Here is a 144179-nt window from a genome sequence, read left to right on the forward strand (position 1 = left end):
AACGGGAGATGGACCGAATGGTTGATCAACATGGGTTACGGGCCACGTTCCCGTACCTCGACAATGTAACCATCTGCGGCCACGATCAGCAGGACCACGACGCCAACCTCCAAAAATTCCTCCAGACCGCCAAAGCCTTGAACCTCACGTACAACGAGGACAAGTGCGTTTTTAGCACCGATCGGCTAGCCATTCTGGGCTACATAGTGCGCAATGGGATAATAGGCCCCGACCCCGAACGTATGCGCGCACTCATGGAATTTCCCCTCCCGCACTGCCCAAAAGCCCTGAAACGCTGCCTGGGGTTTTTTTCGTACTACGCCCAGTGGGTCCCCCAGTACGCAGACAAGGCCCGCCCCCTAATACAGACCACGACTTTCCCTCTGTCGACAGAGGCTTGCCAGGCCTTCAGCCGCATCAAAGCGGACATCGCAAAGGCCACGATGCGCGCCATCGACGAGTCCCTCCCCTTCCAGGTCGAGAGCGACGCCTCTGACGTAGCTCTAGCGGCTACCCTTAACCAAGCGGGCAGACCCGTGGCCTTCTTCTCCCGAACCCTCCACGCCTCAGAAATCCGCCACTCCTCAGTGGAAAAGGAAGCCCAAGCCATAGTGGAAGCTGTGCGACATTGGAGGCATTACCTGGCCGGCAGGAGATTCACTCTCCTCACTGACCAACGGTCGGTAGCCTTCATGTTCGATAATGCACAGCGGGGCAAGATCAAGAACGACCAGATATAGCGGTGGAGGATCGAACTCTCCACCTTCAACGATGAGATCTTGTACCGGCCCGGAAAGCTGAACGAGCCGTCCGATGCCCTATCCCGCGGCACATGTGCCAACGCACAAATTGACCGCCTCTAAGCCCTCCACGAGGACCTCTGCCACCCGGGGGTCACTCGGTTTTACCACTTCATCAAGTCCCGCAATCTCCCATACTCCTTAGAGGAGGTCCGTACAGTCACAAGGGACTGCCACATCTGCGCAGAATGCAAACCGCATTTTTTCAGGCCAGATGGAGCGCACCTGATTTAGGCTTCCCGCCCCTTTGAACGCCTCAGTCTCGATTTCAAAGGGCCCCTCCCCTCCACCGACCGCAACGCGTATTTCCTTAATGTAGTGGACGAATACTCCCGCTTCCCTTTTGCCATTCCCTGCTCCGACATGACCGCGGCCACAGTCATTAAAGCCCTGAACAGCATCTTCATGCTGTTCGGTTACCCCGCATACGTCCACAGCGACAGGGGGTCCTCTTTCATGAGTGACGAGCTGCGCCAGTTCCTGCTCAGCAAGGGCATAGCTTCAAGCAGGACGACCAGCTACAACCCCCGGGGGAACGGGCAAGTAGAAAGGGAGAACGGCACGGTCTGGAAGGCCGTCCTACTGGCCCTACGGTCCAGGGATCTCCCAGTTTCACGTTGGCAGGAGGTCCTCCCAGACGCTCTCCATTCCATCCGGTCATTATTATGTACAAGCACTAATCAAACGCCTCACGAGCGTTTCCTTGTCTTCCCTAGGAGGTCCTCCTCTGGAACGTCGCTGCCGACCTGGCTGGCGGCCCCAGGACCCATCCTGCTCCGAAAGCACGTGCGGGCACATAAGGCGGACCCGTTGGTCGAAAGGGTTCACCTCCTCCACGCAAACCCCCAGTACGCCTACGTGGAGTACCCCGACGGCCGACAGGACACGGTCTCCCTGCGGGATCTGGCGCCCGCCGGCAACACGCACCCCCCCCTGACACCATCAACCCAACCGCCCCCATTTCCTGCCACTGCCGCACCCCGCGACCGCCCCCTTCCCAGGAGGATCAGTCCCCCTCCCCTTTGCACCGACAGCTGAAACCGTGCGGCTCCCGGAGGCGACAACGCTGGTACAAGCACCACCACCACCGCCGGGGCCGAGGCGATCGACACGGACGACCAGACCGCCCGACCGACTCATGGCGTCGATGTAAAACAAAGATGGACTGTCCAATGAACATTTTGTTTTTCATATACCCTCTGTAAATAGTTGTAACAGGACGATGCTGTCAAATACTGTACTACCATGTAACTGTTCTATCCTCCCAGGACCAGCCCTGTAAACCCTTACCACCATACGAAGCATCACCCCGCCGGGTTCATTTTTGACAAGGGGTGAATGTGGTAGTATGTATTGGGGGTCATGTGGGACTGGAAGCCCTAATGTCATTGGCTGACAGATCCCGGGTCCTGGTTGGCCGTTGACCTCATGCTCCGCCCTGAAGGCGAAGTATAAGAAGCCGGTGCCTTCCCCCGCAGGCCAGTTTACTATTGGGCTGCTGGGGAACAGACACGCTTAATAAAGCCTCATCGACTTCACTCTATTCGTCTCACGGAGTCTTTGTGCGCTACAGTAATGGGTGGAGATTTTAACACGGTGCTGGAACCAGGGCTGGACAGATCGAGGTCCAGGACTGGATGGAGGCCGGCAGCAGCCAAGGTGCTTAAAGACTTTATGGAGCAGATGGGAGGAGTAGACCCATGGAGATTTAGCAGACCTAGGAGCAAGGAGTTTTCGTTTTTCTCCTATGTCCACAAAGTTTATTCGCGAATAGACTTTTTTGTTTTGGGAAGGGCGTTGATCTCGAAGGTGAGGGGGACGGAGTATACGGCGATAGCTATTTCGGATCACGCTCCACACTGGGTGGACTTGGAGATAGGGGAGGAAAAAGAACGGCGTCCACCCTGGAGACTGGACATGGGACTAATGGTGGATGAGGGGGTGTGTCGAAGGGTGAGGGGGTGCATTGAAAAGTACTTGGAACTCAATGATAATGGGGAGGTCCAGGTGGGAGTGGTCTGGGAGGCGCTGAAGGCAGTGGTTAGAGGGGAGCTGATATCAATCAGGGCACATAAAGGGAAGCAGGAGAGTAGGGAACGGGAGCGGTTGCTGCAAGAACTTCTGAGGGTGGACAGGCAATATGCGGAGGCACCGGAGGAGGGACTGTACAGGGAAAGGCAAAGGCTACACGTAGAATTTGATTTGCTGACAACGGGTACTGCAGAGGCACAGTGGAGGAAGGCACAGGGTGTACAGTACGAATATGGGGAGAAGGCGAGCAGGTTGCTGGCCCACCAATTGAGGAAAAGGGGAGCAGCGAGGGAAATAGGGGGAGTGAGGGATGAGGAGGGAGAGATGGAGCGGGGAGCGGAGAGAGTGAATGGAGTGTTCAAGGCATTCTATGAAAGATTATATGAAGCTCAGCCCCCGGATGGGAAGGAGAGAATGATGTGTTTTCTGGACCAGCTGGAATTTCCTAAGGTGGAGGAGCAGGAGAGGGTGGGACTGGGAGCACAGATCGAGATGGAGGAAGTAGTGAAAAGAATTAGGAGCATGCAGGCGGGGAAGGCCCCGGGACCGGATGGATTCACAGTTGAATTTTACAGGAAATATGTGGACTTGCTCGCCCCGCTACTGATGAGAACCTTTAATGAGGCGAGGGAAAGGGGACAGCTGCCCCCGACTATGTCAGAGGCAACGATATCGCTTCTCCTAAAGAAGGAAAAAGACCCGCTGCAATGCGGGTCCTATAGGCCTATTTCCCTCCTGAACATAGACGCTAAGATTCTGGCCAAGGTAATGGCAATGAGGATAGAGGATTGTGTCCCGGGGGTGGTCCATGAGGACCAAACTGGGTTTGTGAAGGGGAGACAGCTGAATACGAATATACGGAGGCTGCTAGGGGTAATGATGATGCCCCCACCAGAGGGGGAAGCGGAGATAGTGGTGGCGATGGATGCCGAGAAAGCATTTGATAGAGTGGAGTGGGATTATTTGTGGGAGGTGTTGAGGAGATTTGGCTTTGGAGATGAGTATATTAGATGGGTACAGCTGCTGTATAGGGCCCCGATGGCGAGCGTGGTCACGAATGGACGGGGGTCTGCGTATTTTCGGCTCCATAGAGGGACGAGGCAGGGGTGTCCTCTGTCCCCATTATTGTTTGCACTGGCGATAGAGCCCCTGGCAATAGCATTGAGGGGTTCCAGGAAGTGGAGGGGAGTACTCAGGGGAGGAGAAGAACACCGGGTATCTCTGTATGCGGACGATTTGTTGTTGTATGTGGCGGACCCGGCGGAGGGGATGCCAGAGATAATGCGGATACTTGGGGAGTTTGGAGAATTTTCAGGATATAAACTGAACATGGGGAAAAGTGAGTTGTTTGTGGTGCATCCAGGGGAGCAGAGCAGAGAAATAGAGGACTTACCGCTGAGGAAGGTAACAAGGGACTTTCGCTACTTGGGGATCCAGATAGCCAAGAATTGGGGTACATTGCATAGGTTAAATTTAACGTGGTTGGTGGAACAGATGGAGGAGGACTTCAAGAGATGGGACATGGTATCCCTGTCACTGGCAGGGAGGGTGCAGGCGGTTAAAATGGTGGTCCTCCCGAGATTCCTCTTTGTGTTTCAGTGCCTCCCGGTGGTGATCACGAAGGCTTTTTTCAAAAGGATTGAGAAGAGTATCATGAGTTTTGTGTGGGCCGGGAAGACCCCGAGAGTGAGGAAGGGATTTTTGCAGCGTAGTAGGGATAGGGGGGGGGCTGGCACTACCGAGCCTAAGTTAGTACTACTGGGCCGCCAATATCTCAATGGTATGTAAGTGGATGGGAGAAGAGGAGGGAGCGGCGTGGAAGAGATTGGAGAGGGCGTCCTGCAGGGGGACTAGCCTACAAGCTATGGTGACGGCGCCGTTGCCGTTCTCACCGAAGAAATACACCACAAGCCGGTGGTGGTGGCTACTCTGAAAATTTGGGGGAAGTGGAGACGGCATAGGGGAAAGATGGGAGCCTTGGTGTGGTCCCCGATAAGAAATAACCATAGGTTTGCTCCGGGGAGAATGGATGGGGGATTTGGAACATGGCAAAGAGCAGGAGTAACACAATTGAGAGACCTGTTTGTAGATGGGACGTTTGCAAGTCTGGGAGCGCTGACCGAAAAATATGGGTTGCCCCAGGGGAATGCATTCCGGTATATGCAACTGAGGGCTTTTACGAGGCAACAGGTGAGGGAATTCCCGCAGCTCCCGACGCAGGAGGTGCAGGACAGAGTGATCTCAAAGACATGGGTGGGGGACGGTAAGGTATCAGACATATATAGGGAAATGAGGGACGAGGGGGAGATTATGGTAGATGAGCTGAAAGGGAAATGGGAAGAAGAGCTGGGGAGGAGATTGAGGAGGGGCTGTGGGCTGATGCCCTAAGTAGGGTAAACTCATCGTCCTCGTGTGCCAGGCTAAGCCTGATACAATTTAAGGTGTTACACAGGGCGCATATGACTGGAGCACGGCTCAGTAAATTTTTTGGAGTAGAGGATAGGTGTGCGAGATGCTCGAGAAGCCCAGCGAATCACACCCACATGTTTTGGTCATGTCCGGCACTACAGGGGTTTTGGGTGGGGGTGACAAAGGTGCTTTCGAAGGTGGTGGGGGTCCAGGTCGAACCAAGCTGGGGGTTGGCTATATTCGGGGTTGCAGAAGAGCCGGGAGTGCAGGAGGCGAAAGAGGCTGATGTTTTGGCCTTTGCGTCCCTAGTAGCCCGGCGCAGGATACTGTTGATGTGGAAGGAAGCCAAGCCCCCGGGTGTGGAGACCTGGATAAATGACATGGCAGGGTTTATAAAGCTGGAACGGATAAAGTTCGTCCTAAGGGGATCGGCTCAAGGGTTCACCAGGCGGTGGCAACCGTTCGTCGAATACCTCACAGAAAGATAGAGGGAATGGAAAAGAAGAAGACAGCAGCAGCAACCCGGGGGGGGGGGGGGGAGTGGGGGGGGGGGGGGAGTGGGGGGGGGGGAGTGGGGGGGGGGGAGTGGGGGGGGGAGTGGGGGGGGGGGAGTGGGGGGGGGAGGAACCAGAAGGACTCTCAGGGATGTTAGTGTATAAGTATAATATGTATAGCTTGTTGTTATAGGTAATTGTATACTGGACTGCTGAATTGTATTTTTGGAGGGTATTTATTTGGGACAAGGCAGTTGCCATTTAGTTTTGTTTTTTAATTTTGATGTTGTTTAGATATTATTTATTTCTTGTTTAAAAAAACTGTCCATTGTTATTTATATTGTTATATTACTGTGTAAAAGATACACAATGTACTGTTATGGTTGGCCAAAAATTTTGAATAAAATATATTTTTTTAAAAAAGAAGGCGACCAAAAATTATAACCTCTTGGTGTGATATTACCAACACCCTGCAGAGTTGTAGCTAGAATTCCCCACATTTATACTCTTGCAATAAAGGTTAACATTCCATTTACCTTCATAATTACTTGCTGTACCTGTGTGCTGATGTTTTGTGATTCATGTACAATGATGGCCAAATCCCTCTGTACTGCACCAGTTTCATTCTCTATAGGATTGACATTCATTTTAGCTGCTCCCTCCCCTTTTACACACTGCAGAAGCTCTTCCTGTTTGTTTTTATATTTCTTGCTAATTTACTGTCATAAACTATTTTCTCCCTTTTTTCTCGTCATTCATTGCTGGTTTCTAAAATTTTCCCAATTAGAACATAGAACATAGAACAATACAGCGCAGTACAGGCCCTTCGGCCCACGATGTTGCACCGAAACAAAAGCCATCTAACCTACACTATACCATTATCATCCATATGTTTATCCAATAAACTTTTAAATGCCCTCAATGTTGGCGAGTTCACTACTGTAGCAGGTAGGGCATTCCACGGCCTCACTACTCTTTGCGTAAAGAACCTACCTCTGACCTCTGTCCTATATCTATTACCCCTCAGTTTAAAGCTATGTCCCCTCGTGCCAGCCATTTCCATTCGCGGGAGAAGGCTATCACTGTCCACCCTATCCAACCCCCTGATCATTTTGTATGCCTCTATTAAGTCTCTTAACCTTCTCTCCAACGAAAACAACCTCAAGTCCATCAGCCTTTCCTCATAAGATTTTCCCTCCATACCAGGCAACATCCTGGTAAATCTCCTCTGCACCCGCTCCAAAGCCTCCACGTCCTTCCTATAATGCGGTGACCAGAACTGTACGCAATACTCCAAATGCGGCCGTACCAGAGTTCTGTACAGCTGCAACATGACCTCCTGACTCCGGAACTCAATCCCTCTACCAATAAAGGGCAACACTCCATAGGCCTTCTTCACAACCCTATCAACCTGGGTGGCAACTTTCAGGGATCTATGTACATGGACACCTAGATCCCTCTGCTCATCCACACTTTCAAGAACTTTACCATTAGCCAAATATTCCACATTCCTGTTATTCCTTCCAAAGTGAATCACCTCACACTTCTCTACATTAAACTCCATTTGCCACCTCTCAGCCCAGCTCTGCAGCTTATCTATATCCCTCTGTAACCTGCTACATCCTTCCACACTATCGACAGCACCACTGACTTTCGTATCGTCTGCAAATTTACTCACCCACCCTTCTGCGCCTTCCTCTAGGTCATTGATAAAAATGACAAACAGCAACGGTCCCAGAACAGATCCTTTTGGTACTCCACTTGTGACTGAACTCCATTCTGAACATTTCCCATCAACCACCACCCTCTGTCTTCTTTCAGCTAGCCAATTTCTGATCCACATCTCTAAATCACCCTCAATCCCCAGCCTCCATATTTTCCGCAATAGCCTACCGTGGGAACCTTATCAAACGTTTTGCTGAAATCCATATACACCAAATCAACTGCTCTACCCTCGTCTACCTGTTCAGTCACCTTCTCAAAGAACTCAATAAGGCTTGTGAGGCATGACCTACCCTTCACAAAGCCATGCTGACTATCCCTGATCATATTATTCCTATCTAGATGATTATAAATCTTGTCTCTTATAATCCCCTCCAAGACTTTACCCACTACAGACGTGAGGCTCACCGGTCTATAGTTGCCGGGGTTGTCTCTGCTCCCCTTTTTGAACAAAGGGACCACATTTGCTATCCTCCAGTCCTCTGGCACTATTCCTGTAGCCAATGATGACATAAAAATCAAAGCCAATGGTCCAGCAATCTCTTCCCTGGCCTCCCAGAGAATCCTAGGATAAATCCCATCAGGTCCCGGGGACTTATCTATTTTCAGCCTGTCCAGAATTGCCAACACCTCTTCCCTACGTACCTCAATGCCATCTATTCTAATAGCCTGGGTCTCAGCATTCTCCTCCACAACATTATCTTTTTCCTGAGTGAATACTGACGAAAAATATTCATTTAGTATCTCGCCTATCTCTTCAGACTCTACACACAACTTCCCATCCCTGTCCTTGACTGGTCCTACTCTTTCCCTAGTCATTCGCTTATTCCTGACATACCTATAGAAAGCTTTTGGGTTTTCCTTGATCCTTCCTGCCAAATACTTCTCATGTCCCCTCCTTGCTCGTCTTAGCTCTCTCTTTAGATCCTTCCTCGCTACCTTGTAACTATCCATCGCCCCAACTGAAACTTCACACCTCATCTTCACATAGGCCTCCTTCTTCCTCTTAACAAGAGATTCCACTTCTTTGGTAAATCATGGTTCCCCCGCTCGGCACCTTTCTCCCTGCCTGACCGATACATACTTATCAAGAACACGCAGTAGCTGATCCTTGAACAAGCTCCACTTATCCAGTGTGTCCAACACTTGCAGCCTACTTCTCCACCTTATCCCCCCCAAGTCATGTCTAATGGCATCATAATTTCCCTTCCCCCAGCTATAACTCTTGCCCTGTGGTGTATACTTATCCCTTTCCATCCTTAACGTAAACGTCACCGAATTGTGGTCACTGTCCCCAAAGTGCTCACCTACCTCCAAATCCAACACCTTGCCTGGTTCATTACCCAAAACCAAATCCAATGTGGCCTCGCCTCTTGTTGGCCTGTCAACAAACTGTGTCAGGAAACCCTCCTGCACACACTGTACAAAAAACGACCCATCTAATGTACTCGAACTATATCTTTTCCAGTCAATATTTGGAAAGTTAAAGTCTCCCATAATAACTACCCTGTTACTTTCGCTCTTATCCAGGATCATCCTCGCCATCCTTTCCTCTACATCCCTAGAACTATTTGGAGGCCTATAGAAGACTCTCAACAGTGTGACCTCTCCTTTCATGTTTCTAACCTCAGCCCATACTACCTCGGAAGATGAGTCCCCATCTAGCATCCTCTCCGCCACCGTAATACTGCTCTTGACTAGCAGCGCCACACCTCCCCCTCTTTTGCCTCCTTCTCTGAGCTGACTAAAACACCTAAACCCCGGAACCTGCAACATCCATTCCTCTCCCTGCTCTATCCATGTCTCCGAAATGGCCACAACATCGAAGTCCCAGGTACCAACCCATGCTGCCAGTTCCCCTACCTTATTTCGTATACTCCTGGCATTGAAGTAGACACACTTCAAACCACCTACCTGAACACTGGCCCCCTCCTGCGACGTCAAATCTGAGCTCCTGACCTCTATACTCTCATTCTCCCTTACCCTAAAACTACAATCCAGGTTCCCATGCCCCTGCTGCATTAGTTTAAACCCCCCCAAAGAGCACTAACAAATCTCCCCCCCAGGATATTTGTGCCCCTCAGGTTTAGATGTAGACCATCCTGTCTGTAGAGGTCCCACCTTCCCCAGAAAGAGCCCCAGTTATCCAGAAATCTGAATCCCTCCCGCCTGCACCATCCCTGTAGCCACGTGTTTAATTGCTCTCTCTCCCTATTCCTCATCTCACTATCACTTGGCACGGGCAACAACCTAGAGATAACAACTCTGTTTGTTCTAGTTCTGAGCTTCCATCCTAGCTCCCTGAAAGCCTGCCTGACATCCTTATCCCCTTTCCTACCTATGTCGTTCGTGCCAATGTGAACCACGACTTGGGGCTGCTCCCCCTCCCCCTTAAGGACCCGGAAAACACGATCCGAGACATCACGTACCCTTGCACCTGGGAGGCAACATACCAAACGTGAGTCTCTCACGCTCCCACAAAATCTCCTATCTGTGCCCCTGACTATCGAGTCCCCAATTACTAATGCTCTGCTCCTCTCCCCCCTTCCCTTCTGAGCAACAGGGACAGACTCCGTGCCAGAGGCCCATACCCCATGGCTTACCCTTGGTAAGTCCCCCCCCCCACAAGTATCCAAAGCGGTATACTTGTTTCTCAGGGGAACGACCGCAGGGGATCCCTGCACTGACTGCTTTTTCCCAGTCCCTCTTACAGTTACCCATCTATCTCCAATCTTTGGTGTAACTAATTCCCTGAAGCTGCTATCTATGACCCCCTCTGCCTCCCGAATGATCCAAAGTTCTTCCAACTCCAGCTCCAGTTCCCTAACTCGGTTTTGGAGGAGCTGGAGATGGCAGCACTTCCTGCAGGTAAAATCAGCAGGGACACTAACGGCATCCCTCACCTCAAACATCCTGCAGGAGGAACATTGCACTCCCTTCCCTGCCATCCCTCTAACTTTCTACCAAGATCTGGCTAACAACTAAATTACATTTTTTATTTAAAAAAATATATTAATAACAATAATAAAATATGGTACTTACCTCACACCAATGGGTTTTATTATTAGGTTAGAGGAGGAGGGCGGGTGGGAGACACTACACGTGTAGTGTCTCGGGTTTCCTCTCCACCAGAATTTATTGGTGAGGGTCTTCCCAGAAGTCCGCGGGTCGACTTCCTGTTCCCACCTTAAACACTAAAATTTAAAAAAAAAAAAAAAAATTTAAAGGAGAGACTTACCTCCCAGAAACACTTCCGCACTGCCCCCGCTGAAATGGACTAGCCTGCTCCGCTCCTGCTGAAATCGACTGGGCCTGCAAGGTAAGTAAGTTGTTAATCAGTACTTACCTCACACAGGCAGCGACCTTTTAAACGGTCCCCTCTGCCTCGCAGCTCCCGCGCTTTTTCAAATTCCCGCGCTGTTTCTAAGGTCCCGGCTCTCTCTCACTCCCGAACTAAACAGCTGACCTGCAAGGTAAGTAAGTTGTTAATCAGTACTCAAGTAAGTTGTTAATCAGTACCCCTGACTTACTACTAATCTTCAAAACATTGAATGCCTTTTCTTTCAATTTAACACCATCAGAAACTTAGTTAGCTAATGACAATTGGTTCATTCTTCTCGAAGAGTCTTTATTTCTGAGTGGCATATATCTTTGGTGAAAATTATGAAACTCCTTAAATATCTCTCATTGTTTATCCACCATTTTATGTTTTAATGTATTTTCACAGTCCACTTCAGTTAATGCCTTATTCAGACATTTGTAATTGTCTTTATTTATTTTCAAATCAAACTTTCTCACCCTCAAACTGAACATGAAATTTTCTGACATTGTGATCACTCTTCCCGAGAAGATCCTTTACTTTGAGACCATTCATTGCTCCTGCTTCAATACACACTATCAGATCTAAAATAGCTTGTTATTTCTTTGGTTCCATAGTGTTTTGTTCTAAATATTGTCATGTGAAAGTACCTTTCGGGAATGGGTGTTTGTAAATGGGTATGTATATAAATATCTGTAGTGAGAGTACTTTTAAGAAATGGGTGTTTATTACTGCAGTGATGTCAGAGAGTGGGTGGAGCTGGGCTGTCTGTCAGCTTTTTACTTTTGTTTTAGGCTGTTTGCTGCAGGGTGTGTTTTAGTTTCATTTTCAGAGCTGGATAGCTGCAGTCACAGCCCAAAGGTGTACGAATCTCTCTGGGTAATACAAAGACTGTAAATCGATCCTGGTGATTTAAAACTAATAGAATTTCATAGCATTTACAGTGCAGAAGACTGCCACTCGGCCCATCGAGTCTGCACCGGCTCCTGGAAAGAGTATCCCACCCAAGGTCAACACCTCCACCCTATCCCCATAACCCAGCAACCCCACCCAACACTAAGGGCAATTTTGGACACTAAGGGCAATTTATCATGGCCAATCCACCTAACCTGCCCATCTTTGGACTGTGGGAGGAAACCGGAGCACCCGGAGGAAACCCACGCACACACGGGGAGGATGCGCAGACTCCGCACAGACAGTGACCCAAGCCGGAATTGAACCTGGGACCCTGGAGCTGTGAAGCAATTGTACTATCCACAATGCTACCGTGCTGCCCAATAATAACAGTAGTGACTTTATCCTGATGCGCTTCTGGTAAAAAGTGTTTTAAGTTTTATGGATGTTAAAAGGAAAGCTTAAAGGATTACTTAGTGTTGTATTCTTTGGGGGTTGTATTTGAATTAATGGTTGCTCAGACGTTCACAGTAAGTTTTGAAAAGGTTAACTTGAGTTCAGAGAATAAACATTGTTTTGCTTTTAAAATACTTTTCCATTTCTGCTCTACCACACCTGTAGAGTGGGCCGTTTGCTCCCCATACCACAATCTAGTAAAAGTTGTGGGTCAGGTGAACTCCACGATACACTTTGGGGTTCTCTAAACCCTGGCCCATAACAAATTGAGGGCTCGAGGGGGATAAAAGTCTATCTATTGGATTGGCTTAGTGAACTTAAAGACAGTGAGGGGTGAGCATATTGTGGTTGCTTTTCAGGTGTGGTACTCTAGTTTAAGTGGGTGTGTGTTGTGGGCAATGGCTCTTTCAGAGGCTCAAAAATTTTTGGGGTGGAGACGGTCACACGCAGTACCTTACGGACAGAGACTAAAAACAGATGGTTAGATTTGACAAAAACATTGCAGTTGACATTACCTGACAAAATGCGAAAAGATGAGGTAATTATGGCAGTACAGTTTGACTCATTGGAAATGGCAAAGATTCAGTGAGAACTTAAACCAATGGAATATGAGAAAGAATCAAAGCAGCTTGAATACGAAAGAGAGAGAGAGGAAAAAGAAAAGGAGAGAGAAGAAAGAAGAAAAGAAAGAATAGCCCTAGCAGAAGAAAAAGAAAGAGAAAGGGAGATACAGATCAGGGAAAAAGATAAAGAAAGAGAGTTTGAACTTCAGAAAATGGCCATGAAACATGACAGTTAAAATTGGCAGACGTAAAGGGAAACGTACGGTTGGAGGATAGTGATGAGGATAGTGAGAAAGAGCGTCATAGTCGAAGGCTTGATGGGAATCTATTTAAATATGTCCAAGCATTGCCAGGGTTTGACGAGAAGGAAGTGGAAGCCTTTTTCATTTCATTTGAGAAGGTAGCTAAACAAATCAAATGGCCACAGTACATGTGGGTATTACTGATTCAACCAAAGCAGGTAGGTCGGGCTAGTGAAGTGTTTGCATCACTACCGGAGGAGGTATCTGGGTCATATGAGGAGGTGAAAAAATCCATCTTAGGTGCATATGAACTAGTGCCTGAAGCTTACAAAGGTTTAGAAATTTAAGGAAATAATTTGGTCAAGCATACATGGAGCTTAAAAGGGTCAAACAGAGTAATTTTGATAGGTGGATAAGGGCTTTGAAAATAGACCAAATGTATCAAGCTCTCAGAGAAATTATACTTTTGGAGGAGTTTAAAAATTCAATTCCTGATGTAGTGAGACTCATGTGGAAGAGCAGAGGGTTAAAACTGCGAGGTTAGCAGCAGAAATGGCAGATGATTATGTATTAGTTCATAAATCAAAGCTTGGTTTCTGACATCAGTTTCAGCCTGTGAGGGATAGAAACTGGGGACATAAGAAATACTCAAGTGGTAAAGATAAAGGTGATCTGATGGGAGATAATAAGGAGAGTGCACCTCAGATTTTTTTTTTTTAATCCAGGAGGGTGGAAGAGACATGAAAAGTTTCAAATGTTTTCACTGTATTAAACTAGGCCATGTAAAGCCACAGTGTTGGTGGTTGAAGAAAAGCACTGGGAAGGCTGATGTGGCAAAACAGGATAAGACAGTGGGGGTTGTTAAAGTGGTAAAGGAAAGCCCAAGTGAAGCGAAGGAGGTGCAAAAGATTGTACAGCCTGATCAAGAGTTGATTGAACAGAAGGTGCCAGATATCTTTAAAGAATTTAATTGTGTGGCTAAAGTTTACTCATGTGTATCAGGGGGAGCAGGTAAAGAAGTCACAATTTTACGAGATACGGGAGCTAGTCAATCTTTAATGGTAAGAGATGAGGAGTTATGTAGTTTGGGAAGAATGTTGCCAGAAAAGGTGGTAATATGTGGAATTCAGGGTGAGAGGAGTAGTGTTCCATTATATAAGGTAAGGTTGGAAGGTCCAGTGAAGAGTGGTGAAAAGGTAGTAGGAGTAATAGAGAAACTATCTTGTCCAGGAATACAGTTTATCTTGGGTAATGATATAGCTGGATCGCAGGTGGGAGTGATGCCTACTGTGGTTGATAAACCAGTGGAAAATCAGACAACTGAAGTGTTGAAAGATGAATATCCTGGGATTTTTCCGGATTGTGTAGTAACAAAGTCGCAAAGTCATAGGTTATGACAAGAGGAGAAATCAAGGAGTGAAGATGAAGTTGAAGTGCAATTATCAAAAACGATTTTTGATCAGGTGGTTGAAAAAGAATAAGAAGAGGTGGAGGATGAGGCGGATATTTTTAGTTCAGGAAAATTGGCGGAGTTACAACAGAAAGATATAGAAATAAAACAGATGTATCAGAAAGCATATACGGAAGAGAAATCTGAGTGTATACCAGAGTTTTATTATTGTAAAAGTGATGTCTTGATGAGAAAATGGAGACTTTTACATATGTCGGCGGATGAAAAGTGGGCAGAAGTTCATCAAGTAGTATTGCCGGTAGGGTATAGAAAGGAGGTGTTGCGAGTTGCACATGAGGTACCAGTGTGAGGTCATTTGGGAATAATGAAAACTCAAGATAAATCCAAAAGCATTTTTATTGGCCTGGTCTACGTAAAGATGTAGTAAAATTTTGTCGATCATGTCACGCATGTCAAGTGATAGGGAAACCTCAAGCAGTGATAAAACCAGCGCCCTTAATACCCATTCCAGCATTTGAGGAACCTTTTGCAAGGGTCCTAATTGATTGCGCAGGACCACTTCCTAAAACAAAAAGTGGGAATCAATATCTTTTGACTATAATGGATGTGTCTACTAGGTTTCCAGAGGCCATTCCAGTACGTAATATTATAGCTAAAAAGATTGTGGAGGAGTTACGTAAATTCTTCACTAGATATGGACTACCCACAGAAATACAATCGGATCAAGGATCGAATTTTACCACAAGGTTTTTCAAAGAAATTATGGATAGCTGAGGAATAAAACAATTTAAATCAACTGTGTACCATCCAGAATCGCAGGGAGCGTTAGAAAGGTGGCATTAGACATTAAAGACAATGTTGAGGGCTTATTGTCAAGGTTATCCAGAGGATTGTGATCGAGGAACTCCCATCGTACTGTTTGCAATTAGGGATGCACCTAATGAGTAAACCAAATTTAGTCCTTTTGAACTAATTTTTGGTCATGAGGTAAGATGACCACTTAAATTGATTAAGGAAAAATTGGTGAGTGAGAAATCTGAAATTACATTATTGGATTACGTGTCAAATTTTCGGGAACGATTAAATAGAGCAGGTGAATTGGCGAGACAATATTTATAAGTTGCACAAAATGTGATGAAACGGGAAGCGGACAAGAAATCCAAAATTCGTAGTTTTGCCAGTTGAGATAAAGTTTTAGTATTGTTACCAGTGGTAGGTGAACCTTTAAAAGCAAGGTTTTGTGGAACTTATCAGATTGAAAGGAAATTAAGTGAGGTGAATTATGTGGTAAAAACACCAGATAGAAGGAAGAATCACCGAGTGTGTCATCTGAATATGCTTAAAAGGTACTTTGAAAGTGAAGGAGAAAAAAAGGAGGTTTTAATGATTCCAACTCAACGTGACGAACCAAATCCAGATGACTGTGAATTTGACATACCTCAAATTAAATTGGAAAACGAGGATGTTCTCAAAAATTAGGATAAAGTATTGAGTTACCTTCCACAGGAAAAATGAACTGACCTGAAATAGTTATTGATATCACATGGGCAAGTTGTAGAGATAAATTGGGAAGTACTAAATTGGCTATACATGATGTAGATGTGGGAAATGCTGTTCCAATCAAACAACATCCATACAGACTTAATCCTTTAAAATTGGCACAGGTTAACATAGAGATTGAGAGTATGCTTAAAAATGGCGTAATTGAAGTGGGTTGTAGCCAATGGAGCTCACCCATCGTGATGGTACCGAAACCAGATGGTACTCAACGGTTGTGTGTGGACTATAGAAAGGTTAATGCAGTTACAAGAATGGACTCTTATCCTATCCCACGTTTGGAGGACTGCATTGAGAAAGTGGGACAATCAGCTTTTATTTCCAAACTGGATTTACTTAAAGGTTACTGACAGGTACCTTTATCCGAAAGGGTGAAGGAGATTTCAGCTTTTGCGACTCTAGATGGTATATACCAATTCAAAGTTATGCCATTTGGCATGAAAAATGCCCCAGCCACATTTGAACGGTTAACTAACAAAGTATTTTCCGGATTATCCAATTGTGCGGTATACATCGACAATCTGGTAATTTTCAGCCAGACATATAAAGAACATTTAAACATCAGGGGCGAAATTCTCCCGAAAAGGCGCGATGTCCGCCGACTGGCGCCCAAAACGGCGCCAATCAGACGGGCATCGCGCCGCCCCAAAGGTGCGGAATGCTCCGCATCTTTGGGGGCCGAGCCCCAACATTGAGGGGCTAGGCCGACGCTGGACGAATTTCCGCCCCGCCAGCTGGCGGAAACGTCCTTTGTTGCCCCGCCAGCTGGCGCGGAAATGACATCTCGGGGCGGCGTATGCGCGGGAGCGTCAGCGGCCGCTGACAGTTTCCCACGCATGCGCAGTGGAGGGAGTCTCTTCCGCCTCCGCCATGGTGGAGACCGTGGCGGAGGCGGAAGGGAAAGAGTGCCCCCACAGCACAGGCCCGCCTGTGGATCAGTGGGCCCCGATCGTGGGCCAGGCCACCGTGGGGGCACCCCCCGGGGCCAGATCGCCCCGCGCCCCCCCCCCAGGACCCCGGAGCCCGCCCACGCCGCCTTGTCCCGCCATTCAAAAGGTGGTTTAATCCACGCCGGCGGGACAGGCAATTTATCGGCGGGACTTCGGCCCATCCAGGCCGGAGAATCCAGCGGGGGGGCTCGCCAACCGGCGCGGCCCGATTCCCGCCCCCGCCGAATATCCGATACCGGAGACTTCGGCAACCGACGGGGGCGGGATTCACGGCAGCCCCCGGCGATTCTCCAACCCGGCGGGGGGTCGGAGAATGACGCCCCTGATGGAGTTATTCGATCGACTTCAGGAGGCGGATTTGGTGATAACCCTAGCCAAAAGTGAATTTGGAAAAGCCCAAGTCACTTTCCTTGGCCATACAATTGGACAGCGTCGAATGGTCACACGGGATATGAAACCAACAGTTATTGAGGAGTTTCCGATACCCTCAAGTCGAAGGGAAATAATGCGAGTTTGTGGCATGAGTGGATTTGATTGAACATTTGTGCAAAAGTTTCATATCGTGATTGCTCCACTGATGGACTTGCTGAAGAAATGTCGAAAATTTCAGTGGACAGCGTAGTTTCAACATGCATTTGTCTGCCTGAAAGCTGTGATCACCAATGCTCCTGTGTTGGAGAATTACAAGGGACTCTGTGATCAAATTGAACTAAAGTATCTGACTTTAAAGTTAAATGCCATGGCGTAGAGAAATGGACGGATCGTGCAGAGACCTTCTTGTTCAATGAGACTGTCAATCGAGAAGGATTTCAGTTGGAGGAAGAAAAACGAGAAAAAAATGGACTATATTATTATACCTGTTTGCGTGTGTTGTTTTTTGAAACGAAAAGGTATATTTACTGTGTGCATTTCTTAAAGGATAGTGAAAAGGTGAGAAATGAAACCATCTTGAAGTTGATGGTTTATTTTTATTTCTTGGGGGGAGGTGTCATGTGCGAGTACCTTTAAGAAATGGGTGTTTATAAATGGGTATGTATGTAAATATCTGTAGTGAGAGTACCTTTAAGAAATGAGTGTTTATTACTGCAGTGATGTCAGAGAGTGGGTGGAGCTGGGCTGTCTGTCAGCTTTTTACTTTCATTATAGGCTGTTTGCTGCAGGGTGTGTTTTAGTTTCATTTTCAGAGCTGGATAGCTGCAGTCACAGCCAGAAGGTGTATGAATCTCTCTCTGTAATACAAAGACTGTAAATCGATCCTGGTGATTTAAAACTAATAACAGAAGTTACATTAACCTGATGTGCTTCTGGTAAAAGGTGTTTTAAGTCTTATGGATGTTAAAAGGAAAGAACAAAGAACAAACAAAGAACAAAGAACAAAGAAATGTACAGCACAGGAACAGGCCCTTCGGCCCTCCAAGCCCGTGCCGACCATACTGCCCGACTAAACTACAATCTTCTACACTTCCTGGGTCCGTATCCTTCTATTCCCATCCTATTCATATATTTGTCAAGATGCCCCTTAAATGTCCCTATCGTCCCTGCCTCCACTATCTCCTCCGGTAGTGAGTTCCAGGCACCCACTACCCTCTGCGTAAAAAACTTGCCTCGTACATCTACTCTAAACTTTGCCCCTCTCACCTTAAACCTATGCCCCCTAGTAATTGACCCCTCTACCCTGGGGAAAAGCCTCTGACTATCCACTCTGTCTATGCCCCTCATAATTTTGTATACCTCTATCAGGTCGCCCCTCAACCTCCTTCGTTCCAGTGAGAACAAACCGAGTTTATTCAATCGCTCCTCATAGCTTATGCCCTCCATACCAGGCAACATTCTGGTAAATCTCTTCTGCACCCTCTCTAAAGCCTCCACATCCTTCTGGTAGTGTGGCGACCAGAATTGAACACTATACTCCAAGTGTGGCCTAACTAAGGTTCTATACAGCTGCAACATGACTTGCCAATTCTTATACTTAAAGGATTACTTAGTGTTGTATTCTTTGGGGGTTGTATTTGAATTAATGGTTGCTGAGATGTTCACTGTATGTTTTAAAAAGGTTAACTTGAGTTCAGAGAATAAACATTATTTTGCTTTAAAAAATACTTTTCCATTTCTGCTCTACCACACCTGTAGAGTGGGCCGTGTGCTCCCCATACCACAATCTAGTAAAAGTTGTGGGTCAGGTGAATTCCATGATACACTTTGGGGTTCTCTAAACCCTGGCCCATAACAATATGCACCCTTTGAACTCATCCTCAAGGCTACCTTTTCCAATTTTATTTGTCCAGCCGACATGAAGATTAAAGTCAGCCATGATTTTTGCAGTACCTTTCTTGCATGCCACATTATTGCTTGATTTATCCTCTGTCCTACCGTGTGATTACTATTGGACCTATGGTACACACTCAGCAGTGACTTACTTCCTTTGCTATTTCTTATCTCCGCCCATACTGACTCGACATTTTGATGTTCTGACACAAGACCATTTCTCACTACTGATTTGAACCTATATTAGCATAGCTACCCCACCTTCATTCCCTTACTCCCTATCCTTCCAAAAGGTCAGGTAGCCGAGAATATTCAGTTCCCAGTCTTAGTCAAATTGCAATCACACCTCTGTAATGGCTGTCAGAACATATCCATTTATCACTATTTGTACCATTGATTTATCTATCTTGCTGATTTATCTATTACGCTGAAAGCTGCCTGCATTCAGATAAGAAGCCTTCAATTTTGTCTTTTCACTCTTTTTGCATTTGCTGTGAATTTGCACCCAACTTTCAGGAAATGTTAAAACCTGAATGGGAATATTAATTACAGCCTAAACTAAACTGTTAACTTCCTTAATGGCCAAGGTACACTTTAGGCTGGTATAAAATGGCAGGTTAAACAACTATATGCTGCTTTCTGATGGAGAGAACAGCCAAGTGCTCACATGGGGCTGGTAATTCCAAACTGCCAGGCAAATGAATTAACTGGAGCCATGTGTGAGCACAAACCTTGGGAGATCGCTTTCAGTTAAAAATTTCCCGAATCTGATCTGCATGTAATTTCTGTGGAAGTACATTGGATGTGTAGCAGAAAAGGGGGAAATATATCATTATGGGGGATCACGTGATCTTGCAAAAAAGAAAAGCACCTTTACACACCTGGGGCGGGATTCTCCGCGAGCTGGCAGGGCGGGCCACTCCGGCGCCGAGGAGTGGCGTGAACCACTCCAGCGTCGGGCCACCCCGAAGGTGCGGAATCCTCCGCACCTTCAGGGGCTAGGCCGGCGCCAGAATGTTTGGCGCCGCGCAAGCCGGCGTGGAAGGGCTTGGCGCCACGCCAATTGGCCGGCACAAGTTGCCACATGCACGGGAGCGTCAGCGTGCGTCGGCGTCATCCCAGCGCAAGCGCACGGGGGTTCTTCTCCGCACCGGCCATGGCAGAGGTTGACAGCTGGAGGGATAGAGTGCCCCCACAGTACAGTCCTGCCCATGGATCGGTGGGCCCCGATCGCGGGCCAGGCCACCTTGGGGGCACCCACCGGGGCCAGGTCCCACCGCGCCCCCCCCCCCCCCCGAGGACTCTGCAGGCCGCCCGTGGAGCCAGGTCCTGCCAGTAAGGACCTGTTGTGATTTACGCCGGCGGGACACGCCAAAAACGGGCGGCCACTCGTCCCATCGCGGGCCGGAGAATCGCCCGGGGGGCTGCTGCCAGCAGCACCCAACCGGAAGGCCGCGATTCCCCCCCTTCCAAATCCCCGGCACGGACAATTCGGCAGCCGGCGGGGGCGGGATTCACACCGCCCACCTGCGACTCTTCGACCCAGTGGCGGGTCGGAGAATCCCACCCCTGATTTCTTCAATAAGAAGTCTTACAACACCAGGTTAAAGTCCAATAGATTTGTTTCAAATCACTAGCTTTCGGAACACTGCTCCTTCCTCAGGTGAATGAAGATGTGCATTCCAGAAACATATATATATATATTTATAGACAAAGTCAAAGATGCAAGACGATACTTTGAATGGGAGTCTTTGCAAGTAATTAAGTCTTTAGGTGAAGAAGGAGCAACTGGACCTGTTGTGGGGTTCCGGATCATGCCCAGACATGGCGAGACACCCATTAATACCAATTAAGACCACTCTTTATCTCATTAGTGAGATGGAAGCCAAATCTAACAGCCTTCCGGGAGCTGACCGGTTTCCCAGTGAGAGGTCGCACAGGTGACGTTTAGCACTCCTATTTAAAACAGGGAGCTAGCACAATTGTTGCTGAGGGGAGTTGAGGAGGTGAGTAGCCATTTCCATTCCCCATCATGCATCCCAGGGACACTGGAGCTACCGTCTCAGTGCTTGGTGAGAGGGGGGGCCTCCTCAGGGGGGGGCAGAGCTTAGCGGGGTACTGGTCGCCATAGGTCAGCGGCCACCCCTGGACTGGAGGCTGAGGGATTTAGCATCTGTGGGGCTTACAGGCCATTCTCAAAATTGTGCATACCCATAACTGGGGCAACTACAGCTGCTGCCTGTCTGTCCTCCCACACACTGTCAGGACGGAGCCCTGTTCATGGTTATAAGCTGACAGTGACTTTACTCCCTTTGTCTGTGAGCAGCTTCTGGCTGCACAACTGAAGGCTATTGCTGAGAAGAAATTTGCATTGTTAGTCATGAGAGCACCTCACAGCTCTCAAGTGGTGCTGCAGGTTGTGTATGCTGCCCGCTCCTGCTGGTGGCTGCAAATGCCTGAAGGCTGTGTGCTTGTTTATTGCTGCTTCTTCTGCTTTTGTGGCCTGGAGTAATGAAAAGGGAGGATGTAAGATGACCTGCTGCCAGTGTTGGAGAGGGGGAAGGGGTGCTCGGTGCTCTTTCACTCTTCTTGTGTTCTCTGCATCTGTGACTTTCCAGTATTTTTTCCACTGTTGAAAGTCTTCTGTTGGGAACTGCAGGAAGAGAAGAGAGAGACAGATTGATCCGAATGCTGCTGCAGCTGCCTGGAGGCTGTGTATCTGTTTGCTGTCATCTCTTTTGCTTCTGTGGCGTGGTGCAAGTTAAGGGAGGGGGTAAGATGACCTATTGCCAGTGCTGGAGCGAGGGGAGGGGTGGCGGACCAATTCGCCTGAGCAACCAAATGAAGAGGTGTTGAAGAAATGCTTTTGCAGGTGGCTGGTGACTTCACAATATTGTCAACTGTTTAATGTTTAACGTGTATTTGATTTCCTTTATATAAGTACGCTGTTGTACCTTTGTGTTTGTACCGATATTCTGTAGTGAAAAGGTGCTTGTGTGTGTATGGCACGGTGCCTTTTCCATGCCGGTTAATGTGACATATGGACTGTTAAGTGGTTTGTTTTTATCTTTTTGCATTAAGGTATTATTGACAATTAATAAATAAAATAGTCTCAAGTGCATTCTCATGGGTACATGTGCCCTGTTTAAGACGATGATTATTGTCTAACATTCCGATCATACTATGAGGCCTGGGCACTTTGGTGGTGTCAAAACCACACAGGCAGCAGCCACCAATCAAACACTCTCGAGCTTGGCTTCAGCACCGGGAATATTCCTGCAATCAGAAGGGGAGTTTGTGGATGGGGGAGGGCACCTGGGTACAGTCTCCATAATGTTCCCGGCAGGGGTCTGGGGTCTGGGGGCTCCTGCTTTGGCCGAGGTAAGTGTGCAGAGCAGGGCCCTCCAATACAACTGGCTCGGGGTACTCTAAGAGAAGGTGGGGCACATAAGGGGAGGTTGGGGGTGGGGGGATATAAGGGTCCGCGGCGGAAGCTCTAACTGATTGTCGGGTTCTCTCCATCTCCAATTCCTTACAGCAACCAAGCTGGTGTTCTTGACCCCACAGCGGCAGCTCTCGTGGTGCTGGTGGCAGCTCAGGTGGCCAGACGCTGCAGAAGGCTGCTGCATCAGCGCAGGCTGGAGTTGGCACCCCATTTGCAGGAGGCCCCTGCACACTCTGCAGATCCGACCGCCCATCAGGCCGAGGAGGACCCAGAGAGTGATGCCAGGAATGGTCCAAGGTGTACAGGCGTCATTGGTCATTCGAGGAGATGATGGACAGCGTGTGTCGCAGGACGCTGCGACTCAACAAGGAGACTGTGCAGCACCTGTGCCATGTCCTTGCGAACTTGCCACCCTTTGGAGGAGGAGGACACATTCTCCCAGGGGCAGTGAAGATTACCGCAGCCCTGAACTTTTATGCCACAAGTTCATACCAGGGTTCAAACGGGGACTTATGCAGCATTTCACATCACGTCACGGATGCCCCATATGCTCAGGCAGCAGACCACATATACTTTGAGCTGGACAAAGCCCATCACAATTCCCGGGCAGCAGGATTCTCTGCCATCACCAGTTGCCCCAGGTACAGGGCTAATAGACGGCATGCATGCCCTTCATGAACAGGAGGGGGTTCGCCCTGAATGTTCAACTCGTGTGCGGCCACCACCTCTGGATCATGTACGTGTGGGCAGTCTTCCCTGGGAGTGTGCACGACAGCTACATCCAGGCAAACTCGGAGGTCCACAGTGTATTTGAGGACTATCCCAGGATTCCGGGTTGGCTCCTAGGGGATGATGGCTACTCGCTGAGGTCCTGGCTGATGACGCCAGTATGGAGGCAAAGGCCAATGCAGAGGCCCAATATAACAAGGCCCATATTGCCACCCATGCTGTCATTGAGTGGTGCATCGGACTTCCCAAAATGCAGTTCCGATGCCTCGACCGCTCTAGTGGTGCATGCCACAGAGGGTCTCCCGCTTTGTGGTGGTCTGCCGTGTCCTGCATAACCTGGCACAGCAGCGGGCCGATGTGCTGGAGGATGAGGAAGAGGGACATGCAGCCATTTCTGAGGAGGACGAGGAGGGACTGGATAAAGAGGGGCTGGAGGACGAGTCTGGGAAGGACCCACGGGAACAGCCGAAGGATGGAGGTCTGGCGGCAGCAAGGGTCCAGGGAGGCCCTCATCCTCACCCGCTCCTCATAGGACGAAGCTTTGTCCGTCAGCTCATCCGCCCCCAAATGCCCCAATCACCCCCTACCCCACATTGGCCACCCCCTCCCCCCATTGACCATCTCTATTGCCCTCCCTCTCACTTCCCCCTTTCTCCCCACACGCCCCCTTCACTCCTGTATGGCGGACCCGTGCTGGCACTGTCAACAGGTCGCAGTACAAGGCAGGAGAGTGATGATGACTCATTGTGAGGTAAGCTTTGGTGCTCCTCAATTCATGCCAAAGACTGATTCCTGTCTTTCTGCTGACAGTGCGCTCACACCCACCGCCTGCACGGAATCTGCATCGGGGGCTCTTGCTGTAGGACCACTGTGTCCGGGGAGCAAGGGGTGGGGGAGCAAGGGGCAGCTGGGGGCGTGGGTATGGGCAGAAGAATAACATGAATCAGGTGTAATATGTTTCAATAGCACACACTCAAAACCCCCATTGTCCCTAGCTACAGATGGTGGCCACCCCACCACCGCCTCCCGTGCCCACACACAATGATTCCCAATCTTCTTCATCTTGCTCTACCGCTATATCTAGGTGTATCCCCAGGATAAATATCAGAGGAGGAGGCAGCCTATTGCTTCTCATTCCCTGTGGCCTTTGATGCCGTTGGTAGGCGTCCTCTGGGGGCCTGGAGCCAAAGGGCTCCGCTGATTTACCGGTGTCATTGGCATCGCCATGCTATCCTGTTCTGCCCGCTGACCTTGAGACGTGCCTGCCCATTAATGTTGCCCACATGGGTGTGTGTCTCTGTGCTGGTGCAAAGTTGGTGGTGATAGCTGTGATGCATCGATGGTGGTCTCCTCGGAGCTGTCCTCTGAGGTGTTCTGTTGGGTGGCGGGTGGGGGAGGCCCCAGATGTCCTTGCCCCATCAGATGGAGATCCTGTGAGACAATGGACATGTGGTCAGTGAGAGGCAAGGATCATTTTGTCTGACATGAGCAACTCACTTGAGACAGGTCATCTGGGTGAAGGAGCAAAGGCTCCTCACCACCGCGACGCAGGCCAACCTCGCTGTTGGTGACTGCTCGCTCTTCGGCCAACCCTCTAATCTCCAGAGCCTGTTTCTCATAGTGGGTGAGGACTCTGATGTCCGGAACACCGCTGCCTGTCTGGGCCATTTCCTGCTTCTGTTGGGACAACTTCTTCTGCGGGTACAGAGAGGGGGCATTGTGAGTCACATGCTGGATATACTGGGAGCATCTGTGGCAGGTGGAATGTGTAGGCACTGCTCCTGGGCATGGAGGGGTTGCGCTGGTGAGTGCCAAGATGTGCTGGGGCACAAGCAAGGTTATATGCTGTGGGGGGTGCGCAAGTTGCCAGCTGCCGACTGGTTGGGGGTGGGAGTTGCCAAGTTCGGAGAGTGGCAGATGGGCCTGATACCAGGGGGCCAGTGTTAACTTACCCTTGAGGCCCAGTAAAGGACATTCGTCTTCTTCCGACATTGGACAGCGATCCTCCTGAGGACGCTACCTGAACTGACAGGTGCTGCCACTACCTTCCAGGCGGCAATGGTGGCCCTGTTGCTGGTTCTCCGACACCCTCGGAAGAACAGGGGGCGGAATTTTTCTGGAAAGTCCAGAGTGATTTGTCGTTTTGCTAGCAGGACCCAGAGTACTCCATGCAGCTCCGGCTGCCGATACGGGGCCCTGCAGCTCTGGCTGCCGATACGGGGCCCTGCAGCTCCGGCTGCCAATACGGGGCCCTGCAGCTCCGGCTGCCGATACGGGGCCCTGCAGCTCTGGCCGCGGGTCGGTGCAACATGGCGGACTCACACCACGGGCCGGCCCTGACAATATAGGTCCCCCCGAGATCGCGCGTGCCCGCCGATCGGTGGCACCCGATCGCGAGCCTGGTCATCCTGGAGGCCACCCCCGGTGATGGACCCCTTGCCCCCCAATAGGGCGGCCGCGGACTCTGTCCACAGCCGCCACTCCGAGTGCCCTCCGGATGGAACCATGAATGAACCACGCCGGCGGGAACTCAGCCAGTTGCCGTCAGAGAATCGCCGCGGGGGCATCTTTCAATGACACCCGACCGGCGCCGCGTCGACCGCACGTGCGCGCGATTGTCGGATATTCTCCGGTCCGGGGAGAATCACGGGAAGGTGTTGCACCTGATCGCGGGTCTGACGCCCCATTATCCGCCCCCGCACACAGCGCGATTGCGGCACGGAGGCTCGGAGAATCCCGGCCAGGATATCCCGTCTCGCCTCCATGCAGTCCAGAAGCCTAGCCAGGTCGATGTCCTGGAGCAGGTCAACGTGGTGCCATGGTCGTGTACTGCCTGGGAGTTAGTTCGGAGGGAATATTTATAAGCAGCTCCCCTTGTTAGCGGGGATTTGCCGGGCGCGGTTCCAGTGATTCAGCTAACAGCCGGTTCTGCCGTGAAGCTCATGGGGGATCATTTTTGGCATTAATTGCCATTAAGTATGGCTAGGCCATTGGGAAGCACCCGGGAAGTCGCGCTCAATACGACACTTAGAAATGTTCCCGTTAAATCGCGCCCTCTCTCATTGTCTTTTCCCTACACATTTCTCACATTGGTCTCAACCCCTCAGATGCTTATTGGTTTCCTCTCAATATCCAGAGACAACGCAGATAGGTTCTTCCTGTTTCTTGATCTTCCCAAGAACCATCTGGAATCAATTTTGCTGCAGCCAAAAAGGCACCTTTCACAAATACATGATAAATCCAAAATAATAATTGCTTTGGATTTCAGCCATGACAATCCATGAAGATTTCCTCCAGGAGTATTAAGTAAGTTAAATTTATACCTCTCTGCCTAATGAGTGAGCAGATGTCTTTGTTGCATGTAACACCTGTTGTTTTATTGTAATCAGCTGACAGCCTCTATGTAAAGTCAGTGACATTGTTGCTGTCAGTTTATTCAATAAAGTAATATTCAGTTCCTTCTGAGAAAGGTAGGCTGCTGCTCCCTTAAATCTCTGCCATGATAACATCAGTACAACACCAACCTGTCCAAATGGCCAGGTTTGGCATTCAGATCAACATAATGTCAAGTGGATGCTTTTCAATTTAATATTTGCACATTTATCTAATTTCTTTTGGGAGAGAGCTGCCACTTACAGGTCACGCAATAGCAAAATTGAGAATGAGTAGCCTTCAGAAACTGCTTTTGTAATTTAGTTACTTGACTTCCAATTAAACAAATGGAACAGTGAAGGCAATTGAATTGCACTGACAGTCCACTGTTGTCAATAAGAAGGTGCAGCTGCATTGCATTGCAGCAGTGCTCTGTGCATGTTCCAAATATAATAGGGAAGATAGTTAGCAGCACTGCACAAATGACTGCACATATAAAAATATATAAATTTTATATATAGTTTGGATCAGGTGGGGTTTGGTGAAATGGCTGCCCTCGTTTCCACATTTGACTCCAATAGATTTTCTTTGTTTCAAAAGGATATCCTTGCCAAATTGCTGAGTATTTAACTGGGCGCGAACACAACGAGGCTGGTGAATAGCGGGAGAGGCCAAAAACAAGATAGTCAACACGGTTTTGTGAAAAGTGGGTCGTGCCTCACAAACCTTATTGAGTTCTTTGAGAAGGTGACCAAACAGGTGGATGAGGGTAAAGCAGTTGATGTGGTGTATATGTATTTCAGTAAAGCGTTTGATAATGTTCCCCACGGTAGGCCACTGCAGGAAATACGGAGGCATGGGATTCAGGGTGATTTAGCAGTTTTGATCAGAAATTGGCTAGTTGGAAGAAGACAAAGGGTGGTGGTTGATGGGAAATGTTCAGACTGGAGTCCAGTTACTAGTGGTGTACCACAAGGGTCGGTTTTGGGGTCACTGCTGTTTGTCATTTTTATAAATGACCTGGAGGAGGGCGTAGAAGGATGAGTGAGTAAATTTGCAGATGACACTAAAGTCGGTGGAGTTGTAGACAGCGCGGAAGGATGTTACAAGTTACAGAGGGACATGGATAAGCTGCTATCTATGGCTGGGCTGAGAGGTGGCAAATGGAGTTTAATGCAGAAAAGTCTGAGGTGATTCATTTTGGAAGGAATAACAGGAAGACAGAGTACTGGGCTAATGGTAAGATTCTTGGTAGTGTGGATGAGCAGAGAGATCTCGGTGTCCATGTACATAGATCCCTGAAAGTTGCCACCCAGGTTGAGAGGGTTATTAAGAAGGCATACGGTGTGTTAGCTTTTATTGGTAGAGGGATTGAGTTTCAGAGCCATGAGGTCATGTTGCAGCTGTACAAAATTCTGGTGCGGCCGCATTTGGAGTATTGCGTGCAATTCTGGTCGCCGCATTGTAGGAAGGATGTGGAAGCATTGGAAAGGTTGCAGAGGAGATTGACCAGAATGATGCCTGGTATGGAGGGAAGATCTTATGAGGGAAGGCTGAGGGACTTGAGGCTGTTTTCGTTAGAGAGAAGAAGGTTAAGAGGTGACTTAATTGAGGCATACAAGGTGATCAGATCATTAGATAGGGTGGACAGTGAGAGCCTTTTTCCTCAGATGGTGATGTCTAGCACAAGGGGACATAGCTTTAAATTGAGGGGAGATAGATACAGGACAGATGTCAGAGGTAGGTTCTTTACTCAGAGAGTAGTAAGGGCGTGGAATGCCCTGCCTGCAAAAGTAGTGGACTCGCCAACACTAAGGGCATTCAAATGGTCATTGGATAGACATATGGACGATAAGGGAATAGTGTAGATGCTTCACAGGTCGGCGCAACATCGAGGGCCGAAGGACCTGACTTGCGCTGTAATGTTCTATGTTCTATGTTCTAATTAGTACTCGTTTTGAAATACGTGAACCTGGCTGAAGGGCTTCTGTGGGGAGCCGAGGAGGTGAGTAGCCATCTTGGCTCAAAAGCAACAGGCCCGGGGGCGCTGAGATTGCCACCCCAGTGCTCGGTGGGGCGTGAGGGAACTTTGGCTGGGGTGGGGGAGCTGCTATGCTCTTGTGCTGCCTGAAGGTCAGTGGAGAGGGGTACTCACCTCCTTGCTCCGCCTCAGAGTCCATGGCACTTCTCCCAAATGATGCCCACGTATCTTACCACTGGGGGGGCAGGAGAGGGGGGGGCAGTGGAGGTTGAGCGTGACTCTTGGGAGGCCGTTGCATTCAATTTTAATCTCACTAATGAATTTGAAATGAATACAAATGAGGGGCGAAATTCTCCCCAAACGGTGCGATGTCCGCCGACTGGCGCCCAAAACGGCGCCAATCAGACGGGCATCGCACCGCCCGAAAGGTGCGGAATGCTCCGCATCTTTGGGGGCCGAGCCCCAACATTGAGGGGCTAGGCCGGCGCCGGAGGGATTCCCGCTCCGCCAGCTGGCGGAAACGGCGTTTGTTGCCCCGCCAGCTGGCGCGGAAATGACATGTCGGGGCGGCGCATGCGCGGGAGCGTCAGCGGGCGCTGACAGTTTCCCGCGCATGCGCAGTGGGGAGAGTCTCTTCGCCTCCGCCATGGTGGAGACCGTTGCGGAGGCGGACGGGAAAGAGTGCCCCCACGGCACAGGCCCGCCCGCGGATCGGTGGGCCCCGATCGCGGGCCAGGCCACCGTGGGGGCACCCCCCGGGGTCAGATCGCCCCGCGCCCCCCCCAGGACCCCGGAGCCCGCCCATGCCGCCTTGTCCCGCCGGTAAATAGGTACTCTAATTTACGCCGGCGGGACAGGCAATTTATCGGCGGGACTTCGGCCCATCCGGGCCGGAGGATCGAGCGGGGGGGCCCGCCAACCGGCGCGGCCCGATGCCCGCCCCCACCGAATATCCGGTACCGGAGACTTCGGCAACCGGCGGGGGCGGGATTCACGGCAGCTCCCGGCGATTCTCCAACCCGGCGGGGGGGGTCGGAGAATGACGCCTGAGGTGTGATCAGGTCCTGGTCCCTACTTGATAAGATCCTGATCACTCCAGCTGGAGGGGGCTGGAAAAATGGGAAACCTACAGGCGCCTGCCTCCGGTGCCGGAGACTTCGGCAACCGGCGGGGGCGGGATTCACGCCAGCCCCCGGCGATTCTCCGACCCGACGGGGGGTCGGAGAATGACGCCCCAGGTGTGTGTTTGTATGTTACATTCCCGATAGCTAGCTGGTGAAGGAAGAAAGCAGTGCCAATCTTTACTTGTTATATGGATTTATTCACACAATGATCAATATCGGCCTGCACGTCTTAACTTGACTCACACCCTGTGTCGGTCAGTGCCTCTGTTAACACACAAGATGAGTTCAGGTATCATTAGTTTTAACATGGATCTTCTATTGTTCCGGTATTGTTAAATTTTACAAGTTATTATAGGTTGTGTACTAACAGGTGGAATAGAAATGGATCCCATTGGTCGGATACTGCTGGCAAGTTTCACCATCAGCTAACATGAAAAGACCTGACAAAGATTGCCAATTGATGGTACATAAAAATATCCTGCAGCAGAACACGAGTATTTTTTCAGTAATTTCTACAGTTGTAGTTGCATTGACAAAAAAGGTCCCATCTCAACCATCACCCTCTGTGCCAGATTATGACACACTCAATTTCCCATGAGGAAAGATTCTTAATGGTCTATTTACAATTCCTATAAAATTATGTTCCTGCCTTCTCTGAAACCCATTTCATCACCAATTGGTCGAAAGTACACAGCAGTATAATATCAGAATTTTAAATTTTAGGCCTGTATTTTCTGAAAGCTAAACACTGGAATACCATTGAAACAAAGGTCCTGTTTTTTTTAATAAACATGCCTTATGGAAAAGGATGTGATTGCATGGCACAGTGCACACGAACGATAAGCATTCACCTACGTGATCTGGTTTTCTAAACAGTCCAAACTCAAGGCGGCACATCAAGCAATTTGTCTCTTCCCGCCAGTGAGACACCTTATTACTTAGCTGCATGTCGTGAAAGGGCAAGAGAGTTCAAATCCGAACCTTCCATTCAATAATGAATCATACTATACCTACCATGTCTAGAAAATTGACACTATGTGACAGTATAGTAGATTCCTGCTTTTGGAATGTCTGTTCAAATCCATTCCTGACTGTTGGGATGAAGGTTCACTCTCTTCTGCCAGTTAGAAGGATTCTGAGTGAAATGTGTTTGGGCAATTCCAACCTAGCTTCCACTGAGCACAAATCCGTGGCACCAAGTTACCACGGTTTATCACAGATTGTCATTAAATTGACAGCCCTAGTAAGAGCAACAGTAAACAAAGCAAGTGAGTGAAAGAAATGCTGGTGCAATAGGAGTTGTTCTAATATCAAGGTTAAGGCACATTTTTAGGTAATATAAAACAACTTAACTCTGTACCTAAGTTATTCTATAATTGACCTGAGAGTGCTTGACATTGATTGATATGTGTTATTATCTTATGTGACTCACACAATTCTACAGAGTTTGAGAAATATGGGGATTGAATATTATGCAAACCAACCCATTACTTCCTTGTATTTCTTTTGGTCTCTGTGACTCACTCCTCCCTTCACTTCCATCTCTGCAATTAAACACAGAAACATAGAAACACTAATTTACTATCTTGAATCTATGCTGTCTATCAGTGAGATCAAAGATGATCTATCGCCTTACTCCATTTAATTACCTTCGTCCCATATCCCTTAATATCTTTGGTCAACAAAAATTTCTCAGTTTCAATTTTACAACTAACAATTGAACTAGCATTAATTGCCATTTACGAAGAGAGTTCTAAGCTTCTATCACTCTATGCACGTAGCAAAGTTTCCTAACTTCATTCCCAGAAGGTCGGGCTCTAATTTGCAGGCTATACTCCTAGTCCTACAACTAGTGGAAATAATTTCTCACTCTCTACCATAGTTGTTCTCCATAATATCTCAAAAACTATGATCAAATCACCTCTTAACCTTCTCAATTTCAGGGAATATAATTGTGGGTTGTGTAAACTCCCCTCATAATTTAACCCTGGATCTCAGGTAAATCTGCACTGCACTTTCTTTGAGTCCAAAACATCCTTCCCAAGGTGTGGTCTAAGCAGGGTTTTGAATAGTTCTAGCATAACTTGACATGGATACTGTAAAATGCCCTATTAATACATACATATGTGGGATTAGGATTTTATTTTGTTTTATTTGATTAAGGTTTTTGCTTTCATTTGACTAATAGCTTGTAGATTTCTCAAGGAATTATGAAATGATTGATTTGTTCATTCCCAGAAATGCTTTTGGGTTTAATGTATCCGATCACAATTTAGCTGATTGACGTTAGATTTCTGCTGAGGTCGAACGTGTGCTGATTCTTGCCTGTTCACCAGAATGATAACAAGGGCTAAAAGGTTAAATTATTGTATTCCACTGAGATTATAGGATTGGGAAAGGTGAGCTCATCGAGCAGTTTAAAATGACAAAGGGATTCAGTTGGGTAGATATAGAAAAACTATTTCTCCTAATGGGGCATCCAAATGAGAGAATGTAGGGTGCGATTCTCAGTTTCAGAGACTAAGGGCTGGATTCTCCCAAAATGAGTGTCCCCACGACGGCGTAAAAACAGTGGAGTTTTACTCCCGAAATTCCGATTAAAAAGTTGACCTAATTCTCAGCCCTGCAGGGGGCTAACAGGGACCCGGAATAAATCTCGCAGCTTTAGCTGCGGATACGGGCCCCGGCACTTCCGGTTCAGAGTCCGCGGATGCGTACTGCGGCGGCCTCCAGCTGCCGTGCCGAGCTCCATGGCGGACCCGGACCCCCGAGCCACACCAAGAAATGAGCACCTCCCCCCGCCCCACCGATCGGCCGCGCGTCAGAGCATCTAACCCCGCAGATCTAATCCCCGGCTGTCTATAAGGCAACCCCCTGGCCTCCGATCTCTCCAACCCCGACCAGGGCAGTCCGCATCCGCCACGCCAGCATCCCGACTGGCAATAGGTGGTTAGTTCCATGCCGTTGGGAACTCGGCCGATCGGGAGCGGAGGTTTTCACCTTCAGGCGCAGGAGATGGTACCAACATTGTGTGACACCCAGGCCAACACTGAAAGGATGGCTTCCGCGACGGAAGGTTTGGAGCAAAATGTCAGAGCCATGTGTCAGGACATCCAAGGCTTGGGGTACATGTGCTGTTCATGGCTGAGGCACAGAACAGGAGGGCCCAGCCACAGGTGGACATACCCCAGGCGTAAATGGACATCGCTGCGGTGCCACAGAGCTTGACCCACTCAAAAAGGTTCATGGCTGAGGGCATCGAAAGCATTGGCCAGGCGCTGACTGACCTTAATAAGTCAGAGAGGGACATGACACAGTCACAGAGGGACATAACCGAGGCAATGAGCAACATGGCTCACTTGTTGATGGGCATGTCCCAGTCCAATCCTCAAAATAATATGTCCCATGAGAAGGAGTCCCCATTGTATGACCAGGGATAAGCTGGGCAGACAGAGGTGTGTTATCTAAAAGACAGGAGTCAGACATTGTCATGCAATGAGGAGCATTAGAGCTCATATCACAGTGAGTCATCGTCATCCTCTGTCCTGCAGCAAGACACACTCGCTGATACTGCCAACGTAGCCCCAAGACCCCGTTGTGATGCTGAGATGAACTTTGGATGGGGAAGGGTGTGGCTGTGGTCATTGGAAGGGGTGAAAGGCTAGAAGGAAGATGGGATGAAAGAATAAAGAACAAAGAAAAGTACAGCACAGGAACAGGCCCTTCAGCCCTCCAAGTCTGTGCCGACTATGCTGCCCGTCTAAACTAAAATCTTCTCACTTCCTGGGTCCATATCCCTGTATTCCCATCGTATTCATGTATTTGTCAAGATGCCCCTTAAATGTCACTATCATCCCTGCTTCCACCACCTCCTCTGGCAGCGAGTTCCAGGCACCCACTACCATCTGTGTAAAAAACTTGCCTTGTACATCTCCTCTAAACCTTGCCCCTCGCACCTTAAACCTATGCCCCCTAGTAATTGACCCTACTCTGGGAAAAAGCCTCTGACTATCCACTCTGTCTAAGCCCCTCATAAGTTTGTAGTCCTCTATCAGGTCGCCCCACAACCTCCGTCGTTCCAGTGAGAACAAACCTATGCCCCCTAGTAATTGACCCTTCTACTCTGGGAAAAAGCCTCTGACTATCCACTCTGTCTATGCTGGGAGCTTGGCTGCAGTGTAATGTAGTAGAGGGTGTGCAGGGAGCTGTCCAGGTTGCCGGGGTGGATCCAGGATCCGTAGTCTCATACCAATGTGATACCAATGGGGTACAGTTGAACTGCATCGCCTGATCGTTAGGAGTGAGTTAGCTGATAGTCTTACTAGTGAGTCTGTTACTCTGTGAGGGGCTGTGTGCCAGGGAGCATTCCAGCAGCCACTGGTGAATGTGTTCTTTGTGTGGGGTTAGCCCTGTTCATCCCCTGCTTCCCCTGGTTGGAGCTGTGCATCTAAGGAACGCAATACGGAACCCTAACACCTGGTGGTCCAGCAATTGAGCATGGCCGTGCCCATCCCCTTTATTAGACTGCTGATACATGTGGGTTTCCAGATGTGAAGATGGATATCTACATGATCAGGAGACATCAGAGCATTTCAAGGATAGTGGCTGCAATTAACAGTTTAAACAGTCAGTAGCCTGTAAGTAACACTTAAGGGCTGAGTTGCTAATCTTTTACAGCAGCAATGGGATGTTCAGCCATGGCACCCCAATCCAGAGGTACACCCAGAGTCAACACCCTTGCCACCAAGCTGGCCCCCACTAGGCCCAGAGTTCCAGGCATACACCCCCCCCCCCACCAGCAAGCCCGAAGATGTTGAAAAAGGTCCTTAATTCCTTGATCCCCCTCAAAGGGGCGGGTTTAGCACAGTGGGCTAAATAGCTGGCTTGCAATGCAGAGCAATGCCAGCAGCGCGGGTTCAATTCCCGAACCGGCCTCCCCGAACAGGCGCCAGAATTTTCACAGTAACTTCACTGAAGCCTACTTGTGACAATAAGTGATTATTATTATTATTATTACGGCCACTATGCCAGTAGCCTGTTTTTAAATACTTGCACCAAATCACACCCACTGGGGCGATTGAAGCTTCCAACCCATTAATCGCCTTCAAATGAATGCAAATTAGCTGCTTGCATGTTCCCGCAGGGAAGGAAAGCTCGCATGGCTGGTGGGGCTGAACCAGAGAATGTAGACGGGTCTGCCATCCGGCGCCGATCCCATTTTTGGGCCGATGTGGGATTCTCCACCCGATCGGGATTCTGGGGCAGGATTCTCCCATTTTTAGGGTATGTCCCCACGCCGGCGTGTGAACGGTGGCATTTTGCGACAGAAAAAATGGTGTAAAACAGCACCGATCCTCCGTTTGGCTGGGGGCTAGCAACAAGGCAGTGTAGAGCACCCGGCTCTAGCTGCCGATATGGCCTGGAAAATTGCCGGGTCTGTGGTCGCGCATGCGCACGCCGGCGGTCTTCAGAGGCCGCGTCATGCAACATGGCGTCGGTCGCTCGCGGACCCAGCCTGCGAAATAGTGCCCCTCCTTTGGCCAGTTCGCTCACCCGGACCACTCCCCACAGTGCCCCCAGCCCCTGCAAAGTCCCCCCTGCCCGCGGATCTGCCCTCCCCCGACTGTGGCAGTGCTGGACTGAGTCCGTACCCCCCATGCCGAGTTCTCGACGGATGACAGCATGCGCGACCGACGCCATCAGGTACTCGGCCAGTCAGGGACAGAGCATCGGGGTGGGGGCCTCAGGCAATGTCCCGAGGCCGTCAGTACGGCACGCGTCGTACTCTCCGAGTAAGCCACTTTGGAGGGGGCGGAGCATCGTGAAAGCGGCGCCGCCCCCGATCCGGTCATGAACGGGGATTCTCCAGCCGATCAATGAAAGCGATTTCGGCATCGGCGACCGGAGAATCCCACAACTGATCTTAGCGGTCGGGAATGGAGAATTCTGCCCATAATCGTACAAGTAGAGTGTTCAGGAAAAAAGGGTAATGGGAATCTGGAATTAATCACCTTAAAAGACCTGTGGATATAGAGTCATTTGAAATATTGAAGACTGGAATCAGTAGATCGCTGTTGGTGTGGGTACCAAGGGATACGAAACAGGATGTGGCGCACAAAGACTCCGTGAGACAAATAGAGTGAAGTCGATGAGGCTTTATTAAGCGTGTCTGTTCCCCAGCAGCCCGATAGTAAACTGGCATGCGGGGGAAGGCACCGGCTTCTTATACTTCGCCTTCAGGGCAGAGCATGAGGTCAACGGCCAACCAGGACCCGGGATCTGTCAGCCAATGACATTAGGGCTTCCAGTCCCACATGACCCCCAATACATACTACCACATTCACCCCTTGTCAAAAATGAACCCGGCGGGGTGATGCTTCGTATGGTGGTAAGGGTTTACAGTACTGGTCCTGGGAGGAGAGAACAGTTACATGGTAGTACCGTATTGGACAGTATCGTCCTGTTACAACTATTTACAGAGGATATAGGAAAAACAAAATGTTCATTGGACAGTCCATCTTTGTTTTACATCGACGCCACGAGTCGGTCGGGCGGTCTGGTCGTCCGTGTCGATCGCCTCGGCCCCGGCGGTGGTGGTAGTGCTTGTACCAGCGTTGTCGCCTCCGGGAGCCGCACGGTTTCAGCTGTCGGTGCAAAGGGGAGGGGGACTGATCCTCCTGGGAAGGGGGCGGTCGCGGGGTGCGGCGGTGGCAGGAAGGGGGGCGGTTGGGTTGATGGTGCCGGGGGGGTGTGCGTGGTGCCGGCGGGCGCCAGATCCCGCAGGGAGACCGTGTCCTGTCGGCCGTCGGGGTACTCCACGTAGGCGTACTGGGGGTTTGCGTGGAGGAGGTGAACCCTTTCGACCAACGGGTCCGCCTTATGTGCCCGCACGTGCTTTCGGAGCAGGATGGGTCCTGGGGCCGCCAGCCAGGTCGGCAGCGACGTTCCAGAGGAGGACCTCCTAGGGAAGACAAGGAGACGCTCGTGGGGCGTTTGATTAGTGCTCGTACATAATAACGACCGGATGGAATGGAGAGCGTCCGGGAGGACCTCCTGCCACCGTGAAACTGGGAGATCCCTGGACCGTAGGGCCAGTAGGACGGCCTTCCAGACCGTGCCGTTCTCCCTTTCTACTTGCCCGTTCCCCCGGGGGTTGTAGCTGGTCGTCCTGCTTGAAGCTATACCCTTGCTGAGCAGGAACTGGCGCAGCTCGTCACTCATGAAAGAGGACCCCCTGTCACTGTGGACGTATGCGGGGTAACCGAACTGTGTGAATATGCTGTTCAGGGCTTTAATGACTGTGGCCGCGGTCATGTCGGAGCAGGGAATGGCAAAAGGGAAGCGGGAGTATTCGTCCACTACATTAAGGAAATACGCGTTGCGGTCGGTGGAGGGGAGGGGCCCTTTGAAATCGAGACTGAGGCGTTCAAAGGGACGGGAAGCCTTAATCAGGTGCGCTCCATCTGGCCTGAAAAAATGCGGTTTGCATTCTGCGCAGATGTGGCAGTCTCTTGTGACTGTACGGACCTCCTCTAAGGAGTATGGGAGATTGCGGGACTTGATGAAGTGGTAAAACCGAGTGACCCCCGGGTGGCAGAGGTCCTCGTGGAGGGCTTGGAGGCGGTCAATTTGTGCGTTGGCACATGTCCCGCAGGATAGGGCATCAGACGGCTCATTCAGCTTTCCGGGCCGGTACAAGATCTCATAGTTGAAGGTGGAGAGTTCGATCCTCCACCGCAAGGTCTTGTCGTTCTTGATCTTGCCCTGCTGTGCATTATCGAACATGAAGGCTACCGACCGTTGGTCAGTGAGGAGAGTGAATCTCCTGCCGGCCAGGTAATGCCTCCAATGTCGCACAGCTTCCACTATGGCTTGGGCTTCCTTTTCCACTGAGGAGTGGCGGATTTCTGAGGCGTGGAGGGTTCGGGAGAAGAAGGCCACGGGTCTGCCCGCTTGGTTAAGGGTAGCCGCGAGAGCTACGTCAGAGGCGTCGCTCTCGACCTGGAAGGGGAGGGACTCGTCGATGGCGCGCATCGTGGCCTTTGCGATGTCCGCTTTGATGCGGCTGAAAGCCTGGCAAGCCTCTGTCGACAGCGGGAAAGTCGTGGTCTGTATTAGGGGGCGGGCCTTGTCTGCGTACTGGGGGACCCACTGGGCGTAGTATGAAAAGAACCCCAGGCAGCGTTTCAGGGCTTTTGGGCAGTGCGGGAGGGGAAATTCCATGAGTGCGCGCATACGTTCGGGGTCGGGGCCTATTATCCCATTGCGCACTATGTAGCCCAGAATGGCTAGCCGATCGGTGCTAAAAACGCACTTGTCCTCGTTGTACGTGAGGTTCAAGGCTTTGGCAGTCTGGAGGAATTTTTGGAGGTTGGCGTCGTGGTCCTGCTGATCGTGGCCGCAGATGGTTACATTGTCGAGGTACGGGAACGTGGCCCGTAACCCATGTTGATCAACCATTCGGTCCATTTCCCGTTGGAAGACCGAGACGCCGTTTGTGACGCCAAAAGGGACCCTTAGGAAGTGGTATAATTGCCCGTCTGCCTCGAAGGCTGTGTACTTGCGGTCACTTGGGCGGATGGGGAGCTGATGGTAGGCGGACTTGAGGTCCACGGTGGAGAAGACTTTAAACTGGGCAATCCGATTGACCATGTCGGATATGCGGGGGAGAGGGTACGCGTCTAGTTGTGTGTACCTGTTGATGGTCTGGCTATAGTCAATGACCATCCTTTGTTTCTCCCCTGTCTTCACTACTACCACCTGCGCTCTCCAGGGACTATTGCTGGCCTGGATTATGCCCTCCTTTAGTAGCCGCTGGACTTCGGAGCGAATGAAGGTCCGGTCCTGGGCGCTGTACCGTCTGCTCCTAGTGGCGACGGGTTTGCAATCCGGGGTGAGGTTCGCAAACAAGGACGGGGGTTGCACCTTGAGGGTGGCGAGGCCGCAGATAGTGAGTGGGGGTATGGGGCCGCCGAATTTAAACGTAAGGCTCTGTAGGTTACATTGAAAATCTAAGCCCAGCAAGGTGGGGGCACAGAGTTGGGGAAGGACGTTAAGTTTGTAGTTTTTGAATTCCCTCCCCTGTACCGTTAGGGTAACTATGCAGAATCCCTGGATCTGTACGGAGTGGGATCCTGCAGCTAGGCAAATCTTTTGTGCGCTGGGGTAGGTAGTTAATGAACATCGTCTTACCGTGTCGGGATGTATAAAACTTTCCGTGCTCCCGGAGTCGACTAGGCAAGGCGTCTCGTGGCCGTTAATTAGGACCGTTGTCGTCGTGCTTCGCCTGGCCACAGAAATAACAGCGGGCGCCCCCGGTGCGACTCGGCGTTTGGACTGCGCAAGCCTGTGGGGTGTCCGGGGGGGGGGGGGGGTAGGGGGTTTGCCGCGGCGGGTACGTACGGGGCCCAATGGCCTGCCGTGCGGTCGGGGCCGTAGGCGCGGGTATTACGCGCGGCTACGTCCAGCGAGGCTGCCAGGGCCCGTGCCTCTGAGAGTCCTAGTGACTCTTTTTCTAGAAGTCTTTGGCGGATTTGGGAGGATTGTATACCTGCAACAAAAGCATCGCGCATTAACATGTCCGTGTGTTCGTTTGCGTTCACCGACGGGCAGCTGCAGGCTCGTCCCAAAATCAGCAGCGCGGCGTAGAACTCGTCCATCGATTCTCCGGGAGCTTGCCGTCTCGTCGCGAGCTGGTAGCGAGCGTAGATTTGGTTAACTGGGCGAACGTAGAGACTTCTCAGTGCTGTGAAGGCCGTCTGGAAATCGTGGGTGTCTTCAATGAGGGTGAAAATCTCCGTGCTCACCCTCGAGTGCAGGACCTGCAGTTTTTGTTCATCTGAGACTCGGCCTGTGGTCGATGTGATGTAGGCCTCAAAGCAAGTCTGCCAGTGTTTGAAGGCTGCTGCCGCATTCACTGCGTGGGGGCTGATCCTCAGGCATTCTGGAATGATCCTGAGCTCCATAGTCCTTTTTAGGCACGCTTAATAAATTGTGGCGCACAAAGACTCCGTGAGACAAATAGAGTGAAGTCGATGAGGCTTTATTAAGCGTGTCTGTTCCCCAGCAGCCCGATAGTAAACTGGCATGCGGGGGAAGGCACCGGCTTCTTATACTTCGCCTTCAGGGCGGAGCATGAGGTCAACGGCCAACCAGGACCCGGGATCTGTCAGCCAATGACATTAGGGCTTCCAGTCCCACATGACCCCCAATACATACTACCACGCAGGGTAAATCAAATTTAAGTACAGATCAGCCATGATCTAACTTGTGGGGACAGACTTGAGAGATTGACTGGCAAACTCCTTCTTCCACTTTCTTACATAACAGGTTCAAATGTCATTCAATGTGGGAAATTGCTGTGTTATTCATATGGTTTCCCATGCATCAATAGACGCCTATCGAAAGTAACAGAGGAGGAAAAGGAATTGGCGATAATCTGAAGTAATATGAGTCAGTTACATGGAAAGAAAAGGGATTTGGGGGAATATTGCTCAGTAATGAGCAAAATATGACTGATTATACAATAGTCCTGATGTATTTACACATGGACTATTTTCGTTAACAGCTATTGAAGCTCTAGAGAGAGGACTGAGTAGAGAAAAGGAAAGATGCCTTAATTTAGATGTGTTATTTAGGCTTAGAGCTGGATTCCTTATTTTGAAGTAATATAGGCTCCAAGGGAATGGGATTGAGATTTTTCAAGTTATGAAAGGAATGAAAAAGATATTAACAATGAGTGGTGATGGTCAGACCAGGGGGCATATCTATAACATATGTAGACAAAGAGTCAAGTTAGATGTCAGGCAGTACTTCTTATATAAGGGTTGACACCTTTCTGGAACAGGTAGATATTGGTGAGCACTGGTATGCTCCAATCATTTAAAAGGGAGAAAAAGCTGAGAAGCTCGGATTTAGGTTTACTGAGAGCTGGATTTAATTCCTACCCCGCAGATCTCATCCACAGAACCAGAAGCAGGTGGCATTACAACCATACGTCAGTCAGCCAATTAACATGATGGAGGCAAGGTTGGGTGACCAGGCAGTCCCTTGTATTGCAGGTCAATTCTGCAGCATCTTGCACAGGTCAGTTGTGGCTGCTCTTGATAAAGCCACCGTCTTTATTGGCACTGGTTCACCCCACGTCTGGAAATAACTCATGCATGTTTGGAAGGCTCTGGCCACATTAGGCCCTTCTTGATATGCAATCCTGCTGCCGGTCTGCGCGTACACCCCTGTGACTTGCCGAACCAGAAGCTGGCACTCTTGCTGCTGCCTCCAGAGGCTGGTCCTCCCTCAATCTGTACAATTCCCCCTCCACAGGGGGATCCAAAAAGACTGAGTGGATGAGTCCCACTGCCCTTGCACACAGATTTGCTTGGGTCCCCCTGGGCTCTGTAGCACTGCTCCAAGGCTCACCCCACTGTGAGGCAACAACTGCACTCGGAAGCTCCTCACGTCCTCAGCAAAGACCCACTGGTTCTTGCGCCTCAGAGACCTCCTGCCCTTAATGAGTCAATCGCCTCCTCTCCCTTTTCCTCGAACCATCCAAATCAGAAAGAAGGCAGCTCAGATACGGCTGACACCCACTTGTGAATCTGAGATCTCGCCTGGGTGCCGACATTGTTAAGCAGTCGCTCATCTGATAGTCCATACTCCCCGTGGACCGCTCGTCAGGTTTGGAATCTTCAGACTCATTGCAATGATTGACAATCACCGGCACAATAATCACAATCGGCCTCCTGCCACACCATAGCAGCACCGCCACCTTGTTGATTTGCTGCTGCCAGCAGAATGCAGATCTAACATCACACTGTCGAGATCCCACTCCAAGGCATCCCAACTCTACTGTCTCCCCCACTTTGCAGCCTGCTTGAGGAGGCCACATTAAATTCTCCCTTCTGTATCGCAATATTTTTGGAACTTTTTCATTTGCATTATGTCGTTGGGCAGACTTTCTTTTGCCTCCCTTTGTACAGGTGCAGAAGGTATTGATGCTTTTTTCTCAACCTTCTTTTTGTGCATGCATCTTTTTTGATTAATTCACACATCTCTCTGTTGACATTGTCTCTTCTCATGAACCATGCAAAGAGGTAGTTAATGAATTCTATTGATATTGTTCCTTAGAGAAATAGGCATTATTTACTGGGTAGTCATGTGATTGAATTCAACATCCAGCGATTCTACTGTATACTGGGGACAATAATGATTCATGCTCTTTATTATCTGAAAAACCATTACGGTAATTCATTATTCGCTCCATTTACCAAATGCTTTGCATCACAAATTTCAATTCATATAAGCTACACTTCCGGGATAACTTCAGTTGTGCCACTTTCATTACAAACTATAAACAGCAGCACAACAGATCAACTTACATTTCATAGATCCAGAATGGAGTCCGGAGGATTCAGTTGATGTGCCACCCCAAGGCAGTGTGAATAGCTCCAGGGAGCACAACTCTTTTTCCTCTCAGGATGGTAGCATTTGTCTTCATACCACTGCCAATCTGCCAGTCTGATATTGCCTGTCATCCAGCCAGCCCAGGCCATGTCGAGATGGTGCAGCCATCAACCAGGCCTTCAAGGCCAACAGCTTCATAAAGTCATCCACCAAGGCCAACTGTGGTCTCTCCCGTTGTAATTCAGCAGCCTCCCACCCACTATGCTGCATTCACTGGGGTAGCACTGCAGAGGACCACCAGAATAAGCAAAAGCAGGCATGAAGGGAAGTCAAGGGATTACTTGACTTTTGCGTGCAACATGGCATTAATTAGTTCATTCATAAATTTATTGTGAATTGGCCATTGAGTTAACATGTGGCAACCATAAAGTGGTATGTGTGTAGTCAATGGTGCCCTGTACCATGGTGAAGCCTGCAATCCTCGTGAAACTGCACGCTTTCTCTGGCATGACATAGCTATAGTTTACTCTCATTGAACATACAGCCTCGGTGAATCTCCTTGTGCAACAATGGATGGCGGAGCGGAAAATGTAGCAAATATCTCCAGCCTAGAAAGAGCCAGACAGATAGCAATTTCTCACGACGGTCACCTTCACCATCTTTGGCAATGCAGACATTGCCTTGCTTTAGATTCTGCAATTGTGTTTACAACAAATTTCAGAGAGGAAGTCCTTATTGAAGCACATATGTCACACACATTGTTCCTAGCTGAGGCTCATGTAAGGAAACTGTTCCCTGAACACCCTGGGCAGATATGGCTTTCTACTGAGAGCTCTGTATGGTTTTCGTTCATTTGCCAACTCATGCTGTCTTCCCAGGGGGGAGTGCTTCCCAGTGCATCCATGTTAGGGAGCTTGTGCTTGTGCAGAAGCCTTTTAGTCAGAAACAATGTCCTTTAGCACCTGCCACATCATGCCTGTGTAGATTTTTACAACTTGAAACAACTATATAAAACAGCAAAGACATGGAGAATTAAAGCAACATCCAGCAGCACATAAGCAGCTGAATATGCTTTTAAATAGTACAGATAGTTGTGATGGGGGGTTCTCCCTGCCGTAGATTATGCATTCAGCATAATAGAGAGCATTGGCTAGAGAATTGAGGTCCAACATGGTACACGGGCATCATATCAGTGTTACACACTGACTGACAACATGATCTACTTGCTCTGCATACTTCCAGCAGAGAGTCACTGTGACATACTAACACCCTCACCAATCTGGTATCTGCCACAATTCACCCTACAAATGGGTGCAGGTCATGAACATCATTTTGGATTTCTAAGGTGTTTGGTAAACATTAGAAATAAATTATAGTTTTAAGTGTGTTTAATGTAATGTTTCTGTGCCTAGTAGGCACTATAGTTAGTGATCTATAGTTGGATGAATGCTGGACAAAGGTGTTACTATGTGTGAGGGTTGGCTAACTTTCAGCTGGATTTCTATTGTACTTCGAGAGGGCTACAGTATGAAGAAATAATAAAAGTCATAAGCATGTCAGTGTTGCTTAGCAACTGGAGCCTTGTAAGGTAGAGACGTTTTAAAGTTTTAGTTTTAACTGAATTTGTGTGAAGTTAGAGACAGGACACTGGTGAGGGAACTGCTCTCAACTCTGCCAGGAGACACGAGGCAAGACAAAGGAGTTGCAAAGATGCAAGCTTCCTAAGGAACAAGATACAATCCAGATACCCAGGGAATTGGGACAGAAAGAACCTGAAGTTAAGAGAAGAAAGACCAAGGCATTGTTCAGAATTATTCTGAGTTAAAGAGACAATTGCAGTGACTAGATTTAAAGTGGACAGCATACTTCAGAGGTAGGGGAAATGTTTGATGCCATTTTAGAACAGTCTGGGGGCTGGATTCTCCATTTTTGGGACTAAGTACCACCCCATTGGGAAAACTGTGGTCTTTTACGCCAGGAAAACTGGCGTCAAAAGGCCACAGATTCCCCGTTTGCTGGGGGCTAGCAGGCAGCCATCATAGAGCTCGCAGCTGCCGATACAGCCCCCAGCACTTCCGGGTCAAAGGCCATACGCACGGCGGCAGCCTGCAGTGCCCCGCATCGGCCGCTTGCGCGCCCCGGACTGCCCGCACACATTGCCCCCAGTCCCAAATGAAGCCCCCCCTGCCTGCCGATCGGCCCTCCCCCAACTGTGGCGGCCCCGGACTGAGTCCGCAGCTGCCACGCGGGGATCCCGGACGGTGAGGCACAACAGTCCCACGGCGTCAGGAATTCAACCGGTCGGCAACGGAGCATCGCGGGGCGGGCCTCAGGCAATGGCCTGAGGTGGTGGATACTCGGCACGGCGTACGATTTTCAGGGGGCAGAGAATTTTAAAATCAGCACCGCTCCCGAATTTGGCACCAAAACGGATTCTCCGCCCCATCGCCGAACGGAATTTCGGCGTCGGGGAGCGGAAAATCCAGCCCTAGGAATTGAAAGTTAAAGAGATTGTGAGTAGTTTGCACAGCAGCCAAGAAAAATAAATCCTAAAAGGATTGGTGTAAAATCCTGGACTGGATTCACTGGTAAAAATGGAACGGAAGTTCTGTTTAAAAGTGTCATTTGGAAAATCTGGTCTGTATTTTGGAATTCAAAGTCGCTAAGAGAAAGCATTATTATGGAAGAAGATTTTAAGGTGTGGTTTTGAGAGTGGAGTTTAGAAACTCTCATGTCATCATCATCTCGGGGGATTCTGAGGAGAAATCCACAAACACTAACTTGGGCTCAGAGCGGAGTGCGTGTATTTGACCACTGTCATCATGTATGCTTAATAATAATATTATAATAATCGCTTATTGTCACAAGTAGGCTTCAATGAAGTTACTGTTCTTTTTCTGTTGAGGTCTTCTTGTGTTAATGGACTTCTTGTGTTAACAAGGATTTCTTGTGTTAATGGGACCATTTCTTGTGTTAATGGGACAAGTGGGCAGCACGGTAGCATTGTGGATAGCACAATTGCTTCACAGCTCCAGGGTTCCAGGTTCGATTCCGGCTTGGGTCACTGTCTGTGCGGAGTCTGCACATCCTCCCCGTGTGTGCGTGGGTTTCCTCCGGGTGCTCCGGTTTCCTCCCACAGCCCAAAGATGTGCAGGTTAGGTGGATTGGCCATGATAAATTGCCCTTAGTGTCCAAAATTTCCCTTAGTGTTGGGTAGGGTTACTGGGTTATGGGTATAGGGTGGCGGTGTTGACCTTGGGTAGGGTGCTCTTTCCAAGAGCCGGTGCAGACTCGATGGGCCGAATGGCCTCCTTCTGCACTGTAAATTCTATGATTGTGTCGTAAAATGTACTTGTAATCCATGTTAATCCTAAAATCTGTGTTTAATTGTTAAAATAAGGGGAGAATAAAGGATTATTGTATCATAATCCAATATTATCATGTTTAATAAATGTTTTTCGAATTAAAACTAATTAGCAGAGCTGTCACTCTGTTCCTCCACATGTTAAATAAAAAAATAAAAGTTACGGTCTTTTGAGCCAGGTTTCCATTCTGGGATCTCCTGTGCAGTTATAACATCAACTGGCTGGGCAGCACCGTGGCACAGTGGTTAGCATTGCTGCCTCACGGCGCGGAGGACTCCGGTTCGATTCTGGCCCTGGGTCACTGTCCATGTGGAATTTGCACATTCTCCCCATGTCTGCGTGGGTCTTACGCCCACAACTCAAAGATGTGCAGGGTAGGTGGATTGCCACGCTAAATTGCCCCTTAACTGGAAAATTGTTTTTATAAATAATATCAACTGGGATCGTAACATAAGGGCACTAGTAGCAACCAACATCAGGTGCAATCAGGTGCAAAATGAGCCCCACACATGGGGCGCGATTCTCCGATGCTGCGCCGTTTGGGAGAATCGCCTGGGGCACCATTTTTTCCCGCGCCGCCGGTCCGCGCCCTCCCGCGATGCACCCAAGCAGCGCGATCGGCACTATATGAAGTGTTGGGTACTCTGATACACAGACGAACCAACACGGTTGCGAATGGTACAACGCAGTTTTATTTCATTGAACTATAAACATAGTAAACTCTGGTATTCAGCACATGGTGAACCTCTGAGTGGCTGGCAATGAGGTCTGTGCCCTGAGCTCTCTCCTGCTCGAGTGCCCAGGAAGTGTCGTGTTCCCTGCTTTGTACTGTGTATGCTCTTGTCCGTGATTGGCTGTTGTGTTTTGTGTGTTGATTGGTCCGTTGATCTGTCCATCATTATGTGTGAATGTATGTGCTGTGATGTTCATCTGAATATCATGACATCCCCCCTTTTTTACAGGATTATGTGCCTACGTGTTTATAAATAGAGATGTGTACTGAGTGTAGCTAAATGTGTGTGTGTGCAATATTTACAGCATGTACATGTGGCTAAACTATATACAAGGGGCGATGTCGGGTGTGACATAACAACGAGGTTGTACCATAAACAAAGAACGGGGAAATGTTGAACGATAAAACGAATTTCTGTAACGATAAGAACATAAACATATTAACAAAGTGGTTGCATGAGTTCAATGTATAAACAGTCTCATAAGTCCAGTCTAGTAGGTGGGCGACGAATTCGGGTTGGCCGCCTCAAGGGTAGGTCTGGAACCACCGGCTGAGGAACGGGCCTGGCCACGGGCGACGACGGAAAGGGCAGGAAGGATGAGTCAGCTGACCAAGGCACCATGGTTCAGCAGGCCATTCAAGGGGAGGGAGTAAATAGGCAAGTTGTAGTTGTAGGGGATTCTATTATCAGGGGGATAGATAGTATCCTTTGTGAGCAGGATAAAGAGTCCCGCATGGTATGTTGCCTGCCCGGTGCTACGGTGCGGGACATCTCTGACCGGCTTGAAAAGATACTGGAGAGGGAGGGGGAGGGTCCAGTTGTTGTGGTCTATGTCGGTACCAACAACATAGGCAAGTCTAGGAAAGAGGACCTGTTTAGAGATTATAAAGAGCTAGGATTCAAATTGAAAAACAGGTCCTCAAGGGTCATAATCTCCGGATTACTGCCCGAGCCACATGCAAATTGGCATAGGGAGGCAAGAATAAGGGAAGTTAACACATGGCTGAAAGAGTGGTGTGGGAAAGAGGGGTTCCTTTTCATGGGACACTGGCATCAGTTTTGGGACAGGGGGGACCTATACCGTTGGGATGGTCTTCACCTGAACTGAGCTGGGACCAGTGTTCTGGCGAAAAGAGTAAATAGGGTGGGAAATAGGACTTGAAACTAGAGATTGGGGGGGAAGGGAAAGTCAGGGAACCAAGAGGTGAAGTAATCAGTGGGAAGCGTAGCTGCTTAGGAATACAAAAAAGCATGAAAGGACAGAGCTCAGGAGGGGTTACGATAGTCCCCATCCCACAAAATATGACACAGTGTATGGAAAGGCTCAGTAAACCAAGGTCCACCACACTAAGAAAACAAAAAGGGACGGTCAATAGAGAATTAAAGGTGCTATATTTAAATGCGCGCAGTGTACGGAACAAGGTAGATGAACTTGTGGCCCAGATTGTGACTGGCAGATATGATGTGGTAGGCATCACAGAGACGTGGTTGCAGGGGTTCAGGACTGGCATTTAAACATCCAGGGATTCACAACCTATCGAAAAGACAGAGAGGTGGGCAGAGGGGGCGGGGTTGCCTTGTTAATTAGGAATGAAATTAAATCAATAGCACTAAACGACATAGGGCCAGATGATGTGGAGTCTGTGTGGGTAGAGTTGAGGAACCACAAAGGCAAAAAAACCATAATGGGAGTGTGGTAGTATGTATTGGGGGTCATGTGGGACTGGAAGCCCTAATGTCATTGGCTGACAGATCCCGGGTCCTGGTTGGCCGTTGACCTCATACTCCGCCCTGAAGGCGAAGTATAAGAAGCCGGTGCCTTCCCCCGCATGCCAGTTTACTATCGGGCTGCTGGGGAACAGACACGCTTAATAAAGCCTCATCGACTTCACTCTGTTTGTCTCACGGAGTCTTTGTGCGCCACAGGGAGTTATGTACAGGCCTCCTAACAGTGGTCAGGACCAGGGGCACAAAATGCACCACAAAATAGAAAGTGCATGTCAGAAAGGCAAGGTCACAGTGATCATGGGGGACTTCAATATGCAGGTGGACTGGGTAAATAATGCTGCCAGTGGACCCAAGGAAAGGGAATTCATTGAATGTTTACAGGAGGGCTTTTTGGAACAGCTTGTGATGGAGCCCACGAGGGAACAGGCCATTCTGGACTTAGTGGTATGTAACGAGCCAGACTTGATTAAAGATCTTAAAGTAAGGGAACACTTAGGAGGCAGTGATCATGTTACAGATAAATAAAGGTAACTACAGGGGCATGAGGGAGGAACTGACGAAAATCGACTGGGAGCAGAGCCTAGTGGGAAAGACAGTAGAAGAGCAATGGCAGGAGTTTCTGGGAGTAATTCAGGGCACAGTACAGAGGTTCATCCCAAAGAAAAGAAAGGTTATCAGAGGGGGGATTAGGCAGCCATGGCTGACAAAGGAAGTTAGGGAATGCATCAAAGCAAAAGAGAAAGCCGATAATGTGGCAAAGAGTAGTGGGAAGTCAGAAGATTGGGAAGGCTACGAAAACAAACAGAGGATAACAAAGAGAGAAATAAGGAAAGAGAGGATTAAATATGAAGGTAGCTAGCCTGTAACACTAGGAATGATAGTAAAAGTTTCTTTAAATACATTAAAAACAAACGGGAGGCAAAAGTTGACATTGGGCCGCTCCAAAATGACGCTGGTAATCTAGTGATGGGAGACAAGGAAATAGCTGAGGAACTAAATAAGTACTTTGCGTCAGTCTTCACAGTAGAAGACATGAGTAATATCCCAACAATTCAGGAGAGTCAGGGGGCAGAGTTGAATATGGTAGCCATCACAAAGTGCTAGAGAAACTAAGAGGTCTAAAAATTGAAAAATCTCCGGGCCCAGATGGGCTACATCCTAGAGTTCTAAAGGAGCTAGCTGAAGAAATAGTGGAGGCGTTAGTTATGATCTTTCAAAAGTCACTGGAGTCAGGGAAAGTCCCAGAGGATTGGAAAATTGCTGTTGTAACCCCCCTGTTCAAGAAGGGAACAAGGAAAAAGATTGAAAATTAAAGGCCAATTATCCTAACCTCGGTTGTTGGCAAGATTCTAGAATCCATTGTTAAAGATGAGGTTTCTAAATTCTTGGATGTGCAGGGTCGGATTAGGACAAGTCAGCATGGATTTAGTAAGGGGAGGTCATGCCTGACAAACCTGTTATAGTTCTTTGAAGAGATAACAAATTGGTTAGACCAAGGAGAGCCAATGGATGTTATCTATCTTGACTTCCAAAAGGCCTTTGATAAGGTGCCTCACGGGAGACTGCTGAGTAAAATAAGGGCCCATGGTATTCGAGGCAAGGTACTAACATGGATTGACGATTGGCTGTCAGGCAAAAGGCAGAGAGTTGGGATAAAAGGTTATTTTTCGGAATGGCAACCGGTGAAGAGTGGTGTCCCGCAGGGTTCAGTGTTGGGGCCACAGCTGTTCTCTTTATATATTAACGATCTAGATGACGGGACTGGGGGCAGTCTGGCTAAGTTTGCCGATGATACAAAGATAGGTGGAGGGGCAGATAGTATGGAGGAGGTGGGGAGGCTGCAAAAAGTTTTAGACTATTTAGGAGAGTGGTCCAAGAAATGGTTGATGAAATTCAACGTGGGCAAGTGTGAGGTCTTGCACTTTGGAAAAAGGAATAGAGGCATGGACTATTTTCTAAACGGTGACAAAATTAATAATGCTGAAGTGCAAAGGGACTTGGGAGTCCTAGCCCAGGATTCTCTAAAGGTAAACTTGCAGGTTGAGTCCGTAATTAAGAAAGCAAATGCAATGTTATCATTTATCTCAAGAGGCTTGGAATATAAAAGCAGGGGTGTACCTCTGAAGCTTTATAAAGCATTAGTTAGGCCCCATTTAGAATACTGTGAGCAATTTTGGGCCCCACACCTCAGGAAGGACATACTGGCACTTGAGCAGGTCCAGCGGAGATTCACACGGATGATCCCAGGAATGGTAGGCCTAACATACGATAAACGTCTGAGGATCCTGGGATTATATTCATTGGAGTTTAGGAGGTTGAGGGGAGATCTAATAGAAACTTACAAGATAATGAATGACTTAGATAGGGTGGACGTAGGGAAGTTGTTTCCATTAGCAGGGGAGACTAGTACAGCCTTAGAATAAAAGGGAGTCACTTTAGAACAGAGATGAGGAGAAATTTCTTCAGCCAGAGAGTGGTGGGTCTGTGGAATTCATTGCCACAGAGGGCGGTGGAGGTCGGGACGTTGAGTGTCTTTAAGACAGAAGTTGATAAATTCTTGATTTCTCGAGGAATTAAGGGCTATGGAGAGAGAGCGGGTAAATGGAGTTGAAATCAGCCATGATTGAATGGTGGAGTGGACTCGATGGGCCGAATGGCCTTACTTCCGCTCCTATGTCTTATGGTCTTATGGTCTTATAGCAGGCAGCTCCACGAAGTCGAAATCAGGAACAACAGGAGGGCACGGTGTCGGTGTAAGGTCTCGTAGCGAGCGTGGAAGCAGGCGAAGAGCCCGCCGATTGCGCCTACGAACCGACCCATCAGGCATGCGAACCAGGAACGAGCGGGGAGCCACACGTCGGAGAACTTCGGCAGGTGCTGACCAGCCACCTTCTGGTAGGTGGATGCGGACTTCGTCTCCAGGGGCCAGGGCGGGAAGATCAGTTGCCCGTGTGTCATATGACCTCTTCTGGCAACCGCGCTGCAGTTGCATCCTGTGCAGTACCGGAGCATGGTCGATTGTGGGTGCCAGAATGGAAGGCACAGTAGTCCTGAGGGCGCGACCATCAACAGTTGGGCTGGTGAGAGACCAGTGGCTAGTGGGGCCAAGCGATAGGCCAGCAGGGCGAGGCAGAAATCCGATCTGGCAGCAGCAGCCTTACAGAGGAGCCGCTTGACAATGTGAACGCCCTTCTCCGCCTTTCCGTTGGACTGGGGGTGCAGAGGGCTAAACGTCACATGTGTGAAGCCATACGAGGCAGCAAACGATGACCATCCCTGGCTGGCGAAACAGGGTCCATTGGCCGACATGACCGTCATCGGAATGCCGTGGCGAGCGAAGGTGTCTTTGCAGGCCCTTATGACAGCGGACGAGGTCAAATCGTGCAGGCGTATGACCTCTGGGTAGTTGGAGAAGTAGTCAACGACGATGACATAGTCCCTGCCGAGCACGTGAAAGAGGTCCACACCCACCTTCGCCCATGGGGACGTCACCAGCTCATGGGGCAGAAGCGTTTCAGGAGGTTGTGCCGGTTGAAACCTTTGGCAGGTGGGGCAGTTGAGCACCACATTGGCAATATCGTCACTGTTGCCCAGCCAGTATACCGCCTCTCGGGCCCTCCTTCTGCACTTCTCGACCCCCAGGTGGCCTTCGTGTAGTTGGTCGAGAACCAGCTTGTGCATGCTGTGCGGAATCACAATCCGGTCCAGCTTCAGAAGGACACCATCAATGACGGCCAAGTCATCTTGGACATTGTAGAACTGCGGGCACTGCCCTTTGAGCCACCCTCCCGTCATGTGGCACATCACACGTTGTAGAAGGGGGTCGGCCGCAGTCTCTCGGCGAATACGGGCCAGACTGGAGTCGTCAGCTGGCAGATTTGCCGATGTGAAGGCCACCTGCGCCTCGACCTGACATACGAACCCCTCCAAATCTGGCGGTGTGCTCACTGCACTCGATAGGGCATCCGCAATGATAAGGTCCTTCCCTGGGGTGTAGACCAGTTGGAAGTCATACCTCCTGAGTTTAAGTAGGATGCGCTGGGTGCGAGGGGTCATCTCGTTCAGGTCCTTGTTTATGATGCTGACCAGGGGGCGGTGGTCAGTTTCAACAGTGAACCAGGGAAGACCATACGCATAATCATGGAACTTGTCTAAACCGGTTAGCAAGCCCAGGCACTCCTTTTCGATCTGCACGTAGCGCTGCTCTGTGGGGGTCATGGCCCGTGAGGCATAGGCGACCAGGGCACATGACGCAGTGTCATCCCGCTGCAGGAGCACTGCCCCAATGCCGGACTGGCTGGCATCAGTCGAGATTTTAGTGGCACGAGACGTGTTGAAAAACGCCAGTACCGGTGCAGTGGTGAGCTTGAGTTTGAGCTCCTACCATTCCTGCTGGTGTGTGTGCAGCCACTGGAACTCCGTGGACCTTTTGACGAGGTGGCGCAGAGCTGTCGTGTGGGAGGCAAGGTTGGGAATGAACTTCCCCAGGAAGTTGACCATGCCTAGGAAGCGTAGTACTGCTTTCTTATCTGCCGGCTGCGGCATGGCTGTGATGGCGCTCACCTTGTCCGCATCCAGATGGACCCCTGACCGGGAAATGTGGTCGCCCAGGAACCTCAGCTCGGTTTGGCCAAAAGAACACTTGGCTCTGTTGAGGCGCAGGCCGTTTTCACGTATGCGTGCAAAGACGCGTTGGAGACGATAGATGTGCTCCTGTGGTGTGGTGGACCAGATGATGACGTCGTCCACGTAGACGCGCACCCCTTCGATGCCCTCCATCATCTGTTCCATGATCCTATGAAAGACCTCGGATGCCAAGATGATGCCAAATGGCATTCGGTTGTAGCAGAACCTGCCGAAAGGGGTGTTGAAAGTGCACAGCTTTCGGCTGGACGGATCCAGTTGGATCTGCCAAAAGCCTTTAGAGGCATCCAGTTTGGTAAATATTTTCGCCTGGGCCATTTCACTCGTGATCTCTTCCCGTTTGGGTCTGGGGTAATGTTCCCTCATAATATTGTTATTGAGGTCTTTAGGATCAACACAGATCCGGAGCTCGCCGGAGGGCTTCTTGACACACACCATGGAGCTGACCCACGGCGCGGGCTCCGTGACCCTGGATAGGACCCCTTGGTCCTGGAGATCCTGCAGCTGTTGCTTGAGGCGGTCTTTGAGTAGCGCAGGGACCCTGCGAGGTGCGTGAATGACCGGGGTGGCGCCTGGTTTGAGCCGAATTCTATAGCTGTATGGCAGTGTTCCCATGCCCTGGAATGCCTCCTGGTTGTGGGCGAGGAGCAATTGGAGCTGTGCGTTAAACTCTGCATCCGGGAAGTCAGACGTTCCGATTGAACCACTGCCTGGAGACTTGTACTTTGCCATCTTTGAGACAGATACAAATATTAGTAGGAGCAGAGGGCCATCTAATGGAAGGTCCTTTGAGCATCACGGCTTAATCTGACCAACATCATTTAATGAATAAAATGCATTGTGCATTTCCTTTCTAAGAAATGCAGACCTCTCATTTTTCCACAATTCTGCTAAACCAATTTAAAGATAAATGCATAAAGGTATTGCAACAGACTACAATCCCTGTGAGGAGAGAACAGAAATTTTTACCTTCCAAAAATAAATTTTACAACAAATACAAGAGTATTAGATACTTACATTGTGGATTTCAATTTCTCCTTTTCTCAATTCCTATCATAAAGGAATAATTTTTTTTAAATTTAAAGAACCCAATTTATTTTCTCCAATTAAGGGGCAAATTAGCGTGGTCAATCCACCTACCCGCACATCTTTGGGTTGTGGGAGTGAGACCTGCGCAGACACGGGGCGAATGTGCAAACTCTACACAGACAGTGACCCGGGGCCGAACCGGGGTCCTCGGCGCCATGAGGCAGCAGTGCTAACCACCATGCCGCCCTGTCATAAAGGAATAATATTACAAATATGTCTTTTAAAATTATAACTTCAAAGGCTAAGTGAAAAGGAATATTTTTAATCGCAAAGAGAAAAGGATGCCAGGGAAGTTAACCTGGATAGGGAAAGGCTTTAACAATGGCCAAAAGAAATTTGGATGATTTTGTGACAAGTATTTTGGTAGGAAAAGCATTGGATATTTAGTCAACCCATTTGGATGAACAGACCGCAGATTGTCACGCAGTTAGGGATGCTGTGCTTAATGCATACAAGCTGATTCCAGAAGCTGAGAGACAAAAATGTAGGCCCTTCCTTAACTGATTAATTGATAATCCCCCCTGATGCCATAATATGCTGCACAATGGAAGGCAGGCAAGAGTAAGAAGGCCGTTTTTCCACCAAGTTGGTAAAAGGCCAAGAAGGAACAGGGGTACCTCCTTCAGAGGGTGTCTTGTAAGGATCGGCCACCCCCCACCACCCCCTCTACGATCGTTCACCCCCACCTCGTGCCTCTCCACCTGGCCTCCCAAACCCACCCCCATCTCCTTGTCCTCGCCGTAGGATAGCTCATCCTTCCCTGCCCAAGAGGACCCAGACTTACCTTGCCTGGTGTCAATGGTCGCTTTTATGTGGACCTCCTCTTTTATGGTGTGGCCAGTTGAGGCTGTTGTATTTTTGTGGAATTTTCTGGAATTATGGTGCGGCCAGGAGTGCAAGAGCTGCAGCTAATCATATTGGCCAATGGGTCTCGAGAGTGGAACTTCCTCCCACGGAGTGGTGAAGTCTGACCCTCAGCTTGTTAAGGCCGCCCACAGCGATCATCACTGCAGGGCAGTCGTTTTAATGTCTGCTGGTTCGGGACTGATTTTTTTTCTGGTGTGGTGGGGGTGGGGGGGCGGTGGGTACAAGGTGTATACCCAACCCCCCCCCCCAATCCCACCCTGAAACATTTAGCCCCTGATGTTTGGTCAAAGATATAGGTCAATGAAATTGAAGCAAAAGTTTGAGAACACTAGAGCGGCGTGGTTACTAAAGGAGTTTAAAAATGATATTCATTTGGGAATCAGATCCTACCTAGGAGATCGTAACAGTTCCAAAATAAAGAATGCAGCATCCTTCCCTTATCTGATATTAATGGGCAATCCCCAAAACAAGCAGGCATTAGCAAACCATTGTTTGTAAACCCACACCAAAACTGGAAACATAAGAGAAGTGATAGTGAACAGAATACTAATTACCAAAACTGAACAGACAGATATTTCGCAGAGTTTAAAAGGGACAATGTGGGAGGAAAATAATTCAAGGCGACAAACATCTTAAATTTGTCATAAAAGAAGAGAAGTGAAAATTGACTGCTGGAGGTTGAAAGTTAGTTAATCCAGCAATGTTTGCGGGTATGACCAGAGTTTCTCTCGAACAGGGGGCGTCATTCTCCGACCCCCCGCCGGGTCGGAGAATGGCCGTTGGCCGCCGTGAATCCCGCCCCCGCCCCCGCCGAAGTCTCCGGTACCGGAGATTGGGCGGGGGCGGGAATCGAGTCGCGCCGGTTGGCAGGACCCCCCGCTCAATTCTCCAGCCCGGATGGGCCGAAGTCCCGCCCAGAAATTGCCTGTCCCGCCGGCGTAAATCAAAGCTGGTATTTACCGGCGGGACCAGGCGGCGTGGGCGGGCTCCAGGGTCCTGGGGGGGGCGCGGGGCGATCTGACCCTGGGGGGTGCCCCCACGGTGGCCTGGCCCGCGATTGGGGCCCACCGATCCGTGGGCGGGCCTGTGCCGTGGGGGCACTCTTTCCCTTCCGCCTCCGCCACAGCCTCCACCATGGCGGAGGAGGAAGTGACTCTCCCCACTGCACATGCGCAGGAAACTGTCGGCAGCCGCTGACGCTCCCACGCATGCGCCGCATTTCCGCGCCAGCTGGCGGGGCACCAAATGCCATTTCCGCCAGCTGGCGGGGCAACAAACGCCATTTCCGCCAGCTGGCGGGATGGAAATCTCTCCGGCGTCGGCCTAGCCCCTCAATGTTGGGGCTCGGCCCCCAAAGATGCGGAGCATTCCGCACCTTTGGGCCGGCGCGATGCCCGTCTGATTGGCGCCGTTTTTGGCGCCAGTCGGCGGACATCGCGCCATTGGGGGGAAATTTCGCCCAGGGTTTTTCAAAGTATGTCATTTTCTGGCAAGAGATGGACAAAGACACAAATAGACAGTGTACATACTGGACAGATCTCACAACAGAATCTGCTGGAGAGAGCTGCTCAGGAGAGTCCAGGGCAGGACAGAGCAGTGCTAGTATTAGCTCTGGACTGAGCTCCAAGGCCTCTGGTTAACAGCTAAAAAGAAACTTAACTCAGGAATAAAGCAATATAAAGATGATTTCTTCAGGTATGGTTTTGTCAGTTCATAGAATCATAGAGTCCCTACAGTATAGAGGGAGGCCATTCGGCCCATCGTGTCTACACCAACTCTCTGAAAAAACATCCTAACGAGGCCCACTCGATCCCTGTAACCCCACCTAACCTTTGGACACTACGGGCAATTTAGCATGACCAATCCACCTAACCCGCACATCTTTGGACAGTGGGAGCAAACCGGAGCACCTGGAGGAAACTCACACAGACACGGGGAGAACATACAAACTCCACACAGCCAGTCATCCAAAGTCGGAATTAAACCCGGGTCTTTGGTGCTGTGAGGCAGCAGTGCTAACCACTGTGCCACCGTGACACCCAATGCAGAAAAGGATGCAAAGCCATTCTGTGTTATATGCGGGGAAGTACTGGCAAATGAAAGGAGAACTTACAGATTTAAGAGAAGTGGTGGGTGCAAAATCCCTTTTGAGGTTGTCACAATCCCGTGGGTGTTTATTAATAACAGTGACTATAATAAAATAAGAAGCAAATACAACAGGTTAACTATTATCCAATTCGTAACCCCCCCCCCCCCCCCCCCACCGCGCCCCACTTAAACTCGCCCCACCCTCTACACACTCAAACGCACACAAGACAGACAGAGAGGGGACAGGAGGGGTGTGAAAAATGATAATGAAAGTAAAAGATAAGAGTCTTTGTTTCAGACGGTTGTTTCTAGCATGGCTTGCTTCAATCCAGGCTTTCAGTTCAAAGCTTTCACTGAGGATGCATAGATTCTCTGCAGTTTTTCTAGATAAAACATAAGGGAGAGGGAGAAAGAGAACAAGTCCTTGTCTCTGTGTGTCCAGGTCTCAACTCTGCTTTCCTTAGGTCACTGGAAATCGTCACACTCAGGCAGGATCCAATCACCACCTGTCATCCAGCAGAATAAAGCCTTTTAGCCAATTCAATGTCACCAGCCAACCAATCCAACCGAGTCCCACCCCATCTCTTGGGTGCCGAAAAGTCTGGGCTCTGTTGTCCAAAGCTAGCTCAGCATACTAGATTGTAACTTTCAAGTTCCTCATTTCCCATGCTCGACTTCACGATATATGTCCATCAAAATGATAACAGCAAAAATAAAGAAAGGGGGAGAAAGGGAAACATCAGGAAGAGTCCTTACAAAGTTGAGACCTCAGATAGGTTATTAACTTACAGCTGATTCCAAATTAAAAGATGACGCTGCTGTACCTGACCTGTGGTACCACATTAAGAGCATGACATAAGACCATGAAGCTGTCAGCATTCTGGAGTAGCATCTCCGAGGAGTATCCGGTGCTGAGTAAAACATTTCTTTTTTTTTAAATTTAGGGCACCCAATTATTTTTTTTCCAATTAAGGGGCAATTTAGTGTGGCCAAGCCACCTAACCTGCACATTTTTGGGTTGTGGGGGTGAAACCCACGCAGACATTGGGAGAATGTGCAAACTCCACACAGACAATGACCCGGGGCCGTGATTGAACCCGGGTTCTCAGCACCGCAGGCAACAGTGCTAACCACTGCGCCATCATGCCACAACCGGTGCTGAGTAAAACAAGCATTTTATTGCTAATGCCCTTCATGATGACCTACATGTGTGAGGTTACAGAAAGATGAAGACAGCATAAAGGAACTGGCTGAAGTATGCAGCCGATATGCGCATTCCCCTTTCCTCATTTGAATTTGCTCCCCTTTCACATTTAATGGTAAGCAAATGTGGCGTGTCGAGAAAGTCGTCTGACATGGATAATAATAATAATAACCTTTATTAGTGTTACAAGTAGGCTTACATTAACACTGTAATGATGTTACAGTGAAAAGCCCCTAGTCGCCACACTCCGGCACCTGTTCAGGTACACTGAGGGAGAATTTTGAATGTCCAATTCACCTAACATGCACGTCTTTCGGGGCTTGTGGTAGGAAACCGGAGCACCTGGAGGAAACCCACGCAGAGTCGGGGAGAACTTGCAAATTCCTCACAGACAGTAACCCTAGCCAAGAATTGAACCCGGGTCCCTGGCGTTGTGAAGCATGGCAAACGTCGGCCGGCACGGGTCACAAAGGTTGGCCAGTTGGCAAAAGTATGTTCTGGGAAGAAAGTTTGAAAAACACTGCTCTAGAAAATGCTGTACCTGTGAGTGAGGCTTATGAAAAAATAAAACCATCCAATGATACTTGCTGCGGGTGTAAATTAGAACATAAAGATGATGGATGTTTAGAATTTGAAGTCATTCCATTCTTGTCTGATAAAGGGACAAAAAATTGTTCTCCTTCAGGACACAGGGTCACCTCAAAGCTCGATGTTAGCAAAAAAATGTGAATTTCTCTCCAGAGAGTTGGCTAAATAAAAGTGTATTTATTAAAGGCAGTGATGGAAATTGTTTACCTGTTCCATTGTGTAGAGTGAATTTTTATTTTGCTTCAGTCAATGGGTCTGTTATTATAGGAGTGATTTCTAAATTGCCTATTGATAAGGTTGATTTCATACTAAAAAATGACCTCGTAGTAGTTAAACTGCTGCCATCTTCAGGAATGGTAGGCAATTTCCATCGTAACTGACAATGGACCAGAGAAATCCGGGACCATTTGTAATTCTGCTGTAGCAAGTACTGTTTTGACTAAAGGCGTGTACAAAGAATCAAAAGTTAATTCTTCTGCGAGTAAAGACCCCTTGACATCTCAGGCTGATGATTAAGGGTTACACAAACAATAAATTAAGCCCAAAAGTGACCGAGCTCAAAGAGTTCATAATCAACAGTTCCAACTATATAGACCCCAATATTCTTCCCTTGCGATCTCCTATTTCCCAAGAACAATTAAGGACTGGAACAATCTTGCTGAAACCTCAATCTCTATACCCTCTCAGGATTAATTTCTGTCATGTTTTTTTTAATGAATGGGGCCATCAACTGCACTCTTGTGCAACTCTTATGAGAGTGCAACTCTGGTGGAAGTCTACATAGAGGGTCCTTCCCAAGTACAATGTACTAAGCAGCTGCAAACCAATTGTTTCTGTCTCAGTTGAACTTGCCTGAAGATTCTAAGCCATAGATGTCAAAACAGAATGGAGCGACAACATTCTGAGTTAGTGGCAATACAGAGAGTGAAAGTGCTTTAATCCCAAATTATTTGGCTGTAACTGATGGTGTTACTGAGTAACTATTAGGGCCAAGTTAAAATTTTGGAGCACAAAATGAGTCTTCAAAATGAAGAAGATGTGGCTCTTTTCTGCAGAACGAATTAGATAAAATTCATACTGAATTAAAAGATCAAAACGGAAGGCATGTAGAAAAAAAGTTAGTTAAAATAGAATATCAGTATTCATTATTCATAACATAGACACAATCAAGATTCTTAAAGCTATGTCATCGGACTTTTACAGCACAGTAAGTGGACCTTCAGCCTATTGTGTCTGCTGGCCACCAAGCACCTATCTATTCTAATCCCATTTTCCAACACTGAAGGAGAACCACAAAACTCTGTGAATAATCAGGAGAAAGACAATTCAGTCGTTCGGCTGGCTGAGGCTTTTTTTTTCAAATTTAGACATTAAAGAAGGTATACTTCTGAACGGGATTGAAGACCAGAAAATGGAGGGAGTGAATATTTAAAGTGATGGAAGGGGTGCCAATCAAGTGGGCTGTTCTGTCCTGCATGGTACGGATCTTCTTAAGTGTTGTTGGAGCCACACTTATCCAGGCAATGGAGAGTATTCCACCACTCCTGACTTGTGGTTTGTAAATGGTGGACAAATTTTGGGGTGCCAGAATTGAGTTACAGGATTCAAAATCTCTGACCTACTCTTGTAGCCACAGTATTTATATGGCTGGCTCAGTTCGGTTTCTGATCAATGATAACTCCCGGGATTTTGACAGAGGCTGATTTCGCTATTGTAATGCTATTGAATAGGGTAGATGATTAGATTATCTCTTGTTTGAGATGGTCATCGTCTGGCACTTGTGTGGTGCGAATGTTAACTTGTCACTTATTAGCTGAAGTTTCAATGTTGCCCAGGTCTTTCTGCATATTTGCCTGGCTACTTCATCTGGGGCGTCATCAATGTTTCTGAACATTGTGCAATCAGAAGCGAACATCTCCAGATCTGACTTATGCTGAAGGAAAGATCATTGATGAAGCAGCTGAAGATACTTGGGCCTAGATTTCATGAGGAACTCCTGCATCGGTGTCCTGGGACTGAAATGATTAACCTCCACCAGCTACAACCATCTTCCATTGAACTAGGTATGATTTTTTTGCAATTCTCTTACCAGTCAATTATTTTCATGCATGTGCACGATTTCAGGCATTTTCCTCTGAGCCGTATGCATTGATATCAAACTACCCCTATCGAGGTAGTGGCCACGCTAAACTTTATGGATATGTTGCCTGTTACAGCATCCCAAATCTATGAGTGGACAGACCGACCCAGTACATTTGAAGGTACGAAGCATAGTCCTATATGGGGGTCAACATAGGCAGCTGCCAGATGGGTTACAGGCATTCTCGATGAAGATGTCCAAGTTCAGCATCAAAGATGGCATCCTGTTGTGGGGGACGTGCATCGCTGTCCCAGGAAAGGGCCAGGACCTGTTCCTGAGGGGTCTGCACAATCTGCACCCAGGCATGTCCAAAATGAAAATGTTAGCACGTAGCTAGGTTTGGTGGCCGGGCCTGGATGCTGAGGTAGAGAGATTAGCCTCGTAGTGCAGTGTGTGTCAGGAGCACCAGAAGCTTCCGACAGCTGCGCCCCTTCACCCATGGGAATAGACAGGGCGATCGTGAATGCGATTACATGCCAACTTTGCCAGATCGTTTCAAGGCCCAATGTTCTTACTTCTGATAGATGCCCACTCAAAGAGGTTGGAAGTCCATAGGATGATGGTGACCACCTCTAGAGCAACCATTGAAAAATTGCGGTTGTCATTCTATACGCATGATATTCCAGAGATGTTGGTGACTGAGAATGGAACACCTTTCACAAGTGAAGAATTCTCAGGATTCCTTTTTAAAATAAATTTAGAGTACCCAATTATTATTTGTCTCCAATTAAGGGGCAATTTAGTGTTGCTGATCCACCTAACGTGCACATCCTTTGGGTTGTGGGGGTGAAACCCATGCAGACACGGGGAGAATGTGCAAACGCCACACGGAGAGTGACCCAGGGCCGGGATTCAAACCTGGGTCCTCAGCGCCATATGCAGCTGTGCTAACCACTGTGCCAATTGCCGCCCTGATTTCTCAGGATTCTTGAAGGCTAATCATAGAATTTCATAGAATTTACAGTGCAGAAGGAGGCCATTCGGCCCATCGAGTCTGCACCGGCTCTTGGAAAGAGCACCCTACCCAAGGTCAACACCTCCACCCTATCCCCATAACCCAGTAATCCCACCCAACACTAAGGGCAATTTTGGACACTAAGGGCAATTTATCATGGCCAATCCACCTAACCTGCACATCTTTGGACTGTGGGAGGAAACCGGAGCACCCGGAGGAAACCCACGCATACACAGGGAGGATGTGCAGATTCCGCACAGACAGTGACCCAAGCCGGAATCGAACCTGGGACCCTAGAGCTGTGAAGCAATTGGGCTATCCACAATGCTACCGTGCTGCCCTTAATGAGGTATGGCACATTTGTATGGCCCTGTATCACCCAGCTTCGAACGGGCTGGTGGAAAGGGCAGTACAAAACTGCCCAGATCATTTGTACCATGTGACGCAGTCTATGTTTGAAACTTTGCAGACGGAGCCCAGTGGATCTCCCGGACAATCGTTCACCAGACAGGGCTGATATAGAAACATAGAAACATAGAAAATAGGAGCAGGGGGAGGCTTTTCGGCCCTTAGAGCCTTCTCCGCCATTCATTATGATCATGGCTGATCACCCAACTCAATAGCCTAATCTCACTTTACCCCCATATCCTTCAATTCCCTTTGCCCCAAGTATTGTACCTAACTGCTTCTTGAAAACATACCGGGCGGGATTCTCCGATCCCGCGCCGGATCAGAGAATCGCCGAGGGGACGGTGCAAATCCCGCCCCGCAGCACCGACGCTGGCTGCTGTATTCTCCGGTGCCGTTTTTAGGGCGGGGGCGGGATTCACGCCACGCCGGTCGGGGGCCGTTGGCAGCGCCCCCCCCCCCCCCCCCACACGGCAATTCTCCGGGCCCCGATGGGCCGAGCAACCATCTGTTTTTGGCCAGTTCCACCAGTGTGAATCACTCAACTCACGTACCAGCGGGACCTGGTAGGTAAGTCGGCAGGGGCAGTCCTCGGGGGGAGCGGGGGGGGGGGGCCCGCGGGGGGATCCGACCCCGGGGGAGCCCCCAGGGTGGCCTGGCCCGCACTCGGGGCCCACCGATCTGCGGGTGGGCCTGTTCCGTGGGGGCACTTCTTCCTTCCTTCCGCACCAGCCCTTGTAGGGCTCCACCATGGCCAGCGCGGAGAAGAGAACCTCCTGCGCATGCGCCAAATTACGCCGGCCGGTCTGTGCATGCGTGGAACCTCGCCAACGGTTCCACGCATGCGCGGGATCATGTCGGCCCTTCGCCGTATGCGTGAACTCGCACCGGCTGGAGTGCCGCCAACCCCTCCGGCATCCACCTAACCCCTGAAAGTGCGGAGAATTCCGCACTCTTGAGGGCTGTTGACGCCGGAGTGGTTGCCGCCGGTTCTCCCGCCGGCGTGGGGACTTAGTCCCCAGAAGGGAGAATCCCGGCCACCATGTTTTGATCTCAACTACTTCCTGTGGTAATTAATTCCACAGACTCACCGCCCTCTCAATGAAGAAATTTCTCCTCATCTCTGTCCTAAATGTCTACCCTGTATCTTCACATTATGACCCCTGGGTCTGGACACATTCACCATCGGGAACATCCTTCCTGCACCTACCCTGTCTAGTCCTGTTAGAATTTTGTGGGTTTCTATGAGATTCTCCCCTCATTTTACTGAACTCCAGCAAATACCATCCTAATCGATTTAGTCTCTGCTCATACTGCCATCCTAGGAATCAGTCTGGTAAACCTTTGCTTGCACTCCCTCTAGACCAAGAGCATCCTTCCTCAGATAAGGAGACCAAACTTCACACAATATTCCAGATGTGGCCTCACCTGTATAATTGCAGCAAGACATCCCTGCTCCTTTCCTTGAATCCTCTCGCAATGAAGGCCAGCATATAATTTACCTTCTTTACCACCTGCTGAACCTGCCTGCTTACCTTCAGTGATAGGTGTACGAGGACACCCAGGTCTTGTTGCACATTCCCCTCTCCTAATTTATGGCCATTCAGATAACAGTCTGCCTTCTTGTTTTTGCTACCAAAGTGGATAACCTCACATTTCTCCAAATTATACTGCATCTGCCATTCATTTGTCCACTCACTCAACTTGTCCAAATCACACTGAAGGATCTCTGCATTCTTCTCACAGCTTAGCCTCCCACCCAACTTGGTGTCATATGTAAATTTGAGAATATTACATTTTGTTCCCTCATCTAAATCATTAATATGTATTGTGAATAGCTGAGGTCCTCGCACCGATCCCTGCGGTACCCCAATAGTCACTGGATTTGAAAAAGACGCAGTAATTCCTACTCTTTGTTCCCTGTCTGCCAGCCCGTTTTCAATCCATCTCAATATCTAATCCCATGTGCTTTAATTTTGCATGCTTATTTCTTTTGCAGGACTTTGTCAAAAGCCTTCTGAAAGTCCAAATATACCACATTAACTGGCTCCCCCTTGTCAACTCGACTAGTTCCCGGAAGATGACCACCAATGCATCCATTATTTCTAGAGCCACTTCCTTAAGTATTCTGGGATGTAGATTATCAGGCCCTGGGGATTTATCAACCTTCAATCGCATCAATTTCCCCAACACCATTTCTCTACTAATATTGATCTCCTTCCGTTCCTCCCTCTCACTAAACCATGTGTTCCCTGTCATTTCTGGTATATGATTTGTGTCCACATTTGTGAAGACAGAATCAAAGTATGTTTTTCGTTGCTCAGCCATTTCTTTGTCCCCTATTATACATTCCCCTGTTTCTGACTGTAAGGGGCCTACATTTGTCTGATCTTATCAAGTTCAGGCAGACGGTCACGTCATGAGAAAGCACCTCGATCATATATGGTCCAAACGGCCAGTTCTACAAAAAACTCCTTGGGAAAGGAAAGTTACAGTCAAACCAAATCTGATGCCTGAAGAGAGATCCCCAAGGGGGGGTTAAGATGCTGAAATGAAAGAGGTCGTAGATACAGATTCCGACATGGCAACTCAGGCACCGGAGGTCTCAGACAGGGAACAAGCAGTGCAGCAGCCGCAGACACCACAACGTTCCAATCGGAAGCAGCTGTCCAGATAAGCACCATCAGATCCAGCACCGCGAATGCAGGAAACACAGCCATGTGCGAAGAGAGTCTGGCGCCCTCCTACTCTGCATTCATCAGAAGAGTCTTCAGATTTGTGGGGGGGGGGGGGGTGGGGGGATGTTATAACCCATAAGACCATAAAACACAGGAGAATAATTAGGCCACTCGGCCTATCGAGTCTGCTCCGCCATTCAATCATGGCTGATATTTTTTGCATCCCCATTCTCCTGCCTTCTCTCCTTAACCCTGATCCCCTTATTAATCAAGAATCTATCAATCTCTGTCTTAAAGACACTCAGTGATTTGGCCTCCGCAGCCTTCTGCAGCAAAGAGTTCCACAGATTCACCACCCTCTGGCTGATGAAATTTCTCCTCATCTCTGTCTTAAAGGATCGTCCCTTTAGTCTGAAATTGTGTCCTCTGCTTCTAGTTTTTCCTACAAGTGGAAACACCCTCTCCACGTCCACTCTATCAAGGCCTTGTAGTAGCCTGTAAGTTTTAATAAGATCCCCCCTCATCCTTCTAAACTCCTATTAGTACAGACCCAGAGCCCTCAACCGTTCCTCATATGACAAGTTCATCATTCCAGGGATCACTCTTATGAACCTCCTCTGGACCCTTTCCAAGGCCAGCACATCCTTCCTTAGATATGGGGTGCAAAACTGCACACAATACTCCAAATGGGGTCTGACCAGAGCCTTATACAGCCTCAGAAGTACATCCCTGGTCTTGTATTCTAGCTCTCGCGACGTGAATGCTAACATTGAATTTGCCTTCCTAACTGCTGACTGAACCTGCACGTTAACCTTAAGAGAATCTTGAACAAGGACTCCCAAGTCCATTTGTACTTCTGATTTCCTAAGCATCTCCCCATTTAGAAAATAGTCTATGTCTCCATTTCTTCTTCCAGAGTGCATAACCTCACACTTTTCCACATTGTGTTCCATCTGCCATTTCTTTGCCCACTCTCCTAGCCTATCCAAGTCCTTCTGCAGCCTGCCTTCTTCCCCAATACTACCTGCCCCTCTACAGATCTTTGTATCATCTGCAAATTTAGCAACAGTGCCTTCAGTTCCTTCCTCCAGATCGTTAATGTATATTGTGAAAAGATGTGGAACCCGTGCGAGACCTATGGAATTGGAGCAATCAGTTTCCCCATGAGTCTCGCCGAATACAAACTCCCCTATTAAGTTGACCGGGAGCCCTAGATCATTCATGGTTAAATTCAGTATAAAGTCGGCCACATATGAAACCGACAGACCAGACCCGGCTGGGATCTGGGGCGGGATTGTCCGACCCCCCCGCCGGGTCGGAGAATCGCCGGGGGCTGGCGTGAATCCCGCCCTCGCCAATTGCCGAATTCTCCGGCACCGGATATTCGGCGGGGGTGGGAATCGCGCCGCGCCGGTTGGCGGGCCCACCCCCCGGTGATTCTCCGGCCCGCGATGGGCCGAAGTCCCGCTGCTGGAATGCCTGTCCCGCCGGCGAGAATGAAACCCCCTCTCTTACCGGCGGGACAAGGCGGCGCGGGCGGGCTCCGGGGTACTGGGGGGGGCGCGGGGCGATCTGGCGCCGGGGGGTGCCCCCATAGTGGCCTGGCCCGCGATCGGGGCCCACCGATCCGCGGGCGGGCCTGTGCCGTGGGGGCACTCTTTTCCTTCCGCCTTCGCCATGGTCTCCACTATGGCGGAGGCGGAAGAGACCCCCTCCACTGCGCATGAGCGGGGATGCCGTGAGCGGCCGCTGACGCTCCCACGCATGCGCCGCACGGCAAAGTCAGTTTCGCACCAGCTGGCGGGGCACCAAAAGCCTTTCCCGCCAGCTGGCGGGGCGGAAATCAGTCCGGCGCGGGCCTAGCCCCTCAAGGTTAGGGCTCGGCCCCTCAAGATGCGGAGGATTCCGCACCTTTGGGGCGGTGCGATGCCGGACTGATTCGTGCCGTTTTTGGCACCGGTCGGCGGACATCGCGCCGATTGCGGAGAATCCCGCCCCTGATGTATATTGTAAATACCTTTGCGTTGCAATAAATCAAGTTTTCTTTTTTACTAACTCAGTTCATACTCATTTGTGCTCTACAAAACATCTTTAACTCTCTGTTATACATGTGACTATTCCAATTCTGAATCTTACACTGTTATGCAGTCATGTAAAATTTAAACAGTGATTTACATATTCATCAGGGAAGTGACTTACCACATTATAGAATAAAATTCATTTTATGCACAATGGCATGTCAGATCACTAACCGCCGTCAGCACTAAAGCAGCCACAAGCTGAGATAATAACCCTAATGTCTTTATATGAGAACAACTTATCTTCATGTTAAGAAATGAGAAATCATAAGGGGATCAGGAGCGAGAAAGAAATCACAACATGGCTCTTAGTCATTTTTGCCAGGAGATTGTTTTCATATTCACTGTAAAGCACAACAGGTATCAAATTTAAACTGATTAGCAATGGCATATCTTCTTAGTCAGAAATGATGGATTACCAGTTTCTGCATGAAATAATAAACGCAAAGTCCTTAAGCAACCAAAAATCAACAGAAGGTGCCTTACATTCTCAAATGTGTTAGCATTTTTCCTCAACTTTAACAAAACTAAACCCACAAGCGTGCTGGAAATTGATGATTTCTAATGGAATGTTCATTAATACTGTTTGTGCAAATGTTCATGCATCATTTAAAAGGAATATTTTTTTTATTATATCAATCCTGGGCACTGCTGTGAACAGACAATAGATTATATTAAACATGCAGTGTTCCCTTTGCGCATCTTTCATAAACTTGTGTAGCTTCCATTGCTACTCTTATCCCAATGCACTGCAGGTCATATTTCCAGTTGTTTCTAATCCAGTGGAATGATGTTTTCTGTCAGATTACCAAAAAGCTCAGCAGAATAAGGTTAGCTAAACTGACAGTAAAAGGATTAACTATGTGAACCATTATGTTGCTGGAGGAGCTGAGATTTCATTAATGTGCCTGCAACAAAATGGCAGTAAGTACAGTTTTCATTGCAGAAGGAAGTTGAGAACACAGGTCTCTGACCGTTAGTATTCGACAGTCATTGTGAAACAGTTCCAAAACAAAAGAATAAACTAGGGTCCATTTAGTGATTTGCTTTTATGAAAATACTCTTAAGTGGAAATTATTTATTTCCTCCCTATTTCCCCCACCACCCAATTCCAATCCATTTACTTTGTCATGCACATTTCTTATGTTAGCATATTGAAATTATTATGATCCCGGACCAGACCACAATAATGGCTAGGATACTGGGCAGAAACACCAATATTTTATTTTAATTTTCCAAGACTGTGAGGAAAGGATACCTCGCTCCAGGAGTGATTTCACGAAGAATAGGGAAATGGTATATTAAAACAAACTTTATTACTAACAATATTAAAATATCTTTAACATCACACAAGAAAATTGCTTACAATTTAATCCTTAAACAATGCTAATCAATACAGTGGCACAATAACCTTTAACTGCTGTCTTTATTCCCACTCAAACAGGAAAAAAAAAACACTTTCCAATACAGTTAACACTCAGGAATACATGCTGTGCAGAGATGTCTGGATACTCTACTTTGAGAAAGAGGGATTTTTTGACACTGCTTTAATGAAAAGATCTGAATTCTGGGTCAGAACCATGCAGAAACTTTGCCTGTATTTCTTCAGAAACTACTCAGCTTGTTTCAGGTCACCTTCCAATCACACAATTCTGAACTGCTTGGGAAAAAACTGCAAATCTGTCTACAGACATGTCTTTAACCGAGCTGCAATGGGAACAGATGCTTGACTTCTGCTCACATCGCAATCTAAAACTGCTTTTCTGCAGAACGCCTGATACCTTAGCTCCTCCCATTAATTACATCATCTTACCAAGCTGAAATCTAAACAATACCACAGGGAACCCCCTTAATCCAAACAAAATTCCATTAGCCCAATCTTATATGATGCCTTAACTGCACCTCTGGCTCACAAAACCTTTAAAACCAGGATTCTTTAAAAACATGACTGGAGGAGTCAACACACCAACCCAAGCCTTTAACCCTACTGCATCAAATACATATAATACAATGTATCTGAAATTCCTATATTCATTACAAAATAAAGAATGTAACTTGACAAAGAGTTAATTGTTTTCCTACGTATTCACATTTTCCTGAATTAAATTTATGGGCCGGGATTTTCCCCTATCCGGCAAGGCAGGGGGTCCCGGCGGGATGCAGTGGCGTGAACCACTCCGGCGTCGGGCCGCCCAAAGGTGCGGATTTCTCCGCACCTTTAGGGGCCAAGCCCTCACCTTGAGGGGCTAGGCCCGCGCTGGAGTGGTTGGCGCGCGGCCGACCGGCGGGAAAGGCCTTTGGCATCACGCGGCGGAAGTCCGTGCATGCGCGGGAGCATCAGCGGCTGCTAACGTCATCCCCGCGCATGCGCAGGGGGAGGTGTCTCTTACGCGTCGGCCATGGTGAAGACTGTGGCCAAGGCGGAGCGAAAAGAGTGCCCCCATGACACAGGCCCGCCCGCTTTGTTTCTCGCCAGCGGGACAGGCATTCCAGCAGCAGGACTTCAGCCCATCGCGGGCTGGAGAATCACCGGGGGGGGGAGGCCCGGCGACCGGCGCGATTCCCGCCCCCGCGGAATATCCGGTGCCGGAGAATTCGGCAACCGCCGGGGGTGGGATTCACACCAGCCCCCGTCGATTCTCCGACCCGGCGGGGGGTCGGAGAATCCCGCCCAGGATTTCCATTGATCATATTGGTTCTTGATTCTCTCTCAGACAAATGGCAATTTTATGACTTTCCTGGTAAATATCATTCACCCTTGACTATAATTAATGTCCATTTGAAAATGAAAATCATGTTAATTTAAAAAAACATCTTGGAACAATCTGCTGGATTCAATTTTGGGTGGACATCAGCATCAAATAATTCCCAAAAGAGCTGATCAGCCTGTCAATCTCCCAAAGGTACAATTTTTCAGAAGACTCTGACGTTTACATGGTAATGGATTTCAAAACTGTTTAAAATATATGAATGGCTCTCTTAACACTAGCAGCCTTGAATAAAGATTGCAACCTATAAGTGTATTTTTACTTTGATGAACGATTGACTAATACAAATCCTAAATGGGCAGTGCAGCTAGTTTTAACTCTATTTTAACTCTACACAGCAATGTGGCAAAGTGAGCAGCTTACCAGTCTGGCAGCAGCAACAGGCAGAATTAGCCAATTTTAACAGCTGGGCCCAATTAAATGCTACGTCCTAATTAAAACGGTCTGGAGGTTGGTGGGAAGTGGCTGAATGGCTATTAAAATCCACACGAATTAAGTGCTCCAAGAGATGGAACAACAAAACTGGCTCAAAAAATTATTGATACTATCTCTTGTCCGTTCTAATGTTCATATGTTGTTGCTGACAGCAAAATCACTGAGGCAGCCCAATGTTTCTGTAAGTTCTGTAAATTTGGATTTTCATGGAGTAAACAGTGCCAAAGAGAAAATGTGTGTAATAGATCTTGAAAATTACAGTTTAAATAGCTTATCTCACAATGAAGTGAATCAACAAACTAAATAAAGAAACACGCAACTTTTCACATTACTTTGAAACCATGAACTATGAGATTCCCCTGAAACTGTGTCCAATTCTCCCAATCTGTTTGGAAAACAATTCACCACATATCTGATTGTGGTGCATTATCCATCCACATCTTTCTCAACCTGACTGCAACCTTTGAAGCAGACAATCACACCTTCCTCCTTCAATGATTCTTCTTCATTGCCCAGCTGTCGTCTATGTTGGTTCCATTTCTTGCCAATCTAATCACAGCTAAAGCATCTCCACCAATGCGTAGCCTTCCCTTCCCCACATGGTAGTTTCTTCTGAAGTTCACATAGAACTATCCCTGGGCCCCTCCTCAATCCCACCGACATGCTGTCCTCGGCAACATCTTCTGAAGACAGGACATCAGGTTCCATGTCTATTCTTGCAACACCCAGTTCCATTGCTCACCATCTGTCTCAATCCCTATGCCCTAGAGTGGCTCCTCGTCAACCAACACCTCCATTGAAATTCCCACATTCATATTTAAAGACCTCCCAGGCTTCCATCCCTCTACATTTCTGTAGCCTCTTTCAACCATATAACTGAAAATTCTATGTTATTTGTGTGCATTCTCTTCACCACCCCCATTTACTCCTCCCTAAAACGTTCCATTTCACTTCATCTCTATCTTCCTTTTTTTTAAAATCTTTTTATTGGCTTTTCTCATATTTACAAACAGTTGTTGCTTATATACATTACATTTTTATTGCCCGCGCTAATTTGCTTTATTTTACCGAGAGGTTTGTTTTGTCCTTCACTTGACTAACTGTACGTACATTTTGCTGCCCTCTGGATCGGTCTATGATATCCACCCTTCCTCCTCCACCCCCCTCCACCCCCTCCCCCTCCCCCATTGGTTTCAGCACCCTTCCACTTCTCTTGTGGATCTCTATCTTCCTTTAAGGACTTCCTGAAAACCTACCTTTCCAGTCAAACTTTTATAATTCCTTCCTAATATCTCCTTCTTTGGATCAGTGTCCAATTTTGTACAGTTACATAACCGAGAAGAACTTTGGGGTATCTTCATATATTTCAGGTGCTACATAAAAACAAGTGGCTTTAAACTTTGACATTATAAATGGGGTTGAGGAAATTCTCAGCCATTATTTCAAGATCTCGTTCACTCTGATTAAAAATAGGTCATGCGGCTGAATTCCAGACTTTAGTGAGTGTAAGTTGTAATGCTGTAAAGGAAGTGTATGGTTCATTTTAACTGCTTGAGATTTAGTTCAAATAATTACATTGGCATTTCATAGGGACATAGGAACAGGAGTAGGCCACTGGAGCCTGTCCCACCATTAATGAGATCATGGCTGATCTGTGACCTAACTCCATGTACCTGCCTTGGGCCATAATCCCTTAATATCTTTGCTTAATAAAAATCTATCTATCTCAGATCTAAAATTAACAACTGGTCTAGCTTCAACTGCTGTTTGTGGGAGAGAGTTCCAAACCTCCACCACCCTTTGAGTGAGGACGTTCTAACATTCCTCCTAAACAGTCGATCAGATCACCTCTTAACCTTCTAAATTCTAGAGAAAACAGGTCTAATTTGAGTAATCACTCCTCATAAATCAAACAGACTTCAGTCTAAGTATGCAGAAGAATCAATAGACTGTTGAAGGAAATGAAGGGGCAAGTCTTCACCTTGGGTTAGCTTTTGTATGCAAACAAGCACATTTTCTGCCCAAAAGATTATGGGTGGAGTTTTTATATTCCTTGGCATCAAGAGATCTCTCCAATTCCATAAATACGTTAGCACACCCTTCCCCTTATGTCAATATAAGCAAATGGAAGAATTCCACTGCCCTGTGACCTGGGGCTGGCTGCATCTGAAAGCTTGTTAATAGCAGCTTCTCTCATCCTGATTAAGGGGGAGTGATGTGTTCCATATACAACGTTGTTTCCAAGCAACCAACACAAGAGGGAACAGTGACACTGTTCCAATTAACAGCTCTATATGTGAACATTAATACAATGTACTAAACTGCCAGTAATAATCTGCTAATTACAATGAAATACATTAAATATATATTAATAAAATGGAGAGCATTAAATCTGCTTTATATTACATGACACTAGACCACGTCCTGTGGCATTGTTCTCGAGGAGTCAAGACAAAGATTTGTCTTTCGGTGGAACGGGGTGAGAGGGCAGGCGCAATTAAGTCACCATTTTAAAATCATACTTTCTGTTCCTATTTTGTGAAGAAGTTTGATTTTATAGTCAGAATCTTATTAAAAATTGAGAAGCAGGGTTGGTTTAGTTTCTCTGCAGAACAGACAGAGGAACAGGGAGAAGCAATGTGACCACTGATGGGACAGCGGGTACAACATGACAAGTTTACACACAGTTTCCACTGCAAATGTGGACATGGTGGCACGTACCATACCACAGTGGTTAGCACTGTTGCTTCACAGCGCCAGGGACCTGGGTTCAATTCCTGGCTTGGGTCACTGTCTGTGCGGAGTCTGCACGTTCTCCCCGTGTCTGCGTGGGTTTCCGCCGGGTGCTCCGAATTCCTCCCACAAGTCCCGAAAGACGTGCTTGTTAGGTGAATTAGGCATTCTGAATTCTCCCTGAACAGGTGCCTGAGTGTGGCAACTAGGGGATTGTCACCGTAACTTCATTGCAGTGTCAATGTCAGCCTACTTGTGACACTAATAAAGATTGTTATTATTTTATTGTTATGTGAACTGTAAGGGAAAGAGCTGACAGGAAGTGTGGAGGAATGTATGTTTTTCAATGTGTAAATTTTACATTGATTGGCTCAACTTTTATTGATCTAAGAAAAGTGACAATATGTAGGCTGTAATATGTGGTGGCATTGAAACCTGAACGTTGAATAATTCTGTTTACTGTCTTTTATGGATGCTGTGATAGTGCAATACATAAGTTTTAGATATTCAGGCTAATATGTTTGCATCCTTTGGACACCAGGTCCATATATGCAGTGGGTGTAATTATAATTCCTTCCAACTGTTTATTGATTTAACAATATTAAACAGGATCAAAGAACTTGCAATTTCAAATGGAGTCTTAGAAAGAGGGCCAGAATCAAACAGGCCCAGTCGATGGCAATGTTGTTTCAGTGTATTATAATGATATTTCAACAATACATAACAGGAATAATTGTGTCCATGAGGGAAAACTTCCAACAATAAGCAGAGTTGTGAATAATTCCTTCAAGAGGTTACTTTGAATGAAAAATAACTCCAGGATATGTATAGGATTAATTAACCATTTGTGTATATCGAAGGTGTAATGATACCCGATCCTTGGTAAATGAAGTCTATTTCAATAATGATTCTTTATTAATATAGTTAGCGCTGCTGCCTCACTGCGCCATGGGTCCGGGTTCGATTCCAGCCTTACGTGACTATGTGGAGTTTGCACTTTCTTTTTTTAATAAATTTAGAGTACCCAATTATTTTTTTCCAATTAAGAGGCAATTTAGCGTGGCCAATCCTCCCAACCTGCACATCTTTGTGTTGTGGGGGTGAAATCCACGCTGACACAGGGAGAATGTGGAAACTCCACACAACAGTGACCCGGGCCGGGACCGAACCCGGGTCCACAGCGTCGTTGGCAGCAGTGCTATCCACTGTGCCCCAGAGTTTGCACATTCTCCCCGTGTCTGCATGGGTTTCCTCCAGGTGCTCCGGTTTCCTTCCACAGTTCAAGTTCAAAGATATGCAGGTTAGGCAGATCGGCCATGCTAAAATTGCCCCTTAGTGTCCAAAGATGTGCAGGTTAGGTGGAGTTACAGGGTTACAGGGATAGGGTAGGGGAGTGGGCCTAGGTAGAGTGGTCCTTCTGCACTGTAGGGATCCTATGATTGTATGATGATGAATGTATCTGTTAATGAAGATCGAAATTTCAGGTCAATGGGCAGGAATGCAGCTTCAATACTTATATATTGTCAACTGACTCACAAGAGGTGATTGACAACTAACATTGGCAATCAGCTTTGGAAGGGTGAAGAATTAAAATCATGGATCTATTTCAGTTCTAAAAAGATTGCATTTCTCATGAGCCATTTTGAGTCGGTGTGAAAATCTAGTTCCAGGAATCTGCATAAAAAATTACAAATTTGAAGATGCGAGTTAGTTAAGGGGCATGTGCGGAGTTCTAACTGCATATTCCGCATTAAACACGCCAGTATTCGACTGCTGCTTTTTTGAAATATGTCATCTTGTCAGAAATCGGTACTTGTAGTCTTTAAAGCAGGATTTGTTTTGTTGTTACTTGTGTACTTACATTGATCCTAATCCAATAGACCATATCAAAAATTTCACAGCAGCACTCCAGAATCCTCCAACTGTTTTGAAGGGCACATGAACACTTCTTTTCACCAAGAAATTCAACTCACATATCATGTTAGACGTAGTACATATGCCTTTTGTGTTTCACCAATCCATTAGCGATGTAATTTAAATTCTATATACATATAACAAAATGACATCTAAAATACGCCCAAAGGTAACAGATGGCAAGATGATAATTATGCATAAATCCAGCTCATCTCCGGCATTTTAATTTAAATATCGTTGAACATACTTTAAGGTTACAAAAAAAAACAGATCAGTGCTATTTGGAACTGCAGGTTTATTCAGAAGAAAACAGTGACCCCTGGTGATAAAATTCTTCATGGAAATTATTCAGACTAACTCACACATGGGTGGAATTTAATATCCGTCCCTGTCGTCAGTTTGGTAGCTGGAGGGGGGGGAGCACTTCAATGGGCATGAGGGTGACGGCGGGGGATGGAGTCTGCCATTTTGCCACCTTTGCATCTGGTCAAATTGGTTGCGCAAAGGCTCATGGGCAGTCATCAATGTCCACTTAAGAGCCTCATTCTGACTCCGATGGAATTCACCCAGCGGCAGGTTGGGACTTCAATGTGGGAAGACCGAAAAGTAAACCCTGTAAAGTCTAGTAATGGGCTTCCAGGGGTGTCCCTCATGCAAGGCAGCCAGTGTCTGTTTGAGGGACCTGACATCAGGAAAAGGGAGCCTGGCTGAGAGTCATCCCCTGCACTTGCTGCCGACTCCTTATTCCTGCAATCTCCTTCCTACCATCACTCCACTGCAAGTCACCTACCGACACAACTGACCCACTCATCCCAGGAGCACCTTGACAACAAGGACTCCTACATCAGACTCCTATTCATTGACTACAGCTCCGTGTTGAACACCATACTACCAGCCAAGCTCATATCAAAACTCCAAAACTTACAACTTGGCTCCTCCCTCTACAACTGGATTCTCGACTTCCTGACTGTAGTGCAAAAATTACTCACTCAAGTCGAGAAGAGATGAAATCAATCGAGGCTTTATTAAGCAAGACTTGTTCCCCAGCAGCTCAGTTACAGAATGCGGCTGCTGGGAGGACTCGAGCTCTTATACTCTGCCTTCAGGGCGGAGCCAGCAGGTGGCAGATCCAACCAGGACCCGGGACCTGTCAGCCAATAGCCTCTCGGCTTCACAGGTACCATACTACCCCTAATACATACCACCACATTCACCCCTTGTTAAAAAAGAACCCGGCGGGGTGGTGGTTCGCATGGTGGTAGGGGTTTACAAGGCTGGTCCTGGAACTGATTTTGTACAGTGGCTATGCATTTAGCCCAACCGTTAACTATGTACAGGTTGTCAGAATTATTTACAAGTCCGTTTTCCTTTCCTTGTTGTGTCACGCGGATTCCACGAGTCGAGCGGGTGCCCTGGTCGTCCTTGTCGATCGCCTCAGCCCCGGTGGTGGTGCAGGTGCTGTCTCGGGCACTGTCGCCTCTGGGAGTGGTGCGCAGTTCGTCCCTGTTTCTTTACTCCTGGGCGGGCACGGGAGGAGGACAGATCCAGCCGGGAAAGGAGCGGTCGTGGGGTGCGCCGGTGGCAGGGAGGGGGTGATCGGTGTTGGGAGTGTGTGTGTGTTTCCGGCGGGCGCCAGGTCCTGCAGGGAGACCGTGTCCTGTCGGCCGTCGTGGTACGCCACGTAGGCGTACTGAGGGTTTGCGTGGCGAAGGTGAACTCTCTCGACCAACGGGTCCGATTTGTGAGCCTGCACATGTTTCCGGAGCAAGATGGGTCCTGGGGTTGCCAGCCAGGTCGGCAGCGACGTTCCGGAGGAGGACTTCCTAGGGAAGATAAGGAGGCGCTCGTGAGGCGTTTGGTTAGTGGTGGTACACAGCAGCGACCGGATGGAGTGGCGGGCATCCGGGAGGACTTCCTGCCACCGGAAACTGGGAGATTTCTGGACCGTAGGGCCAGTAGGACGGTCTTCCAGACCGTACTGTTCTCCCTCTCTACCTGACCGTTCCCCCGGGGGTTGTAGCTGGTCGTCTTGCTCGAGGTAATGCCCTTGCTGAGCAGGAACTGACGCAGCTCGTCACTCATGAAGGAGGACCCCCTGTCGCTGTGGATGTACGCGGGGAAACCGAACAGTGTAAAGATGGTGCCAAGGGCTTTAATGACTGGGCCCGCTGTCATGTCGGGGCAGGGGATGGCGCAGGGGAAACGGGAGTACTCGTCCACCACGTTCGGGAAGTATGCGTTGTGGTCAGTGGAGGGGAGGGGCCCTTTGAAATCCAGACTGAGGCGTTCAAAGGGGCGGGAAGCCTTGATCAGGTGCGCTCTATCCGGCCTGAAAAAGTGCGGTTTGCACTCTGCGCAGATTTGGCAATTCCTGGTGGCTGTACGGACCTCCTCAACCGAGTAGGGGAGGTTGCGGGATTCACGAAATGGTAGAATCGAGTGACCCCCGGGTGGCAGAGGTCCTCGTGGAGGGCTTGGAGGCGGTCTACTTGTGCGTTAGCACATGTGCCGCGGGAAAGGGCATCGGACGGCTCGTTCAGCTTTCGGGGACGATACAAGATCTCATAGTTATAGGTGACTCACCTCAAGATCTTGTCATTCTTGATTTTGCCCCACTGTGCATTATCGAACATAAAGGCTACCGACCGTTGGTCAGTGAGGAGAGAAAATCTCCTGCCGGACAGGTAATGCCTCCAATGCCGCACAGCTTCCACTATGGCTTGGGCTTCCTTTTCCACTGAGGAGTGGCGGATTTCTGAGGCGTGGAGGGTCAGGGAGAAAAAGGCCACGGGTCTGCCCGCTTGGTTGAGAGTGGCCGCCAGAGCTACATCGGATGCGTCGCTCTCGACCTGGAAGGGGAGGGACTCGTCGATTGCGTGCATCGTGGCCTTTGCGATATCCACTTTGATGCAGCTGAAGGCCTGGCGAGCCTCTGTCGACAGGAGGAAGGTAGTGGACTGTATTAACGGGCGGGCCTTATCTGCGTACTGGGGAATCCACTGGGCGTAATACGAAAAGAAGCCCAGGCAGCGTTTCAGGGCTTTGGAGCAGTGAGGAAGGAGAAATTCCATAAGGGGGCGCATGCGTTCGGGGTCAGGGCCTATCTCTCCATTGCGCACTACGTATCCCAGGATGGCCAGACGGTTGGTGCTGAAGATGCATTTTTCCTCATTATAGGTGAGGTTCAGGGCGTTAGCGGTCTGGAGGAATTTGCGGAGGTTGGCGTCATGGTCCTGCTGGTCATGGCCGCAGATGGTTACATTGTCGAGGTATGGGAACGTGGCCCGCAACCCGCGCTGATCAACCATTCGGTCCATCTCCCGTTGGAAGACCGAGACCCCGTTCATGACGCCGAATGGGACCCTTAAGAAGTGGTAGAGCCGCCCGTCTGCCTCGAAGGTCGTGTACTTGCGGTCACTCGGGCGGATGGGGAGCTGGTGGTATGCGGACTTGAGGTCCACGGTGGAAAAGACCTCGTACTGTGCAATCCGATTGACCATGTCGGATATGCGGGGAGAGGGTACGCATCGAGCTGCGTGTACCTATTGATGGTCTGACTATAGTCTACGACCATCCTCTGCTTCTCCCCGGTCTTCACCAGTACCACCTGGGCTCTCTAGGGACTATTGCTGGCCTGGATTATGCCTTCCTTCAGCAGCCGCTGGACTTCAGACCGGATAAATGTTCGGTCCTGGGCGCTGTACCGTCTGCTCCTAGTGGTGACGGGTTTGCAATCCGGGGTGAGGTTCGCAAACAAGGAAGGCGGTTCAACCTTGAGGGTCACGAGGCTGCAGATAGTGAGTGGGGGTATTGGGCCGCCGAATTGGAACGTAAGGCTCTGGAGGTTACACTGGAAATCTAACCCCAAGAGAGTGGGAGCGCAGAGTTGGGGAAGGACATAAAGCCTATAATTCTTAAACTCCCTCCCTTGCACCATTAGGTTCGCGATGCAGAACCCTTTGATCTCTACTGAATGGGATCCCGCAGCCAGGAAAATCTTTTGGGTACTCGGACGAATAGAGAGAAAACAGCGTCTTACCGTGTCCGGGTGGATAAAACTTTTCCTGCTCCCAGAGTCGATTAGGCATGGCGTCTCGTACCCATTGACCAGCACCGTTGTCGTTGCCGTTTGGAGCTCCGGGGCCGTGATTGGTCCAGGGTCACCGAAGCCAGTCTTGGTTGCTGCACCGTGGCGTTTTCTTCCGACCCCGTGGAACCGTCTATGCTGGGGTCCTTGGCTAGCAGCCGAGATGGCAGCGTCCATGGATCGCACGCGGTCGGGGGTGGACAAAATGGCCGCCCCCATGGCTCGCACGTGGCCGGGGGGTCACAAGATGGCGGCACCCATCCTCCCCCCATGGTGTCCGGGGCCCAAAATGGCGGCGCCTGCGGGCTGCACATGGAGCGCTGGGGGGGTTAAGTCTGCTGTCCCCGTTCTCCCCCGGAGATTGCGGCGGCCCCCCGGGACTGGCACACCGCTGCGTAATGCCCCTTTTTGCCACAGCTTTTACAAATAGCTGAGCGGGCCGGGCAGCGCTGCCGGGGGTGTTTCGCCCGCCCGCAAAAATACCAGCAGGGCCCACCGGGATGGTCTGGTGCTCTAGTCGCGCAGGCTTGCGGGGGGGGGGGGGCATCCGGGAGTCGGTCACAACGGGGGTCCACGGAGCCCAAGGGGCTTCCGCGCGGTCGGGGCCGTAACCGCGGGCATTTTGTGAGGCCACGTCGAGGGAGGCCGCAAGGGCCCGTGCCTCTGCGAGTCCTAATGAGTCTCTTTCTAACAGTCTTTGGCGAATTTGAGAAGAAGTCATACCTGCCACAAAAGCATCCCTGATTAGGAGCTCCGTGTGCTCGTTTACGCTCACCGACGGGCAGTTGCAGTTCCCTCCCAGAATCAAGAGCGCGCTGTTGATTAAGTTAAGAGTTAAGAGTCAATCGCATTGCTGCATGGGTCTGGAGTCACATGTAGGCCAGACTGGGTAAGGACGGCAGATATTCTTCCCTGAAGGACATTAGTGAACCAGATGGGTTTTCACAACAATCGACAATGGTTTCATGGTCATCATTCGGCTTTTAATTCCAACAAAGAACAAAGAAATGTACAGCACAGGAACAGGCCCTTCGGCCCTCCAAGCCCGTGCCGACCATGCTGCCCGACTAAACTACAATCTTCTACACTTCCTGGGTCCGTAACCCTCTATTCCCAACCTATTCATGTATTTGTCAAGATGCCCCTTAAATGTCACTATCGTCCCTGCTTCCACCACCTCCTCCGGTAGCGAGTTCCAGGCACCCACTACCCTCTGTGTAAAAAACTTGTCTCGTACATCTACTCTAAACCTTGCCCCGCTCAACTTAAACCTATGCCCCCTAGTAATTGACCCCTCTACCCTGGGGAAAAGCCTCTGACTATCCACTCTGTCTATGCCCCTCATAATTTTGTAGACCTCTATCAGGTCGCCCCTCAACCTCTGTCGTTCCAGTGAGAACAAACCGAGTTTAGTCAACCGCTCCTCATAGTTAATGCCCTCCATACCAGGCAACATTCTGGTAAATCTCTTCTGCACCCTCTCTAAAGCCTCCACATCCTTCTGGTAGTGTGGCGACCAGAATTGAACACTATACTCCAAGTGTGGCCTAACTAAGGTTCTATACAGCTGCAACATGACTTGCCAATTCTTATACTCAATGCCCCGGCCAATGAAGGCAAGCATGCCGTATGCCTTCTTGACTACCTTCTCCACCTGTGTTGCCCCTTTCAGTGACCTGTGAACCTGTACACCTAGATCTCTCTGACTTTCAATACTCTTGAGGGTTCTACCATTCACTGTATATTCCCTACCTGCATTAGACCTTCCAAAATGCATTACCTCACATTTGTCTGGATTAAACTCCATCTGCCAACTCTCCGCCCAAGGCTCCAAACAATCTAAATCCTGCTGTATCCTCTGACAGTCTTCATCGCTATCCGCAATTCCACCAACCTTTGTGTCGTCTGCAAACTTACTAATCAGACCAGTTACATTTTCCTCCAAATCATTTATATATACTACAAACAGCAAAGGTCCCAGCACTGTTCCCTGCGGAACACCACTGATCACAGCCTTCCAATTAGAAAAGCATCCTTCCATTGCTACTCTCTGCCTTCTATGACCTAGCCAGTTCTGTATCCACTTTGCCAGTTCACCCCTGATCCCGTGTGACTTCACCTTTTGTACTAGTCTACCATGAGGGACCTTGTCAAAGGCCATATAGACAACATCCACTGCCCTACCTGCATCAATCATCTTTGTGACCTCCTCGAAAAACTTGATCAAGTTAGTGAGACACGACCTCCCCTTCACAAAACCATGCTGCCTCTCACTAATACGTCCATTTGCTTCCAAATGGGAGTAGATCCTGTCTCGAAGAATTCTCTCCAGTAATTTCACTACCACTGAAGTAAGGCTCAACGGACTGTAGTTCCATGGATTATCCTTGCTACCCTTCTTAAACAGAGGAACAACATTGGCTATTCTCCAGTCCTCCGGAACATCACCTGAAGACAGTGAGGATCCAAAGATTTCTGTCAAGGTGTCAGCAATTTCCTCTCCAGCCTCCTTCAGTATTCTGGGGTAGATCCCATCAGGCCCTGGGGACTTATCTACCTGAATATTTTTTAAGACGCCCAAAACCTCGTCTTTTTAGATCTCAATGTGACCCAGGCTATCTACACACCCTTCTCCAGACTCAACATCTACCAATTCCTTCTTTTTGGTGAATACTGATGCAAAGTATTCATTTAGTACCTCGCCCATTTCCTCTGGCTCCACACATAGATTCCCTTGCCTATCCTTCAGTGGGCCAACCCTTTCCCTGGCTACCCTCTTGCCGTGTAAAAAGCCTTGGGATTTTCCTTAACCCTATTTGCCAATGACTTTTTGTGACCCCTTCTAGCCCTCCTGACTCCTTGCTTAAGTTCCTTCCTACTTTCCTTATATTCCACACAGGCTTCGTCTGTTCCCAGCCTTTAAGCCCTGACAAATGCCTCCTTTTTCTTTTTGATGAGGCCTACAATATCTCTTGTTATCCAAGATTCCCGAAAATTCCCGTATTTATCCTTCTTCTTCATAGGAACATGCCGGTCCTGAATTCCTTTCAACTGACACTTGAAAGCCTCCCACATGTCAGATGTTGATTTGCCCTCAAACATCCGCCCCCAATCTATGTTCTTCAGTTCCCGCCTAATATTGTTATAATTAGCCTTCCCCCAATTTAGCACATTCATCCTAGGACCACTCTTATCCTTGTCCACCAGCACTTTAAAACTTACTGAATTGTGGTCACTGTTCCCAAAATGCTCCCCTACTGAAATTTCACCTGGCCGGGCTCATTCCCCAATACCAGGTCCAGTACCGCCCCTTCCCTAGTTGGACTATCTACAAATTGTTTTAAGAAGCCCACCTGGATGTTCCTTATAAACTCTGCCCCGTCTAAGCCCCTGGCACTAAGTGAGTCCCAGTCAATATTGGGGAAGTTGAAGTCTCCCATCACCACAACCCTGTTGTTTTTACTCTTTTCCAAAATCTGTCTACTTATCTGCTCCTCTATCTCCCGCTGGCTGTTGGGGGGCCTGTAGTAAACCCCCAGATTTTTATTGATTTCAAATTTCACCATCTGCCATGGTGGGATTCGAACCCATGGGTCTCTGGATTACTAGTCCAGTGACAATTCCACTAAGCCACCACCTACCCATATATGAAGGACAGTGCCCTGACCGGGTGCTAGCTACGTGTCAACGTCTACCAGACTCATCATTACACTCTACTACTCCCGTGTGACTCTATTTCATAACGTGGACAGTACTGTTTCCCCAGTTCCACATTAACCCTTATGGTCTCAAACACTCTAATACCACAGCTTTCAACTGGTTTGTCTGTCTCTTAAGGTGATAGACTGAATCAGCACTGACTGAACATGTCAACACCCCATTCCATAGAACTACTTTCTCTGGTATGTAAGGAACTGCCAAGTATGCAATCCATATTATCCCTTGGATAATTTATATACCTCTGGTCCTCTACAACCTACTTAATTGAGGTAATTTGTTAGCATGCACAAAATCTAGTGCATGAATTATTTTACAGATCGCAATCAAATTGACCCCATATGTGATGAAACAAAACTGGATGTAGTACTATTATGATCCCCACAGAAACCGATAACTTGTAAAAAGATATTTGTATTGCCAGTGACTAACTGGAAGGATTATACAACAACATTTCAAGTTTTAAGTGTAACAAATAAACTGAAACCAACTTTGACTAAACTCTATTTCAGTAGACAGCTCAACAGAAAAGTTTCCCCAATGAACTTTTTAAATTACCAAAAATCCCCCAGCCACAATGATACTTTCCTCAGTGCCTGAAGTGGGCAGTTCATCCCCAGGAACCAGGTAAAAAGCTATTCTCAACTCCAAAGGCTTGTTGTCTTTTTCCTTTTCCAGCAGGATAACCTCTAATGCCCAAACTAACTTTTCACACTGAGTGTTACCCTGGAGATTCCTTCCTCTAGCTAAAGTTAGATGGATCTAGGCCAGCAATGCCCACATTCCATTAAAGAATAAAGAATCTTCCAGCCTCATTTAAATCCTCACAAACTTGGTCTCTTTCATCTGGGCAGTGAGCTCCTACCGCATTCTGTGTGGTGAATAATAGATACTGGCCACCTCTATCTCTCTGTTCTTTCTCAGATTATTGCAGACTGATCTGTCTGTGAGGTCAGGGGTTTCTTAAGAAAGAACTTCTCCCTTCCCAAAGCCCGTCTTGCATTGCAATGTGAATTCCATGGGTCTCGTATCAAGGTGGAAATGCTGACTATCTTCTAAACCCACAACTACATTTTATCTTGGCATTAAATAGACAGTTAAAAATATAACTGTTTATAAAGCCAAACATTCCTAACACCTTGCTGTTTTGTCGAAACCTTGATGGTCACATTAGTGTAGCTGATTATCTCCTGAATGTGAGAAATCCAGCGATGGCTCCAAATCCTATTGCTGTCTCAGCCTGACATGGTATAATCGATGCTAGAGCTAATGTACTGGTCTGCCCTCTGCTACATCACTTAATCAATGCAGCCATAGGCTGCTGACTGGAGGTTTCAACATATGCCTCCAGACAATTCCTGAGTCACCAACACAGCCACAGGCAATAGATGGCCACCACATCCCATTGGCCTCAGCTGCTCCTCCAGCATTCCACAAAGGCCCAATACCATCTGCCGCCTGGACAGAAATAGTCTTTGGAGACACTTGTGCTCCATCCTCTCCAAAAAACTAAACCTCTGTCTGTAAACCCATTCAGCTAGATAGCACCTTCTGTGAACATCATCGTGGTCCCAAATGCTCTCCATATCATAACATGCTCTCCAGGGTAACGCTCCATATAATGCAGCATGGTAGCATTGTGGATAGCACAATTGCTTCACAGCTCCAGGGTCCCAGGTTCGAATGCCGGCTTGGGTCACTGTCTGTGCGGAGTCTGCACATCCTCCCCGTGTGTGCGTGGGTTTCCTCCGGGTGCTCCGGTTTCCTCCCACAGTCCAAAGATGTGCAGGTTAGGTGGATTGGCCATGATAAATTGCCCTTAGTGTCCAAAATTGCCCTTAGTGTTGGGTGGGATTACTGGGTTATGGGGATAGGGTGGAGGTGTTGACCTTGGGTAGGATGCTCTTTCCTAGAGCCGCTGCAGACTCGATGGGCCGAATGGCCTCCTTCTGCACTGTAAATTCTATGATATCCAAATTCTCCTGTGCTCTCAGGAGATTGGTGGAAATCTGGCTGTTACAATCTCATTCCTTGTGACTGAAGCAGTCTCTGAATACAACCTTTACATTTAATTTTCCAGATTTTCTTGAAAAACAACTGAATAGAAACTACTGGAAGACAAAGAAAAGCATTCCAGCAGTTTGGTTAAATAAATGATCCCATTGCCGGTTAGAAAACTGTGCACAATGCACATACCACATCTGCCTTCAGCTAACATAAAAAATGTTGGCCATGACACCATCAGAACTCCTTTATTTTTCTTCAAATATTGGTAAGGGATGTTTTAATCTACTTAATGCTGTGACCAGGTGGGACACGTTAGGACTGGTCCTTTCTTTCCCACTCCTGGAATGATTGTAACAGGATTCTTTTGTCATTTATAAGGATTAAGGTAGTAATTCAATATCTGTGCTTAACCATTGACACACTGATTGCAAAGAAACCAGTGTAAAGACTTTCTTTAGTTTAAACAAAGGTGGATAGTTTTTATTGAGCAAAACAAACCCACACAAGTAAAAATATTTATAAAGGTAAATCCACATCTTGATCTTCACCCTCAACCCCCTACACACAAACAAACCCGTTCACACACATGTACACACACACTCCATCATGCACACCCCTTCACACACGCACACCCCATCACACACACGATCACACACCCCGTCACACATACGCACGCACACTCCATCACACAGACACTTCATCACACACACCCCGTCACACACTCCATCACATACCTCGTCACACACTCCATCACACATAGGCACACACCCCATCACACACACACATTCCATCACCCACACACATCCCATGAGTTGCAGCGTTGGGAGGGTCTGGGGGTGCACTGCGGGTCGACAGATCGGAACGCCGTTTTAAAATGGCATCCCGATCTTATCCTGCACTGACTCAGTGCAGGAAATGACGGGGGTGGGGGGGGCAACGACCCCGCTAATTTTGTCCAGAACAGACTATTTTTTTTAGTTAGATCACCCCCACCTTCTCTCTCACACACATCCCATTTCACTGCGACCAAGGCAGTAAAGAAGGTGGGCAATGTCGTCGCCTTTTGTTTTGTCCGGGGAAGGGGGGATGGTTGGGGGGGGGCTCGCTAGCAATAAACAAGGCTAGTGAATAGAAGTGAGATGAGAGGAGAAAATACAACCATTGAACCAGTTTGGTCAGGTTTGACAAGCTTAGCGTCTGGGTGAGGGCTTGGGGGAGGGGCTTGGATCTTGGTTTTGGTTTCAATCGGTTTATTTGGAGAGGGTGTTGGATTGGGGTGATGGAGGGGCTAGTTTGTTGATGTTAGGACTTTCTTTGTTTTGCTCTGCGGGTCTGGAATGAGGGGACTGGGAGACCCCCAATTCGGTTGGTCACCTGGAATGTAAGGGGGTTGGGTGGCCCAGTGAAGAGGTTGAGAGTTTTTGCTCACTTAAGAAATCTAAATGCTGATGTGGTGTTTTTGCAGGAGACTCACTTGCGGAAAAGAGATCAGACCAGACTGCGAAGGGGGTGGGTGGGATATTGGGCAGCATGGTAGCACAAGTGGATAGCACTGTGGCTTCACAGCGCCAGGGTCCCAGGTTCAATTCCACGCTGGGTCACTGTCTGTGCGGAGTCTGCACGTTCTCCCCGTGTCTGCATGGGTCTCCTCCGGGTGCTCCGGTTTCCTCCCAAAGACATGCAGATTAGGTGGATCGGCCATGATAAATTGCCCTTAGTGTCCACAAAGGTTAGGAGGGGTTATTGGGTTACGGGGATAGGTTGGAAGTGAAGACGTAAGTTGGTCGGTGCAGACCCGATGGGCCAAATGGCCTCTTCTGCACGGTATGTTCGATGATCTATGTGTTTCACTCGGATTTTGATGGAAGGGCCCGAGGTACGGCAATTTTGGTTAATAAGCTTATCCGCCAGGATCATGGCAGATCCTAATGGTTGGTACATGGTGGTCAGTGGGTCTCTGGCAGGTACATTGGTGGTACTGGTAAATGTCTATGCCCCCAAATGGAACGATTGGCATTTATTAAGAATCTGTTGGTTTCCATTCCCGATCTAGAGTCGCAGCAGTTGGTTCTGGGAGGGGACTTTAATTGTTTGCTGGATACTAAAGTGGACCAGTCCAGGCCTAAATCATTGGCTCGGTCAGGAGTGGTGAAGACACTTCTGGCCATTATAGATCAGATGGGGGAGGCAGACCCATGGATTTTTCTGCATTCAAGATGTAATGGTATTGGAGACAGTTCAGAGGAGGTTCACTGGATTGATTCCAGAGATGAGGCGTTTATCATATGAGGAGAGATTGAACAGTTTAGGCCTGTACTCTCTGGAGTTTAGAAGAATGAGGAGAGATCAAATTGAGGTATACAAGATGATATAAGGTATGGATAAAGGAGATATTAAGTGGATGCTTCCTCTTGTAGGGAATTTTGGAATGACATGTGTGGTAAATCACTGTTGTACCTATATTAGAGGATGTACGGTAGAACCTGCACTACAGGTTCGCCTGTAGCCTCTGCCTGCTGGCTCCGCCCAGGAGGTGGGGTATAATATGCGTGTCCTCCAGCTCGCAGCCATTTCGCCAGCTGCTGTGGGAGGCCACACGTCTGATAGCAATAATGCCTCAGTTTGGATTCAACTTTCGTCTTTAGTCCAATTGATCGTGCCTCAATTTATTGCTATTAGTTTCTAAGGATGGACCTCCGTATTAAACCGGATCGCCTGCAGCTGGATCCGCACTCAAGCGACGCCAGAAAGGACTTCCAGCACTGGCTAGCTTGCTTCGAAGCGTATATCAACGCGGCGCCAACCCCTGTTCCGGAGGCTCAGAAGATCCAGATTTTATATTCCAGGTTGAACTCCAAAGTCTTCCCACTAATCCAGGATGCGCCGAACTACGCCGAAGCCATGACTCGACTCAAGGACAACTACGAGCAGAAGAGGAACACGCTCTTCGCCAGGCACGCACTCGCCACTCGCTCTCAACTAACTGGTGAGTCCATAGAAGACTTCTGGAGGGCCCTAATCCCACTAGTCCAGGACAGTGACTGCCAGGACGTCACGGCCGAGGTGCACTCAGACCTCCTTATGCGGGACACCTTTGTGACTGGAATTGGGTCAGACATCATATGCCAGCGGCTCCTAGAAGGGGCCATGCGCGACCTCGCAGAGACTAAAACGCTAGCGCTTTCCATGACAGTCGCACTGCGCAACGTCCAGTCCTACGTCCCCAACCACGCAGCCCAACCCTCCTACGCTTCATGGACCCCACAGACAGCTGCCGCAACGGGGGCGCTGCCCACCCAATACGCCTGCGCTACACACCAGCCATCGAACTCCGGGGGGGCCCCGATGCGGCCAGCAAAAGCACCCCCGCCAGTGCTGCCCGACCCGCGTTGCCCTTTGTAAAGCCTGCGGGAAGAAGGGCCACTTCACCGTGGTGTGCCAGGCCCGCTCTGTAGCCACTATCGCACCCCCCCCCCCCCCGGTCACGGACAATGGGCGCCGCCATCTCCTTCTCCCCCCCAGACCACGTGTGACCAGTGGGCACCGCCATCTTCCCCTCCATGCACTACGTGCGTTTCATGGGCGCCGCCATCTTGTTCCACCCCCGCAAAGTGTGTTCCATGGGAGCCGCCATTTTGTAACCCTCAAGATCTTCGGACTCCGCCATCTTGTCTACCCCTCAGCACATGGGCACCACCGGCGTTCCAGGACCGGAGCTCAACGGCCGCCCCATTACCCGCGACCAACCAAGGCTCGCCTCCATGTCAATCGACCAGTCTCGCCCACATAACCTGACCAACGCATCCACCAGCGTGAAAGTCGACGGCCATGTAACCTCTTGCCTGCTGGATTCCGGGAGCACCGAAAGCTTCATACACCCGGATACGGTAAGGCGCTGCTCCCTCACGATACACCCCGCCAATCAAAAAATCTCCCTGGCCTCCGGATCCCATTGCGTAGCGATCCGGGGGTACTGTATGGTCACGCTCACTGTCCAGGGCGTAGAATTCCACGGCTTCCGCCTCTACGTTCTCCCTAAACTCTGCGCTGGACTAATCCTCGGCCTCGATTTCCAGTGTAACCTCCAGAGCTTAACCCTGAAATTCGCCGGGCCCTTACCACCCCTTGCTGTGTGCGGCCTCGCGACCCTAAAGGTCTACCCACCTTCCCTCTATGCCAATCTAACTTCAGATTGCAAACCCGTCGCCACCAGGAGCAGACGGTACAGCACCCAGGACAAGACCTTCATCAGGTCCGAAGTCCAGCGGCTGCTTCGGGAAGGCATCATCGAGGCCAGCAACAGCCCCTGGAGAGCTCAAGTGGTAGTAGTTAAAACTGGGGAGAAGCACCGAATGGTCGTGGACTACAGCCAGACCATCAACCGTTCCACGCAGCTCGATGCATACCGCCTCCCATGCATATCTGACAGGGTTAACCAGATTGCACAGTACCGGGTCTTCTCAACGGTAGACTGAAATCAGCCTACCACCATTCGTAAATCGGACCGTCCATACACCGCCTTCGAGGCAGACGGCCGCCCATACCACTTTCTTAGGGTCCCCTGCGGCGTCACTAATGGGGTCTCGGTCTTCCAAAGGGAGATGGACCGAATGGTCAGCCGGTACGGGTTGCGGGCCACCTTTCCGTACCTAGACAACGTTACCATCTGCAGCCATGATCAGCAGGACCACGACGCCAACCTTGCTAAATTCCTCCACACCGCTACTCTCCTAAACCTCACTTACAACAAGGAGAAGTGTGTGTTTAGCAGTAACCGCTGAGCCATTCTCGGCTATGTGATCCAGAACAGAGTTCTGGGGCCCGATCCTGACCGCATGCACCCCCTCATGGAGCTCTCACTGCCCCAAGGCCCTCAAACGCTGCCTGGGGTTCTTTTCATACTACACCCAGTGGGCCCCAAACTATGCGGACAAGGCCCTCCCACTCATACAATCCACCCACATCCTCCTGACGGCCGAGGCCCAACAGGCCTTCGCCCGGATCAGAGCTGATATTGCCAAGGCCACAATGCACGCTGTAGATGAAACACTGGCCTTCCAAGTAGAAAGCGACGCATCAGACGTCGTCCTTGCCGCCACCCTCAACCAGGCAGGCAGGCCCGTGGCATTTTTTTGCCGCACCCTTCATGCCTCTGAAATCCTGCACTCATCCGTCGAAAAAGAGGCCCAAGCTATCTTTGAAGCTGTGCGGCATCGGAGGTATTACCTGGCCGGCAGGAGATTCACTCTCCTCACTGACCAACGGTCAGTAGCCTTCATGTTCAACAACACACAGCGGGGCAAGATCAAAAATGATAAAATCTTGCGGTGGAGAATCGAGCGCTCCACCTATAATTACGAGATTATGTATCGCCCTGGCAAACTCAACGAGCCCCCAGATGCCCTGTCCCGAGGTACATGTGCCAGCGCACAAGTAGACCGACTCCGGACCCTGCACGACAGCCTTTGTCACCCAGGAGTCACACGGTTGTACCACTTCATTAAGGCACAAAATCTGCCCTACTCCGTCAAGGAAGTAAGGACAATCACCAGGGACTGCCAAGTCTGTGCAGAGTGCAAGCCGCACTTCTACCGGCCGGACTGCACACGCCTGGTGAAGGCCTCCCGCCCCTTTGAACACCTCAGCGTGGATTTCAAAGGGCCCCTCCCCTCCACCGATCGTCACACGTATTTCCTCAGTGTGATCGACGAATACTCCCGGTTTCCCTTCGCCATCCCATGCCCCGACATGACGTCTGCCACCGTCATTAAAGCCCTCAATTCGATCTTCACTCTGTTCGGTTTCCCCGCCTGCATCCAGTGACAGGGGATCCTCATTCATGAGTGATGAGCTATGTCAGTTCCTGCTCAGCAGGGGTATCGTCTCCAGCGGAACGACAAGCTACAACCCCCGGGGAAACGGACAGGTAGAAAGGGAGACTCCCGACTTGGCTCACAGCTCCGGGAACCATACTTTTCCGTAAACATGTCCGACTCCATAAGGCGGACCCGTTGGTGGAGAGGGTGCACTTGCTCCACGCAAACCCCCAGTACGCCTGCGTGGCGTCCCCCGACGGCCACCAGGATACTGTCTCTCTCAGGGACCAGCAGGTTCCACCCCCACACCACCCCCTTCGCCCCCCGCGCCACCCTCCCCTCCCCCGTCACTCACAACAGCACCCCCCCCCTGGACCGTCCATCCCCCCCTTGCCCACGCCCATCGATGAAGAGGATTACGGCACGCTCCCGGAGTCACCTTCGACCAGGTCATCACCAACATCGCCGACACCACTTTGTTACTCCCAGAGGAACATCAAGGCCCCAGACCGGCTAAACCTCTGACCGGTCTGCTTTGTAAATATTATCTCATTATTGTATATAGTTATCCACCAGCCCCACCGGACTCAATTTTTAACAGGGCGTGAATGTGGTAAACCACTGTTGTACCTATATTAGAGGATGTACGGTAGAACCTGCACTACAAGTTCGCCTGTAGCCCCTGCCTGCTGGCTCCGCCCAGGAGGCGGGGTATAAATATGTGTGTCCTCCAGCTCGCAGCCATTTCGCCAGCTGCTGTGGGAGGCCACACATCTGATATCAAGAAAGCCTCAGTTTGGATTCAACTATCGTCTTTAGTCCAATTGATCGTGCCTCAACAGGTCAGTCTTAGGAATAGAGGTAGCAAATTTAAAACAGATTTGAGGAGAAACTACTTCTCCCAAAGGGTCGTGAATCTGTGGAATTCGCTACCCCAGAGTGCAGTGCTTGCTGGGACAGTGAGTAACTTTAAGGATGTGGAGATGCCGCCGTTGGACTGGGGTGAGCACAGTACGAAGTCCTGGATGAGAACGAGTGGTGTGAGGTCCTTCGTAGTGTGAACTTCATTTCCTCCTGTGCGCGGCTCAGCCTGATACAGCTCAAGGTGCTAGATAGGGCTCACCTAACTAAGGCTAGGATGAGTTGGTTGTTCGTGGGAGTGGAGGACAGGTGTGAGCGGTGCTCTCGTGGGCCCACACCCACATATTTTGGTCATCTACAAGGAAGATGAGCTTCTTTAGCACCTTGCCAGCAATTCTTAACATTGCCACCAGCCTTGTCCGTTGCTGACCATTTTCAGGGTGTTGGACTCACCGGGGCTGCAGATCGGAAAGAAGATGAATGTTCTTGCCGTTGCCTCGATGATAGCCTGGAGGCAAGTTCAGCTGGGATAGAGGTTTTCCGCTCCACGCAGTGCCTCAGCCTGGCGTGTGACCTCATAGAATGTTGTATCTAAAAAGATCAAGTCAACCATTAGGGGGTTGGTGGACGCACCCTACCTGTGGTGGCAGCCATTAATTTCCTACTTTAAAGAGTTAATCACCATCGGCTGTTGAGAGGTGGGGGAAGGGAGCTAGTTGTTATTGTTGGGGGTAGGTTATTTTTCTTTTGGTGGGATCTATATGATTGATTGTGTGTTTCTTTTTTTTAATGATACTCCATTATGGAAAATCTGCTCTCTGGGTTGTTTGATGTTGATGTCGTTGTTGTAATCTGCGCAGATCCTATTCGATAGGGACAGTTGGTTACCCGATGGATCTTGAGGAATATGAGCTTCCCCGATAAGGGAGTGGGGCAATCGGTAACCTTTTCTGTTGTATAAATAGAGCCGGCCAGTTAGGTACTGCTAGAGAGAAGACCAGTAGCGAACTATTGGTGCTGCTTAAATATTAGTGCAAATAAAGTTAAGTTTCATTTGACTCACAAACTCGTGTTCGACTCTTTGTGGCCCTCACGAAAGTCGTGTTTGTTATAACTGAAGATGTTCAACAAAAATATATATTTTAAAAAGATGTCGCTGAAATAAAGCTTTGCAAAGTCGAGCGAAGGGAGTGTGGCATCATTATTAAAAATAAATACCACAGCCCATTAACAAAAGGGACAAGATTTACAATTCATTAATTTCATTTCATTATTTTTTCGAATTACTTAATTTTCTGTCCATCCATTTTGCACTGTCATATTGACATTGATAATAATGATAGAAAGCTAGGCTGACATGATAACTAGATGGATTTGAAATGTTTTGGAAAATAAATGTCTCAACTGGAAGACAGCAATCCCTCACTACTAACTGAAGTGTCAATCTCAAGTCTCTGAAGTCAGCTTGAACACAAAACATTTTAAGTCAGAGGCAAGAATATTACCAAGGCCGATGACACCTTGTCTTCTATTGCTTAAGATATTATGATTTGGGCAGCACCGTGGTGCAGTGGTTAGCACTGCTACCTCAAGGCGCCAAGGTCCCAGGTTCAATCCCGGCTCTGGTCACTGTCTGTGTTGAGTTTGCACATTCTCCCTGTATTTGCGGGGATTTCACTCCTACAACCCAAAGTAGTGCAAGTTAGATGGATTGGCCACGCTAAGTTGCTCCTTAATTGGAAAAAATGAATTGGGTACTCTACATTTTTTTTTTCATTTAATTTTAAATTAAAAAAATATAATGATTTGCAAAGGACCTTATCGATTATAATTGATGAGCGGGATTCTCCAATAATGGGGCTATGTCCCCACGCCGGCGTGAAAAGCGGTGTCAACCACTCCAGCGTCAATGGTCCCCCATAATGGGGAATGCTCCCCTTCCTAGGGGGCTAGGTCGGCGCCGGAGTGGTCCCTGCAGCTCCAGCCAGTGCGGAACGGCCGGCGTGATTGCGCTCATGCGCGGGGTTCCCTTCTCCTCGCCGGCCCCCGGGCAATATGGCAGAGCCTTACAGGGGCCCGGCACGGAGGAACATAGGCCCCCACGGAACCAGCCCACCCGCCAATCGGTAGGCCTCGATCGCGGGCCAGGCCACTGTGCCCCCCCCTCCCCCCAGGGTCGGATCCCCCCCCCCACCCCTGCTCCAGGATGGGCCCTGCAGAGACAACTTCCAGGTCCCGCCGTATGGGACCTGAGTAACCCACGCCGGTGGGACTCGGCCAAACTCGGCGGCCACTCGGCCCGTCAGAGCCCGGAGAATCGCCGGGGGCCGCTTTCAACGGCCCCCGGCTGGTGTGGCGGGAATCCCATGGGCGCCCGAGAATCAGCGGGGGAGAATCGGGAAGCTAGCGTGGGGTCTCGCGCCGCCCCCCCAGGAATCTCCGACCCGGCGCGATGTGCTGGATGCAGATGAAGTTCATTTTAGCAAATCTGGTTTGTTGTATTGTCAAAGCCACATGATCCGTTCCATTGAATTCTAAACTGTTTGAATCTAAGCAAGTTGCTTTAGTTTTGTCTCCAATATGCCTTCTCCACACTAAAATTCAGTGGTGGGGAGGAGCAGAAATTCAGAATTTCTTTGCAAAAAATATATACTTTATTCATAAAATATCTAAAAGAAAATTACAAATTTTACAAAATGATCATCACACAAAGTGCAATCCAACAGGATCCACCATCTCCTTTCCTCACAGGCCTCTATGATGTTTCCTGCAAACCACTGCGTGATAGACTTGAGGTCAAAGGGTTTTTTCTCCATAAATGTTTCTACGGGGGACAGGTGGTATGACATACTCCAACTACTTGGAGAATTCTGCAACAGCATGGCCAGACCCATCTTTCACAACACCGGGGACAGGTAGAACTTCAGCACGTAGTGATACTTGGGCCGCGATTCAGCAGACTGACGTTAAAGTCCACTGTAAGACACATTTAGCAAGGTGTTTCCCGGCAGCTGCAGTGCCAAGAAACATCCCGTTATCCAACGTTGCCATTTTGTTTGGCCTCGGGGAGGTGCTCTCTGTCGAGGCCCCACATAGAGGCATTTCTTGCTGGCATGTGCCATTTTGTCCTGCAATCCCAATCTCTTTCCACCCCGTCCCTCCTTTTCAGGCCCACCCACTTTTTTGACCCCCCCCCCCCCCCTCATGCACCCCAACCTTGGGGAGGCCCCCGGGAACACTCCTCACCCCCCTCTCCTTGACAAGCCCCCCCCCCCCCCTCCCGCAGCCGACCTCTCGCACTGCCAACCTGCCCATTGGGCACCTTAGCATTGCCAGCCTGGCAGTGCCCTGCACCCTAAATTTGCAGATCTAAATATCACCCAGCAAGGGCAGGATCCAGATCACGCTGGGCAGAGAGAGAGTCAGGTGACTAGTTATCGGCCTGGCACCTGGTGCAAGCCCAATTTGGGGCTCACACGCAATTCTCCCGTTGCACCCAGATCCATACCAGGCACAACGGGGTCACTGAATATCATGCCCTTGATGTTTGCATACAGAGAATCTATGCATAGCTTGATGCAGCCACACACAAAGGTGGCCATCAGAGTTAGGATGATGTTGGAGACATTTTTCCCCCTTTATCTGGAGGTTTGTACATGTCACTGTGAATGCGGTACATTTGTGACCTCCAGATGAAGCGAATAATGCCTCCTGTGATTGTCACAGTGCAGGAATGAGGAATGAGCCAGACCAGCGCCATGTACAGTAACACCGAGTGCCTCATATCTTATGACCAGGTTCTTATCTGCAATGGAGAGGGAGTGTCACCTCACGTACTCAGTTTTTGTTTCATTATAGCTACTCGCTCCTTTCAGTTTCTAATGCATGCCCTGGTCCCTCAGAACCATATCCCCAGCTTTTTCAGGCAGTATGACCTGATGGTGAAGGGGACAAGGGATTGGTCAACCCTGTTCCTAAAGAAGATGTACTCGTTCTTGCCACTAAATTGCCCATTATTCAGCAGTCTAGGCAATTGTCTGACCTGGGTCATCTAGTGGTGTCCATTTGTGGCCATCAGGAAGTCAATATGCTTAATCAAATTAAGTGTAACAACTCTATCATTATGCATGTTGTCATGTGAGAGAACCTTTAAGAAATGGATGTTTAAGCAATGTACCTTTAAGAAATGGAGCTGATCATTTTACTGAAGTAATGTCAGAGGGTGGGGGGAGCTGAGCTCACTTCTGCCTTTTGAGTTTCAGTTTGAGAACGCAGCTGGGAGTGTCTGTGTGTTTTGCTGTGAGCTGCAGGAAGAAACACAGAGCTGGTCTGTTGATTTCTGCAATCCAAAGACTATAAATATATTGAATGTAACCTAATGTGCTCCTATTTTTGAAGATTTGAAGTCTTTTGGATGTTTAAAGGAACCGTTTGAAGGATTATTTAGTGTTGTAGTCTTTTGGGGTTATCTTTGAAGTAATGGGTGTTAAGATATTCAATGTTTGTTTTAAAAGGGTTAACTTGAGTTCATAGAATAAACATTATTTTGTTTTAAAAACCACTTGTCCATTTCTGCTGTATCACACCTGGAGAGCACGCCGTGTGCTTCCCACACCACAATCGATTAAAAGTTGTGGGTCGGTTGAACTCCATGAAACACTTTGAGGTTCTGTAAACCCAGACCCATAACAATGTTCCTAAATGGACTGGAGAAATGACAATTTTCAACGTAAAGAATCCATAAACTTGACTTGCTAGTGAAACTTTGAATGACATGTAATATTGAATATTGGAAAAGACAACACAATACATGCATTTGGTTCACAACCCCAGGGGCCATCAGTGCACCACTCAAGTCGATCAATCACAAGTGAATCTTCCACATTTATTGTCTCAAAGCTGGAGAAGAGAACAAAACAATTAGGACATAGGAAATCTGGCAGAAACATCACGCGTTACATAAATAAGTCTAATACAGGTGGAAACAAAGAAAATAAAAAGCCCAGAATGCTACAAGTACCAAACAAAAATGAACAATGATTAAAATACGTTGCAGGTCACAGCATCAGAAAAGCGAAAAACACAGGGATGGATTCTCCGTTTTTGAGTTTCTAGGGCACGGTAGCATAGTGGTTAGCACTGTTGCTTCACAGTGCCAGGTTTGATTCCCGGCTTGGCTCGCTGTCTGTGTGGAGTCTGCATGTTCTCCCTGTAACTGCGTGGGTTTCCTCCGGATGCTCCGGTTTCCTCCCACAAGTCCGGAAAGACGTGCTTCTTAGGTGAATTGGACATTCTGAATTCTCCCTCAGGGTACCCAAACAGGCGCCGGAATGTGGCAACTAGGGGATTTTCACAGTAACTTCATGCAGTGTTAATGTAAGTCTACTTGTGACACTAATAAAGGTTGGTGTTATCGTTGTTAAGTGCTAACGCCAACGGAGATTCTGTGGAGTTTCACTTCAGGAAAATTGACGCCACACCTGCACCAATTCTGCTACCAGCGAGGGGCTAGCACCTGCGCCGCGGGGAACACCATCAAAACCCATGAAAAACGGTGCGGGAATCGCCGGGTCATCGACGGACGCTTACAGGGCTGACAAGTTGCAGCCGCACTTAAACTGTACACCGCCGCCCCCCCCCCCCCACCCCCCCCCCCCACCCCCCCACCCCCCACCCCCCCACACACACATACATACATACATACACACACTGATCGCAGCCAATAATTGGTACAGGTGTGCTGGAGCGCACATACAGCTGATGGGACGGCTGGGGCTCAGGGTACCCAGGGGGATGCTCCAGGGGGGTCATCTATATGACCCAGGGCATCAGGTTAATAGCAGACTGTCAGCGGCATGAGCAGCCACATGGCTGCCTTGCCGGCTGCGGTAATGATGTTGCGTACCCATCCACCCCGACCCCACAGCCCATCTCCTGGCCACCCCCACCACTCCCCCCAGCCCTGGCAGAAGCCCCCCGACCAGCAGCACGACTGTCGGCAAAGTGTGGCGGTGTTGGACACTGTCCGTATGCCCTCTCTCTCTCTCAGCAGCCACCACGCCAGGTTCACATTTTGTGAGAGCACACTCGACCCATTGGAGGCGGAGAATCGTGGGTGGGCCCACTAATGATATGCAAACGGTGTTTCAACTACACACGGTGTATGTCGCATTGATGCCGTTTTCGGAGTCACACCAGTACCTGCCGTGATTTCCCTGTCGGGATCTATACTCCACCCAATCACACGCCCTGATTTTGGTGTCAACCGATGGAGAACCCCGCCCACAGACTTTGGAAACAATTCCTTTGTCAGAACTATTTATCTGAATATTAACCTGGCTTTTCGCTATTCAGACTCTGATGAACAAGTTCTGTACTGCAAGTCTATTCATGTTTTGTCCTCAATCCCTCCAACTGAAAGCTGATACCATAGAGTTTTAAAGTACAGAAAGATGCCCTTCGGCCCATTGTTTCTGTGCCAGCCATCAAGTACCAATCTACTTGAATCCCATTGTCCAGCACTTTGTCTGTAGCCTTGTGTGCTGTGGTAGTATGCATTAGGGGTCATGTGGGACTGTGAAGCCGTGATGTCATTGGCTGACAGATCCCGGGTCCTGGTTGGCCGTTGACCTCTAGCTCCGCCCTGAACAAACAAAGAACAAAGAAATGTACAGCACAGGAACAGGCCCTGCGGCCCTCCAAGCCCGTGCCGACCATGCTGCCCGACTAAACTACAATCTTCTACACTTCCTGGGTCCGTATCCTTCTATTCCCATCCTATTCATATATTTGTCAAGATGCCCCTTAAATGTCCCTATCGTCCCTGCTTCCACTACCTCCTCCGGTAGCGAGTTCCAGGCACCCACTACCCTCTGCGTAAAAAACTTGCCTCGTACATCTACTCTAAACCTTGCCCCTCTCACCTTAAACCTATGCCCCCTAGTAATTGACCCCTCTACCCTGGGGAAAAGCCTCTGACTATCCACTCTGTCTATGCCCCTCATAATTTTGTATACCTCTACCAGGTCTCCCCTCAACCTCCTTCGTTCCAGTGAGAACAAACCGAGTTTATTCAATCGCTCCTCATAGCTAATGCCCTCCAGACCAGGCAACATTCTGGTAAATCTCTTCTGCACCCTCTCTAAAGCCTCCACATCCTTCTGGTAGTGTGGCGACCAGAATTGAACACTATACTCCATGTGTGGCCTAACTAAGGTTCTATACAGCTGCAACATGACTTGCCAATTCTTATACTCAATGCCCCGGCCAATGAAGGCAAGCATGCCGTATGCCTTCTTGACTACCTTCTCCACCTGTGTTGCCCCTTTCAATGACCTGTGGACCTGTACTCCTAGATCTCTTTGACTTTCAATACTCTTGAGGGTTCTGAAGGCGGAGTATAAGAACCAGGAGTCCTCCCCCACAGGCCAGTCTACTACTGAAATGCGGGGGAACAGTCACGCTTAATAAAGCCTCATCGACTTCACTCTATTCGTCTCTCGGAGTCTTTGTGCGCTACAATTTATTAAGCGTGACTAAAGGACTATGGAGCTCAGGATCATCCCGGAATGCTTGAGGATCAGCCCCCACGCAGTGAACGCAGCAGCAGCTTTCAAGCACTGGCAGACTTGTTTCGAGGCCTACCTCAGAACGGCCCCCGGCCGGGTCACAGAAGACCAAAAACTACAGGTCCTGCACTCGAGGTTAAGCACGGAGATTTTCTCTCTCATCGAAGACGCAGAGGATTTCCAGACAGCGTTCGCAGCACTAAAAAGTCTCTATGTTCGCCCAGTAAACCAGATCTACGCTCGCTATCAACTCACAACGAGACAGCAAAGTCCCGGAGAATCGATAGATGAATTCTACGCCGCACTACTAATTTTGGGACGGGCCTGCAGCTGCCCGCCGGTGAACGCAAATGAACACAAGGACATGTTAATGCGCGATGCTTTTGTGGCAGGTATGAACTCCTCCCAAATCCGCCAAAGACTTTTAGAAAAAGAGTCGCTAGGACTCTCAGAGGCACAGGACCTAGCAGCCTCCCTGGACGTGGCCGCGCAAAACGCCCGCGCCTACGGCCCCGACCGCGCGGCAGCCCATTGGGCTCCGTACGCACCCGTCGCGACAAACCCACCCCCCCCCCCCCCCCCGGACACCACACAGGCTTGCGCGGTTCAAACGCCAAGTCGCACCGGGGGAGCCCGCTGCTATTTCTGCGGCCAGGCGAAACACCCCCGGCAGCGCTGCCCGGCCCACGCAGCGATCTGTAAGAGCTGCGGGAAAAAGGGCCATTTCGCGGCTGTGTGCCGGCCCCGGGAGGTCGCCACTGTCCCAGGAGAACAGGGAGCCCTGCACGCCTTTTACGCTCCCCAACCCCCCCAGCGCCCCATGTACGACCCGCAGGCGCAACCACTTTGGGTCCCGACCACCGCTCTCCCCAGAGAAGAGGGAGTTCTGCGCGTCTCTAACGCTCCCCAACCCCCCCCCTCCCCCCCGCGCCCCATGTATGACCCGCCGGCGCTACCACTTTGGGTCCCGGCCACCGCTGTCCCCAGAGAAGAGGGAGTCCTGCGTGTTCCTAACGCTCCCCAACCCCCCCAGCGCCCCATGTGCGACCCGCAGGCGCCGCCATTTTGGGTCCCGGCCACCACAAGGGGAGGAGGGGCGCCGCCATCTTGGACCACACCAGACCTGTGCAACGCATGGGGGCGGCCATTTTGTCCACCCCGCCGCCATCTTGTGACCCCCCAGCCATGTGCGATGCATGGAGGCAGCCATCTTGTTCACCCCCGACGCCATCTTGGACGGCAACAACGGACCCCAGTGTCGACGGCTCCACGGGGTTCGAAGAAGATGCTCAACCATTACGACCACGTCTGGCTTCAATGACGCTCGACCAAGCACGGCCCCGGACGCTCCAGACGACGACGACAACGGTGCTGATAAACGGGCACGAGACACCATGCCTGGTCGACTCCGGGAGCACGGAGAGCTTTATCCACCCCGACACGGTAAGACGCTGTTCTTTGACCATCCGTCCCAGCGCACAAAAGGTTTACCTAGCTGCAGGATCCCACTCCATACAGATCAAAGGCTTCTGCATAGTTACCCTAACGGTGCAAGGGAGGGAGTTCAAAAACTACAGGCTCTACGTCCTTCCACAACTCTGCGCCCCCACATTACTGGGATTAGACTTCCAGTGCAATCTACAGAGCCTAACCTTCAAATTCGGCGGCCCAATACCCCCACTCACTATCTGCGGCCTCGCAACCCTCAAGGTTCAACCCCCATCCTTGTTTGCAAACCTCACCCCGGATTGCAAACCCGTCGCCACTAGGAGCAGACGGTACAGCGTCCAGGACCGGACCTCCATTCGGTCCGAAGTCCAGCGGCTACTTAAGGTAGGCATAATCCAGGCCAGCAATAGTCCCTGGAGAGCACAGGTGGTAGTAGTAAAGACAGGGGAGAAGCAAAGGATGGTCATAGACTATAGCCAGACCATCAACAGGTACACACAACTAGACGCGTACCCTCTCCCCCGCATATCCGACATGGTCAATCGGATTGCCCAATATAAGGTATTCTCCACCGTGGACCTCAAGTCCGCCTACCATCAGCTCCCCATCCGCCCAAGTGACCGCAAGTACACAGCCTTCGAGGCAGACGGGCGATTATACCACTTCCTAAGGGTCCCATTTGGCGTCACAAACGGGGTCTCGGTCTTCCAACGAGAGATGGACCGAATGGTTGATCAACACGGGTTGCGGGCCACGTTCCCGTATCTCGACAATGTAACCATCTGCGGCCACGATCAGCAGGACCACGACGCCAACCTCCAAAAATTCCTCCAGACCGCTAAAGCCTTGAACCTCACGTACAACGAGGACAAGTGCGCTTTTAGCACCAACCGGCTAGCCATACTGGGCTACGTAGTGCGCAATGGGACAATAGGCCCCGACCCCGAACGTATGCGCCCCCTCATGGAATTTCCCCTCCCGCACTGCTCAAAAACCCTAAAACGCTGCCTGGGGTTCTTTTCATACTACGCCCAGTGGGTCCCCCAGTATGCAGACAAGGCCCGCCCCCTAATACAGACCACGACCTTCCCTCTGTCGACAGAGGCTTGCCAGGCCTTCAGCCGCATCAAAGCGGATATCGCAAAGGCCACGATGCGCGCCATCGCGAGTCCCTCCCCTTCCAGGTCGAGAGCGACGCCTCCGACGTAGCTCTAGCGGCCACCCTTAACCAAGCGGGCAGACCCGTGGCCTTTTCCTCCCGAACCCTCCACGCTTCAGAAATCCGCCACTCCTCAGTGGAAAAGGAAGCCCAAGCCATAGTGGAAGCGGTGCGACATTGGACGCATTACCTGGCCGGCAGGAGATTCACTCTCCTCACGGACCAACGGTCGGTAGCCTTCATGTTCGATAATGCACAGCGGGGCAAAATCAAAAACGACAAGATCTTAAGGTGGAGGATCGAGCTCTCCACCTTCGACTACGAGATCTTGTATCGTCCCGGAAAGCTGAACGAGCCGTCCGATGCCCTATCCGGCGGCACATGTGCCAACGCACAAATTAACCGCCTCCAAACCCTCCACGAGGACCTCTGCCACCCAGAGGTCACTCGGTTCTACCACTTTATTAAGTCCCGCAACCTCCCATACTCTTTGGAGGAGGCCCGTACAGTCACAAGGAACTGCCACATCTGCGCAGAGTGCAAACCGCATTTTTTCAGGCCGGATGGTGCGCACCTGATTAAGGCTTCCCGCCCCTTTGAACGCCTTAGTCTGGATTTCAGAGGACCCCTCCCCTCCACCGACCGCAACACATACTTCCTTAATGTGGTGGACGAGTACTCCCGCTTCCCATTCGCCATCCCCTGCCCTGACATGACCGCGGCCACAGTCATTAAAGCCCTGAACACCATATTCACACTGTTCGGTTGCCCCGCATACGTCCACAGCGACAGGGGGTCCTCCTTCATGAGTGACGAGCTGCGCCAGTACCTGCTCAGCAACGGTATAGCCTCGAGCAGGACGACCAGCTACAACCCCCGGGGGAACGGGCAGGTAGAGAGGGAGAACGGCACGGTCTGGAAGACCGTCCTACTGGCCCTACGGTCCAGGTACCTCCCAGTTTCACGGTGGCAGGAGGTCCTCCCGGACGCCCTCCACTCCATCCGGTCACTACTGTGTACTAGCACTAACCAAACGCCTCATGAGCGCCTCCTTGTCTTCCCCAGGAAGTCCTCCTCTGGAACGTCGCTGCCGACCTGGCTGGCGGCCCCAGGACCCATCTTGCTCCGAAAACATGTGCGGGCGCACAAGTCGGACCCGTTGGTCGAAAGGGTTCACCTCCTTCACGCAAACCCGCAGTACGCTTACGTGGAGTACCCCGACAGCCGACAGGACACGGTCTCCCTGCGAGATCTGGCGCCCGCCGGCAACACACACACCCCCGACACCAATCACCCCCTCCCTGCCACCGCCGCACCCCGCGACCGCCCCCTTCCCAGGAGGATCGGTCCTCCTCCCAGGCCCGATCAGGAGTGAAGCCCAAGCTGAAACCGTAAGGCTCCCGGAAACGACAACACCGGAACAAGCACCACCACCACCACCGGGGCCGAGGCGATCGACACGGACGACCAGACCGCCCGACCGACTCGTGGCGTCGATCTAACACTACAATATGTGGACTTTTAACGAGAACATTTTGTCTTTTTCTCCTGACGATTACTGTAAATAGTTCGAAACAAAAAAAAAAGCCTTGTACATACTGTAATAACATGCGAAAGTTTTCCTCCCAAGACCAGCCTTGTAAACCCTTACCACCATGCGAAGCATCACCCCGCCGGGTTCATTTTTAACAAGGGGTGAATGTGGTAGTATGCATTAGGGGTCATGTGGGACTGTGAAGCCGTGATGTCATTGGCTGACAGATCCCGGGTCCTGGTTGGCCGTTGATCTCTAGCTCCGCCCTGAAGGCGGAGTATAGGAACCAGGAGTCCTCCCCCGCAGGCCAGTCTACTACTGAACTGCGGGGGAACAGTCACGCTTAATAAAGCCTCATCGACTTCACTCTATTCGTCTCTCGGAGTCTTTCTGCGCTACATGTGCTATGGAGTTTAAATGTTGTGAGAGTATCCACTTCTACCACCCTTTCAGGCCGTGAGTTCCAGATTCCAACCACACTTCAGGCGAAAATGTCCCTCAAACCCCCTCTAAATCTCTTGCCCCTTACATGAAATCTATGCCCCCGGCTTATTGGTCCCTCACTATCAAGTATGAATGTCCACCTCAGAAATTCTGTGTTACTGGTCATGAGTTTTGTGGGTCCTTACGTGGCCCATGGGTGGGTTGGTAAAGGACTTGAGGTTGAGGGTGAGACCGATTCTTCAGTGTGCTTCCACAAAGGTGTCAAGCGTGGCTTGGAGATTCTCTTCTGAGAGAGTGGAGCGGCGTTGTCATCTGCATTCTGAAGTTCCTTGAACGATCTCAGTGCTGTTTTTTTCTTGGATTTCACCCAGTTGAGGTTGAAATGTTTTCTGTCCATCCTGGAGACAATGTCCACTCCACTAGGAAACTTGGACTTGACAAGGTGAAGGATGGTGGCGGTGAAGATGGAGAAAAGGATGAGGACGACGACACATCCCTGCTTCACTCCAGTCTTGACCTCAAAGGTTTCCGTTTTATTTCCGTCGGTGAGGACTGTCGGCTACATCTTGTCATGGCGGAGTCGGAGGATGTTGATGAATTTCTCTGGACATCCGGCCTTTGACAAGTTCTTCCATAGCACTTCCCGATTGACTGAGTCAAAAGCTTCGGTAAGATCGATGAAGGCCACGTGGAGTGTTTGATGTTACTCTTGGCATTCCTTTTTAAGTTGTCGAGCAGTGAAAATCATATGCACTGTTCCAGGGTTTGGTCGGAAGCCACACTGGTTTTCTGGAAGAATTTCTTCAGAGACTGGGGGAAGGTGGCTAGAGAGGAATTGGGTGATTACCTTTTCAATGTTGGGGAGCAGGGAGATTCCTTGATAGTTTCCAGAATCCACTTTGTCTCCTTTCTTGAAAATGGTGGCAATGACGGTATTCCTAAGGTCATCAGGAATTTCTTCCCTGTACCAGATTTTCAGGAACAGCTGATGGAGATGATGAGTGATCTCTTCTCCTCCAAGTTTGAAAATCTCCACTGGAATCCCTTCCGTTCCTGTGGCTTTTCCATTCTTCAGCTGTTTAATGAGTTTCGACTTTGTCCATGCTTGGTAGGAGCCCAAGATCATAGAATCATAGAATCATAGAAGTTTACAGCATGGAAACAGGCCCTTCGGCCCAACCAGTCCATGCCGCCCAGTTTTTACCATTAAGCTAGTCCCAGTTGCCCGCACTTGGCCCATAACCCTCTATACCCATCTTACCCATGTAACTATCTAAATGCTTTTTAAAAGACACAATTGTACCCGCCTCTACTACTACCTCTGGCAGCCCATTCCAGACACTCACTACCCTCTGAGTGAAGAAATTGCCCCTCTGGGCCCTTCTGAATCTCTCCCCTCTCACCTTAAACCTATGCCCTCTAGTTTTAGACTCCCCTACCTTTGGGAAAAGATGTTGACTATCTACCTTATCTATGCCCCTCATTATTTTATAGACCTCTATAAGATCACCCCTAAGCCTCCTACGCTCCAGGGAAAAATGTCCCAGTCTATCCAGCCTCTCCTTATAACTCAAACCATCAAGTCCCGGCAACATCCTAGTAAATCTTTTCTGCACTCTTTCTAGTTTAATAATATCCTTTGTATAATAGGGTGACCAGAACTGCACACAGTATTCCAAGTGTGGCCGTACCAATGTCTTGTACAACTTCAACAAGACGTCCCAACTCCTGTATTCAATGTTCTGACCAATGAAACCAAGCATGCCGAATGCCTTCTTCACCACCCTGTCCACCTGCGACTCCACCTTCAAGGAGCTATGAACCTGTACTCCTAGATCTCTTTGTTCTATAACTCTCCCCAACGCCATACCATTAACTGAGTAGGTCCTGGCCTGATTCGATCTGCCAAAATGCATCACCTCACATTTATCTAAATTAAACTCCATCTGCCATTCGTCGGCCCACTGGCCTAATTGATCAAGATCCCGTTGCAATCCTAGATAACCTTCTTCACTATCCACTGTGCCACCAATCTTGGTGTCATCTGCAAACTTACTAACCATGCCTCCTAAATTCTCATCCAAATCATTAATATAAATCACAAATAACAGTGGACCCAGCACCGATCCCTGAGGCACACCACTGGTCACAGGCCTCCAGTTTGAAAAACAACCCTCTACAACCACCCTCTGTCTTCTATCGTCCAGCCAATTTTGAATCCAATTGGCAACCTCACCCTGGATCCCGTGAGCTTTAACCTTCTGCAACAACCTACCATGCGGTACCTTGTCAAAGGCTTTGCTAAAGTCCATGTAGACAACGTCTACTGCACTGCCCTCATCTACCTTCTTGGTCACCCCCTCAAAAAACTCAATCAAATTTGTGAGACATGATTTTCCACGCACAAAGCCATGCTGACTGCCCCGAATCAGTCCTTGCCTCTCTAAATGCTTGTAGATCCTGTCTCTCAGAATACCTTCTAGCAACTTACCTACTACAGACGTTAGGCTCACCGGTCTGTAGTTCCCAGGCTTTTCCCTGCTGCCCTTCTTAAACAAGGGCACAACATTCGCCACTCTCCAATCTTCAGGCACCTCACCTGTGGCTGCCGATGATTCAAATATCTCTGTTACGGGACCCGCAATTTCCTCCCTAGCCTCCCACAACATCCTGGGATACATTTCATCAGGTCCCGGGGATTTATCTACCTTGATGCACTTTAAGACTTCCAGCACCTCCTCCTCTGTAATATGCACACTTCTCAAGACATCACTATTTATTTCCCTTAGTTTCCTAACATCCATGCCTTTCTCCACCGTGAATACCGATGAGAAATATTCATTCAGGATCTCACCCGATCATCTGGGGATTTGGGGGATTTCCTCAAACATGCCCTCACCTATGATTGTATCATAGTTTAGAAGCTCTTTCTCGCCATCGAAGACTAATGTTTTCTCTGTTTTTCAAGTGTTCCATCCTAACTCCGCAGCAGTTTGAGGCCTAGGATCTTGGGTTGAGATATTGCCTTGGTGACATGGAAGAAAGCCCAGGTGACGTGCTTGTCGATGAGGAGTTGCAGCTCCTTAGCTTTCTCAGTCCACCATTGGTTGTTGATTTGCCGAGTTCTTCTTTGTATCTCCGCCTTGGCTCATCGATGAGTTCTCCTCTTTGCCTTTCTGATTATGTCATTTTTCCAGGTGCGTTGAGGTCTTGGATGGTGTGGTCATTATCATCAAACCAGTCTTGGTGTTTCCTGGTCTTGTAGCTGATGGTTTCTTTACAGCTGGAGACAATGACCATCTCCAGCTCTTTCCAGTTTTCCTCCACTCTTAGAATGAACACTTGGAGATGTTGATGAAGACATTGTTGGAAGTTCACTAGCATGATTGACTCTTGAAGCCACTCAACATTGATCTTTTTTCAGAGCTGCTTCTTCATCCTCCGCTGCTTCTGGTGGAGTTTGATGGACATAGAGGAGGGGGATGAACCCCTCAGCCATTCGCCGTGCCTGGGTGGAGGTGGCACAGGCCATCAGCAGCATCAGCAACAATGTCCAGATCGGCCAACAGTGCCGGAAGAACCTGCACGACCTCCTCCGGGAGGCCAGAGTGAGAAGGCAGCACTGTTCTCGTAGCAGCAACCCCCGACCCACACACCCGTAGCCCTACCCCCTCCCCCACCAACCCAGGCGGTGCAGGAGCTCCACCAACTTGAATGCTTGCACCATACCAGCCACCGTGATGGGGTACCCTGGCCACTGAAGGCACCAGCTACCCATCCCCTGGGCTGCATGCGTCGGATCGTCTAACACTCGGCGTGTTCTGTTTTAACCCCACCAGGAGAAGGCAAACAAGGGAGTGGGAGAAGACTAGAGGGGGACAGCCGAACCTGCGGCCCCTCACTGTGGCAGAGCAGAGGGCTTGGATATGGTCAGCGGGCACGAGCAAAGGGCCGTTTCCGGAGTAGAGGCCAGTATTGGGCGAGCAAGTGAGGCCCCACTGAGTTGCGGTTCCCATGACAAGTACGTCAACACCACGCCCACATCACTCTCACCTGCGCACCACCCTCAGACCACCATCACCCTATTCCCCCCTCCCAAACACACCCCACCACCCCCTCCCCAACACACACCCACCACGCCCACTCCCCTCCCCCACCCACAATCTAATCATGCGTCTTGTCTTGCGTCTTGCTGGTCCTGCTGGTGACGGGGCAGGCCTTTCTGGTGTCCCCCGGCACCGACCCCAGCCACAGCCACAGTCAGAACTCCAGGTGCCAGCCAGCGACGATGACACCGACACGGATGCGAACCATCAACCCAAGAGCCAGGACACCCCGGAGTTCGAGTCCGAGGATGACACAGATTTCCCATCACAGCTGTCTCCAACACCCTTCACCATCCGAGAGACACTCACCTCCATTGAGCATGTTAGTGAAGAGGCTTCTGGGATACTATCTGGTGCGAACCACAGAGATGATCCGGTACAGCAGGTGGAGGCAGGAACTCCCTAGGTGGCGGACCGTCAGAGGGTGGGCCGAACTCAGGCACCCGCTGCCGTCCAGTTGGGTTTCAGGTTTCCAGAACGGACAGTCCCATCGATTGTGGAGATACAGCGCCAGGGATGACATGAGAAGTTGTCAGTGAGCATTCAGCACCTGTAGGCGCAGGTGGAGGTCTCCAACCTCGTGCAGGAGCAGGAGGTGGTTCCGGCCATGCGTGCCACCCAGCCCAACAGCACATGGGTGGTGTCCGCGGTGGATGCATTGGGGCCAATGGTTTCGGCTATGGATCAGCATGTCCAAGGCCTGGGGCATTCTGTGCAGGCGCTGGCCGAGGCCCAGGACAGGGTTGCCGCCTGACAAGCAGCCATGTGCCAGAGGCACCTGGACATCGCAGCGGCGCTCCTGAGCGTTGCCCAGTCACAGCGGGCCATGGCTTTGAACGCCGGCGGCATTACCCAGGTGCTGGCTGACATGGCACAGACACAGAGGGAGGTGGCCGAGTCCCAGAGGGAGATTGCGCAGTCACCGGTTGCTGTGGCACAGATCCAGAAGGTGTTGGCACAGTTGATGGATGGTGTGGCACAGTCCGAGACGCAGATGGTCCACTCCCGTGCTCCAAGGCCGCAAGCATGCAGGCCCTGGTTGAAAGGACAGCAGGCCTCCAGGACTGGCAGCGCCAGGTGACGGTGAAGCCTCCTGGGTTTACTCCACTCACACCCACGTCCTATCGAGTAGCCCTGGAGTGATGGGACACCCCGGGGGAGGAGGGAGTGCTGGGTCCAGTGCCGAGGAGAGGTGCCGGAATACCACAGTGCCTTGGACTTCCCACCCCTCCTGTCCCTACCGCAGCTAGTGGGCAACGGACAGAACAGGCCGGCACCATGCCACCTGGGACACCCAAGCAGCAGCCGAGCCCATCCAGGCCCGATCGCCCCAGAAGACGCCCGCCAAAGGGTCACAAGAGCAGGCCATCTCCACTCCTGATGTACTGTCTGGGGATCGACCTAGACTTAGCGTTAGGGCCAGAAAAGTAGGAACCAGTTACGTTGGGACGGCTGCGGGGCACAGTTTAGCAATGGGAGCTAGTATCACAGAGGAGGTTGCAGGTGGGGGGTGGTTGGGGGCGGGGGGGGGGGGGGGGGGGAGGGGGGGTTGGGGTGCCTTCCTGGGCCCCATGTCCTGCCCATCTTTGCCCTCCCCTGCACCCTCCTCATCAGACAAGGACGTTCGTGCTCCTCCTCCAGCACGTCACCCCTCTGCTGTGCAATGTTGTGGAGGACGCAGCAGGCCACCACGATGGGGGCGATCCTCCCAGCTGGAGGGCCCCTTCAGAGTGGTCCAGGGACCTGAACTGCATCTTCAAGAGGCTAAAGTATCGCTTGATCACGTCCCTGGTCACTTCATGGGCATCATTATTATTATTATAGCGAGTCTCTGCACGGTCTGCGGCCTCTGGATAGGCGTCATCAGCCACATCCGCAACGGATAACCCGTGCTGCCCAGTAGCCAACCCTCCGAGCCAGGGGGGCATCTCGAAGGGGCCAGGAACCATCAAGTGTGCCAGGACGAAGGTGTCGTGGGCACTACCCAGGTATCGGGTGCTGACATGCATGATGCGCATCTGATGGTCACACATCACTGCACATTCATGGAGTGGAACCCCTGTCAGTTTGTGAAGAGCGGCTTGTCATCTGCAGGTGCTCGTAGGGGGGCATGCATCGGGTTGATCACCCCGGGGACTTGGGGCATCCCAGCGATGGTGGCAAAGCCCACTGCCCTGGCATCCTGGTGGGCTTCGTCCAGATTGAAATGGATATATGGTGCCGACTGGGCATAAAGGGCCTCCGTGATGGCATGGATGCACCTGTGCACCGAGCTATGTGAGGTCCCCACTCGGCACTTGAAAGGACCCTGTCAGGTAAAATTTCAGGGCGAACGTCACCTTGACGGCTACCGGGAGAGCTGCTTTCCCCATTCCCCCAAGGTGCCAGGTGCGGCATGATCTTGCAGACATGCTGTACGGTCTCCCTGCTCAGCCGGAGTCTTCGACAGCATGCCCCGTCCAGCAGGTCCTCGAATGACAGGCACTACAGGTACACTCAAGGCCTCATGCGGCACCTCTTTTGCACCTTCTCTTCTCCTCTTTGGCCTGTTGGGTGCCCAGCTCTCCATCCTCAGCAGCTGCCTGCTGTTCCTCTGGGGCAGGCTCCTCTCTGCTGCTGCAGCTTCCTCCTCCTCGAGCAGCTCCAGCAAGTACAGCCGATGGGCATCTCCCAGGGCTGTGGCGACTAGGGGGAAGGCCACCATAGCTGGTTGAATTCCAATATCCATTATCTTCAGAGGGGTGAAATGCCAACTTGATAGCATGGTGCCCCATGCCCAGCCAGGTCCAACAGGCTAAACGGTAGCCCCGTTTGGTACTGCGGACTCTGCCCCTGCATGTCCCCCCGCTACCCACATCCCCACACTGCATGGGAGCATCTGGCCCTGGCGCCCGTCCCTGCTGCCAGGTGTACTCGTCAGCTGGCACTGCTCATGCCAGTAGTGCTCTCCGCGGCCCCCGTCTGGTGCCCCCCTGTGGGCATTGCTGTTGGGCAGGCCGGCGGGTGGCAACCAGTGTGGGGGGGGGGGGGTTTGGTAAGGCAGAGAATGGGGTGCAGAGGTGATGGGAGAGTGGGGGTGCGGGGGTGGTAGGTTGAAGGGTGTGGTCTGGGGCGTGGGGGCACCTGTGTCACTCTGCAGAACCAGGATCCAAGGTGGGTGGTCAGTGGGATGCGTTGCAAAATGGCTGCCTTGCAGGCCGGGGCAATGGCGCTCCATTCCTCGGCACCGCCCCAGTCCTATGGGGGTTCACCCAGACCCCACGGCCCGTCCCCTCATCACGCCATCCCCCACCCCCACCCCACCCCCAGCCAGCTTGGCCAGTGTCAGGATCGGTAGCCCACGGTCGCGCCTCTCCGTATCCTACATCTGCTCTCTCCCTCATCAGCCATGGCATCTGTTTCCCGATTTTAAAATGCACAAGTGAACCTCACCGTCGGGAATTCCTGCCACTGGAGGCGGAAAATCGCAAGAGGCCCCGGAGAATACCGGGTCAGGACTCATGACATGGAAACAACGTTTACTGTATGTGTGGAGTGGAACGCATAGGCGGCGCTGTCGAGGCACCGGAGAATTGCGATTTGGCGTGACACCGGGTCCGCCACGATTTCGGCGTCAAAAAACAATTCTCCACCCAATCAGGTTTCCCGATTCTGGCATCAGCCAACGGAGAGTGCCACCCAGAGTCTTCGAGGTCTCACGGTGCTGTCCCCGTCACTTCTCACCAATCGCCGCAGGGCTGGTCTATGTGAGGCTGTGCTTGTTTCCTCTCGGTAGATGCCTAGTGCTGGACGTCATTTACTGTGGGAATGCTGTTGCACATCAGCAGACACACGGTCATTGACAGAGAGCCTTTCAGTTCCTGTGGCACGGGAACCTCGATGACTGGGGACCTTCCGACTGCAGCAGCCGTTTATACCATACGAGTATCTTCCGCCTGATCCGCTGTTGAGGACTTGTTTTGGATTGTGCTTTGTCTCTGACCTTACCATCATGGGTGACCCTGCCAAGAATTCAAGATTCCCGACGACATTGCTCTTGGGATCAACAGAATGTTCAAGCCTCTCCACCACGCCAAGGAAAGACTTCCGACCTACCATATATATGTCCCTCATAATTTTGTACACCTTAATGTGGTCTCCCCCTCAATCTTCTCTGCTCCAATGAAAACAAACCCAGTTTATCCAGCCTCTCTTCACAGCTAAAATGCTCCTGCCCAGGCAACATGCTATAAATCTTCTCTGCACTCTTTCTAGTGCAATTGCTATAGTGTTGTCATAATATACACGCAGGTATATGATGGTGCACAGGCAGGCAGTGATTGACACACAGGATGACCAGTGAACACACAGAACACAGCAGCCTCTGAGACAGTCAGAGCCCGTGAGCAGCAATTAGAACACACGCCATGTGGTAGTAAGATAGTCTGGCCAGGTTAGCCTCAGGTCTCTAGTCAAGTCAGCATAGTATCAACCCACAGTTAAAGTATGTATGATAGTTAAGAGTTCAATAAAATCGAGTTGCATTTCTTCAAGTGTTGGAAGCCTGTCTCTCTCACTGCTGCAGTAAACGCAGTCCTCACAGACCCAGCATACCCAACACATCATGGTACCAGAGAGTCATGCTCGAGTTTGACGGACCTACCTTGAGATAGTCTGCCTTTGACCAGCGATCAGCCATCCGGTAACATGGACAGCGCCCGCCCTCCCCCGCAGCTCCGCATCGCCGGCAACCTCGGTGCTAACTGGAAGATTTCCAAGCAGAAGTTCCAGCTGTATCTTGACGCCACTGACCTCGAAACCGCATCAGATGCCAGGAAGATCGCTCTCTTCCTATCTACAGTCGGGGACCACGCTATCCACATCTTCAACTCCCTCACCTTTGCTGAAGGCGAGGACAAGACAAAGTTTAAAACAGTCCTGCTGAAGTTTGACAGCCACTGTGACATCGAAGTCAACGAGAGCTTTGAACGCTATGTGTTCCAGCAGAGGCTTCAGGGTAAGGATGAACCTTTTCAGTCCTTCTTAACCCATCTCCGTATCCTCGCGCAGTCCTGCAACTACGGCTCCACTTCCGACTCCATGATCCGCGACCAGATCGTTTTCGGGGTCCACTCCCCTTCGCCAGCAGCTCCTTAAAGTTAAGCAGATCACCCTTACCATCGCCATCGAAGCCTGCGTCCTCCAGGAGCACGCTAACAACCGGTACTCCCATATCAAGGCGGCAGAGATGGCGCGTCAAGGCCCCCACGATGCGGAGCGGGTGCAGGCCGTAAAACAGCTCCAGGGCCAGAGTCTGGATGAGGGCGGCAATTTTGCGCGCTTTTCCCGGCCTCCTGCGCATGCGCGCCACGACCAAGGGGACGGCGAGGCCGATGACCGAACTGCGCAGGTGCGCACATCGTTCGACTGCACCGCGCATGCGGGGTGGTGCACGGAGCGTCCTGATGTCGGCGCCATGACGTGCAACAACTGTGGCTCCACCCATTTAAAGCGATAATGTCCCGTGAAATCTCGACGCTGTCTCCAGTGTGGCAAGCTTGGCCACTACGCAGCCCTGTGCAGATCTGCTCAACTGCCCAATACACAGCGATCCCAGCCGCAGCGCAGGAACGTCCGGTCAGTACAGCAACACGTTGCAGACTCCGACTCCGACATGATTCCAGATTACGACACCGAGGGCCTCACATCCCCATTCCGGGTGGGCATCATCACCAAGCATACGATGCTTTCAGCGAAGAAGGTGAAACAACTCCCAGTGTTGAGCATTGATCCGGATGATGAATGGTGTGCCACCCTTGCGGTCAACGAATCTCGCATACGCCTCAGGCTGAACACAGGCGCTTCAGCAAACCTCATTTCAAAGTCTGACCTTGACACCATCCGCGTCAAGCCAAGCATTCTTTCACCAGCCTGCCAGCTCCTCGACTACAATGGCAATGCCATTGCTGCCAGTGGCTCATGCCAGCTTGCGGTATCCCATCGTTCTTCAAAAGCAACCGTGCGTTTTGAAATTGTAGGAACCAACAGAGCTTCCCTGCTCGGTGCTCGGGCCTGCAAAATCCTGAATCTTGTGCAGCGGGTTCACACCATGTCGTCCACAGAGGCAACGGCCTCACCAGATGTCAACTTCCAAGCCCAATTAGATGACATCGTAGCACAATACCACAGCGTCTTCGAAGGTACACTACCTTACCGATACAAGATACTACTGAAGCCGAATGCCACACCTGTGGTGCATGCACCGCGTCGGGTGCCGGCAGCCCTCAAGGACCACCTCAAGCAGCAGCTGCAAGACCTCCAGGACCAGGGCGTCATTTCTAAGGTCACTGAACCCACGGACTGGATTAGCTCCATAGTCTGTGTCAAAAAAACGTCAGGGGAACTTCGCATTTGCATCGACCCCAAAGATTTGAACCGTAACATCATGAGGGAACACTACCCTATACCTAAACGAGAAGAGCTCACCAGCGAAATGGCTCACGCCAAGCTTTTCACGAAACTGGATGCCTCCAAGGGATTTTGGCAAATTGAGCTGGGCGCGTCCAGTCGAAAGCTGTGTACATTTAACACTCCGTTCGGTCGCTACTGTTACAACCGGATGCCCTTTGGCACCATCTCAGCCTCGGAGGTGTTCCACCGCATAATGGAGCAAATGATGGAGGGCATCGAGTGGGTGCGACTGTACGTCGATGATATTATTATCTGGTCCACAACTCCTCAGGAGCACATCGATTGCCTCAAGCGAGTGTTCCACAGGATCCATGAACATAGCCTCCGACTCAATAGAGCCAAATGCTCATTCGGTCAAACAGAAATAAAATTCCTTGGCGACCATATTTTGCAGTTCGGTGTGCAGCCAGATGCAGACAAGGTGTCGGCGATCAACGCCATGAAGACCCCGGAGGACAAGAAGGCGGTCCTCCGCTTCCTAGGGATGGTCAATTTCCTTGGGAAGTTTATCTCCAACCTTGCAACACACACCACAGCTCTCTGCAATCTTGTCAAAAAAACTACGGACTTCCAATGGCTTCCCGCTCATGAGCAAGAGTGGTGTGAGCTCAGGGCGAAACGCACCAAGGCCCTGGTACTGGCATTTTTCGACTTCGCCAAGGAGACGAAGATCTCCACCGATGCAAGCCAGGCTGGCATTGGGGCAGTACTCCTCCAGCGGGACGAATCCTCCTCCTGGGCCCCAGTCGCATATGCCTCTAGAGCCATGACACCTACTGAGCAACGATACGCTCAGATTGAAAAAGAATGCCTGGGCCTCCTCACAGGGATTGACAAATTCCATGATTACGTGTATGGACTCCCCAAATTCACGGTCGAGACAGACCACAGGCCATTGGTTCACATCATCCAAAAAGACCTCAATGATATGATGCCATGGCTACAACATATCCTCCTCAAACACCGCCGCTACGATTTTGACCTGGTCTACACCTCGGGCAAAGAGCTCATTGTGGCCGACGCACTCTCTAGATCCATCACCACGCCATGTGAGCAGTCAGACTTTGTCTGTCAGATAGATGCTCAGGTGAAGTTTTGTGCGTCCAACTTTCAGGCCACTGATGAAAGGGTCGTGCAAATTCGTCAGGAGACGGCCAGGATCCTTTACTCCAGCGGGTAATGCAACATCTCACGGATGGTTGGCAAAAGGGGCAGTGCCCCCAGTTTTATAATATAAAGGACGATCCAGCGGTAGTGGACGGCATATTAATGAAGCTGGACAGGATAGTAATCGCACAGAGCATGCGAGAGCTGGTCCTCGGCCAAATCCACGAGGGTCACCTGGGGGTCGAAAACTGTCGCCGTCGAGCCCGAGAGACAGTATATTGGCCAGGCATCAGTCAGCATATCACCAACACGGTCCTCAATTGCCCAACGTGTCAAAGGTTCCAGCCGGCTCAGCCCAAAGAGACTCTACAGCCGCATGAATTGGTGTCCTCCCCATGGTCCAAAGTTGGTATTGACCTCTTTCATGCAAAGGGCCGAGACTATGTCCTCCTCGTGGACTACTTTTCCAACTACCCCGAGGTGGTCAGACTGACTGACCTCACATCAGCAACAGTCATCAAGGCACGCAAAGAGACTTTTACCCGTCATGGCATTCCACTTACAGTTATGACTGATAATGGCCCTTGTTTCTTCAGCCTGGAGTGGACGGATTTTGCCCGGCTGTACAATTTTACGCACATCACTTCAAGCCCCCACTACCCCCCGTCGAATGGGAAGGCTGAAAAGGGGGTCCACAGTGTTAAAAGACTGTTGTGCAAAGTTGCTGACACGGGTTCGGATTTTAACCTGGCGCTGTTAGCCTACAGGGCGACTCCTTTGTCCGCTGGCCTGTCTCCAGCACTGCTGCTAATGAACTGCACACTACGGACAATGGTGCCGGCTATCCACATCCCGGTACTTGACAATTTTCCAGTCCTGCAGAGGATGCAACAGTTCTCAGGCTCAATGTAAGTCAGCGTACGACGCCCACGCCACAGATCTCCCTGCTCTGGCTCCTGCTGACCGAGTTTGTGTTCAGCTACCTGACGGTGGCTGGTCTGCCACGGCTGTGGTGGTTAAGCAAGTGGCCCCGAGATCGTTCCTCGTTCGCATGCAGGATGGCTGTTTTCTTCGGCGTAATAGGCGGGCACTGCGGCTACTTCCACGCCCGCCACCTGAACGTGACGTCCCGCCTCGTATGTTGGTTCCTCAGGACGTGCCGTTCCGCGAGGCCACCGATCTGCCAGTTCTTTTACTGACCTCTACATTGGCAGCAGTTCCGCCCGTTCAAGTGCAGGCGGCCCCTGACCCACCCTTGAGGCGGTCAACCCAGAATTCGTCGCCCGCCACAGAGACTGAATTTATAGACTGAATGTTGCATTACCTTGTGATCCATTTACACATCTGTAAATATTGTTTCTTTCTAATTTGTTATCTGCCCTCTATCTGCACTAGACACCTTCCCATGTAAATACGCTAACATACTTTGTATATAGTCAGGATTCTGTACACACACACACTCACTATTTATTGGCCGACACACATTTTTTTTAAAGTAACAAAAAAGGGGGGGTGATGTCATAATATACACGCAGGTATATGATGGTGCACAGACAGGCAGTGATTGACACACAGGGTGACCAGTGAACAGGCAACATCAATGGAGACAGAAACATACGTAACTTTTCAGGTCGATAAACTTTTATCAAAAGTGGATAAAATTAGAAATGTAATCGTTTTTAAGCAAGTGAAAAGTGCTGGGGTCGGGATAAAAAGAACAAAAGAAGGTCTGTGATCAAACGGAAGGCAGGAGGGATTGAACATCGAAAGAATTGTGGTGCAAGGATAAAGGGAGTGTGAATGGGACAAGTGAAAAAGTAAAAGATGAGTCTAGAGGAGGTGTAAAATCATAAATAGTTGCCACATGGATACAAGGAGGCAGGTTTTTGTGGGGGCGGGGTAGATGGGAGGATTGGAAGTCAGGTAATTTTCCGACATCATGCTCCCAGCTCCTACCTGGCACTGCCTGATGCTGGGATTTTCATGCTGTGGGCTGGAATTGGGGGACACTGTCTCCCACACCAGGTCCAAGGCAGATATGGAGGGGGTGGATGCCAAGGCATATTAAAGGACACTTATCCACTCATTGCCCAGTTCCAAAGAGGACGGCAAGGCTCATTAATCCTCACTCCCTCTAACCCCCTTCATATCCCATCCAGATACTCCACACCATCATATCTCCCTCACCCCTTCATGCCCATTTATTCAGTATCCACTTTACACAGAACTTACAAGCCTTCGGGAAATCTTTTGAAGTTCTCATAGCTGTCAAAATAAAGTCATTCTAAAGATATCCTTTTAGGAGCTCATAAATGAGAATATTTAACTCAGTTTGCTTGACCACTGTGACAGTAATCATGCTGAGCTGGATCCATTAGTGTGCTGCAGCTCAACCAAGCATTCATAATAAGATTCATAATTCATGTTATTGCACAACTGTGTCAACAAAACCTCCAGAGCCAAATGAAATATTGTATCTGAATTAATTCTAAGAGCGCAACAATCAAATATTTGAAATTGGTGCCAGAGTGAAATTAAATTTAAAAAATAAAACACAGAGGACAATTGGCACAGTAAACTCTGGATATCAATATTGTTCAATGAGGTAAAGCATTTTAAAGTAGCAATGGATAATCTACTCTAATACAACTGAAGACTTTTCCACTTTCACAATGCTGGTCAATTTCAAGGTCACTTACTGTTTAAGAACCCTAGCATCAAACACTGCATCAAAAAACAGTTTAACTTATCATACAGCATATCATTGTGACAGGTGAAGTTGACAACAGCTTTTGAACTTATCTTTCAAAAGATTCACAACTCCAGAACTGGGGGCAGGATTCTCGCAGCCCGGGGCCGGGCCAGAGAATCGCCGCGACCGGCGCGAATCACGCCACGCCGCCCCGATGCCAGGACGCGATTATCCACAGAGCGCGGTGCCGGCCAGGGGCCGCTCTACGGGGCTGCTTTACGGGGCCCCCCTCAGCGATTCTCCGCCCGGGATGGGCCGAAAGGCCATACAAAAAAACCTGAGTCCCGCCAGCGCCGTTCTAATCTGGTCTTACCTGGCAGGATCTCGGTGTGGAAGGGTCCGGGGGCGGCTTGTGGGGGGAGAGAAGGGGTCCGACCCCGGGGGGGGGGGCCTCTGCAGTGGCCTGGCCCGCGATCGGGGCCCACCGATCGGCGGGCCAGCCTCTCGGGCTGGGGGTCTCCTTTGTTCCGCGCCGGCCCCTGTAGCCCTTTGCCATGTTGCATCAGGGCTGGCGCGGAGAAGGAAGACACTGCGCATGTGCGGAAATCGCGCTGGTCCCACTGCGCATGCGCGTGTTGGCGCCGGTGCCACTGCGCATGCGCGGACCCCGCAGACCCCATCTGACGCCGGGAACGGCAGCTGGAGCAGCGTGGGTCACTCCAGTGCCGTGGTGGCCCCTTGTAGGGTTCCAGAATTGCAGATCCTGAGACCATGTTGATGCCATCAGGATCACAGGACCCCGCCCCAGGTTCTTGAGATGTTCACAATGCCTCTGAGATGGTGTGACCCATGGCACCTACCAAATTGAGCTTGACTCCATGAAAATTCAGGGGGTCTGACATAGTCAGGTTACCCTGTACCAATCAAAATTGGTGATGGGAATGGGGGAAGAATCAACTGCTGCCCACCATTTTTAAAGCTGCCCAATGTTGATTTGTCCCACATTGAAATGGCACAATTCAGCCAAGGATGTAGAGCTCACCAGCTATTATTGTCAACTGCAATTTCTTATATTACTCAAGTGAGTACGACCCCAAGTACAGAAGGAATTAAAAACTACTATAAATATATTTCATAATTTTGCTGACCTTTTCTGGTAAAGGACCAGCTTGCCTCTCTGCTGTCCCCTTCACCTGGGATGGAAAGGTTGTTGAGTACAGGAATTTCTCTATGCACAGTACCTGCACAGCTCTGTAAGCTGCTGATAAGAAGCATGTTTGAATGACTTTTGGGGTTTGGGAATTTTGAAGGGTTTATTATCTTGGAGCTATTTATCTACATTTGAATGCCTTTCCGGGAGATCAAGTTGATTCATAGTTTGTGAGTTATACATGATCTGTGGTAGAAACAGTATATTGGTGGGCAATGGCACATCTCATTTTGTGTGGTTACCACAAGGCAAATAGGCAATATTTCTCTAAGAGAAATACTGCGCCACCAAGCAGTCTTGCCAAAGCCTGTTACATGTTAATGGTCTACAATGCTACATCTATGTTGCAGCTCACATCTACTACAATCCAACTAGGTTCTTTTTCTTTGGGAGGGGGAGGATCACAGAATGAGGATTGTTACAGACAGGAGGGGGGATTTATATAAACAGCCCTGATTTTCCTCTCACTACCCATCCGTAAGCAAAGGTGTTTTTGATTTCTGATTTCCCCTTTTATAAGTGGTGGCATATTTTCCCCAACACTTCAGCTTGACATGATCTGAACTTTTATTTATCGCCTCACAGGAAATTTGTGATAAGGTAAAATAAGAGGGTTTCGTAGATTATCATAGATTATCATAGAATTTACAGTGCAGAAGGAGGCCATTCAGCCCGTCGAGTCTGCACCGGCCCTTGGAAAGAGCACCCCACCCAAGGTCAATACCTCCACCCTATCCCCATAACCCAGTAACCCCGCCCAACACTAAGGGCAATTTTGGACACTAAGGGCAATTTATCATGGCCAATCCATTTTACTACGGCTAAAAGGTGGGACTCATCAAACAGGGAGATGTGGACAATCCCTCAGGAACGTGTTATTCCAGGAAAAGGAATATAGGGAAAGTCCAGCTGGGATGAGCTCTGGGGAGGGAAGGCCAAAGGATAGAGGATCCACAGGGTCTGCCTGCTCAGCAAAGTGAGGAGGGGACAAGGACAGCAAAGAGGACCCCTTCCCACACTCATCCCAAAATACTCAAATGTTTATTTTACACACACACAACAAAACAAATAAAGGGTTTTTGCAACATCTGCCCCCTTTTGCACTCATGCAATAAAAGAGGGATAAGGAAAATAAAACAGTACAGGGCATGACCACAATGATGTATTCCTTCAGAGTGCAGCAGGCTGATTGTTGCAAGGTGATATTTCTTTCCAGAAGTAAGACACGCAGAGCTGAACTAGCCTTGAAGGCAGAGATACACAAATTCCAATGTGCCAGTAGTTCACAGTGTAGATGAGAGCCAGGCAATTTTAAACCTGAATGGAGCTCTTTTTACTGCTACGTGTTAGATGGTAAATGGTAGACGGAGACAGGCAGCTTGTCTGGAGTCCTGTTTCCTTCTGATGTCAAACAGTGATAGAAGATAAAATCCAAAAGCTGTATTATTAAAGAAATTCAGACAGCTCCGGTCTCAGTCATGTGACAGGGTGGTTGCAGGTTGAGCTATTCGGCTAATGAGAACCATTGTGTTTTGGAGCAGGTAACTGTGGGGCCATTATCACTACAGTGGAGATTAAGAGTCACATGTAGCTGCCTCTATCCATAGCTGTCTGGGGCAGATATCTCACCTGCTAATTCATTGTGACGGTGTCGCTGGGATGTTTATATGATGTATGGAATGTCACATTCCAAGGGATTTGTGTTATTAGGCTTTGTTCATTCAAACTTCTCAGAAATCCCCAGAAGCAGCATGTGACCAGCTGGAGCCATTTTATTACCCCAGCAATTTTCCATTTTGAAAACAGAAATAAATAATTTTTTAATGCAGCCAGGTTGACTGAAATATATTTTTTTCTTTCTTCCTGTCTCCTGGTCGGGACAGGATAAACAAACCATATGCAAGCTGAAGAAAGGAACACTTTTCCATTCAGAATCAAAATCTAAGGGTCAAAATCCGAGATTAGGTTTGTCTCTTTACTCCGTCCCAGAAATGCATTTTAATCTAAATCTCAGAAATGCATCCCAGATTGCACAAACATTAATATTTCTGTTTTGACATCACTTTTCTATGTGAGTTATTAAAAGCTAGAAAGGAGATTTAGCTGAATTTTAAGGCAGTTGTAAACTGATTAAGGAGGCATGTGGCATGCTTGCCTTCATCAGCTGGGGCATTGGTACAAGAGTTGGGAAATCATGTTGCAGCTATATAAAAACTTGGTTCCGCCACATTTGGAGCATTGAGAGCCATTCTGGTCACCACATTATCAGAAGGATGTGGAAGCTTTAGAGAGGGTGCAAAGAAGGTTGACCAGAATGTTGCCTGGTCTCGAGGGTGTTGGCTATGAGGAGAGATTGAATAAGCTAGGATGATTTTCATTGGAAAGACGGAGGTTGAGGGAAGACCTGATAGAGATCTACAAAATTATGAGAGACAGAGACAGGGTGAATAGTCAGAGGCTTTTTCCAAGGCTGGAAGTGCCAATTACAAGGGGTCACAGGTTCAAGGTGAGAGAGGGGAAGTTTAAGCAACATGTGCGAGGTAGGTTTTTCACACAGAGAGTGGTGGGTGCCTGGAACACGCTGCAAGAGGATGTGGTGGAAGCAGGCACATTAGCAACATTTAAGAGGCATCTGGATGGTACATAAATAGGGAGGAAATAGAGGGATGAGGACCAAGTAAGGGCAGAAGGTTTTATTTTTAGTTCGGGCATCATGATCGGCACAGGCTTGGAGGGACAAAGGGCTTGTTACTGTCCTGTACTTTACTTTGTTCTTTGTTCTTTGGTGCTTGAAGAGCTGGGTTGAGTCTATCCAAACCCATTGCCACTCAGCAGAGAGACTTCCATTCCATTGGTGTAGGCTGGACTCAAACCTGGACAGGGTAATGTAACCCAATGTACTATTCAGTGCCTCGTGATACCATTTGGAAACTCCATTACATTTTTCCTGCAAACATAGCAGTGAACAATAGTCAGAAATGAAAAGCCTTTTGGCCAATCATTGAAACATATTATGGAAAATATGGAACTGCCATAAGAAAACTATTCATTGCTGAGGAAGTGAAAACACAGTTAACTCTGCACACAATCCATCTTGTAACATATGGAATTTGCAAGAGGTAAGGTTTATTCAAGCAAGAAGAAGCATAAAATGTTTTTATTTTCTGCTCAACAAGAGTAGCTATAGAAAACTCTGACCAGAAAACAAATTTGGAATGTGCATGATATCGTCATACACGTTTATGAGCATCGGCCAAAGTAATAGGTTGTCTTCAAGCTCCCAGAATCCAATTATAATGCTTCTTAAATGCAAATTAAACAATGCCTTGAAGTATTGTGCTTAGATTACCAAAGACTCCTAGTAATTACCACCATCAATACATAATAAGCAAACAAATCAGATCAAATTGACAAACTGTCTCTCCTCTTCACAAAACCTTTGATCCACATTATGATGTCTCTTTAGTACAAACCCAGATCTCACATTTGCAACATTTGCAAATTGAGCCTAGAAAAAAAATGCATGTTTTTTTTAAGTATAGCACCTGCTGGACTCTACAACTAAAGATGTAAATCCAGAAGACATAATGTCAGAAAGCAAATATTTCACTGTCATCACTTACAAGGAATAGGAAAAAGGATATTTCCTATTTGTGCATCCTTTAACTCTGCACTCTGGAATGCAATGATGTATTCTCAAATGAATGGTTACTTCTCCAACGTGAGACAAACAGTAAAGCTATTCAACTGTAACCATCACAGCCAAGCTTAATGCTATGGCAACCCAACCTCAACACACCTGTACTTTCTAACATGGATCATTGAGGTCGGAGGTCGAAGAATCCAGACTTCTTGGCCCATACCTTCCAGATTCTGTGGCGTTGTAACTGGAGAACACGCCAAAGATGTGCCACAGAACCCCCAGACGTCCCCTGGTTATGATTACCTGCGACGTTCAGATTTCTGTTGGCAATTGGCAACAGAACCATCCAAAAATAAAACTTAAATTGCAGATTTTGGATAGTTCCCATTATCGTACGGAAATTAGTTGCCGAGGAAAGGTTGAAAGAAGTAAAACCACTAACTCTTGGGTCAATATAGTATTGACCCCCACGGAAGATTCCCCCACCGCCCCCCCCAAACACACACACAACGCCCCACAGGATGCCCCTGATCACCTTACTGGCCACCCACCAATTGACCAACCCGAAACCATCCCCCCCACCGACCCAACTCGCACCCTGCTGACCATCCCCCCAACCACCCATCCCCTCCCAAATTACCCTCCATACGGACAACACGACTCACCCTCTGTCCAGCAACCCTGACTCACACACCCAAACTCTTCCTCCCTCACCCCAGCCCCACCACTTAAACATTCCCCATGTTCCCCCAATGATCACCTAACCCCAACTCCAACCAACCCACTCCTTCACCCCACAACCTGACAGAACCAACCCCCACCCTGTCTCGCTGACCATCTGACCCACATACCCCCAATGACCAACTGACCTCCCCCTTCCCCAACCACCTTATAATATAATAATCTTTATTATTGTCACAAGTAGGCTTACATTAACACTGCAATGAAATTGCTGTGAAAATCTCCTAGTCGCCACATTCCGGCGCCTGCTCAGGTACACTGAGGGAGAATTCAGGATGTCCAATTCACCTAACAGCACGTCTTTCGGGACTTGCGGGAGGAAACCGGAGCAGACATGGAGAGAACGTGCAGACTCCGCACAGACAGTGACCCAAACCGGGTATCAAACCTGGGACCCTGGCACTGTGAAGCAACAGTGCTACCCATTGCGCTACTGTGCCCATCTCATCCCTTTCCCCCACTGACCACCCAACCAGCCAACCTCCCCCCTCACCAATCCTACTCAGTCGCCTTACAAACCTACCTTCCTCCTGGCTTCTGTAAGTGGCTGTCCCTTTAAACTTGCCTGTTTTATAGCAACTAGTGCCATTAAAAAAGTGTTGCTCGCTTATCTCAGACTCTGCAGCCTCAGGAACACATTGCACTGCACAGTTCACGTCCAAAGAGAAAATGCTGGAAAATCTCCGCAGTTTGACAGCATCTGTAGGGAGAGAAAAGAGTTAACGTTTCGAGTCCAGATGACCTTTTGTCAAAGCTAAAAGACAGAGAAAGTGGGAAATATTTATACTGTGGAGTGAGAGAATGAAAGATTAGTCGTAGCCACAGAAACCAAGGGAACAGGGTGCTAATAGCCACAGAAACCAAGGGAGTGCTAATGGTAGTCCCCAGAGATAATAAACGGTGTGAAAGGCCAAATAGCAGAGTAACTAACATCACAGGGTAAACTGTGACAGATGTAGATTTGGGGGGCGGGGAAGGGGAAGCAAAAGGGGAGAAAAGGTAAGGAAAGGGGGATAAGATACCCAGATACACAGTTCCCGTGCAGCCTGATTCAGAAGGTCGGGAAAGAAAAGATTGGCTGGATTTTGAGGGTGGAAACAAGCAATCCCACACCGATAGTCACGCCACGAATGTCCAGGCCATATAATTTAATATTTAAAAATGGAAAGCTTTTGTTATTCTCCCAATCCATGGAAAAGTACAACCATAGCTATTTCAACAAAAAGCTAACAGCATTACCACATAACAGCTGGATTCAATCCAATGTGCCTCACACTAGTTCCAGTTTATTACACATAAACCATTTCTTGGCAACCACATGCAGACTAAATGAGGATGTTGCAGACTTACTCCAAAGAAGGCAAAAAACAAGAAAAGCAAACCACATTTTCCTCAAGACTGTTGATAGTTACAAGAAGTTCAAAAATGTCTTCCAGATTTTAAAAACTGAACAATATGATATTCAGCATAATAACAAACAAACAATCACGTATCTTCGCATTAACACAATTGAAAACAGGACAACACGGCGGTGCAGTGGTTAGCACTGCTGCCTCATGGCACCGAGGTCCCAGGTTCGATCCTGGCTCTGGGTCACTGTCCGTATGGAGTTTGCACATTCTCTCCGTGTTTGCGTGGGTTTTGCCCACAAGCCAAAGATGTGCAGGAGAGGTGGATTGGCCACGCTAAATTGCCCCTTAATTGGAAAAATGAATTGGGTACTCTAAATTAAAAAAAAACATAATTGAAAACACTGGAATAGGTCTAAACGTCAGGCAATTGCAATTACAGCTTAGGGGCATTGCTTTCCACGTATCTAAGGCACACCATCCTCAGAGCATCCAGGATCATATGGTGACTGAATATAGAGTCCAAACCATTACACTAGCTTTCAGCATTAAAGTAATCTTGGAACCAAGCTGGCGCTGGTCTGCACATCCCATCTATGGTCCACAACTACCATCACAAAGCTTTTCACAACTTCTGCGGGTGTGACACACAATATCTCAGCTGTATGACCTCCCTCAAAACAAATTCAGAGCTTCACAAAGTATCTCAAAAACTGTCAGGAATTTGGGAATCAGAGAAGTTAAAAAAGAGCATCTCTCTGCAACAGAAACCGAGGAGCTGGGAGATGCAAAGCAAGGTATTAAAGGCATTATTGTAGATCAGAGAGTGTAATTGTAAATATACAAGTCTACTTATTCTGCTTTAATTGTAAGTGGCGACATAGAAATTATAATAGAAAGGTTTAAAAGACAAGTGTGACAACAGGAAGATTTTGTAAGCAGGAATTTGAATTAAATGCAAGATTTTTAATAGATCTTCTTCATTCATCAATATGAAAGCAAAATACGGTAGATGTTGGAAATCTGAAATAAACATAAAATTCTGGAAATATTCAGCAAGCCCAACAGCATCTGTGGAAAAAGGAACAAAGTAAATATTTCAGATCAATGCCCTGTCATACATAAAATGTATATAATCATCTATATGCCCCAGACTGGCATGCAGCACATCCTTGTTAACTCAGATTTTTGATTTATTATAAACTAACAGCTCAAGAGAAAATTAATTTGGCTGGATTGTTTTTTGTGAAAGCAAATACTTCCATATCCTACACACAAGTTAATTCTCACAGCCATTGCAAGTTATAACAATCCACAAAAGCCCTGTACAAACAGTAAGTAAATAACATAGAATCAAATAAATCTGTTACCAGAGTCAAGTGAAGCAGCACAAACACATTCTCCATTACTGCAACCTCCTCAATAACACAATGCCAATTGGTGTCACAAGCAACACATTGATGACTATTTTGAAGCACTTCCATTCATTAATTAACAGTCACCATAGCTAGTGCAATGAACATATTTAACAACTACTTTTTAAATATTCTCTGTATGCCTTGCCTTTAGAATGCTAGAATTGAACAGCACAATTGCCTGCACCCATTACGTTTTGGTCCTGATCCTCTTCACTTTCAATAATTTATCAACTTCCCCTTTAAAGGCTATTATGAATTTTAATTCAACCACTGTATCTAGTAGGTCAATCCATGTCCTATGGTTGCGTATCGAGTAAAGCTAACAGATGCTCAATTACAGGCAGGCATTATTGAACTAACTTCTCCTTATATCTTCCAAACAGAGGGCAGCAGAGAACGCTGTACAACAAAATGCTTAGCTATATCTTACATTCCCTCCCTACTTAAAAAAAAACAATTTATACACTAAAATGATACACATACATAATTTTCCAGAATACAATGACTAAACCAACAGCAACAATACTTGAACATCTAACAAGTTGAGTCACAAAATTGTTGCTGCAATCACAACTGAAACATATGAACAATATTCCCAGAATAATTTACAAGTAAAAAATTGTTTTTTCCTTAACATCAGTATGTCTTTGACAAAAGAAAACTTAATGTAACAAGAAATAATAAAAAGAACAATTTCCTCCTCCTTCCTTCCTACATACTTTCAATTAATCTAAATGTTTCTTTCTCTTTCTGACTGGGTATCATCTTCCACGTCCATTACCTTGACTCTGCTCGCTCATGAACTTTGACAACCAACTCCACTTAATGTTTAGGACTGTGACATCGACCGATTTGTCACCTTAGTTCACTTTGCTCTTCCGGCAAACTTTGTCTTTGTGACTTACACATCTGCAAAGACCTCTTCACACATCCTGCAGCATCATTCAATACTGGGTGATATGGTTATATTAGGGTGTGTTTAACTCCTTTCTTACTCAGAAATATTTCAAACTTTTCTGACCTAAACTGTGGATCATTATCTGACAACAACATGTCCGGCAACCCAGAAATTGCAAACAAAACTCCCAAAACTTCAACATTTGTAGTATTAGGCATTGACTCAATGTTTATCCACTTGCTTTAGTTCTTGGGCAAAACAAGGTACATTTCCCTTTCCCTGCAAAGAAATTGACATTTACCCATTCCTACATTTTTCTTGTGTTTGACCCTGGAACAAAAGGAACGTTGGTTGGATAATTTCTCATTCTGAGACACAATTAGCAACTTTTAACCAACTCTGCAATATCTCTATCTATCTTTGGATATCAAAATAGCTTCTTGCAGCTGAATTCATATGTGCATTTTTGATAAATTGCTCTCTAAACGTTGGCGGAATAATATTTGAAACCCCGTAGGAGACAGCCTATGTCGATTCCCAAATTTCTTTCTCCGTCAGTCTGGCCTCAATAAAAGTTGAGATGGATTTGCACGTAAAAATAAGTTATTTATTTAGCTTGCAAGCTTGATTCATCTTACAGAAACATAAGAGACATCCAGTCTCCTACACTCCAGAAAGCGAATGAACAAAGAGACAAAGGGATCTCTGCAAATCAATTCAAATGGTATCAAGTTTCATATACTCGATGCCCATAGGTCAGCCTATATCCCTCCTGACCTGTTTGATCTATTCTGATTGGCTCACTTCCAATCCCTTTCTCTGGCCCCTATCAATGCAGCATCACTCTCATAGACACACCTCTTCCTGCTTTTTCCATGCGGTCTCAATCCCTTTGTCTCTATCTGCCAGAATCAAAGTGGCTTATTTCTACATTACATTAACTAGTATCTCTAAAGTAACTATTTTATATCACATTCGTCATTCCCTCCTTTTATCATTCCATGATAAAAATATTTTATGGTAGTGCCGTCCGGCATGACTTGAAGTGCGTAATCTGTTGGATCTGAATGATCCACTGCCCTCCTGACCATTCACCCCATATCCCTGGCATGGTACTGGTCATGGACCTGACGTGTAATATGAGGGCTTACCGAAGCTGACTGTGGCCATAAATGTGGTGATATTGTAACAAAATCGGCTGTACCTTCTTTTCCCGTGACTGTGGCTGTAACCTTGACTGGCCATTCGGTCTCAAGTAATGGCCGGTATTTGTCCTCCAACTCCCTGTTTCGTCCAGTTCTGTCATAGGCCAGGGTAACGTGATGCAGTGACTGTTCAACGTCTAACGTCCACCACTGGGGGGGTGATAGAAATATAGCACTGTTGTCTCATCCTCCTCTTCGCTGATCCACCCACCCAAAGTCACTATATTGGGGCTCCTGCTGGTAAACTACCATTTCTGCCGCTTGTTGGGGTCGCAGATCATCCTTTTTCATTACATACTCAGTCTTAACCTTTGTAACTGAGCCTCCTTCTTGGCCTACACCCTCCTTCCAGTAAAATCTGACTGCCCTTGCCATCTGGGTAGGGTCGTTCTCTGTCCAATTCATGTTATTACATTTCACAGCAGTAACCACAGAAGGTGGTAGGCAATGCATTAACATAGCACAGTGTTGAGGGGAATTCTGACCATTTTGATACAGCAAATCGCCTGACTGCCCCCGGTAGATTTCATTAAAACGCTCCAGAAATTCCTCTGGCTCTTCAGTCTTCCTAGGTTTTAGGTCTAAGATAACAGAAAGATTTATGGGCCTTTGAAATGTGCTATTCAACGCATTCAAGATCTGTGTCCTTCTTTTCTCTATTTGCTCCTTTTTTTTTAAACTTAAAAATGTTTGAAAATTCAAATTGAATTACTGCAACTTGCAAGCTTAGCTCTGATCTCAACTCAGAACTAAATTTACAATTTGCTTAACACAAACTTGTATAACATTTACAACTTAATTATTTCTTTATCTTAACAATTTTTCTTTTAACAAGTTTTTTTTCTTTTACATACACATAAGTATTAGCAAAATCAACTATCATCTCCAGATTGACACTTTTTAAAATGGTGTCCATGATCTTCTTTAAGTTTCTATTAATCTCCAGATAAAATGAGATAAACCTTATTTCAAGTAAGTAAAACTTAAGATTCTGGCAATTTCAATCAATTGCTTTCGAAAATAATAACTTTTATCAAAGAGGTGGAGAAACCCACTGGTTTCCTTTAATTAATTCAAAACGTAACTTTGCTGGAGTTCACTGACTCAAAGGAAAGGTATCCGATTACACTAGCGACTGGCGCTGTTATCTCAAGGCCTGAGTGAGAAGCACTGTCTAACATGTCTTTGCCTGCTGCTGTTAACCCTTTGAGAGACTTCTGCTTCAACCAATCTGCAGCATTCCCCACAATCTCAACTAGCCCTCGGAACTGCGTTTTTCGCCAATACAGTCCAAGGAGACAATTTTAGCTTAATCAACTATATTTTTAACACACAGACATATAGAGGTGAACCATTTTCAATTTCAAATGTTACATCTACCTCTCATAACGTAACCCAACCGAATTAACTCACAAATAAAGTTGAACCATTTATATTTTAAATGTTACATCAACAATACAGCCTACCCCAGCCGAATTAACTCACAAATAAAGTTGAACCATTTATATTTTAAATGTTACATCAACAATACAGCCTACCCCAGCCAAATTAACTCACAAATAAAGTTGAACCATTTATATTTTAAATGTTACATCAACAATACAGCCTACCCCAGCCGAATTAACTCACAAATAAAGTCCCATCAATTAAAATGCTAATCCCCAGACTGACCTGTGATTTCGTCGAGGTGGTCTTTCTGTGCCAACCGCGAGTGACCAGACTAATCAGACGATAAGAAGAGGGGAACAATCAATGCGCGGTCGTTTTCCAGTTCTACATTGAGGGCCCTTTGTTCCCCATCCTCCTGTTCATAATCAGTCTAATTCTGATTTCGCAGTTGGATCAGGATCGCCCTGAGAAATCCCGGTTTTCGGCACCAAATGTCGATTCCCAAATTTCTTTCTCCGTCAGTCTGGCCTCAATAAAAGTTGAGATGGATTTGCACGTAAAAATAAGTTATTTATTTAGCTTGCAAGCTTGATTCATCTTACAGAAACATAAGAGACATCCAGTCTCCTACACTCCAGAAAGCGAATGAACAAAGAGACAAAGGGATCTCTGCAAATCAATTCAAATGGTATCAAGTTTCACATACTCGACGCCCATAGGTCAGCCTATATCCCTCCTGACCTGTTTGATCTATTCTGATTGGCTCACTTCCAATCCCTTTCTCTGGCCCCTATCAATGCAGCATCACTCTCATAGACACACCTCTTCCTGCTTTTTCCATGCGGTCTCAATCCCTTTGTCTCTATCTGCCAGAATCAAAGTGGCTTATTTCTACATTACATTAACTAGTATCTCTAAAGTAACTATTTTATATCACATTCGTCACCTAGATCTACACTCACTCCATTTCTACGTGTAAAATATTCCTGCAATTTCTCATTGTCACACACTTTATTCATTCATGACATAATTGAGCACTTTACTGAGCAAGTTCCTCCACTCATTTCTCTGCCAGACCCTGGAATGTCATTTGTGCATATAGAGTAATTTACAGGTAACCCGGTGGCTAAAATGAATCAGTATTCATGGGAAATCTTGAAAGAACGTCTGATATTTAATCTTGTACTTGATCTCATTGAAATCTGGTGGAGGTAAGCAGAATGTTGGTTTAGGGCCACAAAGAGATCAGCCATGATCTTATTGAATGGCAGAGCAGGTTTGTAACGCTCAATGGCCTAATCCTGCTCCTAATTCATATGTTGACATGACCTCCCCTGCCAGCTCAGGAAAAGAATTCCGTTGCAATCTGCAGTGCTTCCTTCCTGTCATATCCATGGCTGGAGCCTCAGCATTGACCTCTTTTTATGTGAGCTATTGTGTTTGGTCCAAGTTTGCCCTGGATTTTATTACTCAACCTCCTACGAATGTGCCCTCTAAGGTCGATTTCTAAGTTTGCACCACAACCCCAGTGATGAGAGAATTTCTCTAAATCAAGAATGTAATTTTCTTCAGTCTCACTTGGCAACTGCTTCCTTGCTCAGTACACAACTCAATGCATTTTCATTCTTGATCATGCCATAGTGCATGTCCAGATTCTCATTAATGCCAGAATAGTCCATTGTACTGGGGTCTAATGGGAAACATCAGTCAGATACCACTTCAAAAGCATCTGGTTCCATTCATAAGTGAGGAAAATATTTACTTTAACCTTTTTGTTTTGTTTCCTGCCAAATGTGTAGCCTCAGTTCTTAATTACATCAGTCCCCTTTAATGTGCTATCCCACACAGGATTCTCAAAAATGCCCTCAAGTGTTATTTCTCCATTACATAGCATGCTGACTCATTGTGTACTTGAATACAATGTACACATGGAGAAATCATGCAAACTTCCTCAAAATCAACTTTTGGAATATTGTTCCAAAAAGTGTTGAGAGTCAATAATTTCTTAAACCATGTGTAATAAAGAATTCCATCCTCTCCTGTCACCTGTTGTGTATTACACTGAGTATGAACTAACATATGCTCAACTGCAGTCAGATATTTTTGAACTAAATTTATTTACACCTTCCCAACAGAGGCAGCAACAAAGAGGGTGTTTAAACAAAATGTTTGGCTATTACAATGGACTGAATTCTCCGCCGTCGGGATGCTCCGTTTTGCCATCAGTCCCGGGGGTTTCCCAAAAGCGTGGGGCTACCCCACAATGGGAAACCCCATTGACCAGCCGGCGAAACGGTGAATCCCGACGGCATGCTGACCAGAAATCTGACGCGGCGGGATGGAGAAACCCACCCATGATATTCCAACTACCCGCAGTGTAAAACAAAACATTTCTGTAAGGGTCCTTCCTGTTGGTCCCTGTTTATTCCTTTATTTCCCCTGTTCTTTATTTTTGCCGTTACATTTTCGATTTGAATGATTAATGGATATGTGCCTTTAACTCAAGCAGAGGGTTTCTGCAGCACGAGAGATCAGTGTGTTAGTCTGTGCTGGTTTAAACTGGAGGTATAGACTAACCGGCAGCAATGGCTAAGATTCTGTTTGATTGATTTGGCTGGTGATCAATGAACTGGTCCAAAAGGCGGTGCTCTGCCCAGTAACAGGTGGTGATTTGGATCGGATCCCACTGGAATGTTTTTCAGAACGCCAGTGGGTTGAGTTTGGTTTCAGTTTTGATCTTGACAGCCCCAGGGGATAGCTGTCCTCTCCTCTCCTCTCCATTTTTCCCAACAAAGGCTGTGTTTCTGAACTGGCAGAGAGTCTGGATGAATCTATTTGCAGGCAAAGTCAGAACTAACCAACTCTTTTTCCTGAAAGGCAAAGGCAGAACCAACCAAATCTCCGTACAGAAAGATAGGAGCCTGAAGTCAAACCACAAACGTAAAGCAAGGTTTGATGTGAATAAAGTGCCTGTACAGAAAGATAGAAGCCTGAATGCGAACCTCAAGCTGAAGGACCAGTTTGATGAGAAATAAGGTCACTCTCCAGAAAGCCTGCTGCCTGTGAGTAGTTCATTTTCTAAACTACAGGGACCCTGGACGAATTAATCTACAAAGATGATCATTGCAGGTTATAAACCAAAGACTTTAATCTGCAAGCTTGCTTTGAAGAAAGTGTGCCAAAGAACCACCATCTGAAACAAAGAATCCTTTGACCTTCATTCTTATTATTTTTTACCCCTTTTCATCCCTGTGAGTTTGTCTATCCTGTATGTGTGTGGGGCAGAGGGTTGGGCAGTTAAAGTAGGTAGTAATTAGGTTGTCATTAATCAGTTGTATTTACTGCATTTTTCATGAGAGCCCTGATTATAAATAAACAGCAATCGTGTTTACATTTACAAACCTGGTGACTGTGATTATTGGGCAACCTTCCAGCAGAGGGCAGTAGAGCGGAGCTGCTGATTGGCTGTTGCGGGGGAAATTTGCATACGTCCATGTGCTCACCCTAACTTGAAGGTGATTTGTGGAGGCGCTGTTGTCAAGTGACACTTAATCCCAAAACACTTCTTCAGTGTTTCCCTCCCTACCCCCTCCTCTAACCAAAAAAACAACCACTGTAAAGATCAAGAGGAAGGCTCGAGGGCAGGTAGAAGTAGAAAGAAGTTGAACCGTGATGTCACAGCCTACAGGTAAGGGATTGGCTGGTGACTGGTAAGTAGTTTTTCTTTTATTTTCCCTCAGGTGTTATCGTGCGGGGTGCAGAGGTTGATGAGTGAGTGCTTGCTGAGAAGGGGAGTGAATAACAGATAAGCTCTTTCTTTCTTTTTCTTTTTTTTATCTAGAGTGGATGGCAGGGAAGGTAGTGCAATGTTCCTCCTGCAGAATGTTCGAGGTGAGGGACGCCGTCAATGTCCCTGCTGATTTCATCTGTGGGAAGTGCACCCATCTCCAGCTCCTCAGAAACTATTAGGGAACTGGAGCTGGAGCTGGATGAACGTCGGATCATTCGGGAGGCAGAGGTGGTCATAGATAGAAGCTTCAGGGATGTAGTTACTCCGAAGAATAAAGATAGATGGGTGACGGTGAGAGGGGCTGGGAGGAAGCAGTCAGTACAGGGATCCGCTGTGGTCATTCCCCTTAGTAACAAGTATACCGCTTTGGATACTGTTGGGGGGGGACTTACCAGGGGTAAGCCACGGGGTACAGATCTCTGGCACAGAGTCTGTCCCTGTTGCTCAGAAGGGAAGGGGGAGAGGAGTAGAGCATTAGTCATTAGAGACTCCATAATTAGGGGGATAGATAGGAGATTCTGTGGGAACAAGAGAGACTTGCGGTTGGTGTGTTGCCTCCCAGGTGCCAGGGTGCGTGATGTCTCAGATCATGTTTTTGGGATCCTTAAGGGGGAGCAGCCCCAAGTCGTGGTCCACATAGGTACCAATGACATAGGTAGGAAAAGGGATAGGGATGTAAAGCAGGAATTCAGGGAGCTAGGGTGGAAATTTAGATCTAGGACAAACAGAGTTATTATCTCTGGCTTGTTAGGTACAGGAATGGTTGTTGCAGGTGCTGGGGTTTAGATATTTCAGTAAGCTCAGGGAAGGTGGTAAAAGAGGGGGAGGGTGGCATTGTTAGTCAAGGACAGTATTACGGTGGCAAAAAGGACGTTTGATGAGGACTCGTCTACTGAGGAAGGATGGGCTGAGGTTAGAAACAGGAAAGGAGAGGTCACCCTGTTAGGGGTTTTCTATAGGCCTCCGAAAAGTTCCAGAAATGTAGAGGAAAGGATTGCAAAGATGATTCTGGATAGGAGCGAAAGAAACAGGGTAGTTGTTATGGGGGTCTTTAACTTTCCAAATATTGACTGGAAATGCTATAGTTCGAGTACTTTAGATGGGTCCGTTTTTGACCAATGTGTGCAGGAGGGTTTCCTGACATAGTATGTAGATAGGCCAATGAGAGGCGAGGCCATATTGGATTTGGTACTGGGGAATGAACCAGGACAGGTGTTAGATTTGGAGGTAGGTGAGCATTTTGGTGATAGTGACCACAATTCGATTACATTTACTTTAGTGATGGAAAGGGATAGATATATACCGCAGGGCAAGAGTTACATCTGGGGGAAAGGCAATTATGATGCGATGAGGCAAGACTTAGGATGCATCGGATGGAGAGGAAAACTGCAGGGGGTGGCACAATGGAAATGTGGAGCTTGTTCAAGGAACAGCTACTGCGTGTCCTAGATAAGTATGTACCTGTCAGGCAGGGAGGAAGTGGTCGAGCAAGGGATCCGTGGTTTACTAAAGTAGTTGAAACAGTTGTCAAGAGGAAGAAGGAGGCTTATGTAAAGATGAGACATGAAGGTTCAGTTAGGGCGCTCGAGAGTTACAAGCTAGCTAGGAAGTACCTAAAGAGAGAGCTAAGAAGAGCCAGGAGGAGACATGAGAAGTCTTTGGCAGGTAGGATCAAGGATAACCCTAAAGCTTTCTATAGATATGTCAGGAATAAACAAATGACTAGGGTAAGAATAGAGCCAGTCAAGAACAGTCGTGGGAAGTTGTGCTTGGAGTCCGAGGAGATAGGCGAGGTGGTAAATGAATATTTTTCATCAGCATTCACACAGGAAAAAGACAATGTTGTCGAGGAGAATACTGAGATTCAGGCACTAGACTAGAAGGGCTTGAGGTTCATAAGGAGGAGGTGTTAGCAATTCTGGAAAGTGTGAAAATAGATAAGTCCCCTGGGCTGGATGGGATTTATCCTAGGATTCTCTGGGCAGCTAGGGAGGAGATTGCTGAGCCTTTGGCTTCGATCTTTAAGTCATCATTGTCTACAGGAATAGTGCCAGAAGACTGGAGGATAGCAAATGTTGTCCCCTTGTTCAAGAAGGGGAGTAGAGACAACCCCGGTAACTATAGACCAGTGAGCCTTACTTCTGTTGTGGGCTTAATCTTGGAAAGGTTTATAAGAGATAGGATGTATAATCAACTGGAAAATAATAATTTGATTAGAGATAGTCAACACGGATTTGTGAAGGGTAGGTCGTGCCTCACAAACCTTGTTGAGTTCTTTGAGAAGGTGACCAAACAGGTGGATGAGGGTAAAGCAGTTGATGTGGTGTGTATGAATTTCAGTAAAGCATTTGATAAGGTTCCCCACGGTAGGCTACTGCAGAAAATCTGGAGGATGGGATTCAGGGTGATTTAGCAGTTTGGATCGGAAATTGGCTGGCTGGAAGAAGACAAAGGGTGGTGGTTGATGGGAAATGTTCAGACTGGAGTCCAGTTACTAGTCGTGTACCATAAGGATCTGTTTTGGGGCCACTGCTGTGTTCATTTTTATAAACGACCTGGAGGAGGGCGTAGAAGGATGGGTGAGTATATTTGCAGATGACACTAAAATCGGTGGAGTTGTGGACAGTGCAGAAGGACCTTACAAGTTACAGAGGGACGTAGATAAGCTGCAGCGCTGGGCTGAGAGGTGGCAAATTGAGGTTAATGCAGAAAAGTGTGAGGTGATTCATTTTGGAAGGAATAACAGGAAGACAGAGTACTGGGCTAATGGTAAGATTCTTGGCAGTGTGGATGAGCAGAGCGATCTCGGTGTCCATGTACATAGATCCCTCAAAGTTGCCACCCAGGTTGAGAGGGTTGTTAAGAAGGCGTACGGTGTGTTAGCTTTTATTGGTAGAGGGATTGAGTTTCGGAGCCATGAGGTCATGTTGCAGCTGTACAAAATTCTGGTGCGGCCGCATTTGGTGTATTGCGTGCAATTCTGGTCGCCGCATTATAGGAAGGATGTGGAAGCATTGGAAAGGGTGCAGAGAAGATTTACCAGAATGTTGCCTAGTATGGAGGGAAGATCTTATGAGGAAAGGCTGAGGGACTTGAGGCTGTTTTCTTAGAGAGAAGAAGGTTAAGAGGTGACTTAATTGAGGCATACAAGATGTTCAGAGGATTGGATAGGGTGGACAGTGAGAGCCTTTTTCCTTGGATGGTGATGTCTAGCACAAAGGGACATAGCTTTAAATTGAGGGGAGATAGATATAAGACAAATGTCAGATAAGGGAATAGTGTAGATGGGCTTTAGAGTGGTTTCACAGGTCGGCGCAACATCGAGGGACGAAGGGCCTGTACTGCGCTGTAATGTTCTATGTTTTATGTTCTATGGACCAAAGATTTGGGGTATTTTTAATAAGAATTATTGGTTAATTCACTCGTGTTGTGACCCAGCGAGGCTGGAATTGACTGAGCACTAGCCCAGGGTGTCGTAATAAGTATTTTGCTCTTTTGCCGATGGTCTTCAATAAGCCCATTAGTTATTGAGTCAAACTGTGCAAAGGATATTTCCTTCTGTTTACCTCATCAAAAGTCATACTTTTGTATATTGAATCAGATCTCTTCCTAACCACCTCAGTCCTGGAGAAAAATAATCAGTTTCTCTTGCCTCTCCCTATAACAAAAGCCTTTTATCTTTGATATCAATAGATTTCTTATATAGTCTCTTCATAGCTTTGGCCTCCATCATTCTGACACCCAAACAAGTTCACCAAAGATTTATTACGGTTAAACATTGCTTCTAATACTAAGTCCCTAACTGTGGTGGGTTACTGGGTTATGGGGATAGGGTGGAGGTGTGGACCTTAGGTAGGTTGCTCTTTCCAAGAGCCTGTGCAGACCTGATGGGCTAAATGGGCTCCTTCTGCACTGTAAATTCTATGAAAAAAAAATATTACATGTGTATCCATATAATTTAAGAACAATGTTTCTAACACTAACCGTTGGAGCCAACACTGTTTTTCATCCAAAAGTCATCCATTATCTCCTGACTTTTAGCCAAATTTCTATTGTTGTTTCCTTAAATGCATGCAGAGCATATGTGACGCCTTGACAAATGCCTATTTTGAAACCATTTCATTTTTTTGGTAGTTGTGATAGTGCAGCAAGACTTGCAGAGTCACCGTTGACTTGCTGAGCGCGAGTCCAAGCTTGCAGAGCGGTGGCTAGAATGGCGGTTGAGCTCTGGCTAGTCAACGCCTGGGAATTGATGAAGTAGAGTGGCATTCTTTGTCCTCCTTTGCATCTAGTTAAACTTCAATAAACACATTTGTTAACTTTCATATGCTGAGTAGTTGCTGAGTCTTGCACCTATCACAGTATTGATATAGGTCTTTAAAACTATTAAAAGTTTTGATACAGTAGAGAAGATAGGGAGCGTAAACACTAATAAATCCATAAGGAATTCAGCAGAAATGTCTTTAATCAGAGATTAGTGGGAATGCAGCATTCACTACCAAATGGAGTGGATGAAACAAATACATGAGGGAGAAGGGCTTCGAAGGATATAATTATAGGATGGGATTAAATAAGGTGGAAAGGTGCTTGGCTGAAGCATAAACAGCACTATTGACCAAATGACCTATTTCTGTGCTGTAAAATTCTATGATTTCAATTTTAGCTAACAAATGTTGCAGATAACATGATTGTTTACAGGTAATGCATATTGGGCAGTGATAAATTTATTTTACATAACAACATATGAAATTAACCAACAGAAAAACACTTCAAAACTATTCGTGTTACTGAAAAAAACTAGTGTAAGATTATGGAATTCATCACACTCAAACTATCAAAATAACTGTTACTTGTTCTTCAGCAAAGCAATATATTTGTGTGAGTTATATCCTAAAGGCACTACGTAGAAAACACCAAAGTGTTTTACAAGGTAGTGACATAGGAGCTATAATATCATCCTGTAAAATAAATCCCAATAGCATCTTCTTGTCAAATTGGATGGCTCACTTTCCAGCACCTGCCATTTATCGCATTACATTGAGACATATGCTTCTGCTCCAGGCCCTCAAAAATCAGCAAAATATGCAACAAAAAAAACAAATAAAAGCCGATTAAGAGAACAAATGAATGGGCTAAGACTGCCCCTGGTTCTATCACCTGAATTGGCTGATCTCAGCCAAGGCAGCTGCATGAGTGCTAAACTTGGCCTCCGCATCCTGGGATGCAGTGGATAACAAAGCCATAAAAAGTCAAGTCATGCCTTCAGCATATGTTGGACACATGCCAGATGTTACTGACTCAAAGCTGAAAACTTACAGATACTTAACAATTATCTTCTTGTGGGCCTCAGCAGTATTTACGCTAATACAATTGTATAGATTTGCTTTTCAAAAAGCTGCAGCTTAAACATGATATGCCATAATAGCAGTTAAACATCACAACTGTGCCACAAACCACCGATTGCCAGTATCCACAAGCAATGAGATCCACTATTGTGATACACAGTTTTACCAAGTCAACATCAACTGTGACAAAACCATTGGTCGTAAACTCCAAGTATGTATAGCTTCCTAACAAAGCATTGCATGGGAAACTGCTCCTAAACAGTCACACGAGATGTGATAATGTACTGCAGTGATATTTAGAATGGTAATTCAGTCAGAGGTTTATTACCCATTGGCCAGCAATGTGGAATAAGAATACAAAATGCTGGATGTACTCAGCAGGTCTGGCAGCATCTGTGGAGAGTGAAACAGAATTAATCTTTCAGGTCTGTGGCCTTTCATCAGATTTTCTGCATCCACGATATTTTACTTTTTAGTTAGTAATGTGGACCTTATTTCACAATGTGTTTCAAACTTACAGCAATGTCCCTCAAATAAATATAAAATAGTGTTAGCAATAAGGATAGGTCAACTAGGACAACTCGGAGAACAAAACATTATGCTTCCAAAATTCAACAAGTCTCAACAATAAACGAATGACTAGAATGGTGGCAGCATCGGTGTTCGCTCCTGTGTGCTAACAGGAGGATGCAAATGGATCCTAATGACTCATTTGCATCCATGTAACGGGCCCAGTACCAGTCTCCGGACCCATGTTTTTCTCTGATCCTCTGGGCTAGGAATCAATTGGGCTGGATTCACAACAAGTATTACCAAACCTGTATCTGGCATGGTGGACCTCGCGGTGGGCCAAGGGGGTAACTCCTTAAGGGAGTTGCCCCAAAATCCGTCCGACGGCCACCCTCCTCGCCCCCCCCCCCCCCCCACAATGCATGACATGCCCACCCCACCTCACCTCTACCAGCAGTCCCCCGGTAGGGACCCCCTAAATAGGGATTCCTCCCTTAATTAAAGGGACTCGCCAAACCAGAGACCCCCTAACTAAAGAGACCCCTCACAGTCTAAGAGAGTTAGGTGAATTCCAGTGATTCCCCCCTTCATGCTTGAGTGATTTTGAAGTGCTGAGCTAGAAATTGACACTTAACTCTCTTTGAAATAGTTGCTGTTTGTAAACATTGTGGTTGCAGCAAGAGTTACTCATCCATGAAGGAAGATGAATGAAGGAAGTCTGACACCTGTGTTTGTGGAAGCTATCAATCACAGCCCACTAAGAGTAATGAATGAATGGCTTGCAGCTAAAGGATCTGAGTAATTTAAACATAAGTTGATGTTTTTCTCTTTCCAGGAATGGACACATGGGGCGGATTCTCCGCTCCCGGGACTAAGTGCCCACACCGTCGTGAACGCCGTCGTGTTTCACGATGGCGCGAACATGGCCCGGGCACGACCTATTCTGGCCCCCACTCCAGCGTCATTACGGGGCGGCAAATGGGCGCTGCACCAACCCAGGCATGCGCAGTTGGGCCGCGCCATCCTGCGCATGTGCGGAGAACGTCTTATGCGCGCCGGCCCCTCACCAACATGGCGCCGGTGTTCTGGAGCCGCTCGCGGAAGGAGGTAGGCCCGATGGGGGGGGGAGAGGCCAGCCCACCGATTGGTGGGCTCCGATCGCAGGCCACACCCCCAGCGAAAAACATCAACTTATGTTTGAATTACTCAGATCTTTTAGCTGCAAGCCATTCATTCATTACTCTTAGTGGGCTGTGATTGATAGCTTCCACACCCCATCGGAGGCCCCCCCCCCCCCCCCCCGGCGAAGGAGCCCCCCCCCCCCCCCCCCCCCCACAGGCCACTCCACCAGCGTTCCCGCAGAGTTCCCGCCGGCAGCGACCAGGGGTGGACGGCGGCGGCGGGAACCTGTCATGTCGTAGCGGCCGCTCGGCCCATCCGGGCCGGAGAATCGCCGCTCGGCGTTTGCGGCGATTCTCCGAGTGGCCCGGCGCGAATCGCGCGGCGCTGGTTTCGGGGAGGTGGGAGAATCGCATGCAGGGGTCAGGGCGGCGCGGCGCCCCGGTGATTCTCACATCCAGCGGGGGGGGGGAGAATCCCGCCCATGGTGCTTCCTCTGTCTCAGCCAGCAGATGTGTTCCCACCAACATTGATTTTTTTCACTGCCGCTGTCTGGACTGCTCTCTAGCTTCCAGACAGGGGCCACTTTTCTGAGGGTTGCGGGGGGGAGGGGGAGGGTCCCCTACTTGGGGGAAGGGGGAGATCTGAAAATCTGGGGGTGGGGGGGTTGATTCATGATGCGGGAGGGGGGGGCAGGGTGGAAGGCTGTTTTGCGATGCGGGGGGTGGGCTGGGGGGCCAGCCATGGGACCTCATTATCAAAAAAGGCGGCAGGAAAGGGGGATTCCCATTGGGAATCCCTTGCCACACAAAATTTGCATGGCGAGAGATACTGAATTGTTTACGGGGAACACAAATCTGTACCAATTCATTTCCGGCAGGAGCACAGCCTCCCAAACAGAGAAACCCGGTCAATAACTTTGAGTGCAGGCTCTTTGCTGCTGATTATAAAGGGCATACTGCCATCTAGTGACAAACTAATGCAATGTCACTATATATGTAGAGGAAATCCACATTCATACATATTTTGTTTTCAGTACATTTTCCTGAATTAATCATTCTAATGCAACCCTTACGCAAAAGTGTTCACCAATATCATGTTGAACTAAACAAACAATTTGTTGTCATGCCTAATGCGGTGAATTTGTCCCAAAGGATCATTCTTCGCAATTTCTGCCCACTCCACCTCTACCAGCAGTCCCCTGGCAGGGACCCCCTAAATAGGGATTCCTCCCTTAATTAAAGCATGATGCCATCACAAAACACAACTTCCTATCACCACCCCCCCCCCCCCCTTCCCCCACACACACACACACCAATCAGCATTCTGCAGGGACTGCTCCCTCTATGACACCCTGGACCACTCGTCCATCACCCCCAAATCCCACGGCACTTTTCTTTCAATCAAAGTGTGTTAAACACCTGCCCATTTACCTCCAGCCACCTCGCCGTTCAAGATCCCAAACACTCATTTCAGCTGAAGCAACATTTCACTTGCACCTCCTTCAATTTGTTCTGCTGTATTTGCTGCTCTCAATGTGGTCTCCTCTACGTTGGGGAGACGAAACACAGAAAGGGTGACCGCTTTGGGCAAGACTTTCACTCATCCCACAAGCATGCCCCCCACTGCCCTCATGCTCTTCATTTCAGCTCAGCATCTTGCTCGCATGTCCACCTGTCCATCCTTGCCCTGCTGAAATGCTCCAGTGAAGCCCAATGCAAACTGGAAGAGCAGCATTCATCTTCCGATTAGGCACATTACAGCTCTCAGGACTCATAATGTTGAGTTCAACAACTTCAAACTTTCTCATCCATTTTGACCCTTTCATTAAAAAGTATCCACGAAATCCTTTGTCCCAATGGAAAGAAACCCCTCCCCCACTGGGCCATCTGTCACTTATTCTTAGGTTTTGGTTTTACTGAGTGATGCTCGATCAATAACTCCTGAAGCAAGATTGGAGACAATTGAAGGCTTTATTGTACTAGATGTTTCCCCCAGCAGCACAGGTACAGAATGCAGCTGCTGGGGAGACACAGGCTCTTATACTCCGCCTTACTGGGCAGAACCAGCAGGCAGGCTTCAACATTGAAATAGCAGTCTCAGGTACCTCCCACCAATGGTCTTACAGCATTATTAAGGGTACCGTAATACCCCTAATACCGACTACCACATTCACCCCCTGTTAAAAAAAAGGGTCCGCCGGGGGTGGTGGTCTCGCGTTATACAGTGGTAGAGGTGTAGGTTATGATGGTACCCGGTATACATTAGCACAGTGTTTTGCCTCGTTACATATCGCAACTATTTACAGTAATTATTTACAGTCAGAATGAAGCAATTAGTCGATCGGGGGCCCTGGTCTTCCTCTGCGATCGCCGTAGCTTCGGTGGTGATGCAGGCGCCGGCTCGGGCATCCGTGGCTCCGGGAGCGTGGCTTCGGCTTCTTCAGCAGCTTCATCACCCCTAGATGGGACCAGTGGAAGGACCAATCCACCTGGGAAGGGGGGGCTGTGGGGTGCGCCGGTGGGAGGGAGAATGGGTTCAGTGGTGGAGGTGTGGGTAGGGATCCAGCAGGCGACAGGTCCCTTAGGGAGACGGCATCCTGTCGGCCGTCAGGGTACGCCACGTAGGCGTATTGAGGGTTAGCGTGAAGGAGGTGGACCCTCTCGACCAATGGGTCCGACATGTGCGCCCGCACGTGTTTGCGGATCAGGATGGGTCCAGGAGCTGCCAGCAAGGTTGGGAGCGAGGTCCGGAGGAGGACTTCCTAGGGAAGACAAGGTGACGTTCGTGAGGGGTTTGGTTGGTCGTGGTACACAGCAGTGATCGGATGGAGTGGAGAGCATCCGGGAGGACCTACTGCCAGCGGGAGACTGGGAGATTACTGGACCGTAGGCCAGTAGGATGGTCTTCCAAGACCGTTCCGTTCTCCCTCTCCACCTGCCCATTTCCCCGGGGGTTGTAACTGGTCGTCCTGCTCAAGGCAATGCCTTTGCTGAGCAGGAATTGACGCAGTTCGTCGCTCATGAAGGAGGACCCCCTATCGCTGTGTATATAGGCGGGGAAACCAAACAGCGTGAAGATACTGTGGAGGGCTTTTATGATGGTGGCTGCGGTCATGTCGGGGCAGGGGATGGCGAATGGGAACCGGGAGTACTCTGGGCTCACCCTCGAGTGGAGGACTTGCAGTTTCTGGTCCTCCGTAGGTTCAGTCGTGGCCGTCCTGAGGTACCCTTTGAAGCACGCAAGTCAGTGTTTGAAGGTTGCGCTGAGTTTGCCGTGTGGGGGCTGAGTTGCAGACACTTAAAATCTAGTACAATAAATTGATGCTCGATCAATAACTCCTGAAGCGAGATTGGAGACAATTGAAGGCTTTGTTGTACTAGATGTTTCCCCCAGCAGCGCAGGTACAGAATGCAGCTGCTGGGGAGACACAGGCTCTTATACTCTCCCTTACTGGGCAGAACCAGCAGGCAAGCTTCACCAATGAAATAGCAGTCTGAGGTACCTCCCACCAATGGTCTTACAGCATTATTCAGGGTACCGTAATACCCCTAATACCGACTGCCACACTGAGCACTGACCTTGATTCTCCCATTATGGATTCTGATATTTTACCTTTATCTGTGGAGAACGAAAATAAGAGTTGACGTTTTGAGTCTCTCTGATTCTTCATGCAACTTTATGCAACTACTAGCACCTTCTCCTGCCATTAAATCTTCCTGTCTCGTGACCTACACATCTTTGTTGCAATATTTTCTAGCTCCCACCAATCGCTGACCTTCTACTCTGCTCCAGCTGTGCCCCACCCCCCTCTTATACAGTAAATAATCCGTAACATTTCTCCCTCTCTTTAGCTCTGAAGAATCAGAGAGACTCAAAACGTGAACTCTTATTTTCGTTCTCCACAGATGCTGCCAGACCTACTAAGTTTTTCATTTTCGGTTTTCATTCCTGAAGGAGTTGAATGGTCTGCTAATTGAAGG

This window comes from Scyliorhinus torazame, chromosome 7, assembly GCF_047496885.1.
Source record: "Scyliorhinus torazame isolate Kashiwa2021f chromosome 7, sScyTor2.1, whole genome shotgun sequence".
Lineage (NCBI taxonomy): Eukaryota > Metazoa > Chordata > Chondrichthyes > Carcharhiniformes > Scyliorhinidae > Scyliorhinus > Scyliorhinus torazame.